Source organism: Jaculus jaculus, chromosome 6, assembly GCF_020740685.1.
Source record: "Jaculus jaculus isolate mJacJac1 chromosome 6, mJacJac1.mat.Y.cur, whole genome shotgun sequence".
NCBI lineage: Eukaryota > Metazoa > Chordata > Mammalia > Rodentia > Dipodidae > Jaculus > Jaculus jaculus.
In genome coordinates, this window is record NC_059107.1 from 153,788,147 (window position 1) to 153,930,453 (window position 142,307).

The 142,307-nt window shown below is 51.3% G+C and overlaps 2 protein-coding genes across 3 annotated transcripts in view; both read right to left on the reverse strand.

Moving 5' to 3' along the window:
• LOC101600878 (apolipoprotein L2) overlaps positions 1 to 717 on the reverse strand; it is a 12,313-nt gene extending 11,596 nt beyond the window's left edge. Inside the window, exon 1 of the mRNA XM_012948690.2 lies at positions 663 to 717. Within this exon, the coding sequence (XP_012804144.2) occupies positions 663 to 717 (55 nt within the window). The remainder of the gene's footprint in view (positions 1 to 662) is intronic.
• Positions 718 to 5,481: 4,764 nt separating this feature from the next.
• On the reverse strand, positions 5,482 to 99,009 carry Myh9 (myosin heavy chain 9). Of its 2 annotated transcripts, none has more exons than XM_004650270.3 (41): positions 98,851 to 99,009; positions 63,595 to 63,946; positions 58,669 to 58,825; positions 44,455 to 44,482; positions 43,128 to 43,221; positions 38,877 to 38,969; positions 38,302 to 38,365; positions 37,623 to 37,721; positions 37,100 to 37,243; positions 36,144 to 36,239; positions 35,506 to 35,624; positions 34,162 to 34,314; positions 33,086 to 33,259; positions 31,604 to 31,777; positions 29,228 to 29,342; positions 27,372 to 27,565; positions 27,121 to 27,242; positions 26,380 to 26,449; positions 24,174 to 24,334; positions 23,363 to 23,471; positions 22,407 to 22,538; positions 21,237 to 21,443; positions 20,703 to 20,840; positions 19,371 to 19,494; positions 17,589 to 17,760; positions 16,430 to 16,642; positions 15,682 to 15,826; positions 14,191 to 14,397; positions 13,901 to 14,005; positions 13,554 to 13,706; positions 13,182 to 13,430; positions 12,586 to 12,798; positions 12,252 to 12,464; positions 11,586 to 11,747; positions 10,508 to 10,636; positions 9,837 to 9,925; positions 9,628 to 9,751; positions 9,217 to 9,425; positions 8,696 to 8,804; positions 8,440 to 8,612; positions 5,482 to 6,952 (listed from the first exon to the last, which is right to left on the reverse strand). In XM_004650270.3, exons 2-41 carry the CDS (start codon positions 63,925 to 63,927, stop codon positions 6,835 to 6,837), a joined length of 5,883 nt encoding a protein of 1,960 aa, XP_004650327.1. In that variant the 5' UTR covers positions 63,928 to 63,946; positions 98,851 to 99,009; the 3' UTR covers positions 5,482 to 6,834. The 2 variants fall into 2 exon arrangements, with proteins under 2 accessions (XP_004650327.1, XP_045009037.1); XM_045153102.1 differs by lacking the exon at positions 98,851 to 99,009 and adding an exon at positions 88,227 to 88,349.
• Positions 99,010 to 142,307: the final 43,298 nt, after the last annotated feature.

The window sequence follows — 142,307 nt, forward strand, 5'->3', positions numbered from 1 at the left end:
GAGGTACAAGGATCACCGTGAGTTCAAGGCCACCCTGAGACTACATAGTGGATTCCAGGTCAGCCTGAGCTAGAGTGAGACTCTACCTAGGAAAACCAGGAAAAAAAAAAAAAAAAGAGGCTGGGTGGTGGGCACGCCTTTAATCCCAGCACTCAGGAGGCAGAGGTAGGAGGATCGCTGCACCTTGAAGGCCATTCTGAGAGTACATGCATTCCCCAACTTACCTTCCCCTGGCCGAGTGTGCCAGGGACTCCTCTGTCCTTACAGTGGGGTCTCGGTCCCCAGCTGTGCATCTGAGGCATAACCAGACGCAGCCTCAGCCTGATCCACCCAGCACTGGAAGGGAAGGTCCCACCATGGTCCAAACAGCACAGCAGACACACCGCCTGCTAGGCATCACCCTCAGCGCCACCCTCCTTGCCAACCCACTCAGAGCCTCAGGTTCAATACTCCAGATCTTTCTCTACCCACTCCATCTCAAGAACGCCCCCCATCACAGCCTGTGGGAACCTCTGTAGATCACTCCCCGAACCTGCCAATCTCTGCCCAGCCCTGTCCCCAGTATATCTGTCTCCTCCCTCCTCCCAGCAGCTCTGGAGCCTGTTGGGGCTGATCACGGTGCTACTGACGACAGCGTACATGGTGCCTGGACACCTGCCTACCTGGGTTCTTCTGCCAGGAGCCCCGCTCCTCTCGGAGGCTCCCGGCATCCTCCATGCAGACTCCTCCGTGCCCCGTGTTGTGCTCCCATCACACCTTGGTGGGAGGATCCCAAGCCCCTGCTCTCTCCACCACAGCCCTGCAGCCGCCAATCACGCTGGGGGACTTCTTCGCTTTGCCCCGGGGAGAAGGAGCCATGAGGGGGCTGGGTGGACCCCAGGGAGCAACCCGACCTTTCCATCAGGACTTTTCACCCTAGACTATCATCCGTGGGGGCTGATGGCCAGCCCCACGCAGCTCTCGAGGGAGGGACACCGGGTGACAACACAGGACACACACTACAGTTAACCATTTCACTGGGGTTTTGTAACCATTCCCTAAGATCCAAATATTCCAGTATTTTTCAAATCAATGTGAAATTGTGGCACATGCTATGGGGGATGTGCTGAGGCTTTGTAGGTTAGAAAACTGAGGAAATCAGGAGAGGCAGTGGCCTTAACCCCACACCACAGAGGGTGAGTCAAGGCTCAGGACAAGATCAAGCAGCTGACACTAGATGCCTGGGACCATTGCTTCCTTGCTTCCAGTTGTCTTTGGCCATTTTTCGCTAAAGACTCCTAATTCTTCTGCCTCTTATCAGCATGCCTGTAGAGTGACAGCCAGAGAAAGCTGTAGTGAGACAATGAACAAAGTCAAATGTCCACATGAGCCGGAGCCTACAGGGACGTGGACACTCTGGCTGGAGTGCAGAACGGACTGGACATTCATAGACTCTTAATTTTTTTTCTGAGAGACAGTGTCTCTCTAGCCCAGGCTGACCTGGATCTCACTCTGTAGCCCCAGGCTGGCCTCAAACTCACAGCAATCCTCCCACCTTTGCCTCCTGAATGCTGAGACTAAAGATGTGTGCCACCACACCCGGCTCTCATATAATCTTATCTATCTATCTATCTATCTATCTATCTATCTATCTGTTTATTTATTTATTTATTTATTTATTTATTTATTTATTTATTTGAGAGAGAGAGAATGGGCATGCCATGGCCTCCTGCCACTGCAAACAAACTCCAGATACATGTGCCACTTTGTGCCTCTGGCTGCATGTGGGTACTGGAGATTCGAACCCTGGTTGTCAAGCTTCGCACGCAAATGTCCTTAACTGCTGAGCCACTCTCCAGCTTCTCATAGACTGTTGAATATAGTCTCAGGCTGGATGACAGGAAGCAGGAGGTTTCTAACCCCAGGGACATGAGTACAGCCCATCCCACCTGGACGCCCTGAAGACCTGCTATAGGACAGTTTGGCTGGATCAATGACATCCCAAGCAATGTCTCCTAGGCTGTTTGTTCCTCCTGCTCAGGGGTTGATAGCTTAGCACATATCTTTGATGCAGAAGCAATTACAGCCACTGAGCAGGTGACCCCAAGGCGTGAGGAGCTAGCCTGAGCCGCTTTGAGAGTCTGACGGAGAACACCAGCGCCACCTAGTGGAGAGTGAAGGGGTCAGCACCAGGGCACCTGGCCACCATGGTCAACCCACCCTGGGGAGAAGAAGCTGATTACTGCACTGGGTGCCCCAGAACAGGCACCCACCTCTCTGCTGGTTTCTCTTTTTCAGGGTGTCGTGGAAGAGAAGCTGAAGGTTGGACTGGTGCACTGAGTCACTGTAAGAGTTAACTGCCACGGAGCTGAACTTACCTCTGCCAGCAGCTGAAGGACTCCCAAAGACAGGTCTAGGGAGCACCCCAAGGAATGGTAAGAGGGAAGGACAGTTTAGACTAAAATAGAGTAAAATAGAGCTCATGGTTAGGACGACCCGGCTACATGATTCATGTGTGTGTTGATTCGTAGGTAGGATTTGAGAGACTGTCTTGAATCCTACAGGCTGCACATGCTAACTGTCACGTCCTGTTTCTGGAAACCAGCTGCCCGCTTGCTCGCTTGTCCCTCCCCTCGGCCATGAACGCTACAAAACGAAAGTGGAATCTGAGCTTAACATAGCAGCTACTTTGGAGAGCAATCCCACCTTCGGTCCCTGGGAAATAAACTCTTCTTCCAGATGTTGGAGTGAACTTTTCAGAGAAGATCCACAACACAGTGACTGAGGAGGGCACGTGGATCTTCCAACTGAGCATGCGATACGAGCTTCTGAAATCAAGCACACGACCAGCAGAGACCAGCAGGTCTGCAAAGCTGGGGCAGGGGACGGACGGCAGCCCATGCCGACAGCCCCAGTGACCACGTGGGAGGGGGAGGGGCAAGCACTTCTCCCAGCCACTGGCTGTCAGCCTCATCCCTAAGACAGCACTACTTTTCTGTGCTCAGAGGGGACACCAGGCCCACAAATACAAATGTAAACTTTGAAGAAGGGTTAGAACTAAGTATAAGAATGACACAATTTAGGCTGGAGAGATGGCTTAGTGGTTAAGCGCTTGCCTGTGAAGCCTAAGGACCCCGGTTCGAGGCTCGATTCCCCAGGATCCACGTTAGCCAGATGCACATGGGAGCTCACGTTTCTGGAGTTCGTTTGCAGTGGCTGGAAGCCCTAGCGCGCCCATTCTCTCTCTCACTCTCTGCCTCTCTCTCTCTCTGTTGCTTTCAAATAACTAAAAACAAACAAAAAATAAAAAGAATGACACAATCAGCCAGGTGTGGTGGTGCAAACCTTTAATCCCAGCACTTGGGAGACAGAGGTAGGAGGATAGCTGCGCACTGAAGGCCATCCTGAGACTACACAGTGAATTCCAGGTCAGCATGGGCTAGAATGAGATGCTGCTTCAAAACAAACAAACAAACAAACAAACAAAATGACAAGAGCCTGGCATGGTGGTGCACACCTTTATTCCCAGCAGAGGTAGGAGGATCTCTGTGATTTGAAGACCAGCCTGGAGCTATAGAATGCGTTTCAGGTCAGACTGGGCTAAAGTGAGACCCTACCTCAAAAAAGACTGAACATAGTGGTGCATGCCTTTAATCCCAGCACTCGGGAGGCAGAGCTAGGAGAATTGCCGTGAGTTTGAGGCCACCCTGAGACTACATAGTGAATTCCAGGTCAGCCTGGGCTAGAGTGAGACCCTACCCCCAAAATCAAAAAAGCTTGGCATGGTGGCACACACCCTTTAATCCCAGCACTCGAGAGGCAGAGGTAGGAGGATCACCAGGAGTTCGAGGATACCCTGAGACTACATAGTGAATTACAGGTCAGCCTGAGCTACAGTGAAACCCTACCTCGGAAAAAAAAAAAAAATTATATATATATAATTTATTTGAGGGAAAGAGGGAGGGAAAGAGAGTGGGTGTGCCAGTGCCTCTAGCCACTGCAAACTTGAGACCCATGGGCCACCTTATGCATCAGGTTTTACACAGATACTGGGGAATCAAACCTGGATCCGGGTCCTTGGGCTTTTCAGGCAAGTGCCTTAACTGCTAAGCAATCTCTCCAACCCAACCTGCCTCTCCTTCCCAAAGGCTGGGATGACAGGCATGTACCCTTGGCCCCAATGTTTTTAAGACCTTTTAAATAGACTCTGAAAGCTATACAAGGCAAGGCTGCGTGAAGACGAGCAGAGACTGGAGTGACGCTACCACAGTTGAGGAATGTGCAGAGCCCCAGAGGCTACAAGAAGCAGGAAGCATTCTCCCTTGGAGCTGACACCTCCTCCTTGGACTACAGAACTAATTTCTGTTACAAGCCACAGGGATTGTGGTAACGTCATGGTAGACCAAGGAAACTCAGAATCAACCCTGGCAAGCACGAGATTGCACTTGCCCACTAGGTGGCACAAACTCCTGGAGTTTGATTGCCATGGCTGAGGCCCTGGCCTGCCAATTCTTTCTTTCTAAAATTATTATTTTTTTTATATTTTTTTAAAATTTTTATTTATTTGAGAGCGACAGACACAGAGAGAAAGACAGAGGGAGAGAGAGAGAATGGGCGCGCCAGGGCTTCCAGCCTCTGCAAACGAACTCCAGACGTGTGCGCCCCCTTGTGCATCTGGCTAACGTGGGACCTGGGGAACCGAGCCTCGAACCGGGGTCCTTAGGCTTCACAGCAAGCGCTTAACCGCTACGCCATCTCTCCAGCCCTCTAAAATTATTTTTTAAAAAGTGATAGGCCTGGCGTGGTGGCACATACCTTTTAACCCCAGCACTCGGTAGGCAGAAGTTAAGAGGATCACCAAGAATTCAAGGCCACCTGAGACTACACAGTGAATTCCAGTTCAGCCTGGGCTAGAATGAGACCCTACCTCGAAAAACCAAAAGTAAAAATGGGTGAGCCTGAAAATGCGTGTAAATGGAATGTGACTGAGACCCTGTTGCGTGTGTCACTATGTGAACGCATGGCCTCAGTCACACCTTGTACTGGAAACTGTGACCAGACGTTGCAAGTCTGTCTCCCGCGTCATGATCTCTGTTGAGCTTTGCTGGTCTCTATACAGCACGGCACTCTGGATCCCTTTCTGTGTTCGTCTTTCTCTGTTTTGGAATGCACCGGGCCTCAGCCCTCTGTGCTCAGATGAGTCCTCCCCGGCTCACTGCCAGGCTACCACCTCTCTGCCTCTCCACCCAAGCCTGCCGCAACCCCACCAACCCTTCCTCCTCATCAAGAAAAAGATGGCGTGCCCAACGACTCCTGGGCTCACAACTACCCAGCGCTCCTGACAGCCCCAAGGGTGAGGGCTGCTGGCTGCTCCGCCTGGCAGTCCCTAAGCTCCAGGAGACTCCCAAGCTCTCATAGTTCAACAGCTAAGCAGAACGGTGGTGACATCCTTTGGGACGCAGGGCAGCCCTCAGCTGCTGATGGACACGCAGACACACCTCATAGCACTCGGTACTCTTTATTGTGACGCTCAGCGGAAACATCTGTAAACCAGCTTACTGTAGTGGTGACAGCCGCAACACACGCTAAGGCACTTTTATTATATAAAAAGGGGGTGGAGCGTTCCAGTCACGCCTCTGTGACAGCAACTGGGACTCAAACTGAGAGGTTTTTAGGCATATGTCGCTCTCACATAGCTTCATGATTTGTTGAGTTTGTTTCCTTCAAACAAATGCCTTCTTGCCTTAAGTCTAAATGCAGCATTTACAGAACAGTGAGGAGTACAAGGAAACTCAGCGACCAGTGTAGACCAGTGTAGGACGAGCTACTCTCTTCTAAACACGGTTCCAAAGGAAAGGCAGTGAGAAAGGCCCCAGAACTGTATCACTTACTACAAGAAGGGGGAGAAAAGGAAACCTTTTTTTTTTTTATTTTTTCCAAAAATATATGTGCAGGCGGCAGACCTGAAGCTCGAGTCAGGAGTACAGATCAGGCCCGTCCGCCCAGGTTCTAGGAGGCACAGGACCGCGCGGAGGGCCCCAGCCCTCGGACGCTCTGACTGCCAGCTTGCAGGCTGACAAGTCCCTTAACCATTAAATATATTTGGTCCCCAAGTGTTGAGAGAAGCCACCAGAAGGCTGCTAGCCCTTCCAATGTGGCCCCAAAGCCCTGACTGCTTGCCCCCAACAGCCTCACTGTGGCCGGGCAGGCTGCCCTTGGCAAGAGGAGAGGGGCATTGCACTTGAGCCAGTTTAGAAGCATCAGGAAGGGGCAGAGGTGGCCGCGCTATCCAGAAGGGAGTGGGAGGCCTTCCCTGCTTGCTCTGGTGTCCTGTGCCCTGCACAGACAGAGGTGGGGTCCCAGGACTGCTCCTTCCGGACCACGGACAGCCCAGGGAAGGGCCATGGGGCAGGGGTGTGATGTCACCTCTTGTGATTGCCAACAGCGGGGGAGGGCAGAGGGAGGAGCCGGTGGCAGAGGTGGGGGGGGTGACAACACTTCTGAGGGCTGAGCTATCAAAACTCCTTTATGTGAAGAAAAAAATAGATTTGTAGAAAACTCTCACGCCCACCCCAGTGGCCACCGTCCCGCTCACCACGTGTGCTTGCTTTTAGGCAAGAGGGACAGGACCCTGCTGGCCACTCTATCCCTGGGCCTGAGCCAGCTGGAACTCTTTGGTATCGGATTCTTGGAGTGGGGCGGGGACTGAGGGGCTATAGCAGAAGCCAGCGCCCTGATGAGGCCAGAGGAGGAGGGGTCACGGGCAGAGCAGTCCCGAGACGGGGGGCTACTGAAGGGGCTTGGGAGGGCAGGCTGAGCAGTCTGTCCATCCACCTTGGGCAGCAGGAGAAGGGCCTATTCGGCAGGCTTGGCCTCAGCCCCGTCAGCTTTGCCGTCGACCTCCTCATCCGAGCAGTCACCAGTGCCTTTCCGCACCATCCGGCGAGAGACGACAAAAGGCATGTCCCCACGCCTGTGGGGAGAGGGAGGAGGTCAGTGGGAGCCCGGCCCATAGCAATCCTTAAAGAGGAAGCAGACAGACCCCCGCACCAGAGAGAAGCAAGCCCCCACTCAGAGTGGCTAGAACTCTCTGGAAAGCAGGTGCCAAGAGCAACCTGTGAATCTATCAGACGCAGCAACAGGGAACACCAGCTCAAGACTGGTCAGGACTACGGAACCACATGGGCAGAAGCTTAGAAGCGGATGGAGGGTGCCTTCTGTAACGGGTAACCCTCTACGCCAAAACCCCAGGCAAGAGGCAGGGGCTGGGAGCTTGCCTACCACATGCGACCTGGCACCACCGAAGACAAACAGGAAGAAACAGGTGGACCAAGAGCTATAGGAACACAGGTGGCAAGACAAGCATCTTCTGGTCCCATGCTAACAAATTCACATGAGATACTTTAAAGCAGTGAGAGTCTCAGGAGGAGACTCTCTACCACAACCCCTGATCCTGTGAGCACTAACAAGGAAGCCCGACTTGCCCACTTGCTGTGTGATGGCGGCAACATTCCCTCGTGGGTATTTCCTAAGCGCCCAATAAATGTGGAACATGGAGGCTTGGGGCCAGGTGGCTTCCAGCACCTAATTCAAACACCCCAGCATGGTCCTTCAGTGGGGTAGCCACTAGTAAACCACCCATGCTCACGAAAGCAACCCTAGTTTAGCTCAGTGGTCCTCCCCCACAAAGGTGAACAGACAAAAACATGCCAGTAGGAGAGTGGTTTGTTGGAAGAAGGGGTTTTGCGGGAGCAGGGCGATGAATATGATCAAACGTGTGTGCCGGCACGGAAATGCCTCATCAGGTTTGCGGCTAGCTGTGAGACAACTGCCTTTCCTCACAGGTAAGGAATCGTTCACAAGGCTGAGCTAAGCCCCAGAGACAAGGAGATCTACAAAGGGTACAGATCAGTGTGATGGGCACCTTTGCCTTTATCACCAAGTATGTGCCCACCTTGCTTGCTGACTGGTTAAGAAACATAACCAGCTGGGCATGGTGGTGCACGCCTCTAATACCAGCACTTGGGATGCAAAGGTAGGAGGGTCGCCTTGAGTTCGAGGCCACCCTGAGACTCCATAGTGAATTCCAGGTCAGCCTGGGCTAGAGTGAGACTCTACCTCAGAAAAGAGAAAGAAAAGAGAAAAGAAAAGAAACAAAATGAAACCAAAGACTGGAGAGATGGCTTAGTGGTTAAGGTGTTTGCCTGCAAAGCCAAAGGACCCAGGTTCAATTCCCCGGGACCCACATAAGCCAGATGCACAAGGTGGCACATGTGTGTGGAGTTCGTCTGCAGTGGTTGGAGGCCCTGGAGCGCCCATTCATTCTCTTTCAAATAAATAAATGGGAAGGAGGGAGGAAGGGAGTTAGATCAAGTTGACAGGAAAAGATGCCTTTCTGCAATGTCCTCACCATGAACCAGCCTGAAGACAAAGAATGAGGGCAGGGGTCCGCCAGCTCACCTCAGTTTGTTCTTCAAGGAGCTGACCTCCCGGTTCATGGCGTCGGCCGTCTCGGTGACGTCTTCCAGCTCCCGCTGCAGCTTCCGGCGCGAGGCGTTGGCCCGCTGCGCCTCCTCCTCAGCCTCCTCCAGCTGCCGCTTCAGCTGCTTGAGGCGGGCGGACGCCTTATCGGCCTGCGCAGACAAGGCCAAGGCCTCCCGTCAGTCAGGGCCTCGGGCTGCCGGAGACCCAGCCCCGGCTCTGCCCGGACACAGACCTGGTCCTTGAACTGCTCGGCGTTCCTCCTCTCGTCCTCCACCTGTAGCAGCATGTCCTTCAGCCTCTTCTCTGTTTTTCGCACCTGCTTGGAGGCCGCCTGGCGTTCCCTGCAGGGACGGGAACGGTGGCTCAGGGAGAACGGCCAGCCACGGGGCCTCTGCTTCCCATAGCTACACGGGGGGCCGGGAAGCCCAGCTGCTGGTCTTCCCTGACGCCCACTAGGTGCCGTCTCAGGATGGGGTTGGCAGTGACCTCCATATGACTGAAGAATAAGCTAGGAAATGGAGAAACTGAGCTTTGGGGGTCACTGTCACTCTCGTTAACTCCAAAGTCTGTCCCACTGGGATAGCTGCGCTGCTGCAGGACTCCCCCTCCCCCACGACTTCCTGTTTCCCACCAGCTTTGGACATGGGCCCGTGGGACCAGGGGACAGATGGCTCCCTGGGCTGGTGTGCGCAGATTTCCAGAGGCAGAGAAAGACCACCACCAGGCTCCTGGCAGGCCAGGCAGGGTACCTACTTGGTTTCACTGTCCAGCTGCTCCTCCAGCTGTGCGATCTTGGCCTCGAGGGCCGCGATGGAGGCCTTGTACTTGGACTTCACGGTGCCCTCCATCTCCTGCAGCTTGACCTTGAGCTCCTTGTTCTGGCGCTCCATCTGCTGCCGGGCATTCTCGTTCTTCTGCGCGTGGCTGCGCTCCAGGTTGAGGTCAGTGTTGATCTGGTCGATCTGCAAGAAGGGGGGACGGTGACCTGGAGGAAGCTGAATCCCACACGCAACTCTCCCGGGAAGGGAGGGAGCGCTCTGTGAATAGGATCCGGAACCTTCCCGACACCAAGCATGGGGACCATGGATATTTTACAGGTGCCAGAAGCAGTGAGCGCAGCAGGTACTTCTTCTGCCAGCTTCTGCCTGCTCGCCCGGTGCCCACCTGCAGGTTGGCCTTCTTCAAGCGGTCATTGATCAGCTCTGTGTTACCCTGCTCCTCCTCCAGCTCCTCCTCCAGCTGCGCGATGCGGGCCTCCAGCCGCCGCTTCTCCTCCAGCGCCAGAGCCCTGGGGGGAGGAGGGCAGGGGAAATGAGCGCCAGTGGGGTGAAGTGGGGGAACCCTTCAGGTACCCTCGGCCTCCTTCAACTCACCCTTTGCCGCTGCTGTTGGCGATCTCATCGGCCAGCTCATCGCGCTCCTGCTGGGCCTGGCGCTTGGCACGCTCGGCAGCTGCCAGGTCCTGCCACAAGGACCAAGCATGAGACCCACCAGGACCACAGGTTTCAACATCAGCACGCCGCGCATGTCCTCCCTGGGGCCCTGGCTCTCTCCAGAAACCCTTCCCATTAAACCATCTAGCTTGATCAGCCCTCTGAGGCATAACTTATGACCACATGTCTGCACAACTCCTAGATCTGAGTGCTTGGAATCAAGCCACAGGCCAGGCATGTAAGCAGGAAACCTTCCGCAGGGCAGACTGTTCTGTGCTCGTCCTTCTGTATCTGGGCAGATGAGATGCTAGGAGAGGCAAGTCAAGCACAGGACCAGGCAAGCGCCCAGGGGCAGGGGACGGACTTCACCCTGGGGCTGAGGAAGCCACCACAGGATGTCACAAATGATAGTGACAGGGGATCGTGTCCAGGCCCAGCAGTGGAACAGAGATAGGTGCCCAGGCCGGGGTCTGAGCAGGTAGGGAGCCAGTGATGGCATGCTGTAGGACGTGTATGCCTTCAGAGTGTACTCCCCAGTTTCCAGACCCACTCTCTCCCTGCTGGCTCCGGCTGGCAGGAAAAGGCCATGTGTCCCGGGAAGGGCCGCCTACCTCCTGCAGCTGCATCATCTCAGCCTCCATGCTCTTGAGCTTCTTCTCGTTCTCCTTGGCCTGCGCCAGGATCTCCTCGCGGGAGGTACGCGTGTCATCCAGCTCACGCATGCAGTCCTTCATCTGGGCCTGTGTGAGGACAGAGGACGGCACCTCCACCGGCTGCCCGTCTGCTGAGGCCCTCCAGACCAACACCCGCTAGTGAACCCCTCACCACCAGGGACCTCTGTGAGCCAGAAAGAGTGTCAACAGACAAATCTGCATCCCGTTTACACGGCTCGGTCCACCACTGTTCACAAAGCGTCTCTCCGCAGCAGTAAGCTGTAGGAATGGATCTGCACAAGCTGCCGGCACTCCCTCCATTACCTGCTGAGCACTCACAACACTGCCCAGGCATTCACAGCTTAAAGTCAGCCACCAGGTTAGCTCAGGCACAAGAAGGGCATTTACTACCAAATCAGCCAGCAACAGTGCAAGGAACACATTATATTCCATGATCTGTTATCAGTGAAAGAGCCTTGGCAAATTGCCTTTTATTCTCTTCTGCAGATAAACCCCACAATGGGAATCCCACAACCAAAGGGTGTGACCTTTGTTACACAGCAGCTAAAAAAAATGGCCATCAGCAGTCACAGGCCCTACAGGACCTGGCCCACAACGGGTTCTAAGTGTTCCCTATTACTGGCATGTTGGGCATGACAGGCCACTCCAAAATTGCTTTTACTGTTATGCTTTAAGTACTGGTGAAGTAAAAATTTACCAAAGGTTCCCCACTGCACACTGGGCCCCTTCTCAGAACCATCAGCTTACAGCATCTGTCACTGGATGCTGGGTCTTTACATTAAGTGACCATCTTCCCTGACCTCTGCATGTCTCACCGAGTTGCTGTCTGTCTCATCCTTGGTTTAATGTACTCAGCCCCTGATCTCACCACGCATTTGCTTTTTGAGCACTTAGACTATTTCCACTCTGGGCCTGAGGGTCCACCTGTGAGACAGGTTACCAACACCCCCAAACAGGCTATGATTCCCGGGCTCTACCAGTCTCCCCTCCATAGCCAGCCCAGAGGTGGCCTCACCTGGAGCTTGCGCAGCTGTTTGATGGCTTCCTCCCGGTTCTTGTTGGCCGTGTCGATGTGCGCCTCCAGATCCTTCAGGTCCATCTCGAGCTTCTTCCGCGCGGTCACAGCCATGGAGCGCTGCTTCCTCTCATCCTCCAGCTCTGCCTCCATTTCCCGCACCTGCGGAGCACCGGCAGCTCAGGAGGCTGCTCCACACAGAGCCCGTGGCAAGCACCGAGCCAAGGTGGGCCCAGGCCAGTTCCAGAGGAGCCATGGGACCACCACAATGCAAAGACAGTTACTGAGCCCTTCAGGACAGGGGCCTGGGAGGTGAGGTTGTAAAAGGGTGGTCTGGGGCGGGGAAAATAGTTTAGCGGTTAAGGTGTTTGCCTGCAAAGCCTAAGGACCCCAATTCAATTCCCCAGGACCCACATAAGCCAGATGCACAAGGGGGTGAATATTCCTGGAGTTTGTTAACAGTGGCTAGAGGCCCTGGTGTGCCCATTCTTTCTATCTGCCTCTTCCTCTCCCCCAACCTCTCTCCCTCAAATAAATACAATAAAGTAAAACAATAAAGAAGGGGTGGTCCGGGAGCCTCCCACAGCCCCACGGCACATGAAGAAGGGGGCCTGCTAGAGCCAGAGCAGGCCCTGCACCTCTGCCACACGCCTCTGCCACACGCACCTGTCTGACCAGCTGCTTCTTCTTCTCCTCGCTCTGCTCGTCCCGGCCCTGCAGGTCCCGCTCGAACTGGGCCTTCATGGCCTGCAGGTTCACCTCCAGCCGCAGCTTGGCATCCTCGGTGGCCTGCAGCTCATCCTCCAGCTCCTCCAGCTGTGTCTTCATCTCCTCCACCTGCTGCTCCAGAGCCCGCTTGGACTTTTCCAGCTCGTGGACCTGAGCAGAGGCCTCGGGTTGGTCAGAGACACAGGCAGGTGACGGAGGTCCTGGACTCAGACTCATGCACCGGGCCCCATGTGACATCCTGCTTGGAACCCTCCCGAACCCCGGCACTCACGTTCTTGCCCACATCATCCTTGGAGCTCATGAGGTCCTCCATCTCAGTGCGGAACTGCTTGTTGAGGCGTTCCAGCTCTGCCTTCTGCTCCATGGCCTCCTCCAGCGCCCGGGCCAGTGACAGTGCCTTGGTCTCCTTCTCCCGGGCCTCAGCCTCGGCCCGGTCACGCTCCTCAGCGTACTTAGTGGAGATCATCTTCTCCTCCGCCAGGAGCTGGGAAGTAGGCGGTACACTGTGAGGCCGCGGACGCAGCCGCCACAACTGTGAGGCCCTCAACGAACAGGCCCGAGGCCACTGGCCAGGAACTAGCTGACTTTGAGACAGACGTGGCCAAGGGTGTCTCCCAGCGTTGGCAAGCACTTGACCCACGGAGCCATCTCTCCAGCCCTGCCTCAGGCCTCTGGAGATGAGGATGCCTATGGCGGCATGCAGAAAACCTGAAAGCTGCTCCTAGCACCTCTTCAGGACTCTTTACCCAGGCCCCCGAGTCAAGCGCCTTGGGGCACCTGTCTCCCCCACTTCCTGCCAGCTCTGTTACCCTCCACAGCCTTCGTCCTAGAGCGAGGGGACGAGGAAATGCGTCAAGGCCCACACACCTGGTCAAACTTCTTCTGCTTCTTCTCCAGGTTGCAGACGCTCTGCCGCTGGTGATCCAAGTCCACGAGCAGGTCGTCCAGCTCCTGCTGCAGCCGCGTCTTGGTCTTCTCCAGCTTGTCGTAGGCGGCCACCTTCTCCTCATGCCGCTGGCTCAGTCCCTCCAGGTCCTTCTGTAACTTCCGCTTGGCCTCCTCCGCGGTCTCCAGGCAACCCACGCCATCCTCCATCTTCTTCCTCATGTCTGTCACCTGGGCGGCAGCAAGGAGTCAGCAGGCACATCCTTCTCCGGAACACCCGGGACCCCAGTCAAACCGACAACCGACCCCTCCCTCGGGCACCTCCCTCCCGCCCTGGTGCAGCGGGCGTCGCACCTGGGCTTGGAGGGTGGCGATCTGCTTCTCCAGGTTGTGCTTGGCCTCCTCCTCCTCCTCCAGCTGCTCCCTGATGGAGTTCTTCTCGTCCTCCGCCTGCTTCAGCCTGGTGCTCAGGCTCAGCTTCTGCCGGTTCTCCTCCTGCAGCAGCTCCTACTCCGAGGACAAGGTGCGGCCTCAGGAGTGCGAGCCACAGCCTCACGTGCACACCTCTGACGGGGGAGCAGCCGCCCCAGCTCACGAGGAAGGACGGTATAGGTGAGGGGAGGATGGACGAGCAGACGCACTCTGAACAACAGGGCGCCCTAGGAAGGGCCCAGCTTTGGGGGTCCTGACACCGTCCTCACCTGGGTGTCCTGCAGTTGGGACTCCAGCGCCGAGAAGTCTTTGGTGAGCTTGCTGGACTTGCTGTCAGACTGGTTGAGGAGACCAGTCACGCTGTCCAGTTCCACCTGGGTGAGGACAAGAGTCAAGGATGACAAAGCAGCCACAACTGCTGTGGCGAAGGCTGACCAGAGTCCTGCGCTGAGCTGAAGCACGGAGCCTGGCTGGGGAGCCCGTGGGTGAGGAAGGGCCACTGTGGACTGACCGGTGAGGAGGGCCCAGGCCTGCGCCTGGGGTTCAGCAGAATGCTCACCTGCAGCCTGGTGACCTTGTCAGCCAGCTCGGTGCGCACGCGCTCTCCCTCGTTGAACTTGACCTGCAGCTCCTGCAGCTGGGCCTCCACCTTCTTGCGCTTGTGCTCCGAGTCGCCCTTGCCCTGCTGCAGGGCCTTCACCTCGTTGGCCAGCTCCCCGCGCTCGCTCTCCAGGGCCTGCTTTGCTTTCTCAAGGGTGGCTTTCACCTGGGGGAGAGGGGCAGGGAGTCAAGATGTAATGGGGTCTCTGAAACCTAGCCAGTCTAACATCACCAGAAGAGCCTGGGACTCAAGATCCAGAAACTTCTGCCTCTGCAACAAAAACCACAGTTGCAGTGAGAGCTCTGGAGCCAGGAAGCAAGCCCACTGACTCTTTTTTTTAATCAATGTATAGTTTTGCTCTAGGCCAGGCTGACCTGAAATTCACTCTGTATTCTCAGGGTGGCCTCCAACTCACAGCAATCCTCCTACCTCTGCCTCCCCAAGTGCTGGGACTAAAGGTATGTGCCACCATGCCCGGCAACTTATTTTTCTATGTCTGAGCATTGTGGGTGGGACAAGTCCTCACCTGAGGAACTCAGCATTCCAACCTCTGAAAATAATCCCACCCAGGATCCCTCCCTAGGTGAAGGGAATGTTCTCATATAAGATGTTTTGTGCAGATGTTGAGATTTTAGCAATACTGGTAATACAAAGGAAAGTATGCACCTAGACTTGAAATTTCATGTTCAAGGTAACAACGCACTATTCTTTTAAAAACTGAGTAATGCTCCCCCTTTACCATCACTGAGCAGGACTGGCAAGGTCAAGGGTAAGCAGGACCCTAAAGCCCTGCTGGGTAAGGGGGTTAAGAAGTAAGGAACACTCCAATGTCAATGTGCGCACCGGCAGAGGCTGAAGGGACACAAGGGCAAAGCAGGGCTCTAGTCATACTTTCTTGGTGGCCACTTGAAGAGCCTTTGATTGCTCCAGCTGCCACCAACAGTGAGAATGACCTAAGAAGCCAGGGAGGCTGGGCCTGTTGTGAGAGCTGTCTGCTGTCTGGTCAGCAAGATGGACAGCACTCGGATTCCCGGGGAGATGCTGGCTGACCATGGGGCTGGCAGTGTGTGAGCAGAGGAGGGTTCCTCAGGCAGGAGAGAGACCACCAAGGCCCCTCACATTCAGGTTCAAGCTGTTCCAATTGCCTGAAGCTTTCTCGTGTGACAAGATGTTGAGCAGACAAAAGCACTCCAAGAGCAAGGACAGCTGATTTAGCTCTTACTGTGCAAGGGCTGTGCATGCATGACTCAACATCGCACATCTGTGAGATGGACTGCCACCATCCTCGTTCACAGCTAGGTTAACTGAGGGGCCGGTACTTATCTGCCCAGGTCAGCCTGACACTGGAACTGCTCTCCTCTGCAGGACTGGTTTAAGACGTGGCACGGCCCAGAGTGGCCCTCCGCAAGCACTGCCTGACGAGCCGGCAGGCACCAGGGGCTCACTCACCCGCTTGGTCTGCTCCAGCTGCTCAGCCAGCTCCTCCACAGCCTGCGAGTGTTTCTGCCTCATCTCCTGGATCTGGGCCTCGTGGGTCTTGGCCTCATCCTCCAGGGTCTTCTTCAGGATGTTCACTTCCTGCTCACGTTTGGACCTGGACAGACAATGCCCTCAGAGTGGAGGCCAAGAGCTCTGGAGGGATCCTGTCCCTGGGCTCTGCCCTGATCACAGGGCGCCTGGCAAGGGCACAGCCACTCCATAGCTTATCTCGCTCTCTCTTTCCTCCCTTCCTTATGACAGGGTCTCATGTAGCCCAGGCTGGCCTTGAACTTTCTGTGCAGCTGAGACTGACTTTGCACTTCTGATCCTCTAGCCCACTTCCCAAGCACTGGTGTTTCAGGCAGGCCTGACCGCCCTGCGCTTCTTCATGACTGACCACCGGCCCCTTGGCAGACACTGCAGAGGCTCGTGCCCTTTCAACAGAGAAGCGGCTGAGAACGGTGGGCATGTGTGTTTGCAGAGGACCCTGCCCATTCAAAAAAAAAAAAAACCAATATAAAATCAGAATTATTAACTGGGCGTGGTGGCGCATGCCTTTAATCCCTTGGGAGGCAGAGGTAGGAGGACCGCCGTAAGTTCGAGGCCACCCTGAGACTACGGAGTGAATTCCAGGTCAGCATGGGCTAGAGTGAGACCCTACCTCAAAAAAAAAAAAAAAATTCCACTGCCCTCTCCCTGTCCCTGCCCCGTGGTGCACCTGAGCTCCTGCTGGGCAGCCGTGGAGTCCAGAGTGTCCTCCAGCTCTGTTTTCAGGGCCTCCAGTTCTTCTCCAAGATCCCGCCTCAGCTTCTCAGCTTTATTCCTAAACGCCCGCTCGGATTCCAGGTCTTCTTGGAGTTCGGAAATCTGAGACTCCAGTTCCCGGATCTTCTTTAGGGCCATGCTCTTCTGGGAAGCTTCTTCTTCCACTCTGCCAAAGCGATCAATGAAGTTAGTGTGAGGTCACCTTCACCTTTGCCTTCAGGGAGGCTCGGGAGGTGCAGCCAAAGCTGGGCCTGAGTCACAGTCACAGCACTTAGGCTCAAGCTCGGATAATCAACAAGAGCCACCAGGAAGACTTAAGAGCAATGCCACTGGAAAACAGTAAAATGATGCCATTTTCATTATGGAGAGTCTTAATTTTAACTACTAAAAAAAACTTCAAAGCCAGGAGTGGTGGCGCACGCCTTTAATCCCAACACTCAGGAGGCAGAGGTAGGAGGATCGCCATGAGTTTGTGGCCACCCTGAGACTTAGTGAGTTCCAGGTCAGCCTGGGCTAGAGTAAGACCCTAGCTTTGAAAAAAAATAAAATAAAATAAAATGTTCAATGGAAAAACATAAAGAATTAAGGTATCATATGAATGTGCTATGGACTCTACATGGGTAGGAGGTGTCCATGTAAATTCACCAACTGTAACAAATGTGCCTTTCTGGTGGAGGATGTGGGGGGAGGGCTGCTGTGGAATCTCATGGGTAGGAGGTGTCCATGTACACTCACCAACTGTAACAAATGTACCTTTCTGGTGGAGGATGTGGGGGGCTGTGCATGTGTGGGGGCAGGCCATGAATGAGAAACTGCTGTGCCTTCTGCTCAAGCTGGCTGTAAAACTAAAACTGTTCTAAAACTTTCTAAATTAAACATAAAATATATGACTACAGCCAATGAATTTTAAAAGAAAGGGAAGGATAGAGGAAGGGAGGAGATGGAGGGGGAGGACAACTGAGAGTGTGAAACACACCTATGGATGACACAGTGTGATTACACAGTGTGGCCCTAGACCACACCACTGGTGGACAGGAAGCAGCCCTTGTGAGAGAAAAGCAGAGCAGGGGCTGCGTGCGGACTACAGTAGGAGGCCAGCAGCATGGCCTCACCTGGCCAGGGCCGCCTGCAGTTCCTCCTCCTTCTTGGCCAGCTGCATCTTGAGCTCAGCAATCTGTGCCTGGAGCTCGGCGATCTGGTCACTGAGGTCGGTGGAGTCTCCCTCCAGCTTGCGGCGGGTCTTCTCCAGCTCCTGCCGCTGCTTCTCCTCTCTGCGCAGGCGCTCTGCCAGGGAGAAGCAGGTGGGGCTGCTGAGCGCTCAGTGGCACCCGTACCCAAGTCCGGGGTGGAGGAAGAGCAGCCCCGTATCTCTGCAGCGCCCTCGACATCCCATGCTGCCAGGGCAAACAAGCTTAAGTCTGTGCTTCTGCCTGGCTTCCCTGTGGTTGTTGTATAGTTCGCATGAAGCTGAGTTTACACTACAGAGCTGGTACAAACACTGCAGATTTGCAGAAGGAGAACTAGGGCTCAATGACTCCCTTTGTATTTCCCCTCCTGATGTCACTTTAAGTAGGCTTGCCTCTGTGCCTCATGAATGACAAGGGCAGAAGGACAGTGCACACCTCACGAGTTAACACCTTAGGCCACTCAGAATGGTGCCTGGTTCTTTGTAAACACCTATGAAGGCGGGTCTCCTCCCTGTGGACTGTGTCGCTGGTTCATGACCATGAGATCTGGCATATCAACGTAAACGTATTCACTGGGACTTTGGTCTTTTTTACTTTTTCAAGGTAGGCTCTCACTCTAGCCCAGGCTGGCCCAGAATTCACTGTGTAGTCTCAGGATGGCCTCAAACTCATTGCAATCCTCCTACCTCTGCCTCCAAAATGCTGGGATTAAAGGCGTGCGCCACCACGCCTGGCCAGTCTCATTTCTTTACTGTGGCTACACCACAAGCTAGTGACCCACCCTGCAGCTGACTGCCATTTGGGGTGTGGTCATGTGCTCTTGATAAACATCGCAATGAGGATTCGAGCCAGGGTGGACAGCAACTGATGGAAGTACCGGGCACACAAAGCTGCCACCTCACCAGGCAAGGTTTTCCAAAGCTGGTGACCAAGGCACGTTCCCAGAGCAACACACACAGATCGGATGGTCTCCGTCCATGGCTGTCAGACCAATGAGTGTGCCACCCTATTAGACCTCTTGGATGATGAGGTAAGGGAGGAGGGCATCTCTGAGACAAATAGTCAGGACTGTCCTCCCAGAAGGCCAGACTCACTCTCCCTATGCCAGTGAGAAGCCTGGGCCGGGGTGGGACACCATCTCTTTGCCTGGCCCGCGGTTTTGACCCTCCGAGCACCAGGCTTCAGCTGGGAGTTCCCGTGGTGCTCTGAACTCCACATGCTCCAGCTGGCCAAACCTCTCAAGGAGCTAGGGGTGGTCATGCCTTAGAAGCCTCAAAACTGTGCTTTGCCTTAGTCCTCTCCTCACTGCCCCAGATTCCAGCACTTGTCACCTTGCCCCAGAGCAAGCAGTGTCCTACTGCAGCCTCAGCCTGACGCCTCACAGCACACAGAGGCTGGTGTGCATCTGATTTAGCCTCACCCACGCCTTGTCACTCTATCCCCTTTACCACTCAGTGAAGCCACAGCTCACAGAAAGTAATAACAGGTGCAAGGTGACGATGACAGTCAGCTCTGGGCGTCCAATGCAGACCCCCCCGGGATGTTACAACAGCTCCTGAAACGGAGCCTGAGACACTCCAAGCCACAGCTTCACACTGACACTCCCCACACGGGATCACCCAGAATGCCAGAGGCCCAGCCTTGCACAGGAGCTGTAGGTAATCTGCACCACGGTGGGACAGGCGTGCCCCGCCCGGCACACCTCACCTTCCAGGTCAGTGATCATGGCCTCGTGCTTGTTCTTGAGCTTGGCCAGGCTCTTAGACTTCTCCTCCTCTTCCATGAGGTTGGTAGTGAACTCGGCTATTCTGTCTTCCAGCAGTTTCTTTTCCTGGAGGTGGAGAAAGGGCATCAGTGTGCACTGGGCAGACACTTTCAGCTCTTCCAGAACAGAACTCACCCAGAGACCGAGACTGAAGAGTAAAGCACAGCTTGAACACTTGGTCATTCTCTAAGGACATACTACATCAAAAGGACGACTGAAAAACATCACTTGGTGCCCACGACAGCAGGATAAACTAAGCCCTTCCTGCCCTGCATCCCCTGTGAGGGTCAGGTAAGAAAGGTCTCTGGGACTGAAGAGATGGCTTAGCACTTAAGGCACTTGCCTGCAAAGCCTAAGGACCCAGGTTCGATTCCCCAGTACCCATGTAAACTAGACGCATGGTGGTGCATGCCTCTGGAGCTCCGTGGCTAGAGGCTCTGGGGCACCCATTCATTTTCTTTCTCTCTCCTCTCTAACAAACAAACAAATAAATATTTTTTTTTTAAATACTGGAAAGAAAAGTTTCTGGGCTGGAGAGATGGCTCAGTGGTTGAGGCTGCCCTAACAACCTGGATTCGATTCCCTAGTATCCACATAAAGGCAGAGGTGCAAAATGACACATGCCCCTGGAGTTTGTTTTCAGTGGCTAGAGGCTCTGGCATGCCCATTCTCTCTCTCTCTCTCACATCCATCCATCATCCACTTTCAAATAAATAAATAAATAAATAAATAAATAAATAAATAAAATTAAATTTAAAAAAATACTTAAAGTGTTCTACATAGCAAATGGTGCTCCATGTTGCCACACCACCTCTTTCCCCTTCTGTGCTTTGCGAGGTCACCACTGGGAGCCCCATCACCTGCCACACACTGCGCGTGACTCACTCCCCATGGCAGTCACCAAGCAGGCCCTCTGCCACTACACCTGCCCACAGGCTAGAGAAGCAGGACGGCATTATGACTCTGTCCTGCCTCCTCCTCCTCTAACACTCCCCAGCCGTCTGCTCACTGGGACGATGCCAACAGGGACACCGCTCATTGCCAGCGTCACGGTGCTGGCTGGAGAGGAAGACCTCACCACTGACCACACACAGCGCCACCCTGAGGGTCCAAGTCCTCAATACCTGGGTCTCAAAAGCTGGTGAAGAGCTTTACCAAGAGAAATGGCAAGCCTCCCCATGGGTCCTCTGATTCATGAGAAAATCCCCGTGCCCATGACCACAGGCGTCCGACCCCACCCCGCCCTCCCCAGTGACTGGGGCGCCAGGCTGCACCTTGGCCAGTTTGCAGTTCTGGTCCTCCATGATGATCTGCTCCTCCTCCAGCTTCTTGAGCTTGGCCTCGGTGGTCACCTTCTCCAGCTGCAGCTTCTGCCGGGCACTCTCCTCCTCCTCCAGCTGCTCCTCAAGCTCCTGCAAAGAGGACGGCATGGTGAGAAGGGCGTCACGCGACATGCACCTGGCCGGTCCCCTCTCATGGACTGGTCTATAAACTGGGGTCCTGACAGCACCCACTAGCCAGGCTCACTGTGCCCACACCACGCAGTGGGCCAAGCTTAGCAAGCTGAGGGCCTCTGCCCGTAGGCTGATAGAGTAAGGACCAAAGGGGGGACGTTAGTGAGCTTCCACGCTTAGCTGGACGGCTCCCTCACAGACCGGGGACCTGTGTAGCATGAGTGATCCCGCAAGGCACAAGCCTCCCTGGGGCCTCCGGGCTGTTGGAGGGACCAAAGCAGGAGCCAGCTGCTGTGACAACAGCCGCCACACACCCCCAGGCCCGCCCCGGGTGACACCCCGCCCCACGCGCACCTGGATGTTCTGCTGCATCTTCTTCTTCTCCGCCTGCAGGTGCTGGCAGCGCTCCTCCTCCTCCTCCACTCTGGCCTCCAGGTCGTGGCAGATCTCCTCCAGCTCCTGCTTCTTGGCCGTCAGGCGGGCCCGCAGCTCCTCAGCCTCAGCGCACAGCTCGGTTTCCGCCTGCAGCTGCTCCTGAAGCTGCAGCTTCTCCGCCATGAGCTGCGAAGAGCACGTGGGGAACGTGAGCCCCCCCCACCGAGCCCAAAGCCCAGCGGCCATGGTCCTGGCTGCCACCTACTGACACTACAGGGAGGAGGGGGGGACTTGAGGAGGGGGGCCAACGGAAGGAACCCGGTCACTGGGGGGGGGGGGCGGCATGCCCTTGAACGCTAATGGGACTCGGACCACTTCCTTTCTCGCCACCTCTGGCCACTAGGAAATGAGCAGCTCTACTCCATCTTCCCTCTCCACCATCCTCCTCCTCCTCGCCACAGGCCCAGAAACGGAGCCACATGGCCCTGCACTAAGAACGTTCGCTGAAGTAACCCTGTCCTTGTAAGCTGTGTATCTCAGCGACTTGGTCACAGCAATGGGAAACTGATGTAGACAGCTCCAGGGTGGGTGCTCCGAGGCACAAGCTCCCCAATGCCACAGGCAGCAGCAGCATCCACTCAGGGCGCTTAAGCTCCCTCACAGGCCCCAATGTCCTTTTTATCCTTGGCCTTTCTTTCTTTTTTTTCTTTCCCCATTTGTTTCTTGAGGTAGGGTCTCACTCTAGCCCAGGCTGACCTGGAATTCACTATGTAGTCTCAGGGTGGCTTTGAACTCACAACGATCCTCTTACCTCAGCCTGCCGAGTGCTGGGATTAAAGGTGTGTGCCACCACACCTGGCTTTCCTTGGCCTTTTCCCCCACAAGCTTCAAACCAAGACCCCTATGAAATGGGCTGAAGGGTCGTACGGTGGAGCTGGGGTCTGGAACAGCACTTGTGAACCTTTCACTCCACTGGGCAGCGTCCCTCCAGCTCGTAATCCCAATGGGGTCTAGAGAGAAGCTAACTGCTGTTCTCTTCCAGGACCACAGTGTTTCCTAAACTATACACTGACCTACCCACTAGTGGCCAACAGGGGGCAGCAATGGACACGGCTGGGCCCACGTGCGCCGAGCCTCGCCAACACACACCTGGGACTGCAGAGTCTCCATCTCCGTGAGCCTGTTCTCAGCAGCCAGCTGCTTCTCGCGGACCTTCACCAGCTCCTCCTCCTTGGCCATCATCTCCTCCTCCTGCCGGCTCACCTGCAGCAGCGGCTTAACCTGCGGGAGGAGACAGAGGCGGTTGGGAGGTGCCGGGCCTTGGCAGCAGTGTTGAGGCTGCCCCTGGCCTCTGAAATCCAAGCTCAGGTACACCTTCTGGAAGCCAATTTAGTGCTGCACGCCACAGACCTCTGACCCACTAATGAGAGTGCAGGGAAACCACCTCTATATGCATACAAAGATGTTCACAACAGCTCTGCTTAAAAAAATACATCCAAATTTAGCTGTAAGATGCGAGGCAAGTAGCCAGATAAATGAAATGCCCCTTAACAAGTAGTTTATGGGCTTCTATAAACGGACACCGGTAGGAACTCTTAAATGGAAAGTGTGAGATGCAGGAAGCCCTGCTATGCAAGAATGCACGCGGTCACACGGTGAGGTTACTGGGGGGGAGGGGGTTACATCTGCCATGGCCAGTTCAGAATAACGGGATGATGGGTGAAATCTTATTTTCCTCCTAATGCTTTTCGTTAAACTTTTTGCAGTGACTATGAATTATACGTTGTAAATAAAAATAGTCAGACAACTTCAAAGGAACTTTAAAATGGCTGGGATGGCCAGCCCGCTATAAGCAGCCTCAGGAACTGCCAGCCTGGAGCATCTCAAGAGGCCAGTGTCTTCCGCCTTGTGGGGCTGCACACACAGGGGCCGACTGGCATGGACCTGCAATGCCTGGCTCGGCTCAGCCACCAGGGGAGTGGCATGGTACACATACCCGATGCCCTACAGGGCCAAGCGGGCTCAGCAGTGCCGGGCGTGGGCAGCAGGAGGACTGCTGGTCCCTCACTGCTCGGGGAGGACCTGCACAGCCCTCCGACACCCACCTTGGTGAAGAGCCTCCACCACTGCCAGTTGCGCAGCTTGAGGTAGGCGGCGCAGTTCCTCTGCAGGACCTTCATGGCGGTCAGTTGCTGCTGCCGCTTGGCAAAGGCCCTGTGGACAAAGGCCAAGGTCAGCAACTCGGGTGGAGAAGAGCAGACACCAGCCTGCTGCACAGACTCACATCAAACTGAATCTGCAACGAGTGACCAGGGCCACAGGGTCACCAGACCACTGGTCTCCACGAAGGAGCTCACAGATACTTGACGGTCACAGGACAACCAGCGACAGAGGCTGAGCAGTCCAAGGTCATGAAGTCCATCTGTGCCCAGGGGACCTGGACTTCAGCTCAACACCTTGTAGCCACCTCCCTATCTAAATGTTGCTGGGGCTGTCAGCAGCTGGCAGGCTCAAGGGCTCCATGTGTCCCAACATGACAGCCAGGCGCCCCATCTCTCGGGCTCAGACACCAGAGGACAGCGGCCATACCTGCTAGCCTGCAGCAGGGGAGCCTGGACTCCGTGGAGACAGGGACAGGTGGGCCTGGGTGTCTTCCCCGGGGAACCCAGTAAGGACTGTGAGAGGAAGAGCTTGGGGCAGCAAATCCAAGTACAACCCCAGCTTCCCTGCAAACCTTTGGAGATAGCCTTTTCCACCCACTGGAGGCAGAAGTCCAGAGAGCCAGAGGAAGGAAGAGCCTGTGGCCCAAAAGGTCCTGGCAGGCCCCACAGGCCCACAACTACTGCTCTCTCAGCTCTCTTCAACAAGCAGAGGGTAAGCAAGGCCAGGTGCACGGCAGGGGTCCCCAGAACTCACTTCCTGGCCAGGTAACCCCTGCAGCAGGCCTGGAAGCCGATGATGACGTCAGTGATCTTCAGGTCCCGCTCCTCCTCCAGGTGGGCCAGCACGCCTGCCCTGAAGAACACTTTGCTCTGGCCGATGCGGTATAGGTTGCTGTCAAGCTCCAAGGCTTTGATCTAGATGGGAGGAAAGCAGGCTGACTGTGGACCCTTGAAGGGACAGCCAAAGACCCAACTCAGCCACGCAGAGCCAAGGATCCTTGGCGGGCTGCTGCTCCTATCCTGGAAGCCTTCAGCCTAGGGCCAGCAAACACAGTGCTGAGGGACACTTAGGGACAGCAGGCTCCACCACAGATTGTTGAGACACAGGAACTCAGAGTAAAGGGAATGCTGAGATCTCTTCCATCTCCTGCCTCTGTACCCTGGAGTCACACTGCACAAATGCCCAGTGGCCTGACTCCAAGGGGGCAGCTGAGGCTCGCGGCACTAAGATGAAAGCATGTACCCTACTGGGCCTCAGATCCAAAACTAGCCAGGGATCCAGGGCTGTGACTCTCTGCAGCCTTGGCTGTAAAAGGGGAATAAAAACCGCTTTGGTTGGGCTGGAGAGATGGCTTAGCGGTTAAGCACTTGCATATGAAGTCTAAGGACCCTAGTTCGAGGCTCGATTCTCCAGGACCCACATTAGCCAGATGCACAAGGGGGTGCACGCATCTGGAGTTCGTTTGCAGTGGCTGGAAGCCCTAGCATGCCCATTTTTTTTTTTTCTCTCTCTCTCTCTCTCCCTCCCTCCCTCCCTCCCTCCCTCTCCCTCTTTCTCTGTCACTCTCAAATTTAAAAAACAAAAAAAACCGCTTTGGTTTAAAAATGGAAAAAGGGATGAAGAGATAGATGGCTTAATGGCTAAGGCACTTGCCTGCCAAAGCCAAAGGATGCAGGTTTGGTTCCCCAGGACCCATGTAAGCCACATGCACAAGGTGGCACATGTGTCTGGAATTTGTTTTCAGTGGCTGGAGGCCCTGGTGCACCCATTCTCATTCATATACCCCCCCCTCTTTCTCTCATATAAATAAATAAAAATAAAATGTTTTTTTAAGTAAAAAAAAAAAGAAAAAGAAAAAAAAGAACACAGTGCAAATAACAGTGCTTCCTTCCCAGCAGGGCTTGGGCACGCTATAAGGAAAGAGAATGCTCAGAAGTGCCTAGCACGGGGCCAAGCACCCGGCAAGCATTAGTCATCACTGTTCATTTGAGGAGAGAGTTCTCTTGGGAAGCCTACGTCAAAGGTATGGTGGCTGGTTGCAATTGCTAAACTGACTAGATTTAGAATCATCTAGGAAATGTATCTCGTGACGTGTCTATGAGGCTATTTCCAGAGAGGTCTGACTGAGGGTGGTGTGGGTGGACTGGGGACCCAGATGGAATAAAAAGGGAGAAGGGAGCAAGCCAGCCCGAGCAGTAGCATTCATCTGTCTCTGTGCTTCCCAACTGTGGACCCAATGTGACCAGCTGCCTCACACTGCAACCGCCTGCCTTCCCTGCTGTGCTGGACTTTGGGCTCAAGCCACAGGCCAAGATAAGCCCCTTCCTCCCTTAAGTTGCTTGTGGTCACCATGACGAGAAGGGGTTTCGAACCGGCTCCCAACAGCAGCAGCGTGAGTGCTAGATGGGCGCACACATGGTCCTGCCAGTCTAGGAAGAAGGCCTAGTAGGAAGACCAAAGACCGAGGGAGGAGGAGCCAAGGTAGACCTGTTCCCTGCCTGCCACCCCGCTCCTTGGCTATGTCACAGACTCCAGGAGTGCCCAGCCCATCTTCCCTGCAAATCCAGAGGGACTTCAACCATCTCTGCAGGCAAAACACACTATCTACTGGCCAGTGAGGGGTTCGGGGCCCATGGAGAAGGGAGGACCACAGCCCAACTAGAGACATGCTCTGCCCTGCTCCGTATGGGCTGAGGAGCAGCAGAGCGCGCATCTCTCTCCTCCCTTCCTCGCCTTCAGTCTGCAGCTCCAGACGGGAGCAAGAAACAGAAAGAATGCCCCCTCCCCCCGCAGACTGACTCCCATCAGAGACCTCTCTGCTATGGCTTCAGTTCTTGGTCACCTGCCCTGGTCCCAACAGCAGCATCTCAGGACACCCAGCAAGTACTGGCAGATAGGACACTACAGGTACATCCACCAGGCACAGGTTCCCCTTCCAGAGAGCTGCAGCGGGACTCACCATGAGCACGCACGCCTGCTTCCCATCCATGAAGCCCTTGGGAATGGAGTTGGGCGTCAGGATCTCGTACCTGAGGGAGGAATGGGAAAAGTGGTCACTCTGTCCTTATCACGTCTGCCTGGTCTGTAGCACCCGCAGTGTACAGACCTACAGGTTTTCTCTCCAAGTCTCCCAAGGAGGAGACACTTGGCCAGTCCCACCATGCTCTTTGGCACGGAAAGGAGGAGAAACACACATTGAGCTGTTTCAGCCACGAAGAGTGAGCTGCAGGCTGGTTTGTTTACTCAGGCTGAACTATTGCTAACTGCCTAGAGTCCTCACACGGGCCCTGCGCCTCTTCATCTTTTGCACTAAACACAGTCATTAGGCATATATGACCATGTCACCAGCTTCTGCAGGCGGCAAGAAGCTGAGCATCTTCCATAGGGCTCCTTGAGCGCTCAAGTGTCTGCTCCACCCTTCTAAACCCCCCCTTCCCCCGCAACTTACTTCCTCTATAGCAACAGACAGCACCAGGACCCCAGTCACTGGTGCAAAACCCAGCACAATGGCTTTCCTTTCAGTGGTAAAACGGGGATGTTTCTTCTTGTGTAAGGGGGACACAGAGAAAGAATGCATTATGGACAGCTGGCCAGACCTCACTGAGTGGTTGGGAACATAAGCCTCTCTCCCAGCAAAGGTCTCTCTGCCCCTGGGACTCCACCACATGTGGGGGCAGGTAAAGGGCTTGGGCCTACTCACCTCTGCCGGAACTCCTGGAAGACCACCCTGTTGGGGAAGCCTTGGCGGCAGATACGGATGCCCTCGAGGACACCGTTGCAGCGCAGCTGGTCCAGCACCAGGTGCGGGTCCAGTTTGCCGGCCTGAAGAGGAAAGCAGACACATAAGGTCTCATTGCTGTCCCCGGGAGCAGAGTGGGCACTGCTGCTCAGGGACACAAAGTCCCAGCACCCCGCACGGCACCGCGCCCGCACGCCACCAAGCAGCCGTACCTTCTTCTCGTGGTTGGGGATGATGCAGCGGACGAAGTTGGGGTTGGTGTTCCTCAGCGTGGCCATCAGCTTGGCCAGCTGCTCCTTGTAGAGCTGCCCCACGGTGCGGAACATGCCCTTGCGTGTCTTGAAGGCGCCGGGCAGTGCTGTCTCAGACATACCGGCCACCTGGTCCAGACCGATGATGCGGTCCACTGTGGAGAACAACAAGCTTGTGAGTGCCCAGCCTTCCAGGTGGGGGGCGGAGGGGCAAGAGACAGACACCAAGACAGAAAAGGGTGAGTTGCAGCTAAAGGACCCTTCTGCACAGTGCTACAGGGCACCAAAAGCAGCCCTGTGTGGAGCCACCTGAAGCAGGCACAAGGCACGGAAAGCTATGGCAGAGTCCCCAGACGGTCTCGGGGGGTGGGGCAGGGCACCAGCCAAGGCTAAGCTCGGGTTCGTGTCCCTACCCTAGCCTGCTCCAGAAGCTCCTTCCCTTAAGGAGACTCAAAATGAAGTTGACTGCGTATTGGGACAGCGACGACACCCCAAAGCTGACTGAGGAAGTGACACAAGCTGGCTCAGGGGTTCTTGCTGCTGCTCGTGGGTTTTCATGATCCACTAACCCTAAAGGTCGTGACCCTCGTCTGTGTGGCTCATGTCCAGCAGCAGTTTCGTGAACAGTCTCCTCCAAGGTAAGTAACAACAACAACAAAAACCCAAAGCACTAGCCATTCGAGATGTTTCAAGCAAGTGGTGCTATTTAAATATAAAGCCTTCTGTAGCTGAACATAAGAGTTCTGCAACAAAGACCACTTATTACTCCTGTGTGGCCAGACCTCTCTTACATGAGGACAGCAAAAGGACACTTGCTTAAAATGGAAGACAGAGGAAAGCCTATTAAACTACAAGATCTCTAACTTCACGTACCCACCACAGGACCCTTCTACTGCCCACCAATGACTGGAGATGGATGGTTTGAGAAAGCCACTCAGGTCCTAAAGAGGAAGGTAGATGTGGCCCCAGGGTGACTGTCCTTGTGCATATGTCCCGCTGCTGCCATAGTTGGTGCAGGCCCTGAATGACTGCTGAAGGATGGCACAGCTGCCCTTCAGCTCTCAGATGCTCAGGCAGAGCGGTACACACGGGACCTGACTTCATGCAAGCCCACGTGCCATCCACGCAAGACAGCCACTAGGGGGCGCTCTTAAGGAGGATGCCAATTTTTATGCAGTCTTTTCCCCCACACATTACGTGAAGTATAATGTCCCAGGAACAGTCCCTCGGCAGCCTGGCTCTCTACTGGAGGCCTGTGCTGGGCAGAGTATGGACAGAGCTCACAGCAGCACAGGGGGACAGGCAGTGAAGCAGGAGGAGCCCCAGATGAGGAGACCAGCAGTGTTGCATGCACAGTCCTGGGGTACGCCACACACGACACCCCACTCCAGGCGGCCAGTCACCTGATTCTAGGTGGAGAATGGGAAAGCGGCGATAGAAATAGGCTCTCTGAGTGTTCTGCAACTCTGCAACAGAGAGGTTAAAGCAAGACCCAGGCAAAGGAAGAGAAAGAAACTGAGCAAACATCAAAGCAATCAGCCTACTGAGGAGGAGAGGCAGAAATGCTTGGGGTGGGGAGGCGTGTGGGGGTGCCTTGGGCGTGGCCGCCGGAGGAAGGCACCCTGGCTATCTCTGGCCAGCAAGGCCCTGGGAAACCCCTGCCCTGGAGGCAAACGGCCACGGGGATGCTCTCAGGGTGGCCTCTCCCTTTCTTGTGAGAGCGCTGAAGGACAGAGAGCACCTGGCTCACGTCAGGGCCCGTGTTTGGCGGCCGGGCCATGGCCAAGTGGCGGCTGGGAGGAGGACAGAGGGCGTACCATCCTTCCACAGCTCAGAGACAAACTTGTCCGAGGACTGGTGGAGCAGCGTGGCGATGTTGTCGTTCAGGGGGTCCATGTTCTTCATCAGCCACTCATCGGCCTTGTAGTCCACCTGGAAGAGCCGGGGTCCAGATCACAACCTCCCCCTGGGGACGCGGGAGGCCTCCTGTGAACACTCTGACCAGGTATGATCCCCATGAAGGAAGCGGCAACTGACTAAAGCAGCGAGGTACTTACTGACAGGATGTTCCCTGGGGTAAGGGGAACAAGGAGGAGCGAACAGTTGTAACACAAACTCAACAAGGGACAGAGGAGAAAATGACACTGCAGCTACACAGAATGTGGTCTTTTTGGGGGGGAAGGGAAGGGCTTCAAGCCAGGTCTTGCTAGAACCCAGACTGGCCTCAATAAGAACCCAAGGTGAATCTGGATGTGGTGGCGCATGCCTTTAATCCCAGCATTCGGGAGGCAGAGGTAGGAGGATTGCCATGAGTTCGAGGCTACCCTGAGACTACATATAGTGAATTCCAGGTCAGCCTAAGCTAGAGTGAGACCCTACCTCAAAAAACAAAAAGAACCCAAGGTAATTTCTTCTACCTGTGGGTTTAACTGCTGAGGTGAAAGGCGTGTGCCCCCACACCTCACTGAAAGTAACCTGAAAAACAACAGTCTTTTTCTTTCCATCCACCACCAGTCAGAAAGCGTAGTCACCACTTCTCGTGAGACAAGTGGGTTTTGCTTTTGCTCTACCGTGCATGTCTTACCATTTTTGAAAACACATTCTGACTGCTACAACATCCTGTTTTTATTACAGAACATCCTGGAATAATACAAACAGAGCCACAACGTGTTGGTCTCCACAAGCTCCTCTGACCTGTACAGGGGTGCTAGCCCACACCGCGGTTGAAATGCCCGCCTAGGGCCACCAAGGCCCTGGAAGAAATGGCTACAGCAGATTCTTTCAGTTCAAGGCGACCTTTCTTGAGAGCGCTGTGGCAGACATGAACTACCTGCCAGGAGACTGAGGAGAGGACAGGAACCGCCTCCCTGGTGCACATCTGCTGCAAGATGGGCACTAGGAAGCAGGCAGCTCCACTCCACCACACCCTCCACCATCAGACTAGACTCTTCCAAATGACCATGAGCTGAAGCCCAAGCCCCGGAGCGGGGTGCTCAGTGGCCTTCCAGTCAGCACAGCTAACAGCCCTGACCCTCCGGCTGAGAAAAGACACATGATGGTGGCTAAGTTTTGTTGTTTCTGAGGCAGGGTCTCATTCTAGCCCAGGCTGACATGGAATTCACTATGTTTATTCAGGTCCTGGGCATAAGGCAGATGCCCCCACCTAACTCATCACACACAACAGGACCATAACAGTGACCCTGAGCTTTCTTACTGATGAACAGACAGTGATGGGGGAGCCAGGGGGGCATGGGGCTCAGAGGCCTTCTGTGCTAGCCGCGTAAGCAGCGCTTTGCTCTGGGTTTTAAGTAAACTTCCCTGGGAAGTTTTAAGAGAGTTGCGTCAGCAGTCTTAGCAACCACACAGGCTCCACACGGGCAGCCGGCGAGGGCCACAGGCCGGAGCACGGCGAGGCTTGAGGTCAGCCTTGAGGAGGAGCCAGTTCAGCCAGTCTGACTGCAGTCTCCGGCTGTAAATGACTTTACAGACTTTTCAAAAAAACAGCTTTACTCTCAGCAAGAACACAGAAACCGGGAAGTTAAATGGCAGCCAAGGCACAAGCACAGCTCCACCACAGGCCGGCGGCACAGCCCAGGCAAGGACAGTGCTTGTCCTCTACGGCAGGGGCCACCCCGTGCCCTGCCACAGAACCCACACGACAGTGTCCGCAGACAAGGACGAGGGTGCTCCGGACCGAGCTCCGGTGGGAGAAGCCCGGGTGCTGCCCAACACCGCGGCCCACACGGGACAGTCCCACGACAAAGAATGACCAGGCTGCGCCTCTGGGCTGCAGAGCCCTGACCCAGACCCACACAAGCTGGCTTCAGCCTGTGACTCTGTACGTTCCCAGATGACGGAAATAAAGTTCCTCGCTCGCAGTCACGGTTTGTGAGCCGCAGAGCTTTCACTGCGTCTCCACATTACAGCTGGGGATCTTAGCCACCCGGGAGACAGCCGGCCTCACAAGAACAGTGTCACACTCAAAGGCCTCGGTACCCTAAGGAGGGCTGACAGCTTGCAACACCTCAGTCTGTGAGGAAGTGCTTGCAAAGCGCTGTGCATGCTGACTGCTGTCACCAGCCACATCGCCTGACTGCTCACGAGCAAAACCCGCCTGGGCCACCTTCACCCCAGGTCTGCCTGGCCCCACGCCAAGGTGAGCCCTGCCCTGTGCACTCCCACGGGCTCCTCACCTTGCCAGCATAGTGGATGATGCAGAAGTCGGCCTTGTCCTTCAGCTGCTTGGGCTTCTGGAACTTGGGGTGTGTCCCCTGCTCCTGTACCACCTTCTCCACAAAGCTCTTGTCGGTGGCTTTGGGAAACCAGCACTCCTCATCGAGCAGAGCCAGGATGCCAGGGGGGCCTGCCTGAAGGAGGCACAGGGAGCAGCGGGTGAGCGGGCCCAGAGCCACAACCGTGGGAATGCTCGGAACCCCACGGAAAAGAGAGGGTTAGAGGATGCGCCCAATTTAAGGGTTCTGGTGATACAAAGACACCACTGGCGTCTAGGCCGTGGCTGGGAAGCCCCAACCCAATGACTACAGCTAAGAGGCTGTGACAATGGCTGTGACTGAGACCCTAACCCAGGGACCTCCTGTAGCGGTTCTGCGGCGTGACTGGTAAGACCTCTGACGACGACCTGAGAAGCTCGACTGCTCCACGTGCTGGAGCGTCTAGTCCCAGGGTGGACGGGATCAGCCCGGCAGCTGCCACTGAACCTGAGGTCCTGCTCCCTACGCACTGCCCCCCAAACTGCACAAGGAGGTGATGAGATATCCAGCACGGTCCCTTGAAGAGGGGAGAGCCTCAGATACACAACAGCTTCTGGACACTGCACTTCTCAGAGGAAGAAGCTGGCTCGTCTAGACGCTCTACAGTGTGCAGCAACACTTAGAGCCAGGTGGGCTTGTGACAACAAGATAATTAAAAAAAAAATCAAAAGGCCATCATCACTGTTGGTTCATCTTTATGTGATGGAGAGTCTTGGTCTTCTGCCACTAGTATATTTATTTCCAAAGAGAACAGACTCTGTCTCGGGCCTTCTGATTACCTACGTTTCTGTGTGACTCACTCACTGTCCACGGCACGGAAGCCAGGCAGGACTCCGGGAAGGACAGGTCCACGGTGTGTTCAGCTACGCGCTCAGGCTTCGACCGTGTACAAGCCCCATGGCCCAACCAGGTAACCTGACCTCCATCTGACAAGAGCTTTCAATACAACCCGTTGGAGACAGGGAGCACTTCTTGCCCCAGCCATCCCAATAGCGAAGGCCATAGCCTAAACGCCGTGGGGCTGTGTTTGTTGGTCCTAAGCCTGCAGAGGCTGAAGAGGTTCCTTTCTTCACAAAAGAAAAGTTTTGTGAAGACAAGGTTTTGTGAGGAGAGGACCTCTGTTCACAAAAGCATGACTGCTACTTTAAGACAAAGAAGCAAGTGGCCCCTGTCGGTGTACCGAACTGAAGAGGAAGGGGTGGCTGGCTGTAGCCACCTCTCTCCCGGGGCATCTTCTAGGAGGGGCGCGCTCGGGCCTCCCAGGCACTCCCAGTCAAGGCTCCAGGCTTAGCCCTCAGGTAGCAAGAGGAACTGGACACTCCACAAGCAACACGGAAGTGGAGGTGTGGCGGGGGCACCACAGAGGCGGCACAAGGCCTCCAGGGAAACCGGCTCGGCTCTTACTGGCTTCTCGATGAGGTCGATGCAGGGCTGCAGGTCGAGGCCGAAGTCGATGAAGTTCCACTCGATGCCCTCGCGCTGGTACTCCTCCTGCTCCAGGATGAACATGGTGTGGTTGAACAGCTGCTGCAGCTTCTCGTTGGTGTAGTTGATGCACAGCTGCTCGAAGGAGTTCAGCTGCGGGGAGAGAGCAGCGTCAGCCAGGCCGTCCCTCAAAGGGCCACTGCGGACACGTCCATGCGCTGCCTGACTGGGGTTCTGCCCTGTGCACCGGGGGCCTGTGGGCCTCGCTCCCTAGCAAGCTGGCAAAGCCCTTCTTTGAATGGAAAGTGATTACCAAAGAAAGCTGCCATGTTGCACGTGTTTATCAAAGTATTGAGACACACTGTGCTCTCTACTAACAAGATTTAGCCACAGGCTGTGCTCCCAAAATCTGCAGAAGTGACTGTGAAGTTTGGCACAGCCAGCACACTGAGTGGACTGCTAACGTAACTGTGCTTTGTGCGTTTCATCCAAATCACAAGTGAAGAAAAAGGCACGGTTTCAGCTGGGCATGGTGGCTCTAACCCTTTAATACCAGCACTTGGGAGGCAGAGGTAGGAGGAACACTGTGAGTCCGCGGCCACTCTGAGACTACACAGTGTGTTCTACGTCGCCCTAGGCTACAGTGAGACCCTACTTCAGAAAGCCAAAAAGAAAAAGTGAAAAGTACGATTTCAATGAGAAGTCAGTGAAAACAAAATACGTAAGCATTCCCAGATCAAAATCATGGTTTCCCTGAAACCTACTTGGATCCAGATAAAGGACCTTATCTGCTTTTCCTACAAGATCTGAAAGCCTTCACAGCAGCCAGTGTCCAAGCCCAAAGCTCTAACACATGCTGCGAGAATAAGCGACATTTCATGAGTCTGACCTGAAAGGCCCACTCTCTCTAAAACTGTATACCTGTGTCATTTAAGATACACACCAGTGGTGTCTCCACATAAAGATGGCCAGTGCGGGGCACGTGAAGGAGAAGTCTTAACCCAAGGAGATGGCGATCAAGGGGGCAGCAAGAGGGTGTGAAGGGCAAAGCTTACATCAAAGATCTCAAAGCCAGCAATGTCCAGGATCCCGATGAACGAGGCGCCCTGCCTCTTGGTCTTGTCCAGAGCTTTGTTGATGCGCAGCACCAGCCAGCGGAACATCCGCTCATAGGTGGCCTTGGCCAAGGCCTCGATGGCAAAGTCCGCCTACGGACGACATCCAAGGATGTGTCAGACACAGAGCCCAGAAACTCCCACGCCCTGTGCCCCGGTGATTTCTCCCTATCCTGGAGAAGCAGCCCCCAATGTCCACTGCAGTGTGGTTTATAATGAAAGCTGTTGAAGCAATCCACATGTCCAACGGTTTTAGTAAAGCCCAGTGTTTGCAAAAGGCCGAAATGCAACAGGGGCGTTGGAAGGTATTTACAGAAGTGGTGGGATTCATAGACGTGCTTAAAAACAATGTGGGAGGCTCAGTAGATAAGATTAATGGTCGACAAAGGTTGACCTTCTGTTCAAGTTGCTTCAGAAATGGGCACATGAAGTTGGTAGTGAGGGGGTCATTCTATTATTTCTTGTTTTGTCTATGTTTGGAAAACTACATAATAAAAAGAAACAACAAAGTTAAAAAAAAAAAAAAGCCAGGCATAGTGGTGAATGCCTTCAATCCCAGCACTCGTACAAGGATCACCATGGGGTCAAGACCATCCTGCGACCACATAGTGAATTCCAAAGGGGTGCACATGTCTGGAGTTTGTTTGCAGTGGCTGGAGGCCCTGGTGCACCCATTTTCTCCCTCCCCGCCTCTCTTTCTCTCTCTGTCGCTCTCAAATAAATAAATAAAAATAAACAACAAGAACAACAACAAAAAAGTGAAGGAAAAGAAGAATAAAAAAATTATATCAAAATAATCAGTACTAGGTAGGACTATGACGATACTGTCCTTCTCCCACTTCTGGATTTTCAGAAGTGCTTGTGAAAAAAGTGGCTTCACCTTAGGAACCCCACCAGAGGAATGTGATCAGGCTGGGAAGGCCCCAGGCCCCGAGCAGCAGGCACATTTGCCTGGCACAGAAAGGAAAGCCTCCCATATAGTCATCTCTCAGCACGCACAAGGCAGCAAGTGGTGGACAACAGCCGCTCGGCCTGGGCTCCAAGGACGACAGGGGCCATCGCTCTGACACCAGGAGCCACACTGCAGTAATGATGCCTCGCTTTGGGAGTCCAAGCAGACAGATGTGCCAGTGTAAGCAGCGCTTCCCAGGTGGGAGCCTGGGGCAGGACCCTCAGCTTCTCAAGGCACCTCGCTGCCACACAAGGGGTGGTCCTGGACAAGCAGTGAGCGGCTTTGGAAGCGCCTCCCCGATGACGCGGCCCAGCCCCAGCCCAGTGACGTACCTGCTCTTTAGTCTGCGCCTTCTGCACGTAGTCTCGGCCCACTTTGATGCGTGGGGTGAGGATGCCCCGGGTGAAATCAGTCACGTTGATCCCCAAGAGGTGGGACACCTTTTGAGCAGCTGAGATGGTTACAAAGAAGTTTGAATTAGACCAAGGGCAGAGGGGAAGACAGCCACGGAGGTGACCGGGCCGCCCCTCGAGTGAATGAGCCCCCGGGTGCGACACACTCAGGGGCAAGGAGTCTTAGCAACCAGGACAAGTCGCTTGTCCTCAAGAATCAACGAGGGAAACCCTGGCCCACACAGCTTACTCTGATGCCTACTCCTGTGTATTCTGCATCTGTTCAAAACCTAGACATCTCGCCGGGCAGGGTGGCGCATGCCTTTAGACCCAGCACTCGGGAGGCAGGGCTAGGAGGATCACTATGAGCTCAGGCCACCCTGAGACTACATAATGAATTCCAGGTCAGCCTGGGCTAGAGTGAGGCCCTACCTCAGGGGGGGAAAATAACCTAGAAGTCTCACACCTGTAATCGCAGCTACCCGGAAGGCTGAGAGCAGAGTACCATGAGTTCAAAGCCAATCTGGGCAATAATGGCGAAACCCACCTCAAAAGCACTAAAAAACCAGGGGTATTACCTGTGTTGTCCGGCATGGATGCCTGGTCGGTGTTCCGCTCCTTCTTGAAGACGATGTTGCCGAGCTGAAGGACCCCGGAGATGACCCGCAACAAGCCTTTGGGGTTTGGGAAAGGCAGGTCAGAGCAGAGAGAGGTCGGAGGAAACCCTGGGTTTGAGTGGCTAGGGATCCTTAGGTAAGCCAAGTCAAACAGGAGCATTATGCTACCTGGGACCCCAGAATACAAGACCTGGTCTAATGACAGATGGTGGCCCGATGACACTGGACAGCTCCCCACCACCTGTCAGGACGCCTGCTGTCTCCTAGGCCATTCACAGACCCCAGCCTGGCAGCTGTGCACTCATGCACGAGGCATTCTGACACGACGTCTACACATTTCCAAATCCAGAGCAAGCATTTGTGTCTAGCCCATGGCACACTGCCTGCTTTTATCAATAAAGTTTTATCAGAATATAGCCATGCCCACTCATTTACATCCTGTCTGCAACTGAGCAGAGATGCTCTAACTCTAACCCTCGCTTCACTGTCCCCTGAAACGCTCTACCCAGCAGACACGCAGAGCAGGATGCTCTCCCTAGCCTCAAGCAGGCCAGGGACACAGGCTCCCTTCACGCTCCTGGTGACGAGCCCAAAAGCAGAACTCATTCCACACTGCAACTAACTCTTGGATGTGACCAAGAGCCCGTCATCAGCCTCTCTGCACTGGTGGAGCAGGAACAGGAACATTTCACTCTCTGGATAAGGTTGCTCTAGCTGACTTTGGCCCTAGCAGCTCCTTTGCTCCCCCTGTAAGCGCCTGTGGCCTCACCAGAAACTACCTAAAAGCTCAGGTCGTCCCCTGGGACTTCCTGCAGCCCTTACACACAGCTCTCCAGCGTCAGAGCCGGCAAAAAGCTCGCTTAGTGGGCCCAAGGCCCATCACTTAGCTTCCCTATCCCTCGAGGTCCGGCCCATACCCATCTGTTCCTCTTCTGGGATGCCCATAATCCTCATGGCCTCCATGGTCTCCTGGAACATGTCCTTGTCCTGTTGCCCTGGGATGGTGACGTGCCCATTGGACAGGAAACGGTATTTGTTGTATGGTTCCAAGAGGAGGTCGGCTGTGAGGAGGAGAGGGCAGGAGCTGGTCAGTGAGGTGTTGGAAGCACCAGCCACAGTCAAAGCTGTGTCCTTCCTCCACACAAGGCTTGGGAAGAGGAACAGCCTGAACCCAGGGATGCCCTGAAAGCAGTCGCAGTCCTGCCGATTCCTCAGTGCGACGGCGGACGCGAACACGCAGTGCCGAAGAGCATGGGGACCTGGGATTAGGAGGGCCCCTGTGATACAGCCTAGCCTGTCCCGGCCTGCTCGGTGACAAAGCGCCGTCTCCAGGATGGCCAGGACAGCGGCATTCCTTCTTCCCCTTCCCCAAAACAGCTGATGGTTCCACGTCCCCAGTGGCATGCAGCCCCGTGAGGCACCCACGGGATCCTGACTCACTCTTCAGGTGTTCGCCGGCCCCAGACAGCAGGTAGTAGAAGATGTGGAAGGTCCGCTCCTCCTTGGCCTGGCGGATGGCACGGGACTTCTCCAGAAGATCTTTGCAGGCATTAAGGAGCAGTGCAAGTTGGGAGGAAGGCAACTACTCTGCCTTCCAGTTTCCACCAAAGGGAGCTCAGGGTCACCAGCAGGAGGGAACGGCACCCAGCAGGAGGGAACGGCACCAAGCAGCAAAGCAGAGAGAAGGCCAGCTACTGTGCCACCAGCCTCAAAGTGGGTTGTTGATGGGAAGGGCCGCCTACACCCTAGGGAACCGTGTCTGTTTCAAGAGGGTCCTGCTGACAAGTGTCTCCACACTGGGACACTTCACAAGCACAGACCACAGACTGATGGGGGAGGGACACAGGGCAGCAGCCCCTTGGCCACCACCCCTCTGGGACCCAGCAGGGTGGTTTTCAGTAGCTCCTTCTTGGTCCAAGCAAAAACTTGTCCCGCCAGGAAAACCCTCTGAGCTCTCGCTCGGGTTTCCAGCCGGCTCCTCCTGGTACCGTCCCAGTTCCGCATGGGCTTGACATAATGAGCCCATGAAGGCAACGTGGGTCAGGAAGCAGCTTCTCCTCTGTGAGGACCACCTCCTCCTGCCAAGCCCCATCTCTTACTTAATTAGCCACAAGGATACAAGTCTCAATGTTGGCACCCACAATGTACCCATTGACATCAAAGTTGATTCGAATGAATTTTCCCTGAAGGAAGATAAATACAGACTTTAGAGATAGGGAGCAAGAAAGAGACCCGAGGCCACCCCAGGGACAGGCTGGAGCCTGGGGGAAGTTGGGAGAGGCTGCGTGTGTCCACTCGCCATACAGCATGCAGGACTCAGTCACCATGCTGCCCGAAGCTCCCAGCCTGGCCTGGAGCTCCTTACAAGAAAGGGGACAGGAGGAGAGGCGTGTTATGGGAATGCTCCTCCTCCCGTGATGTGGCCCTGGGAATGAACTGGCCACTGGCCGCAGCAGGACACTCTGGACACCAGCAGGTAGCTCTCCGCTCCCTTGCTGGCTTCTGTGAACATAGCTGAACTACAGTGGCCACCACAGCTAAAACGAGGAGGCCGGGGCCATTCTGACAAGAGACCTGTGCAGCCTACTGGACAAGGAAGCACCAAGCTGGAGCCATCCTTGTGAGGCTGGGAACACAACACTTCGCTTAGGGTCCTCTGTCCCGGAGGCTGCGGCACCACCACCTCGTACTCACAAAGCGTGACGAGTTGTCGTTCTTCACGGTCTTGGCGTTCCCAAAGGCCTCTAGGATGGGGTTGGCCTGCAGCAGCTGCCGCTCCAGCTCACCCTGCAGAGGAACCCAGACTTACTGTTGGCCCGGCATCAGCAGCATGAGCTGCAGAACCATCTGCAGGCTCGATGTGCCAGGAGAGACTTGAGGGGACCCTGGTATTGGTCACTCCAGCCTCAGCCAGACGCCCGTATCAGCTCAATGAGATCGTCCAGCTGGGCCTTGGAAAACCTGGACTGACTGTCTGAGGGGGAAACAGAAAGGCCCTCCCCCAGCTCTGGCAGCTAGCTTGTAACTCGCCCTAGAGAATCACGCTGCAAGTGAGGAGTGGATTAAGAGATGCCCCTAACTGGGTGTGGTGGCCCAGGCTTCTAAATTCAGCACCTGACAGGCTAACAATATAGGATTACCATGAGTTCAAGGCTAACCTTGGCTAGGGTAAGGTACAAGTTAGCCTGGATTTGAATGAGGTCTGGCCTCAGAAAAAGGCAGGCAAACAGACACAGGGAAATACAGGAGGATGGCCCAGCCCTCCCCTGGGAACAGTGTGACTCCGCATACACTAGCCCCCTGCCCCCTCCTTTTCCCTCATCCCACATTTTCCCTTTTCGTGCAAAGACAGGAGCGAGTCAGATCCATAAATGTCAGAAGCTCATCCCATCCACGGCACAGTCAATCACAATGTCCCTGAACCTACGCTCTCCTCAGCAGCTCTCTGCACACAGGAGCATCAAGGCCCTCTCTAAGGCCTGAGCTATTCAATGGTAACTTCTACAAACCCTACTGTGGACTCCTGATGCTTGGTGGCTGTCAAAAAGAACCCAAGTGCCATCTTGCCCCTCACAACACTCAGGGTAGGCAGGAGGGCAGCCCTAGTTCACAGACTAGAAAGCCCAGGGAGAATAAGTTATCCTCCAATCAGCAAAACGGAGCCAAATGCAAGTCTTCTTCATGAGCCCCTTCCCCGCACAGGAGTCTACACTGTCAGGCAAGCTGCCATCCTCCCCAGCCACCCAGGTAACAGCCAGACTGGCTGAGAAAAGCAGCTTCTCGTTCCCCACAAGAGCCAGGGCCCTCGGCGGGAAGAGCCTCACCCCTGCCAAGGTCAGGCAGGGTGGCGGCTACAGGCACGGCTGGAGAGGTGCCAGGGCTTACGGGAACAGAGCAGCCGCCTGAGTGATGAGAAGAAACCTGGTGGCAGCGGCAGTGGCATCTCTTGGGAGAGACTGGGACAGTCGCCTCCCAGCACACATGCCATGACCCATCTGGGAGGCACTGGAAAGGCTCTGGGATCTGTGGTGCCACTAGAGCCCAAAAGGAGGCCAGGCTGAGCCTTCTCCTCTACCCATCGCCAGGGCTGCTCCCAGGCCAAGCAAGCTTCAGTGATGGCCCATTCAGGTAGACAGGAGTCCCTCAGGTCCTGCTCCTGAGAAAGGGTTGGCAAAGCCAGGCTAAAGGGCAGGGCTGGTCAGCTCCAAAGAGCAGGCTCTACATGTGGACCTGACCCCAGCAGTCACCAGACACCAGGTTCTCACCCATAGGCCTCTGACGGGCCTGGGAGGCAGCCCACAGCGTCAAATTCAGATGGCAATCACTTCCCACCCAGCAAAGCTCCTCTAAGCACAGGCCCAGCTGACAGGCTGGCTGAGCCCCTCCTGTTCATGCAGACAGACGGGTGGCCCAACCAGAGCCTGCGCCGGCCTGGCTGAAAACCGGGCTCAAGCCTCTGTTTGGAAGCTCGTACAGCTGCTGTGGAAAGTGGGATCAGTGGGCCAACTGGGAGCAGCCACTTGGAACATGGGGCCAGGCTGCCGCTGCCAGTGGTAAGGACCAGGCTGTGGAGTTTGCCTCATGGGCAAAGAGACTTGAGTTTGTGAATGAAACGTGCATACTACGAAGAGGTGCCGTGATGCTCCTAAGTGTGGAATTACCAATCCAATCTTGCAAAGGCTTCATGGGGTGTTATTTCGGCCTGAGGCTCCATCAAGCACACAGGAAACCGGTGGGACAGGATCACAGGTCACTGTTCAGACTACAGAAGTCCACCTGGACAGTCCTCTTTTTTTTTTCTTATTTTAAAATTACTTTATTTATTTGAAAGAGGGAGGGAGAGAAAAAGGAGAGAGAATGGGCACATCAAGGCCTCTAGCCACTGCAAATGAACTCCAGGGGTGTGTGCCACCTTGTGCATCTGCCTTTACATGGGTCCTCAGGAATCAAACCTGCCTGGGTCCTTTGACTTCGCAGGCAAGTGCCTTAACCGCTAAGCCATCTCTCCAGCCCTTGGACAGTCCTCTTAAGCTCAACTTAGCACAGTTACCTACAACCCTGGCCAAGGTCTCATGTCCCATCTGGTGGTCTTATGATGGTTAAGTAGGTCACAGCAGATGAGAGAGCTTTCTCCAGAGATGCTGCAACAGGCCGTTCAATGTGATACTAGTCAGTCAAGTGCAGAAAATCACAATCCAGCTTCGAGCATGGAAACTAACTACACAGTCAACAGCCTTCACACCGAGTGCCTGAACTATGACTGGTCACCATAGGCAAGTCAATCTGCACCCAGAGCCAGGGACAGGTTACCCACTACACACATCTTAAAAGCTCTGTTCCTACTATTACCCCAAGCTACCCCCAATCAGCAGTCAATACAGAGTGCTGGGGACCTGCCTTCCCCTCTACAGCTGGCGCCTAGACATAAGGCACATGGGTCCTTATACTGCCCTCCAACTGTGGTCCTGTCTCCTGCCCTCCAGGGCAGGGACTCCAGTGTTATTCTCTGAGGACCAGTTACATACCAAGCATTCAATAAATAGCTGGGAAATAGACTTTACTCCAAATTCAGAGATGGAAAACCACAGCTAGAGAACTCCTAACCTCACAGCTCTGTTTTGAAAATAGATCTCCTATAAAGAATGGAAAATGGGGAGTGGAAAGGGAGAGGAAAAAAAAAAAAAAGAGAGACTTTATTAGCTTCTAAATATAACTCCTGACACCTCTTGGAAAAAGTTTCACAAAGTCTTGAGAACCTTGGCAACGGGAAGCTGCTTCTGGTCTGGATCCAGTAGACTATACGCTTGAGGACACTGTGTGGGCTGCACCCCAGATATGCATGCAGACACACACCCCAACTTACTGATACAGTGTGCCAGTAAGGTGCAGAGCACTCCCCTGGTGACCTCAGGGGACACCACTGGCCCTCAGACTTCATAAGACAGCCTAAGGGAACTGAGGGGTGCACACTCTTTGGTCATGTTCAATGTCCACCCCTGCCCCCGGGAAACTCCGGCGTGAGACTTCACAGCACTGCTCCCAGACAGCTCGGTGGCAGCAGAGGAGGGCCTAGCCTGCATGTGGGGTGGACCACTGAGCATGTGGGGCTCTGGGAGGACAGGCGCGCATTCCATTATCCCAGGTCCCTGCAGGGACATGCCAGTGGACTCCAGACAGGACTGGAGTTCTGAGAAGAGCTAGGCGATGAGGCTGGACACGCTCAGGGACTGTGGCCTCTGAGGGCATGACAGGCCACCGTGCGTCACCACCGTGCGTCACGCCCAGCCCTCCTCCCAAGACAGTCCGTGAGCCGAGCGGACGAGGAAAGGTCTGGCTGCAGAAAGTGACAGTGTGTGGAGTGAAAGCTGCCCGGAAGAGCCAAGAGCACACGCTGGCAGACCACGCATTCCCAGTGCAGAACGTGCAGTAAACGTGCAGCTCACCTAGCCGGGACGCTGCTGAGTTCCACCAAATCCACCAGGGGAGGGAAAAGAGGAAGTCAGACGACTTTGTAACGTCCTTTCTCTTTGCTGGGGGTGGGGGCCTGTCCCCCCAGAGGTGTTCATTGACAGCGGAAGGCAATGGGACCTGAAGGCAGGCCTACCAGAGACCTTTTGTGCCTCCATCAACTTAAGAGCCAGGCCTTAGGTGCTCTTCCAGCCTCAGAAATGAGGCATGTAGCAATTAGCTGCCAGGGCCGGAAGTGCTGATAAACAAACCCTGGATGGATCCAGTTTCCACAGCACCACAGAAAGCTGGAGGCCAAGGGCAGAGCGGGCTTGCTACCACCAGACTGCTCCTGGGACCGCTAAGCTGCCACCTATGAAAGCAGGGCGGCCCTCCATTTCCAAGAGCACCCTCACTTAAAGCTGAGGCCTCCATCTCTACATCCTCCATCTCCTCTACCACCCCGCAGCCAAGGCCCGGCAGGGCCCCAGCACTCACCTGGTCCTTTTTGCTCTTGTGTGAGGAGGCCACATGGGCCAGGTACTGGATGACTTTCTTGGTGTTCTCTGTCTTGCCAGCTCCAGACTCTCCCCTGCCAAGAAAGTTGAAGAAGGCCTCAGCAGGATGTGGCCAAGTCCCTCTTAACCTACTCCACCCTTCTGTTGGTGCTCACAAGGGAGCCAACACTTACTGGCAGAAAGGGGGACAATGAACCAAATATGAGGGTCTGGAATCCTCCTTTAGTCTGTTTCCCATGTTCTCTAGAGGCTGGACAAGAGTCGACTCTTATCCACAGTCTGCCCTGGTCATTTGGCTGCCTTCACAGCCAAATGTTTTAGAAATCGGGGGGAGGCAGCTGTTGGCGCAGGGGTCAAAAGCACTTGTAGTGCTCCTTTGACACCTCCACTGAAGGCGGTTTCTGTGTCATGCTCTCCCGCCTCCTAGTTAAGAGCACAGGGTAGCCAGCATCGACCTGAATCTCTGTGAAGAAACCCACTAGAGCAAGCCAAAAAGGCATGTGTGTGTTCTAGAAGGCCAGCCAGCTCCCACTGGACTTAAGGGAGGAGTTGTCAGTTGTTCTCTGCTGTCATCCACCCATCTCCGCCTGCACAGCACTCCTGTGAGGGGACCGGGAAGCCTCTAGCTGCGGCACCGATCGAGCTCTCTATGTACAGAACCGCAGGGCCACAAACACATGGCCCGAGTCGTGTCTGCAGAGCTAGGGGCAGACCTGAAACTGGGGATGGGACTTATCTTCCAGGTCACTACAGTGAGACCCTGCCTTGAAAAACCATTAAAAAACTAATAAACAAATAACAGTAGTGGGGCTGGAGAGTTGGCTTAGCAGTTAAGGCGCTTTCCTTCAAAGCCAAAGGACCCAGGTTCGACTCCCCAGGAGCCATGTAAGCCAGATGCACAAGGGGCACACACATCTGTAGTTCATTTGCAGTGGCTAGAGGCCCTGGCACACCCATTCTCTCCCTCTCTTTACCTACCTATTTCTGTGTCTCTCTCTCAAATAAATAAATAAAAATAAAATATTTTTTAAAAAAAATAACAGTAGGACTGGGCTGGGTGTGGTGGCGCATGCCTTTAATCCCAGCACTGAAGAGACAGGGAGGAGGATCACTGTGAGTTCAAGGCCACCCTGAGAATACAGAGTGGGTGCCAGGTAAGCCTGGGCTAGAGTGAGACCCTACTCCTGGGAGTGGGGAGGGAGGGAAAGAGTGGGGCTGAGTTCAACCCCCAGAACCACAAAGAAAAACAAAGCAGGGGTACAAAACAGGCACCCAGTTCACCCAGATACCAGAGAGAAAACACTTACGTGCACAAAATGGACTGGTCTTCCCGGTCTGCAACAAAGGAGACATCAGATTACCCTGTGCTGCAAAGGGGAAAGCCCGTCCCCACCCGGCTCCGAGGCCTCAACCCCAGCCTCCAGCCCAGACAGCGGGCGGCCCTCCCAGAAGAGCCAGCCGGGATGGCCAGTCTTGGGAGCCCGCCTACCCCAGAGCCACCTCAGAAACCTTCATGGCTCCACTTCTCCAACCTTGAAGAGGCTCCCTGGAAAGCCCCCCAGAGGCTACCTCACTGAGCACCGAGGGGCGCCTGCCTGCCCACTGCTGGGGTAAAGGTTCAGAAGCAAGGACATGGCAAATGCTCCTGACAAGGTCCCATTTGAAACAAGGAGCCAAGAATGGGGCTGGAGAGAGGAGCCAGAGGCTAAAGATGCCCGCCAGTTGCAACTCCCAAGCCACCTACCTAAGCTAGGTACAAAAAGCAGCGAAAGCATCTGGTATTCATTTGCTAAGACACACACACACACACACACACACACACACACACACACACACACACAGACATGTAAAAAAGCAGCAGCTGGGAATGGGGGCAGGGAGCATGCCAGGGCCTGGCTTTGTGATGGGTCAGACCTGATATGAGATATGACTTCACAATGTGAGACCCAGGACTACAGTGGCCCTCTCTGAGCCCTGGACACTCGTGTGGCATGGGACAGAACATGTGTCAAGGACACATACATGGTGTCAACTCACGAAACACACACAATAGTCTCAGTGCAGATGGAGGAAGGAAGGAATAATGGCCTCTGACACACATCCCCTTGGCTTGCTCAATGGCAGGAACTTCCAACAGCCACCCCATCTTCATGAGCCACTTAGCGAGGAAGGAGGTTGTGTCTCCCTTTTGTGTGGGGAAAACAGCGGCACCCCACTCTGCAAACTCGGGACGATGTGCTGACACAGGTGGGCAGTGGTCCCCAATCTTAATCCCTACCTGTAAACAAATACTCTTTTCTTCCTTTAAATCTCAGGCCACAGAACACCCCCAGCCCCCAAAGCAGCCTGAACCCAACATCAGGCTACTGGGCACCATCGGAGGCACAGAGATCCTTGAACCTGGGTCTCCATTTCGCCGGCAAAGGTAGACGGTCTACTCGCCGCCATTTAGGAGCATTTTGAGGAACAGCAATCACACAGAGCAGAGCCCGTGTAAAGCCCGCTGTCGTCTTATTTTCCCGCCACAAAGTTGCTGTGATAAGCACCAGGAATACCAGCCGAGGGGCAACGGCAGCTTGAGTACTGACAAACACTGCCATCTGCGAAGGACGCTCTTGCTCACAAGCGGCTCGGGGCCCTGTACTGGAGGCCCTGGAAGAATGACTCAGAGTTCTGTGTGCATGGCCTCAGGACACAGGATCAGCTGTCCAACCTGGCGGACTGACCAGCGAGATTGCCTGCCCCTCTCCTAGGGGCCTGACCTTGGCGGCACATGGGACTAAGCACACACTTCCAACTCTGCTCTGTCCATAGGCCAGGTGGGAAGAAAAGGGGGAATCCAAACAGGAAGAAGGAAGAGGATGCCTTACACCCCCACACAGGCAGCAGCTGCCCCTGCCCCTCAGCCACAACCTTCCTCCTAGCTAGCTCCCGCCCCCAAGAAATAGCCATAGAGCCAGGCGTGGTGGCGCACATCTTTAATCCCAGCACCTGGAAGGCAGAGGTAGGAGGAGGATCACTTTTTGAGTTCGAGGCCACCCTGAGACTACACAGTGAATTCCAGATCAGCTTGTGCCACAGTGAGACCCTACCTCAAAAACCGGCCCCCCAAAAAGAAGAAAAGAACTAGCCACAGAGCCTGGCATGACAGCATGCCCGTAATCCCAGCACTTGGGAGGCTGAAGAAGGATGTCTACAGTAGATTTATGGCCAGAACGGGCCCTACACTAAGGGAAGAAAAACTGCAGAAGAAACAGCCACAAAGTGAGGGGGGGGTGGGCCGGGTCACTGCCACTCACAAATACACCCACCCCTGCTCAGATGTGGGAACCACTCCAGGAAGAGGCCCTAGGAAGATAACCTTCTTCCTCCTTGTCCCCCAACCGCCCTGTCCCCAAATGAGAGTCCTTCAAGGCCCCTGGGCAAGGCCGCAGGCAGAGCTCAGCAGTATCAATGAGCCAGGCAGGAGAATGGGAAAGGGCAGGAGGGGCCCGGGGATGGGACAGCGGGAAGACAGAGGAGCTTTCATCCCCGCCCCCCCCCCCACACACACACAGCTATGTGGCAGTCGATAAGGGCTGGGGCAACACTTCTGTCATCCCAGGCAGGCCCTGCCCTCCCCCAGGCAGCCAGCTCCCTGTGGTCGCTCCAGCTGCGGCTGCGGGCATGTTCAGTCACCGCTCCACAAGCAGGCAAGAATGTACCTGCGCGTGCTGGCAAGCGTGTGCAGCAACGGCCGCCACGACCATAAAAGGCAACATTCCCCATCCCTTCCAGAAGGAACCGTTTCCCAGGGCTGCCCAAGCCCAGTCCTCAGGATGGCTGGAATTCCTCAAACTGTGTGAGGAGGAGTCAGGAAGCAGAGCCGACAGCACTCTCTGGAGGGTGTGCACTGTGGAGGGCGTGCACACACGCACACATGTACAGGAAAGCCATGACACACAGGCAACTGGAACCACAGTCCCATCTCCACAGATACATACACGAAGGCAAGTGTACACAGAAGCACACGGGAACACACACTCATATGCCACAGTGAACAAGGGCGTGTGCACAGGTGTGTGAAGGGTATACATGTGGGGGTGCACACAGTGGCACACTGACATACACAGACCCAAGGCACATGAATACCCAAGCTTATACACACACGCCAGGCCAGGAACACACTCCAAACGTACACACACGCCAGGGCGAGCACATGCTCCAAATGCTGAAACCTCTGAGCCAAACTCACCAAGGAACCTGGGCCCACATCCCTCCCCAGCGAGCCCGCCCCACGCCTGCCCTTTCCCCACCATTCCTGGAGTCAGTTACCATCATCCACACTTGCTTCGCCACAAGCTCTGCCGGGCACATCTTTCAGGAAGGAAACCTGACAAGCAGCCCTCGTGCCCTCACCTCTGGGCCCCAGCACTCCAGCCACCAGCCTGGAGTGACTCAGGCTTTCTGTAAGCTTCAGCCCACAGCCTTTTGGGTGGCCAAATGAGACCCTCCCCTGGCCCCGGGAAGAGAAGGCAGGAGGGAGGGCCTGTGCTGGGTGACTTTTCTACAGCAGTGTGAGATCTGTTGCTGAGAAGCACCCCTTCCGGATAATGGCATGAGTAGAATTTCAGCAAACACTGGGCTCTTGGCCTGACCCGATTCATTGTGCCACGCGCCATCCTGCACATTCTGGCAGGGACCCTCCTTGGCACCCGTGCCATCAGCCTTGGTCCACACTGTTGCTGCAGAGGACACTGACACTCAAGAGTCCAGGCCAATCCATTAGTTTTGGCTTAAGTCCTTACTTGGACCTGTGTGAACAGAAGGTCTAACTAAAATGTAATGTCCTTCCTCCCTCCACCTGGGTCTGGGGAGCACATGGTCACCCGCAGAGCCCAATTCTGGGACACAGGCTCTGAGCCAGGTTGGCAGCACTGGCCAGACCTGACAGGGAGCAGCAGGTGCTGGAGAGGACTCCTTAAAGCAGTGTGACACACTCAGAGCAGCTAAGGAGGGAGTCGCTGACCCTGCTCCTCAAGCTACACTTCGGCTCGGCATCTCCCACACGATGCCTGCCGCCTCAGCCTCTGGCAGTCATCAGGGTCTACTCTGAAGCCTAAAGGAAGTGCATGCTTGGGGCCCACTCAGGATGCTGTCCTGAGCAGCTCCCATGCTCTGCATCAACAAGCTCCCCACCGAGCCCTTCCAGAGCCACAGGAAAAACATTCATGAGCTACACACTCAGCAGCCAGGCCACTTCCTCCAGACTTGACTTTGAACCCTCCTTTAAGAAAGCCTGAGGTTGAACCCAAGCAATGAGGTCACACAGCTGGTGTGGCCACCCAAAATGGACAAGTGTTTCCAACCAACTTTTAAGGCTGCCTCAGGTAGGAGGTGAGGAGCCTGGCTGCAGGTGTTACAAACACCTGGGGGTCTTGTCACTGACGGCCTCTGTGACAGGAGCTACTGTGACAGGAGCTATGGCTGATACTTGTCCATAAAAGGCCATGAGGCTTATACCGTGGTGACATCAGCCAGGCAGGAAGTACAAGGGGAAGGGAGCGGGGCCGTTCACTATCTGCACTAGGGGCTGACTCATGGCCAGGCTAAGAGAATGCCTCCCAGAGGTTCCTATGGAAGAACTTTCATGGCCACAGCTGGAAAAGCACCCTACCTGGGGGGAACCCCATCTCCAGGTGCACCAGGCACTCAGGAAGCTGAGAAGTGAGTGTGGTCAGACAGGCCAGCAAAGGGTAGCTTCAGAGTAGGAAAAACCCACGCCACTGGGGCCATCGGGAGGATCCAGCATAAATGGCCCCAAATTACCCTACGACCTGTTACGCTTTGAGAAAAAAAAAATTCCACAGCAAAGCCCCACTGAAGACTGCACTGGGTCACCCTGGGTGGACACAGAGCCACTAGAATGGACAGCCCCCGGGTCTTGGTAAGCCGAAGGGCAAAGGACTTTGCAAAGCATACACTGTAGGACCCCAGCTCACAATGGGGGCTGAGAAGTCCTCGGAGAAGTCTAGAGCCAGGCCCCAGGTCTAAAGGAACCCAGTGATGTGAACAAAGCCGTGGCGTCACCCAGGCCTGGGCTCTGAGCTCCTACCCAAACCTCCGCCTGGCAGGAGCACCTTACGTGCTGGGTCCTGCCTGCTACAGACAAAGCCACTGACACCCCCACGAGGGGAAGTGGTCCTGTCAGCTGTCCTGCCCCCCTCTCCACAGCCAGCCCAACCACAGCTTGGGTAGCACACACTTGGGAAAACAAAAAAGTGAGAAAAACTGGTACAAAATACTGTTTCCCATTGCCAGGTTATAGATGGGCTGCCTCCTGGCAGCCTGCCTGCCCATCAGTCAGCCCCTTAAGAAGGAGGCCCCTGCCCAGGGGCCCCCGAGCACACAATGTGGTCCAGGGCACACAGGTAGGCCTAAGCCAAGGAAGGTGCTTACTCAGCGGCACACTAAGCCAGAGGTGGCTGGACTTGGCCTGAGGCCTCTGCCCACAGCCCGTGCTCGTCGGGAAGCCCTGGGCATGACCCTGCCTAGGAGGCCCAGGTACACAAGGCAGAAGCCAGACAGTCCCTCCCATCGGGTCCCCGGGTGACTAGAAGCAGGGAGGGATCAGTCTTGACGGTCACTGTGTGGAGGGTGAGCGAGACAACAAAGAAACCAAAACACTCAGGTAAGCTGCCCACCATCTACCTTTCCTGAAGCAGGGTGGGGGAGAGAAAGTTCTCGACTAGGTTTGCCAAGGCGCTCCAACAGGTCTGTCCAGCTGGAGGGAAATCCAAAAGCCAGGTGGGCTCTCAGGGCTCACAGGTAAATGCTACCAGGAAGCTGCAAGGCCTTGGGACACAGGCTAGAAGCCACAGGCCGGTTTTGCTAAGGGCTGAGCTCCCCAGAGGGAGCAGAGGGAGAAGAGCATGGAAGGACAGCAGGACAGGCACGGGCAGCTGACACGCATGGCCAAGCAATGCTCAGAACGACCCTGGTTCAACCACAAGGACCTGCAAGAGAACCACTCGATTCTCCTCGGCTGAGGTGAGCCACACTTACTTGAGGTGGTCAGCAGTGTCCACTCTAGAAGGTGGACAGTTCCTGGGCATGAGGGCAAACAGCGTCCCCCAAGAGCGTAGTCCCAAGGCCTCTCAGGTGGGAAACAAGACGACCATAGAGAGTCACAAAGCCCAGGACGGCTCCCTGAGCTCCCTTCAGCTTTGTCCCTCTGCATCTGGGGTCCTCAGGTCTTAGCCAACCCCAGACTAACACGCCAGGACAAAACTAGAGAACTCCATACCTTCCTGTTAGACTATCAGCTTGTTTGCCTCTCTCTGGCTCCAGGGAAGTATTTCTGTTCTCGTCTAAAGGTGGTGGAAAAAGGAAAAAAGCCCCTTTTCTTCCCAGGTAGAGTGCAGAGGCGTCTAGAGCTGGCGGACCAGCTGCAGCTCTGCAGGAGTCTGAGCTGGGACCTGAGGGAGGACAAAGGGCTACAGTGCTGGGCCGGGATTGTATGGAGCTCTGCTGTCTGTCAGTTGTTTGTTTGTTTGGGGGGGAGGGCTCAAGTTTTCAACTACTCCCAAAGAGCCAGTTCCAAGAAGGCCCTTTGCTTTTTGTTGTTGTTTTTGTTTACAAGGTGGAGTTTCACTCTAACTCAGGCAGACCTGGAATTCACTATGTAGTCTCAGGGTGGCCTCGAACTCACAGCGATTCCTCCTGCCTCTGCCTCCCGAGTGCTGGGATTAAAGGCGTGCAATACCACGCCCGGCTGTTTTTTGTTTTGTTTTGAATTTTAATTTTTTTTTTTTATTTTTCAAGGTAGGGTCTCATTCTAGCCCAGGCTAACTTGGTATGTTTTTTGTTTTTGTTTTTTTTTTTTGATTTTTCGAGGTAGGGTCTCACTGTAGCCCAGGCTGACCTGGAATTCACTATGGAGTCTCAGGGTGGCCTCGAACTCATGGTGATCCTCCTACCTCTGCCTCCCGAGTGCTGGGATTAAAGGCGTGCGCCACCACGCCCGGCTAGCCCAGGCTAACTTGGAACTCACTCTTCTAGTCCTAAGACTGACCTCGAACTCACAGAGATTCTCCAACCTGTCCTCCTGAGTGCTGGGATTAAAGGCATGTCTGGTTTAGGGTTTCCCACATGGCAAAGGGGGGTTCTGCTGGGCTGAACTGAAAACAAAAGTGTAGAGCCGAGTCACCGGCAAGGACTAACGGCGCTAGGGATGCAGGCTCCAGGGCACAGCACCAGCCCAACACCTCCAGTTCAATCCCCAGCACAAAATAAAGAAGAGAGGAGAGGAGGAAAAGAACCCACCCACCACGACTTCTAGAAAGGTGTGGGGCCAATGGCTTGGCCACATTATAACCTGGCAGCTCCCCTAAGAGGCAGGCTTTCCTCCTTAGTAGAAGACAGAACAGTATTTGGTTCTAAGCCAGGGTGCCAGGATGTAGCTAGGGGCCTGCCATGTCTCAGTGCCTCTACCGGGCCCCGGCAGTATAAGACAGACTCTGGAGCAAAGTGACACTTGCCACGTTAGCCAAGGCTTCACTGCTGCAGGACTAGATGTGACAAGTTGAAGGTGCCCGTGACCACCAAGGACCTGAATTCTCACAGGTGTCTATGGAGACTGAAAGCGCACCTAGAGGGAGAACCTACTCTCGGCTTGAATGGTGGGAAGGTTCCATGGGCACCATGTCAGTCTCCTACTTCCCCTTCCCCAGGTTCCTGCCACAGGCCAGGCACTTCCCTCCAGCCTCTCCCAAACTCTTTGGCCTCCACCTTTCAGCTGTGTTCCGCCAGAGGCGGACAGAAAACAAAGGCTCCACCATGGCGCACGGACAGGTCCCAGCCAAGGTAGAGCCTAGCTGAGCCAGGCAGCAATGACAAAGCCAGAGTCCTACTCCACCCAGCCTGAGGTTCATGGTCTTTCCCACAGCACCCCTAAAACTCAGGGTGGGGGGCCCAACAGGCCCCGTTAGTTGAGGCCTGCAAGTGCTGTGTGGTTTTCTAATCCCCACCCCTACCCAAGCACCTCAAAGCTCAGCAGGGCACTCGGCCTCTTTGTGGCATCCTCACTGTTGTCAAGAAGTTGGTGCACTTGGTACCTCAAGGTACCAGACAGCCACGTGCTCTGAGAGCAGGGTCTGTGCACACACTGCAGTGCTCAACACCTGGGAGACACTCAGTCACCTAGCCCAGGGCAGCGGCCACGTAGGCCACACAGGCACAGAGCAGGCCCTCCTCAGAGCAGTCTCCCAGGGCTCGCTCTAGACCGCCAAGCAGACAGCAAGGCCTTTGTGTGTAAAGGCTGGCCGAGCTCAGGCCGCCGGGCGGGCACATTCCTCCTCAAGGGCAGTCATCGCATCTGTGGCTTCTGCCGCTCCAGTTCCACGGCGGCCGCTCACGGCTGCTCGCACGTCCCTGAAGCGCTTCCCTGACCTTCTCCTCAGCAGCAGCTTGAAGCAGATGGCTCCACTGGCAGGGCGGAGGTGGGAAGCGGGTAGGGGGACCTCTCCCAGCCATCCCCACCTAATAGCTGGGCTGGGGAGAATTTCTTCCACCACCAGCCAGAGCAGGTAAGAGGTGGCGGCAGCCATGGGAAGCAGGCAAGCCCACTTCCCAGGGGTCAGTGAACACTCCTGAACGCCCGCCTTCCTTCATCTGTGAGCCGCAGGGACCATACTCAGATGGGAAGGTGACACACAAAGTCCACTGTCACTGTTTACCCAGCAAGGTCAGTCAGCCACCAAGGGGAATGTGGTCACCTGCTGGGTACCGGAGCAACTGCAGTGACCAACCGCCTGTGGGGAAGCTTCTGCATTGGGGCAGGGGAAGGGTGAGGCGGAGAGTTCGGAGCAAAGGGTTGAGCCCCCCCCTCAGGAGGTTCAGGCCCATAACGAAAGGCAACTCTGCTGTAGCCTCCTCCAGAAATGCCGGGAGCCCATTAACATACCAGAGTCACTATGAGTGAACCAGACTTGGCATAAAGCTAATGAACACAGAAGATGCCCTTTCTACCTGCAGGGGCAGATAACTGGACTCAAGCAAAATTCTCCCTCTAGCCAGATGGACACAGTCATCCTTAAAAGGAAAGGTCTAGCCTCAGGAAAGGCCAGAAGTGCACTCCCCTTTTACATACCACAAGATGCCGCTGTCTGGACCTCACCAGCAGGCAGTCCCCTATGCCTCACCCCAAGATGTTAGTATACACCCAGCAAGGGCAGCGATACAAGTTCAGACTCTCACTCTTGGCCTCACAAACCCAGAACCCGAAGGATGATCCCATGGCAGTAGAAGAACCAAATGGAGAGCCAGAGTTCAGGGGGTGTGCTGGCCACGCCAGCACAGCTTTCATTAAGCCCATGGCTGGGGAATAAAACAACACACGGAGATGCTCAGGCATGTTTGGATTGCACCACAACCACCTCTTGACACGGACCTGCCAAGTTTTCTGCAGGGCCGACCCTCCTGAGCCTTGCCCTACCGCCTGGGCCTCAGCAGCCGGCTCCCATCAACAGTGCCCGCCGCGGCGGCTGTGGCACCAGGGCAGCAGCAGCATGTCCAGGTCTGTGGCCACAGCCCCAAGTCTGTCTGCAAACAGGTCTCATCCCTCCACTTGAACTGCCAGGGCCTTCAGCAGCAGGATAATGGGCTAAGCTTCTTCGCAATTTAAATCTTATTTATTTGCAGAAGGAGGGAGGTGGAAGGAGGAAGGGAGAGAGAGGGAGAGGTTTCGGCACGCCAGAATAAACCCCAGACACGTGCACCACTGTGTGCATGTGGCTTTACGTGGGTACTGGGGAATGAAACCCTGGCTGGAAGGCTCTGCGAGCAAGTACCTTGAACCTCTAATCCATCTCTCCAGCCCAAATACTTTCTTTATGTGCAAGGAGGGGGAGGTGGGCACACCAGGGCCTCCAGCCACTTCAAGAATCTTTAACCACTGAGCTATCTCTCCAGCCCCACCCCACCCCCCGCCCCATTATAGCATTCTATCACCTGAGTACATGGCACTTCTGAGTGCACGGTCTGTCTGCATGGTCTATACACTGCCATGCCCACCCTGTGCCCGACAGACAGCGCTGATCCACACCAGCATTCTCTGACATTCAGTCTCAACTCTTTGACAAGACATCTAAGCAGCCACTACTCATTGATTAGAACTGACAGTCAAGAGTAAAATCAGTCTGTGAAGCTTTTTTTTTTTTTTTTTTTGGTCCACCAGAGAACAAGCTAGCTAATGGCAATGTCCGGGGACACTTTTTGTTGTCAAAAGTACAGAGAATAAAAGAGACCAGGTTTATGAAAGCCTGGCTTAGCCCTACAAATAGGTAAAGCGGAATATAATTTCTCATCCAAACCAGGATGCCGTGGTAATCAAAGAGGGTGGGGGCCTGTTAATAATATCAGTAGGACAACAGGCAGACACCAGAGCTGTGCCCAGCACTGAAGGGGTGAAATACAGAGGAAGGTCCCTGGGAGGGGCCAGAGAGCTTGCCTCATCAAAGTTCCCAGACAAAGCCACCAACTAACTACCCTATTTGGCAGAATAAATGTTCATATGTCATAAGCCACAATCAGTTCAGGAAGGAAATCTTTGTCTAGTTCTTGAACAAAAAGCAAAAGAGGAACCATCTGGCTGTGCCTTTTAAGATCTAAGTAACACAGCAAACTTGCCCCCCCCCCCCGCCCCAAGCCAGGGGACAGCATGAGCTAAGACTTCACCCCAAAACAAACTTCACAAGCCAGCAGACACAGGTTCCACATATGACACTGAACTTAGGGCAAGGACCAAAGCCACTTCTAGCTAGTGAAGCAGGTCTTCACAACATGGGCAGCTTCCGTCACTTACTTCCTCCCGACCCAAGAACAGCGCCCAGTGGCTCTGTGGGTCCCCTGTGAGCAGGCAGGCCTTCCACAGCTCAGACAAGTTCACACTGGGTCTGCACGGGCCCTGAAGAGCTCCAAGCCCAACACAAAGCTGAAGGCGGGGAGGGAGCCTTTCAGACTGACGGTGAGAGAAAATCCATGGACTCTGTATCTGCACAGGCCACTCAACAGACAGCATACGGGGGACCGGGGAGTTCAGTGGGCAGAGTGCTTGCCTCACACGCAGGATGACTTGAGTGAGGTCAACCCTCGTACCTACAGGAAAACGCGGGTCATGGTAGTGTGCACCTGGAAGCCTTGTGCTGGGGAGGGCATAAACAGAGAACCCTTGGGGCTTACTGACGTGTCAGTCCAGCTTGATTGGAGGACTCAAGGACTCCAGGCCTATGAGACCGTGTCTCAAAGGAAGGGGCAGCATTCCTAGATGACACTGAACATTGTCCTCTAGCCTCCAGATGCACATGCAAACACACTCACACGCACAGATTTAAAGGGAGCGAGGCGAGCATGCTAGTACAGGCTTATGCACACGTAGGTGCGTGTGCACACAGGACTTTAGGTCCCCATGCTAAGCCAGCTTCCCCACCAGCTCTGTACAAGACGAAAGCACCCGTCAACTGCCCTCAGTCTGGGGCAGCCTTTGTTCCTACTGAGGACATGCTGTTGTAGACAAGACCTCGCTTTCCATGGAAGCTCCATGTCCATTTTCTTTCTTCTTTTTTAAAAAACATTTTTATTTATTTTACTTATTTATTTACAAGGAGAAAGAGACAAAGAGAGAAAGAATGGGTATACCAGGGCCTCTAGCTGCTGCAAACAACTCCAGATGCATGTGCCACTTTGTGAATCTGGCTTTACATGGGAACTGGAGAATCAAACTTAGGTCCGTGGTTTTCACAGGTAAGCACCTTAACCACTGAGCGATCTCTCCAACCCCCCTTTTCTGATGCATTCTCTCCTAATTACTTCTAATTATGGGAGTTTGGGAAACCCTCACTCAAAATTCTTTTATTGCATAAAAACTGGTAACAGTCTTGGGAAAAGAGTGAGTCTCACAGGCTGTGAAGAATAAGTATCTGAAAGTCCCACTCCAATGCCTCCCCTCACCACACTGTGCTGTGTAGCAGCCCGAAGGGAAAGCAAACCATTGGCTGCAGTGGCTTGAACCATGGATCCAGGGACGGGAACATGGCCTCGTCAGCAGTTTCAATCTCGGGAAGACCCCAACTGCACTCCTTTGCACCGCGCCAGCAAAGGGGGGGGGGGGAGTGACTCAGAACCTCTCGAGACACAGACTCAGACTTTTGTGGAATCTCACAGAATGTTCTCCCACCAGACTGATCTCATTAGCACTTTCAAACAGACATCCTCTAAAACCAGAGGGCTGGCTTCCACAGAAATTCTGATAGATGTGAACATCAGCGAAGACCAGGCCAAGCTGGGCCATCCTGCACAATTAAAAAGCCTGGCAGTGAGGCTGCTCCTCCACAGCACGGCCCGCACAGCTCTGTGTCTCCGTGCTGCTCTTTCAACCCTGACCCTGGACGAAGCTGCTAACCACGTTCACCCACCACTGCCCAGGCGGACGTTAAGGACTCTGAATGCTGCTGAGTATTGGTGCTGCCTTTGGGGCAGTGGAGAGCCTTTTCATGACCTATCGAGATTTGAGGACGACTCAGAAGGTATCACGGTGCTGGAAAGAAGTGACTGGAGTACTGAGTAACATCTCAATCACACCTTCCAAGGCTCAGGGTCCATTGCGGAACAGTGGATGGAAAGAATGTAAGAGCCAAAGGAAGGCTAGGACTCCTTACAACGTGCTCCCTCCAGACATGAAATGGCCTGAATATCCATGACCTCACAGTGCCTGACACTACCTACACAAGACCACCATAAGAGGAGGAAAAGATCATGACATCAAAATAAAAGAGAGACTGAGAGGGGGAGGGGATATGATGGAGAATGGAATTTCAAAGGGGAAAGTGAGGGGAGGGAGGGCATTACCACGGGATATTTTTTATAATCATGGAAGATGTTAATAAAAATTGAGGGGATGTGGGGGGGAGGGAATTACCATGGGATATATTTTATAATCATGGAAAATGTTAATAAAAATTAAAAAAAAAATAAAAAGAGGAAAAAAAAATTGAGGGGGAAAAAAAAAAGATCTGAGCTCTAGAAAGGTAGTCAGCTGGTAGAGCAGTGAGGGTGAAGAGCTATCAACATAAAGGTTACGAGCACACAGAAAAAAAGGCATAGGCAAAACTAAGGCCAGGACTCTGAGGGCAGAAACAGGAGAATAGGGTCAGAGAGTTAAATGAGAGAAAAATCTACACTGAGTTGGCGAAAGCCAGGGGCGGTGGTTCACAGCTGTAATCCCCGCATTAGGGAGGTTGAGGCAGGAAGATCACGTGTTCCAGGACAGCCTGGGCTGCAAGAGGAGTTCAGCAAGGGCTGGAATGAGTCCCTACCTCAAAAAACAGGGTGGGGGAGGGGAGCTGGGCGTGGTGGTGCACGCCTTTAATCCCAGCACTCAGGAGGCAGAGGTAGGAGGATCGGCATGAGATCAAGGCCACTCTGAGACTCCATAGCGAATCCCAGGACGGCCTGGGCTAGCGCGAGACACTACCTTGAAAGACCAAAAAAGGGGCGGGGCGCTGAGGAGAGCCTGCCAGCCCTAATTCAATTCTCTAGCACCCACATAAAGCAGGACACAAGTGACACATGCATCTGTGAGGGAGAAGGAAGTGTGATGGGCCCGAGAGTCCAGGCCTGGAGGAATGGCAATACGGGAGAAGGGAGTAGCTGGTGATGACTGGGGAAAGAGCCTTAGCCAGACAAAGAAAATCACTCCCCTGAGTGAGGCCATCATGTAGGGAAAGGCCAGGAACTGAGGATGACCCCAGAGGAGCACCCACAGGTAGAGCCCAGAGCATGAGCCAGCCAAACAGATGGGAACTGCATAAGGAAAGGCTTTCAGCCAGGAGGGGGAGTTGAGCATGAGAGAGAGTTAAGGAGAATTGAGCATACGTAAGTAATGGGGACCTGAAAAATGTTCTGACCAGGTGGCTGCTGGAGGGGAGAGGAGGGGTGTTGCCAGGAGGTGAGGAGGTTCCTCTAAAGACCCCTTACTGAGATGGACCTGAGAACACGGGCAAGCAGAGGGAGGCAGAGGCCAGGGGAGACTTCACATCTGTCTTTAAAAACAGAAAAGCGTTCTGGGGAGATGGCTCAGCAGCTAAAGGTACTTGCTTGTAAAAAGAGAACACACTTTAACGAATCACCATCTGAGGGGAGGGAAAACATGGAGAAAAGGAAATAACCGGTAGAAGTGCCTAGAAAAGATTGAAAGGTACTAATGCAGGCACTCTTCAAAAGAATGAAAAGCTGGGAAAACAATTAGTAAGTGTAGTCCTTGAAGCTTCTTCTAGAATATTCCATCATGTCTCCGGATTGCATGGTGCCATATAGGCTTCCACAAGGTACTGGCCCATCATCGGCTACTAGAACAATGGGGCAGCAGATGTGAATCAGCACCTGCAAAGAGGTCGCTGCCACCGCAGGTGAAGCTGCCACCGCAGGTGAAGCTGCCCGTGGGAAGGCCAGCCCGCATGGATGCCTTCCTGCCCCCCAGTACTCACCCTGCATCATACTCCGGTAGGCAGTGTCTGTGATGGCATAGATGTGGGGTGGCATCTCATGCCTCTTCTTGCCCTTGTACATTTCCACGATCTCTTCCGAGTAGATGGGCAGGTTCTTGTAAGGATTGATGACCACACAGAACAGGCCAGAATAGGTCTAAAGAAAGAGCAGCGAGGAGTGAGCGAGCAAGCCTGATTATCAGTAGTGTTCAAGCCTGGTGGTCAAATACCTGGTATTTCCACAGTCCCCAACTCAACCTCACATAAAAGCAGTCCCTGGTGTCCCGCCCGACGCCTCCTGCTGCGGCTGTGGGGCACCGGCAGCCCCTCGGCTCCTGCTGCCAGCTCTGCATGCCGACAAGCACACGAGGTCCATGGCAAAGCAGACAGAAGACCAGTTACAAAACTCAGACCCCAGGACAATAAGAAATGTGTCTGTCATTGTGAGAGACACACGAAGGAGAAGACTGTGGAGAAGCACAAGTCATTCCACACCGAAGGACTCAGAGAGAGTTAAGCTCAGACCCTGCTACACTGCGAAAACTCACCGTGTGGCTAAATGAACCAGATTCATGAACTAGCAGATCACTGAATGCTGGCTCCTATCCTGGAGCCTTCTATAAACATTTTTGTGTAAATCTGTCAGAAAGGTGAAGACCATGTTTCTGTCCCCTGAGAGCCTTCTACAGGGAGGGCAAATCAGGTTGACACCTGTGGAGGTTTGATTCAAGTGTCCCCCATAAACTTAGGTGCTCTGAATGCAAGGTTCCCAACTGATGGAGATTTGGGAATTAACACCTCCTGGAGGCAGTGTATTGTTGGGGTCAAGCTTATGGGTGTTATTATAGCCAGTTTCCCATGCCAATGTTTGGCACACTCTCCTATTGCTATTGTCCACCTTAAGTTGGCCAGGGGGTGATGTAAACCCTCTGCTCATGCCATCATTTTCCCCTGCCATCATGGAGCTTTCCCTCAAGCCTATAAGCCAAAATAAACTTCTTTTTCCCACAAGCTGCTCTTGGTTGGGTGACTGCTACCAGCAATATTAACCGGACTACAACACCTTTAATGTTAAAAACCTTTAATTAAAAAATAAATAAGTAAAGAAAAAAAAAATCCTACTCCAAGACTAACTTGTCCAAGTTAAAATTCAGACCCCTGGAGTCAGATATCCCAGCAAGAACAAGATATCCCAGCACTTCTCAATCTGTACAATGAGCCTGGGCCAAGGAGGCCGCCTCACTGGCTGATTAGGGTTAGTGATACCCAGCCGTAGAGAGCCACGGGCTGACGTGAGTTTATAATATACATATCTACCTGTCTTTCCCCCACGTCTTCAAGAAACACACACTGCCTTATGACCAGTTAGTTCTCCACAGCAATTTCCTGCTCCTTTTTCTCATGAGGTCCTTTCCCTCCACACACACCGGAGGACCCTCCTCCTCCTGAGAGCACCCAGGAGACAGGGGCTCAGCTGCAGCAACCCAGCGTCATCTTCCCGGGAAACTGACTCCCAGGCCAGAAGAAACTAGGGGACTCAGACCCTGTGCCCCAGCTCCACACCACCGGCAGCCCTGACTGTGAAGGGTAGATGAAGGCATGGGACCCTGCAGGGAACACTCAGGCCTCAGGATAGCCAGGGAAAAGCCACTTGGTGTCTGGGACCAGCTCTCTGCACATCTAACTCAGGAGGAGCCCTGGCCTGCATTTGCAAGAGCAGCTGAGTGCAGATGTGAGCGAGAGAGGCTGGCTGCCTCCTCCGTCTCCACACTTACTTCTTCCTGTACACTCAGCTTTTCTCTAACTCATCTCTTCACAAGGGACCAGGAAGCTCCTGAAGCAAAAACGTGTTGGCAACCTGTGGGCTTGGGTATTACCAAAGAAAACAGGAGCTCTTTCTGGTGTCCTGTGTGAACGTCAGGCGGCCTCGGGTGCAGGCACAATAGAAGGCCAGGGCATCCCAGGAGGCCCAAACAATCGAGCTCTGTTCCCGGTTTGAGAAAACCCATACTCTAGGAACTGCAGCCCGATAAAAGCCAAGGATACATGGTCATACATGGAGGGCGTGCCATGGAGCCAGATGTTTGAGACAACTGTCAGCAATAGCAAAAAGGGGTGGAGGGTCATTAGAACAAGTCTTTCTGACAGATGAGTGGGCAGATGGCCCCACAGGGGGTCTTACAGGAGCTAAGAGTTCTCTGCAGACTAATCCCACCAAGCCAGGGTACATGATCCAGATGAGCTTGTGGACCGGGGCTGGCAGCTCAGGAGGGAGGGAGGAGAATGCTGGATGCTCATGGCGGCAGAGACACTGAGCAAGTGGATTTGCTCCCACACAGCCACTCTGGGGAGCTGCTCCATTCATGGGCCACAGAGGCTCTTTGTGCCCTGCCCCCCCCCAAGGCCTCAGCACCCCCCCCCCCCAAGGAAAAGACAGAGCAGCTGCAATGCAGAATTAGCCATGCCGCCCACAATGCCAGGCAAATGCACAGCACGATGGCTCCCAGGGGCGCCACATGGAACCTTGCGTGCAAGTATGTGGACTGTGCATGGGGGGCGGCCCTGCCCAGGCAGCCACCAAGCACTCTGATCTCTCCACAGCTCTGCACCTGCTGGGGTCTCCACTACCAACGTCTAGAGATGCCACTCTGGGGAAGCTGGTCTGAGGCAGGGGGAAGAGGGGAGAGAGGCCAGGCCTGCTGCCAGCTCTGGAGAAGCGCCCACTCTGCCCACCCGCAGAACAAAGCCCACGTGCTGCTCTCAGGGCAAAGCTGTGGCAACGACCCGGAACGTGCCCTCCACGTGGGGGGGAAAGACCATTTGCGGCCAGCTGACAAGAGGCAGGTGCAGCTGGCCAACCTGCTTCATACCCAAAACATCTCCAGTGGCCCCATAAGCAGAGACACCAGAAAGAGGCCAAGCAACAGAGTGGAGGTGCCTTCCCTTCACAGCAGCAACCAGAGCCCAGGCCTGGAACAAGCAGGCACTGGCGGAGAGCTCCACGGATGAGAAAATGGGAGTTCTGCGTCACGATGACGCCTGGTCAGTAAGGGCAAGGCCAACTTTAAAGGATGGTGGATCCCCGGGCACCAGGGCAGACAGACAAGGCTGTCACTAATCCTGAACTTCACACTTGATGCTCCTAGGGACAGGGGCGTATAATCTTATTCATCCATATTCTCGTGTGACTCCCCTCCCACCATATTAGAAGGCCAGACCAACTGGACTGTGCCATAAAGAGGCCTTTTCCCAGGCTGGAGTGATGGCTCAGCGGTTGAGCGCTTGCCTGTGAAGCCTAAGGACCCCGGTTCAAGGCTCAGTTCCCCAGGACCCATGTTAGCCAGATGCACAGGGGGGCACACACATCTGGAGTTCATTTGCAGTGGCTGGAGGCCCTGGGGCACCCATTCTGTCTCTCTGTCTACCTCTCTCTCTCTCTATCGCTCTCAAATAAATAAAAAAAAAATAAACAAAAAAATTATTTAAAAAAAGAAGCTTTTCCCATGAGACAATTTGCTCATGCTTGTTGGCAGTTCCCTAACTAATCAGACTCATGCCCAAAGGTTGGGCATCAATGGCAGAAAACAAGGACTGGGATTGACTTAGCCATGGGCAAGGTGACATGGGCCTCACATGTTGTGTGGCCTACTTAGGACTCCGGGAAAGCTTAAGTGGTAAACTATTCAATACATTGCAGGGCACTGACAACCACCAGTGCGGTGCTGAATCAATGTGGAGCCATGCTGACATCACACAGAAAACTCAATGGCTGACCAAGCTCCCTGCACTGAGGCCTGGGCTCCCCTCTGTCCAACAGGAGAGCGGTGAAAGTGCCGAGACGTTTTATTCCACTCAGTTCACAACAGAGAGGAACGTGGTACTCGGCCTTGAGATCAGGTCCAAGGTGGCTACAGTAGCACATTTAAATAAAGAATTGTTTCCGGAAGAATAAAAACCGGATGATTGGCTGGGGAGATAGCCCAGAGGTTAAGGAACTTGCTTGCAAAGCTGGTCAACCCAGGTTTCAATTTCCCCAGTACCCAAAAAATCCAAATGCATAACGTGGCACATGGATCCAGAGTTCATTTTGAAGGCCTGCTGTGCCCATACACACTCTCTCTCACAAATGTGTGTGTGTGTGTGTGTGTGTGTGTGTGTGTGTGTGTGTGTCTGTGTGTAACTGGGATATTTCTTCTCTACTCCAGACAAAAAGCAAATGAAAACTTGGGTCAATGCAGGAATTTGGGGTTGATACTACAAAGGAATCCTCTGACCTCTGGACCAGAAGGGCTGCCCAAAGCTCAGTGCCTGTAAAAAGGGGCTGGGAAAATGCTCAGCTCCCGAGAAAAAAAGACATTCTAGTCTCTGGCAAGCTCTGGGCCTTTGCACAGGCAGCTCTTGAGGCTCTAACACTACCTCCCCTTTGTGGGGCCTGGCAGGGATCCAGCCCAGAAGTGCTGGCGGCTCGGCTCGGCTCTAAGCACAGTCCCCCGGAAGCCAGCTGCACCAAAGGACTCCATAAGGACCCACCATCGGCAGAGGCACCAGAAACAACGCTGAGCCAGACCGGAGGGGCAGAGGCATGACCGGGTGGTGCAGGAGGAACAGGACGAGAACCAGGAGCCAACAGCGCCATGTAATAGGGGCGCAACCATGCTGGCCTGAACCCACGTTATCTCCAAGATCTGAGGTTCAAGGCCAGTAGGTGGGGACTGTGACATGAGGTGCTTTTCCTCCCACGTGAGGCCTAAAGCAGGTCTGGGCAGGGAGAGAGAAAGTAATGCCACAGTCTAAGCGTGTCGCCAGGCACTGGTTAAAGGCCCTTCTCCCGCAGAGAGGCAGACAGGCTGGGGGGGGAGGGGGGGATTGCCTCTGCGCGCGCGCGCGCACACACACACACCCATCCCCCACACCGTCCCCACTTACGTAGATGAGGCCTGAGTAGTAGCGCTCCTTGAGGTTGTGCAGCACGGAGGCCTCGTTGAGGCAGGTGAGCTCAGCCATGTCCTCCACCTTGGAGAACTTGGGCGGGTTCATCTTCTGGATGTCGTCCTTGTTCACCTTCACCGTCTTCCCATTCTCCACCAGCTCCACGACGGCCTCCTCACCCACCTCCTGCTTGAGGCTGGCTGGCTCGAAGCCACTCTTGTCGGAAGGCACCCATACCAACTTCTTGGCAGCCCAGTCGGCCTGGGCCAGCGGGTTGTTGATGAAATTTTTGTCCACGTAGAGGTACTTGTCCGCAGCCTGCTGCGCCATGGTGACCGACGGCCGGGACCTAGGGGAGGAACAGGCGCAGAGAGTCAGCTCAACCACCCGGGCTGCGCAAACCGCTCAACTCTTCCCTCGGCAACTCCCGCACTCCAGGTGAACTTCTTTGCACATGAACTGCCAAAATTTTCTCATCGCACATTTCGGGGAGACAGAAGTACTTCATGGTCAAAGCCAGCCGAGGGATCTGGTTACAAATCAATGGCCACGAGCATCATTCTGAGTGAGTGCACAACCAGGCAATTGTGCAAACAAAACTACCATGAGAAAGAAGAGGCATGCAAGTGTCTCACAGACAGTCACAATTATAGTCACCAAGCTATATACTGGCTAAAGCAGCAGAATGATCACACCGTTTAGGTCTTCCAAAACATTAGGTTTCTATTTAGTCAAAAAAAGGGGCCAGGCATGGTGGCGCACACCTTTAATCCCAGTACTCAGGAGGCAGAGGTGAGGATCGCCACCATGAGTTCAAGGCCAGCCTAAGAATACATAGTGATTCCAGGTCAGTCTAGGCTACAACAAGCCAGCTTAAAGAAAAAAAAAAAAAAAAACAGATTGGGTGTGGGTGCGTACGCCTTTAATCCCAGCACTCAGGAAGTAGAGGTAGGAAGATTGCCATGAGTTCGAGGCCACCCTGGGACTACATAGTGCATTCCAGGTAAGCCTGACTAGAACGAGACCCTACCTCAGAACATCAAGAAAAAGAAAGAAAAGGGCAACTCACTATAACTGTGCTATGGTGGGTAGAAATTAGAAGCTACTGGTTTACACAGTCAGCTAAGGCAAGAAGGAACAAAAACAGCACACATTGCTACCAGTTTTTTTTTTGTTTTTATTTTTAGAGGTAGGGTCTCACTCTAGCCCAGGCTGATCTGGAATTCACTATGTAGTCTCAGGGTGGCCTTGAACTCATGGCGATCCTCCTACCTCTGCCTCCCGAGTGCTGGGATTAAAGCTGTGTATTATCACATCTGGCTTTTTATATATATTTTATTTTATTTATTTCTTAATTGATATGAGAGAAGGAGAATGAGAGGGAAGAGAGAAAGAGAGAAAATGGGTGTGCCAGGGTCTCTAGCCACTGCAAATGAGCTCCAGACATATGTGCCACCTTGTCCCCCTGGCTTACGTGGGTGTTGGGGAAATGAACCTGGGTCCCTAGGCTTCACAAGCAAGCACCTTAACCACTAAGCCAGCTCCCTAGCCCTGCTATGAGCTTTTAATTCCATCTTGCTAACACAGCCCAAAGAAATATACCCAGAGGGAAAGCCAGGCTCTGGGACCCGCCATGGAGGTGAACAGACAACATTTATGATTTGTGGGTCAGGAGAACATGAGCACATGTGTGATTTGCTCTTTTTGAAACTTGATTGCCAAAAGAAGAGGAAATAGTAATCCCTTAGATGTTCATCATAAAAGCTGGATATGATATATGGTTACACATGGGCAAGCAGAGCGGGGGGGGGGGGGGCTCATCCAGAGGGACACAGGACTTGGACTCCCACTCTGTGACCTTCCCACGCTAACAGCACTGACTGGACCACTGTTCAGAGTAAAGCAACCCAAGCCAGGACGGAAGCCTGCTCTGAGACACCCAGCCCACAGCCACTAGAGGAAGCAGCCAGAAGCTGCCTCCTGGGGCTCTCAACAGAACACTGAGGAGATCGACCGATCACCCAACCCTGTAAGTCTGGGAAGTGCCCAGATCCCACCCTGGAGTCACTCTGCTTTCATGTTCCCAGATTCCAAGCAGAGGCTTGGATGCCAAGGAGACTGCAGGCTTGGGAGGCAAAGAACAAAAGGAAAAGCCGACTACGGTCCAGGCCTCCTCCGCTGGCCTGTTAAATGTTTCCAGACCCAGGCTGAGGGCTGCCCTGGGCTCAGTCCATGAGAGGCGATTTTCCTGGAAATGTGCTGCTTCCTCCCTGAGAGCTTCTTTCTTTATCCCCCAAAACCATCAAACCCTGAAGCCTCTTGCATCTACTCTGCAAGAACTCCTGGAGAGAGGCCAGGGTCCACAGTTATCTGAAGTGCCTTCAGCCCTCATCCTCCCTGAGGGACAAGGGCCAGAGGTTCACAAGAATGGCAGTGCCCTGGCACCACCAGCCTTGGCCCAGCTGTTGACACTATCAGGGCAGTTACCAAACCCAGACTTCTCTCTGTCACAGTAAACCCCAGCTGTCCTCCGCCTCTTGGCGAGCCTCTGAGCTCCGGCTTCCCTATCACATCCCTGCCGCAAGCATAGAGCGCAGGCAGGATAAAGCAAGCTGTCAGCATGCACCCCAGAATCCCAAGGCTGCTGCTGGCTACTCTGCAGAGCCAGGTCTGTTGACACACACCTGTCATCTCAGCACTGGGGAGGCTGAGGTGGGAAGATCACCAGTGAGAGGAGGCAGCCTGGGTTACAAAGTAAGGCCCCCATCTTCAATAGAAAAAGAAAAAGAAAAAAAAACAAAGTTTAACAGCCACAGGCAGAAAGGAGGCAAAGGGGACAATGTTTAAGGATCTGCCCACCAATTCTAAATTCAATTTGCTCACCACCTCACTGTCAATCACCCAGGAAAAGAAATTTTATAATCACTTTTTATATAAATAAGGAAACTGGCTCACAGAAAGTGAATCACTGGCTCAAGATACCCAGCCTAGTCAAAGGGTAGCATTCCAGGGCTGGAGAGATGGCTTAGCGGTTAAGGCAGTTGCAAAGCCAAAGGACCCAGGTTCGATCCCCCAGGACCCATGTAAGCCAGATGTATAAGGTAGCTCATGTGTCTGGAGTTCATTTGCAATGGCTAAAGGACCTGGTGGACCCATCCTCCATTTCTCTCCCTCCCTCCCTCCCTCTCTCTCTCTCCCCCTCAAATAAAATAAAAGAGTAGAATTCCAACCAGATCTGCCTGGCCCCTGAGCCTACAAGTCTTATAGCTGGGTCATAATCATCATAGCCGAGGATGACCTGGGAGTGGAGAGGAATGCATTCCACAGCACTCAACAAATACTTACCTACTGGACCTTATCAGGCAGGCAGGGAGGCCGAGAGGATCGCTGTGAGTTCAAGGCTACCCTGGGACTACACAGTGAATTCCAGGTCAGCCTGGGCTAGAGTGAGACCCTACCTTGAAAAAATAAAGTGGGGGGAGTGTGGTCAAGTTCGGCTTCTCCCTCCCTCACCAAAGTCCACGCTATGCTAGTGACTCTAGTCCTGGCCAGACCAACAGCCAAGCACCCACCTGGGAGGCTGGCTCCTGGCAGGCTCTGGGCCCTTAGCATTTATCCTGGAAATCTGGGTGAGCCGTCAGCCTGGTCTTTGCATCTCAGGTCTGCTCTGAAGGGCCATGGATATGACAGCAGCCGGCAAGGAGGGAATTTCACCCAGGAACTACCCACCCAGGCCACCTTTAGACCTTACTGGTGAGACAGTCACGGACCTAGCTGGCAAGCCCATGATCAACAGACTGAGGGCTAAGCCAGCGCAGAAAACAAGCCTTAGCTCCATGGCCCAGGCACCAAGGCCTCTGTGGAAGGCCGGCCTGACAGCAACATTGCCGCCCAGCAGAGATTTCCTTAAATGCGGCTGGGCCGGGCCGGCCGGGCCAAGGGCAGAGCCACTTGGTTTCAGTGGCTTTGCTGGAATGACGTGGGTCAGCAGCCATGCCAAGATCAATACATGGGTTTGCTGGGTGGGAAGGGTGGCAAAGGTCATGGAACACAATGGCCTTCTATGAAAGGCCCCTGGCCTGAATGCAGAGCAACACCTAGCAAGATTCCTGCTCAGGGTCCAGCTGGGCTTCTGTTCCCATCTTTGGCAAGTGATGAGGTCTCTGGGCCCTGCTGCTACATGGCTAATGCTCCCCTCCACAAGAGGGGTGGAAGAAGCTTCCACAGTGACATTCCACACACCCCACACAAGGGGCTGGGGAACAACTCCATATTCCAAAAGGGGCCTAGAGAGGACCAAGGAAGCCACCTGTCCTGGGGGCCATACTGTGAAACTTAAATATAGGTTTCAAAAGATGAAAGGGGGGGCAGAGAGATGGCTTAGCAGTTAAACGCTTGCCATAAAGCCTAAGGACCCCAGTTCAAGGCTCAATTTCCCCAGGACCCATGTTAGCCAGATGCACAAGGAGTGGCACACATCTGGAGTTCCTTTGCAGTGGCTGGAGGCCCTGGTGCTCCCATTCTCTCTCCCCGTTTGTCTGTCAAATAAATAAATAAATTTTTATAAAAAAGATGAAAGGGCTGGACCTGGTAACACTCCTGCAATCCCAACACTGGATCACTGTGAGTTCCAGCCTAAGACTACATAGTAAATTCCAGGTCAGCCTGGGCTAGAGATCCTACCTAGGGCCAGGGATGGGGGGGGGGGGGATGAGGAAATGAAAGGAAAATTATCTCCCCAAATTTCTACAATGCCACGCTTCTCACCCACCCACCTACCCTACCCCCCCCCAAAAAAGTTTGCTTTTTGTTTGCTTGCTTGCTTGGAGTCAGGTGTCATGTATCCAGGGTTAGCCTTCATCATCTTCCGTAGCCAAGGGTGACCAAGCACTTCTGGTCCTCCTGCCTGCACTCCCAAGGGCTGGGATTACAGGTGTGTGCCATCATGGCCAGTTTTATGCAGTGCCAGTTATCAAACCAAGGGCTTCATGCAGACTTGGTAAGCACTCAGCCAACTGAGCTACATCCCCAGGCCCAATATGCCCAATTTTCTTTTTAATGGTTCCTTCTAGTCCTGACTCACGGGAATACTTGACTGACTCTCATAGGCAGGGAGGAGTTTTCTATTTGGTCTCTTTCCAACTTAGCCTGATCTTTCCCCAATAGGGCTAGAATTTATTTACTGGCCATTTCATCCCAAAGTTGTTTATTTTAAAGTATTTTTATTTATTTATTTATTTGCAAGGAGAAAGGTGAAGGAAAGGGAGAATGAATGTGCCAGGGCCTCCAGCCACAGCAAGCAAACTCCAGATGCATGCGCCACTTTCTGCATCTGGCTTTACCTGGGCCTGGGGAATCAAACCCAGGTTGGTCCTTAGGCTTTGCAGGCAATTGCCTTAAGTGCCGAGCCATCTCCCCAGGCCTCACCCCAAAATTTCATATCCTGGTGGTGGTGTGGCAGCTCAGAGGAGCAGCTCCACTCGTTACTCAAGCTAAAGGGGCTGGAACTCAAACCTGCCTGCAAGGCCTCCTGTAGCTCACTCACTCAACGGCTGCGTAATAGTCCAACGGGTACTTCATTTTTTTGTTTTATTTTGTTTTGTTTTCTGGAACTGGAGATTGAACTCTGGGCCTACCACTGAGTTATATATATCCTCAGCCCCAAAGGGATTTTCAACAATGGTTTGGAGGAGGTTCCCCTATTACCCAGTGTACCTCCTTGCAATGAGATCCCAGCAGGGCAGTTACTGGAGTAGAGGAGCATGGGAACTTTTCTAAGATCTGACTTGTCTTCCAAGGGGCTGCTGCCTCTAGGAAGGGCTATGCATGTGAGCAAGGGCCCAGCCACACCAGCATCATCTGCCAATGATGTTCACAGGAGCACTCCTGTGGCTGGGCTTGGCACCTCAGGGAATGCCGCCTCAGGGAGAACCAGCAGGCACTGGAGGAGTTAAGGGGCACAGCGGGCTGGGCGGCCCTTCCCTAGCGGCTTCCTGCAGTACCGTCCAACTCCAGAAACCCCAGCAGTTGCCTTTTTAGGCCATAATCGAGCAGGAACCACCAGAAGCTAAATTAGGACTCTCAGGAAATGATGAAACTGAAAGCAAAGAGGTTGACCAAAAACCTTTTCTTTCAACCCAAAATGCAATTCTCTCTCAGCCTTCCCTTCTTCCTACTAAACACCCACGTGGATCCTCTCGGCCTCCTGATTTTTCCTAAATATCTTATCCTTGTTTGTGTTGATTCAGAAAACAAGCTCTGGCCCACTCCAGACAGCATCTACACTGCTGCACAGCGACCCATTCCTAGACACCAGGCCTGGTCTCAGTCGTCCAAGGACAAACTCCAAGCTGGGAGCCCTCAAGCTGTCCCACTCCTCATTCAGCCACCACCGCCAAGGCAGCCAATTCTCCCAACCCAGCCTGGAAACAACTTCCTAAAGTATGTAAGACATACATCATCAACATTCACTTTGCGGGCTAGGGAGAAAGGGCCAGACACCCTCAAATGGGTGTGGCCTCAGTGCCCAATGCAGTTTCCCCTTGAACTGCCTTCCTTTGTGAGTCACCAGGATATGGAAGGGTAACAAACTGAGAAGTGCTACGGTTTCTCACAGAAAGATGTCTCCTCAAAGCTATGATTCCAGCCCTCCATGCTGGCTTGCACTAGACTCTATACTGAGAATGGAAAGTGACATTGGAGTATGACCTTGGAAGAGGCTTTCAGCCTGGCCCTCCCAGAGTTGGAATAAATCAGTCAACAGTGGCCTGGATCTATCAAGATTCCAGTTCTGGCAGCCTCCACCCACATCCTATGATCTTGGTATGTAAGGCATGGACCCCAGAAAGGCTCATGGACTGAAGGCCTGGTCCCCAAGGCATGCAGAGGAGGGCCTTGGGAAATGACTGGAATGGGGGGTGGGGGTTCTGAGTTCAATGGATTCATAATTTGATGGCACTATCGGGAGGTGGCGGAAACTTTCAGAGCCAGGACCTAGTTAGAGGCAGTGAATCACTGAGGGTTTGTCCCTGGCAGACATAGCCTGTCTTGCATCCTTGCTGCCAGGAAAGACATAAACAGCTTTCCTTCCCACCTGCCCGCCACGATGCTCTGCCTCGGTCTAAGCCCAAAAGACGGACTGCAAGCAGACCACAGACTGAAACCTCTGAAACCATGAGCCAAACTAAACCTTTCTTTCAGACTTCTTCGTGTCTGGTACTGTCACACCAGCAAGCAGCTACTAACACAAACTAGAAGCTTAATCAGAGGTGCTTAAGCAGACCCTGTTTTTTATCCCCTGCCATCCGAGAGGGTGAGGAACACCTCCCTTTACTATCTACATACAACCACTGGTTTTCACAGATTATTCTGGTTTTTGTTTTGTTTTGCTTTTCAAGGTAGGTTCTCACTCTCAAGCCCAGGCTGACCTAGAATTTACTATGTAGTCTCACAATGGCCTTGAACTCACAGTGATCTTCCTACTTCTGCCTCCCAAGTGCTGGGATTAAAGGTGTGCACCACCAGCTATTTCATACACTTTTGAATTCCACGTGTTCCTTAAATGTACAGTGAGACAAGAGGACTGTCCAGTGGAACACATGAGGGAAGATCCAGGGTTGTGTCCAGCTCCAACACAGACTCAGTATAAGAGGCAAGGCACCAGGGCCCTGCAGGAGAAGCAGGAACTCTGGAAATGTGGGCGCTCGGGGGTAAGGGCCTTGGAGGCTGGGACACAGCTGAGTCCTGGCAGCTGGGTAGCAACACTGGTGGGGAAGAGGCAGGAAGTACTTCAGGTGAGCAAGAAAAGCAAAGCCAGCACAGAGCCACGGTTCAGACGCAGGCGCACAGGTGACACAGGGTCATCGGTTACAGTGGCATTTCTCATCCTCAGGACTGCACACACTGGGGCCAGACTGTGTTCTGTGAGCACCGGGCAGCATCCCTGCCTCCACCAACTAGATGTCAGTAGCACCTTGTCCCCCACAACACAGTGAGTTACTGTGGGGTGTAACTGCCTCCGGATGAGGCCACTGATTTAAGGCGTTCGTATGAGAAAATGTTGCACTTCAATTATAGACCCAGGTCTGGAAAATCCTCTCCCAGCTTTAGTGCCTGAGCCAGATCGCCTTCATTAAGTACAGGTCCAGCTGTCACAGAGCCCAGCGGCAGAACATGCTCACCTAAAATATGCAAGGCTCTATGGTTCAAGTCCCAGCATCACAAAAGGGAAAATGAGGGGGGAAAAAAAGACAAACTTCACAGCTTTCTACATAGAAAACAGGGTCACTTAATGTCACCTATCTACTAAGAGCCAGGCATGGTGGGACGTGCCTGCAATAGTAGCTCTGGGGGGGGTAAGGCAGAGAAATCAAGAGAGGCTGAGGGAAACCTAGACCCTCTTGGCAAGCCCTTGTCTCACAGAACAGTTCTCAGGAAGAGGTGGCAGAAAGAATGTGAAGAACGGGGAGGAAAGAGTGTTTTGGAATGCCATCTTCCAGATGTGCAGTGGGCTTTGCAGGCGTGACTCACAGCAACTGTCATTACCTGCACAATACTGGGCCTATCAACATACCGTCATGGGTGATAGTAAGGTCAGGGCTGGAGAGACTGCTTAGTGGTTAAGGCACTTGTCTGTGAAGCCTAAGGACCCAGGTTCGATTCCCTAGTACCACATAAGCCAGAAGTGCAAGGTGGTGCACATGTCTAGAGTTCATTTGTAGTGGCTCAAGGCCCTGATGCACCCATTCTCTCTCCAATGAACAAATATTCTTTTAAAAAAAAAAAAAGGATATCTGGGCTGGAAAGATGGCTTAGCAATAAAGGTGCTTGCCTACGAAGCTTACAGACCCATGTTCAACTCTCCAGATCCCATGTAAGCCAGACACACAAAGGTGACGCATGTGCAAGATAGTGTACACGTCTGGAGTTCTGTGTGCACGTCTGGCGTTCGACTGCAGTGGCTAGAGGCCCTGACATGCCAATTCATTCTTTCGCTCTATCTCAAGATAAATAAAAGTAGGTCTCAGCCAGGTGTGGTGGTGCACGGCTTTAATTCCAGCACTTGGCAGGGTGAGGTAGGTGGATCGCCATGAGTTCAAGGCCACCATGAGACTATATAGTGAGTTCCAGGTCAGCCTGGACTAGAGTGAGACCCAACCTTGAAAACCCACCCCCCAAAAAATACAGACAGAAAGAAAGAAAGAGAGAGAGAGAGAGAAATGAATGTCCCCGTAGTAACCAGTATTTCAAGGGAAATGATCGACATCTACATTCACCTGCTGGATCACACTAGGACCTAGTGGGGGGGGGGGGGAGCAGCTCAGCAGTGGAGTCCTGGTCTTGAGTTCACTCCCAGCACAAGTAAATAAATAAATATCCAAAATACCCAATTTAAAACAATCTGGGCAAAACAGGCTGGTGTGCCTCCCAGGCAAGACATGAAGCGCACTCAGAACCTCCAACAGGGCAGCCCAGCCTGTGTTCCACACGCAAAGGTCACTAGCATCAAGCTGTCCAGGTGGTAAAAGAGGACAGGCAGCCGCGGTCTGCGGAGGGTAGAGCTTGCAGCCAAGGCTAGGCCAGGGCTTCCCGCCCATGGACTTCCACCAAGTGCTACTTTGCAATACCGTTGGCCAAACACACTGGTCCCACAGAGCCAGTGGCTTCTTCCCCGGGGTACCCGCGTGAGTGTTTCTCACGCAGGCTCCCCTCCACGCACAATCTGTACAGAACCCAATACATCTCAAACCCCTTCCAATAAACCTCCACGTGCAGGGTCCACTAACACCACTCCACCTGCACTCCATCTAGGGACCAGGTACTGTTCACCTAGCCAGACAAGGCAGTCCCTGAAAACTCCTCCCCGTGGCTGAACCAGCCTCCACACTGTCACCAGTGCCGGGCTCGTCTCCTGCCTCCTCTCTCTGGCCTCTGCCAGACTCCTTTGAGTAAGTTGTCCTCCCTACCATAGGACTCCAGTACTGACGGGGCTTGAGAGATGGCTCAGTGGTGAAGGGACTTGCCTGCAAAGCCTAATGACCCAGATTCGATTGATTCCCCAGTATCCACGTTAAGTCAGATGTGTAGAGATGCATGCATCTAGAGTTCGTATGCAATGGCTAAAGGCCCTGGTATGCCCATTTTCTTTCTCTTTCTCTCTGCAAACAAATAAATATAAATAAAAGGGCTGGAGAGATAGATGGCTCAGCAGTTAAGTCACTTGCCTGTTAAGCCTAACAACCAGAGTGTGATTCCCCAGTACCCATGTAAAGCCAGATGCACAAAGTGGTACACGCATCTGGAGTCCATTTGCAGTGGCTGGCAGCCCTGGCATGCCCATTCTCTCTGTCTCTCTCTTCTCTCTCTCTACACTTGCAAATAAATAAATGAATAAAATACTTTAAAAAAAAATAAAAACAAGCTGGGCGTGGTGGTGCACACCTTTAATCCCAGCACTGGGGAGGCAGAGGTAGGAGGATCACCGTGAGCTCAAGGCCACCCAAAACTACATAGTGAATTCCAGGTCAGCCTGAGCTAGAGTGAGACCCTACCTTGAAAAACAAAAAGTAAATAAATAAATAAATAAATAAAAATAAAAAATAAAAACAGTCATGTGTGGTGGCACACGCCTTTTAATCTCAGCATTTGAGGGCTGAGTTAGGATGATAGCTGAGTTGGACGCCAGCCTGAGCCTACATAGTACGTTCCAGGTCAGCCTGGGCTAAAGCGAGACCCTACCTCGAAAAGCCAAACTAAATGAATAATAAAACTAAATGCTGCTACTTATGCTCCGTCCTGTCTTACAGCCACTACCGGCCAGTTCAAACAGGTCCAAGGGCACCACTGCTCCTCGGGCATCAAGCCGAATCATCTCAGCTCGGAGCATGCCACCTCCGCCATGCTCCCTGCTCTTCCTTTCTGAAAGCGTCTGGCCTTCCCAGATCCTCAAGGCCAGCTCCCTGCTGAGGTCCTAATCTTCACAGGACCCCAGGGCTGGCAGAGGCTGTGTCCTCAGCTCCCTACTGCAGCCAAAAGCTGGCCCACCTGATGTCCTTCTGGAATCTGGAGTTACATCTACCACAGTGACCAAACGTCCTGCAATTTCATTTGAAGACAGAGATCAGGTCTCAATATCAATCAATTGTAAATGTTTAGCACAACCCCTGGCCCTGAGCAAGTGCTTGCCTAATGTTTCACAAATAAATGAACAAATGAGTGACTGGATGAGAAGGCAAGAGATAAAGAAGAGTAACTGAGGAAAGTTTCTAAGCAAGAAAATCTTCTAGCTTCAAAGGGGTCAAAAGTAAAGAAAGGAGGAGAGCTAACAAGGAGTGAGGGGTGTGGGCAAACCTGTTAGAAAAACCAAGCTCTTTAGGGACTAATTTTCATATAATCAAAACAACAACAACAAAAAAAAGCATACTGAAACTGCCATCTGCAAAGATAGTAAAGATTACTTATTGGCCTCCAAGAAAATTTAAATAGGGTTGAACTTATCTGTTTTCTAGAACCTTCTGGCAGACCTACTACCAGACAAATATGCCAGACAGAACAGCGTCTGGCACAGCCTCTGCTGCCTTTGAGATGCCATGGGAAGGCCGTGGAGCACTTGGTTTGCACCCATCAAACAAGTGCCATGTCATGGAACTTGGAAAAAGCAAATCCCAAGATAATGTCTGGAATGCAACATGAGGAGATGGAATGGGCATGCTCTGGAGGCAAGCATACCTGGGTTTGAATTCCACAATCCCTCCTCCTTTGTTCACAACTTATGGGACCTGGAAGCTGTCTGCTCAGAAGGGCAGTTTCCACACGGAATAGGACAACCCCCATTCCTCTATCTGGTCCACCTCACCTGACTCCCACCCTTCACAGGAATGACCCCTGGGGCCTCTCAATCTTTTCTCTGTGGGATCTGCCTTTCCTCAAGAAGATGTGGTACAGTACCATGGCTCTCCCCTCCCCTCCCCTCCCCACCCCTCACGAGAGAGTCCGGGACACAAAAAGTTCCTGAGAGCCAGAGAGAAATAGACACCTGCATAAATTCCTCAAATTGGGATTGGCACTCAGGAATATCCTGCAGGAAAGACTTCTACAAGCTAGTCTGGGAAAAGCTGATCAGACAGGATGTACGTAAGGACCGTGCTACAAGAGCTGGGCTTGGCCCTGATGAACTGTTTGTTACCTAACGCTACACCCCAGCTGTCCCACCTGTGAGATGTCCCGCCTGTGGGCTGCTGTAAAGTTCAAACCACACAACAGAATGGCCTGCATAAACACCAGGGCTGCAAGCGCTATGCACCTGGAGGGTCCGCAAAGGGGATCAAGCAGTCACAGTGCCCAGCTTGTGAAGAGGTGGGGGGGGTCTCCTTCCTGCCTAGGGCCCAGAAGGCAGGAAGACCCAGAGGACCAGGAGGGCTATGAAGGGCCCCCACCCTCCTCCCTCAGGAATGTTGTTTGCTGACATAAGAAGCCAGGGCTTGTTTGCTTTAGCAGTATTCCAGCCCAAGCCCAGGCTGATGCTCAGCAGATAAGCAATCCAGACCAGAGAAAGGCCCAGAGGAATTTAGCACAAGAGCCCAGGGCCTGCCCCTGGGCCTTCCTTCCCCAAAGCTCAGGAAACACTGAGGCCCATGGCCTGTGGTCTTCAATGTACCCTCTACCCAGCAAAGCCTGGGTCGTCACAAAGGACACCAGCGCATCTCAAATGTTGTGCACAGTAAATATAAGTAATTTTTAAATGTTTATTTGAGTGGGAGAGGAGGGGGCAGAGGGAGAATGGGCACGCCAGGGCCTTCAGTGGCTGCAAAGGAACTCCAGAGACGTGCATCTGGCTCATACATCTGGCTTCCGTGGGTCCTGGGGACTGAACTTAGGTCCTTTGGCTTTGCAGGCAAGCACCTTAGCCGCTAAGCTATCTCCCCAGCCCAAATATAATTTTTGTCAATAAAAAGCAGTCCTTTGGTTTTTTTAAGGTACCACCAGAATTTGATGCATAGGTTCCATCCTCCTGTGTAACAGAGGGATAGGGTGGGGACTGCTCCACAAGGGGCTGCAGGTCCACTTGACCCAGGGCCTTATGGGCCATTTAGGAATGTGGACTTTATTCTCCAAACAGCGGGGGAGGGGGAGGTGACATCATCAGCTTTGTATTTTAGAGTTCACCCTCCCTGACCTCACCAAAGGGGGTGGTGGGAAGTTAGCAGTTGGAAAGTCCCTGGAACTTAGACAAGGAGGGCCCTTCCAAGCTAAGGGGGGAGCCCAACTCCCAGTCTAGGCAGAGTAGGAAGTGAAAGCAAGAAAAAGCAGGCACATGTCACCCTCTGGGGCCCCCACCCCCCAGTCAAGGCCTCCCAGGTGAGAAGCAGCCAGGCCCAGGGCTTGAGGTAGGCAGGTGTTTCCAGGACATCAGGCAGGACAGCGTGCCCAGAGCACACCAACTACACTAACTCCTAAATGAATGAATCTGGGCAGAAAGCGGAGGGCCCCTCACACCAGCATGGCATCCTGGCCTCCCAACCACCCTTCCACATTCTCCTCATCCCTCAATCTACCCACCTGAATCCAAGTCCCCAGAGTGCCCACGTCGTCCCCCTCCCCCACAAGCCACAGGCCCTTCCTCCCAGCTTCTCAGATTCTTCAAGCCCCAGGTGGCGACCCCACTCACCCAGCAGCCTTTCCCCACACCAAGTCCCGCTTTCCCTCCTCTCCCCAGGCCCAGCAGCGTCAGACTAGCCCCAGAGCCCCTGCTGCTCTGCTGATCTCCGCAGAGACCCTCCCAAAGAGCTCACAGCAGGACTGTCCCACCCCCACCCCCACCAGTCCCTCTTGCTGAAGAGTTAACTGAGCCCCAGGGTCTCCAATCAACAATGCAGTGAGAAGAATCTAAACGGTTCAAAATGCCCGAGTCAGGGAACCTGGCTGTCCAGAGTGAGTATTCCGATGGTAACCACTCCAAAGGCCTTCAGGGCCAAAGTCTTCAGGAGAAAGGAGAGGAGAGAAGAGGAAGGAGGGGAGGTGTGGGGTGGGGAAAGACAGGGTAAAGGGAAAAGGGGGCGTCAGCAACATTTTATAGCCTTGGCCCAAAGCTGAGGCCCCGCAGGCAGCAGACAGCCTGGGGCTGGGGCTACAGATAAGTCATCTGCGGCCCCTGGCTTTGCTTTTAATTGGTTCAATATTTGCACAGTGAGGTCACACGGGAGCCTCACCTGCTTGTAATGAGCTTCCACTCAGTCGCCCAGGAGAAGCTGCAAGAGAAGCCAGTGGTTCTGGGCAGGAGTGGCACCCCGCCAAGCAGAGAGGGCCAGACGGTCCCTCCCCTCGCCCCCAGGTTTGACAAGATTGACAGGAGCACCTCTGGGCTGGTGTCCTGGGCACACAGGCACCCATCACCGGTGCCCTCCCGCCGACAGCCTCTCCCAGAGCTTGCCAGCGGCAGCCCACACGCGCGGGGGCAGCCGGAGCCCATCAGACTCCTGAGCTAGCTCCCTCCCTCGGGGTCTGCTGATAGCAGGGCTTTTCTCTCCTCAAGCTTGTGAGCAGGGGTGCAGAAACCCAACACAGAAAAATAAGCATACTCAGAAGATTTAATTACATGGCCACCATCTCCCGGGAAGGCGCAGAAGGCTGTTTCCTGAGTCATGGCTGCGGAGCAGTGTGCGCGCCATCGGAAACCAGCCCAGCCCAAGGCACGCTCAGCCTGGAGCCCACCAGAACTCCAGCAGCACATACTCTTTTTTTTATTTTTTTATTTTATTTTTAATTTTTTGAATTTTTTTCGGGGGGTGGGTCAAGGTAGGGCCTCACTCTAGCTCAGGCTGGCCTGGAATTCACTCTGTAGTCTCAGGGTGGGCTTGAACTCATGGCAATCCTCCTACCTGTGCCTCCCGAGTGCTGGGATCAAAGGCGTGCACCACCACACCAGGCGAGCAGCACAGACTCTTAGTGAGGGTTATATAAACAAATTCATACTTCTTTTAGTTTTAATTTATTATTTTTGTCAGTGATGAACAATTAAACCAGAGCCTTAAGCATGCTAGGCAAATAAATAGTTTACCACTAGACTATACCTTAGGTCTCTAATGCTTTTTTAAAAACTGAATTAAGGGCTGGAGAAATGGCTTAATGGTTAAACTGCTTGCTTGCCTGCAAAGCCTAAGGACCCAGGTTTGATTCCCCAGTACCCATATTAGCCAGATGCAAAGTGGTGCATGCATCTGGAGTTTATTTGCAGTGGCCAGAAGCCCTGTTGTGCCCATTCTCTACCTGCCACCACTACCACGCCCCACCGCTCAAATAAATAAATAACTTAATTAAAAAGCCACTTAGCCGGGCATGGTGGTGCACACCTTCAATCCTAGCACCTAGGAGGCAGAGGTAGGAGGATCGCCATGAGTTCGAGGCCACCCTGAGACAACACAGTGAACTCCAGGTCAGCCTGGACTAGAGCAAGACCCTCAAAAAAACAAAAAAGAAAAGAAAAGCCACTTCCCCAAAGCAGCCTACCTGTCTCTATCCCTGCAGAACAGAAAGTTCTAGTCAGCACTGGGTCCTCACTGCCCACCATCAGTAGATGCTGGGTAGGCCTGACCTCAAGTGGCCTACAAGAGGAGGAGAGCATTTTCCCAAAGGTCCAAACTCCAGGGACCAAGTATAACAAAATCTCTGCCATTAAGTGACTAATGTTAAGCCCAGTAACCCCGTATCTATTGTCCAGATCGCCACGTTGACTACATGTGGGCTAACTTCTCCCTTCAGCAGGCCAGACAGCATCGGGTGACATAAGCTCCGGGTCACTTTACGGCACCCAGAATCAATGTCGCTGTCGTCTTCCCCCTCCACCTTACTGCCAGCTCTATCTGATTCACACTGATCTTTGTTTCTAAGACACACAAGACCGTGACAACAATCTTCCCGGACAGATGCAGTGGCCATCCTTGGAAAGACAAGAAGGTCCATCCCTGGAAAGGAGAGCAACCTTCCAAAGGGGGTTATTAACTCCTGATCTCCATGCAACATGTCTTAAGAGGAGCCAGGCTCGAGACTCTGGCAGGCTAAGTAAGCCTAGTCCTCCATCATCTCAAAGGACACTCACTTCGCCAGGTTGACCTGACCATATCACCCCAGGCACCCCAGGATGGCTTTGAGGATGGCGCAGTAGGTTGGGTGTGGACAGTCTGGCTGCTGGGCCAGTCCCACCCTCTTCTCTGTCAAGCCTAACTCAAAGAACCATAATATAAGAGAGTACAAGGCCAAGAGAACAGGACTCAGTGGTCCCCTGGATGGGCAGGCTCTCCCCCACCCCCCCAGCCCCAGCCATGGCCCCTTCTCTCAAGATGTCTGTGTCACAGCTGAGCTCAGAGTGAGTCAGTCACAGATGCTGCCCACTTCAGGGGCTTGAAGTCACATCCTGCCTAACCCAACTCAACATGATTTAGTCTACCCCAGGAATGCAGCTCTTTCCCACAAGTTTGTCAGAAACTCTACTCAGAATTTGACCATGTAATGGGCTCATTTACAAGCTGGGCTCCTGTAGCTTCAGCTCAGCTCAGACCTGCAGGAGGGAACCCCAACGTCATGACTATGAGAGGCCTCCAGAGAATCTTATCTTGGGGGCTCCCATTTCTTTTCTTTTTAAAAATATTTTTAATACTTTATTTGATAGAGACAGAGAAAAAGAGTGGGGGGGGGGTGGCTGAGAAAGAATATGTTTGCCAGAGCCTCTAGCCACTGCAACCAAGCTCCAGACACATGTGCCACCTTTTGCATCTGGCTTACATGGGTACTAGGGAATCAAACCTGAGTCCTTAGGCTTTACAGGCAAGTGCCTTAACCACTAAGCTATCACTCCAGACCCCAATTTCTTTTTTGGAAACACATACACACACACACACACGTAAAACTTTGTATCACAAATACAATCATTAGTCAATTTCATAAAATAATGTACAAATGCCATTGTAGTATATTTTATTTCACTTCTAAAAATGCTAGTTACCAACAACAACAACAAAAAAAAAAAAAACTTGTTACCACCTACTAAAGTCATTTCACAACCCACCCCGAGTCTCAATTAACAGTCTGAAAAATACCCACCAGACTTGGACTTCACTGGGCATTAGAGACTCAAACCTGTCTAGCCACTTGCGAAGTCACACCTTGAGTTAAGCCATGCAGAACTCAAGTCTAAAGCCAACAGAGAGAGATCTCTGTGGGGAGCCAACCTGGAACAGGTAAGAGGGCAACTACAGCTACCCACCCAATAACCTTGGCCCAGCCAGACACATGTATCTCACAGCATTCACATGGTTTCATCTAGCCAACCTTGACCAAGCCAAAGCAGGAATCATGGGGCCCCTCAAGCCTCAACAACAGACACGGAAGCTCATGAAGGCAAAATAGCATGCCTAAAGGCAGGCGTGGTGGTACATACCTTTAAGTCCAGCACTTGGGAGGCAGAGGAAAGGAGGACTGCCATGAGTTCAAGGTCACGCTGAAACTACATAGTGAATTCCAGGTCAGCCCGGGCTAGAGTGAAACCCTACCTCAAAAGACAGACAAACAAACAAAATGGCATGCCTAGACATGGGGACTTCTGAAACATCCTTCAAGAACGAGGAAGGTAGCCAGGCGAGGGGCAAGGTGGCGCTGCAAGTTCAAGGCCACCCTGAAACTACATAGTGAATTCCAGGTCAGCTTGAGCTAGAGTGAGACCCTACCTCAGAAAAAAGAAACAAAAGAACCAGGAAGGCAGCCAGGTTGGGGAAGAGGTGTGTAACTATGATCCAGGAATGTGGGAGGCTGAAGCAAGAGGACTGTAAATTGAAGGCCAGAGCAAAATCTTGTCTAATTAAAAATAAAAAATAAAAATAAATAAAATAGGGCTGGGAAAAAAAAACTAGGGCTGCAGAGATGGCTTAGAGGTTAAGGCGTATGCCTGCAAAGCCTAAGGACCCAGGTTCAATTCTCCAGGTCCCACATAAGCCACATGCACATGGTGGCACATGTGTCTAGAGTTCATTTGCAGTGGCTGGAGGCCTTGGCATGCCCATTCTCTCTCACTCTCCTCCCCCCCACCGTCAATAAATAAACAAATAGAAATGTTTTTAAAAAATAAAGAAGCTGGGCACGGTGGCTCACGCCTTTAATCCCAGCACTCAGGAGGCAGAGGTAGAAGGTTCACTGTGAGTTCCAGGCGACTCTGAGACTACACAGTGAATTGGAGGTCAGCCTGGGCCACAAGACCCTACCTAGAAAAAACCAAATGAATAAATATGAATCAGGAAGAAGCCCAAGACCTCTCAGGACAGAAAGAAGAGTCCAGAGTTACAGCATATTGCATGTCTCCAATCCAGCCCCAAGCTGAGGAAGACGCCCACAAAGGACCAGGGTAAAGGTCACTGTGGACCAGGGAGCACCTGGGAGCGCTTCCCACAGACACACATTCTCGAACAGGAAGCAGAGGTTGTGGGGTCTCTGGGCCAGTGGTCAAAGAACCCTTTCAAAATGTTCTGAAGTGCCAGGTGTGGTGGCGCACGCCTTTAATCCCAGCACTTGGGAGGCAGAGGTAGGAGGATCGCTGTGAGTTTGAGGCCACCCTGAGACTCCATAGTGAATTCCAGGTCAGCCTGGGCTAGAGTGAGACCCTACTTTGAAAAACCAAAAAAAAAAAAAAAATGTTCTGAAGGGCTGGAGAGATGGCTCTGTGGCTAAAGGCACTTGCTTGCAAGCCTGACAGTCCAGGTTCAATTCTCATAAAGCCAGATGCACAAAGTGATGCATGCTTCAGGAATTCATTTGCAGGGGCAGGAGGCCCCGATGTGCCCATACACACTCACTCTCACACACTCCCTCTGTCTCTCTCTCAAATAAATAAATACAAATTTTAGAAATAAATAAAATAAGATGTGCTGAAGGCTATCAACTCTTTGCCTATCATTCCAGGAGCTCAAAGACCCTGGAGAGCAGTCCACAGACTATAAGAGCCTCCTGGCTTCCAGCGGCTTACTCCCCATGCTCCAGGAAGTAGTAACCAAAACCTGAAGGGCTCATGACCCTCCTCCTAGTCCACCTTTCCATCCCTTGGTTCTATTCGCAGCTGAGTTGCACAAAGCCATCCTAAGCACAGAAGGAATTGAGAGAGGAGAGAGACACCAAACTCTCTAGAGGAGGTCAGGGCTGCATCCCAGGAAGATGATTCAAGAAGCAGCCATAGACTTAGGCCCAAGGCCACTTCCTTTTGAGAAAATAGTAACATGGAAGTCGGGCGTGGTGGTACACGCCTTTAATCCCAGCACTTGGGAGGCAGGAGGAGGAGTGAGTTCAAGGCCACTCTTGAGACTACATAGTGATTTCCAGGTCAGCCTGGGCTACAGCAAGACCCTACCTCATAAAACAACCAACCACCAAAAAACAGTACCTAAGGTGGGCGCACAGCACTTCTGAAGGCAGGCCAATCCCAGCTGTCCTTGAGCCCGCTGGCAGAAATTTCCTCCTCATGTCCTTAACCAGAAATCTGACTGCTGCTTACTTCACCACCTGTCAAGAATGACTCCTTTGCAGCCAAGGGTGATGGTGCACGCCTTTAATCCCAGCACTCAGGAGGCAGAGATAGGAGGATTGCTGTGAGTTCAAGGGCACCCTGAGACTACATAATAAATTCCAGGTCAGCCTGGGCTACATACAGTGAAATCCTACCTCAAAAGAACAAAAAAAAAAGAAAGAAAGAAAGAAAGAAAGAAAGAAAGAAAGAAAGAAAGAAAGAAAGAAAGAAAAAGAAAAAAAATTCTCCTTTGCCTGAGTTCCAAAGGGACCAAGGCTGTATGAAAGAAAAGCAGGGACCCTTCCCTAGGGACATTCAAGGTCACACCATTCTTCCTTGAGCCAAATCCTATACCCGGAGCCCCATAAACACACAGAAAGCCATGGGCACACCAAGACCTATATACATACAGATAGGTATATAAAGACCTGCATGTATACAAATGTGTACACACACACACACACACACACACACACAAGCACGCAGAGATGTGCTTACTTGTGCACACACAGACCTGTGCTCACAGATGCTCACACATGCACTTCCGAGGATGCTGGGGGTCAGAGCAACCTGGCGGTGAACCCTGCATTTGTAAGGGAATGTAGGGAGGTTATCTAATCATTCTGAATCTCTCCTTCTTCATCTGTAAAATGGGAATTACAAAGCCCACATCAAAGGACTGTGTGGCCAAGTAAATAAGAGCCACTAGACTTTGTTCTGAGCACTGTTTGATGAAGCCCCGAATGGGGGCCTGACTTGCTGTAGCGCCTGTGCCGACGGCACGCTCACTCCCCTCACTCCCGGCTCCACAGTCCTCTCCTAACCACTGCCTTCCCCGCCTCTGAGGATGCCTTAAAGCAGCAGGCACGTGGAGCACCCAGCCAGGGTCCCAGATGACAGCTGTGATGTGATCAGGAAGGAGAAAGAACACAAGTGACCCTGGTCTCCCGGTCCAAAGCAGAACTGGTCCCCTGGACTGACACTAACCCCGCCTACATGGTAGACTTCTCTTGCCAACCCCTTTGAACTTGATTCCTGTAAGATCAAGAGTGTTGGAGGGGAGGGGAGTTATCTCCCCACTGCTGCCTCTCCAGAATTTCTCAGGCCACACAGAATATCCAGGAATTTAATGAGCCTGGAGTTGTCGTGACTTCCAACTAACCACAACCAATCCGGAATGTCCCTGGTCAGTAGGGGCAGCCCGGAAGAGCCTTTGAGTCCTTTGAGTCCGGCCCCAGCACCCAGCTCTCAGGTCTGCAAGAGGATCACATTCTTCACATTCTTGTCTGAAAGCCACAAGAAAGGGGGGTTGGCGGTGCTGGGGGGAGGGGCCCCCACTCTTTCAACCTACAGATAACTACTAGAGCCTGGGACTTGCTTTCCCTATAGCAGCCCCAGCCTCTTCAAGGTACAAGACACAGCAGAGTCTGCTCACACGACAGTGTCCTCATGCCCTCGCATGCAGGGTACAGAGCTCCTAGATGGTGGGAGGCCTCGGTCAATCTTCAGGTCTCCCTCTGCATGAGGTTGGGCATTCTAGCCAGAGAAGGCAACAGCTCCCTACCTGCAGACAGACTGTGACGGGAGACAGGCCCCACACTGATGGGGCCGGGGAATGCCGCAAGTTCTGCAGGAACAAAGATGGATAATGAGGTATTTTTCCTCAGCACTTGGTACCATACATCCACCTCCTCCTCCTCACCCAGCAGAGACAGGAAACAGCACAGGGCGGAAGGCCTGGCAGTGGGCAGAAGGCAGGCTGAAAACAGCATTGTAGTGGGCTAGTGGAGGCGGCGGGCTAGATGGGGGTGAGGCTGCAAAAGCCCAGCCTCGCCGAAGAAACCAGGATGAAAACAACCCCCCCCCAACTCCCTGTCTATCTTCACCTGCTGATACCCACCTGCTGACCACTTCTGCCCCAGCTGCCTACCTTCACCTGCTGGGTACCTGAAGGGTTCATACGGAACCCCTGGTATAAGCAGCTAGCAAGGAACTGGGACTCAGGAGCCACTGTGGCAGGTATGCACAAAAGCATGCAAGTGAACAGGACCCCAACATCACTATTACCGTAGTCAGTGGTCTGAATAGCATGAGAAGGTAGGAGAAGCAGGGAGAACAGGTTCAGAAAACAAGTACTCTGGAAACTAGCACCTGAGAGAGGATCGTAGCTCTCCAGCATGCTACCCCGGCTTGGTCCTTGGAGCCTCAACGTTCCCTGCTACAAAGTGAGAATCGTGTCAGCAGCCTCCTGGGACTGTGAGGCTTCAATTCTGGTAACACGAACACAACTGCAAGCTTTATAGAGTGATGGGGGAAAATAAGACTACCAAAAAAAAAAAAAAATTTTTAAGAAAAAAGCAGCACAACCAGTTGCTATGCTGAGTAAACCACATGTAAATAAAATTCTCACAATACACAATAAAGCTGTGGGCTTAAGAGAAGGCTCAGTGGTCAAAGGCACTTCCTTGCAAAGCCTGACAAGCCGGGTCCAATTCTACAGTACCCACATAAAACCAGATGCACAAAGTGGCATCTGCAGCAGCAGGAGGCCCTAGTACAGCCCCTCTATGAAATAAGTATTTCAAATAATAAAGACGAGCTCCTCTGGGCACTAAACCGTCTGTGCTGTTTTTCCCTTTTCCTCACTCCACAGGTGAAGAAACTGAGGCACAAAGTCTAGCTAACTTGACTAAGGTCAGCGAGCTAGCAAGTGGGAGAATGGGAGTTAGGGCAGAGGCTAGAGTAGTAGATGCGCACGCTTCAAGGTCGTCGAGTGAGGTGCTGATTTGCACGAGGTCTGTTCAACCCAGGCAGGTATGAATCTGTTCTCGTTTCCCCAGCGTACCACAGGCAAGGGTGAGGCAAGACCAGAATGAGATTTACTGCAGAAGGGCACTGGGCCTCTGCGCTAGTGTGTTAAGGTGGCAGGTGGCAGGTGAGTGGTATTTGAGCAAAGCCTTCAGCAAGGCAAGCTTTACCTGTCACCGCCTAACGTTGGCCACCTCCAAGGATTTTCAGCTTAACAGGCCTGCACCAATGTTCTACTCCTCACTGGTTTAAAAAACAAAAAGCACTGTTTATGAAAGGCTGGGCAGCCTGGGAGCTCAGAGCAGGCAGTCTGGTCACTCATGGGCTATAATCAAAAGCAGAAAGGGGAGGCAGAAGTGAGGCAGAGGCCGCTGGGGAAACGGGGGGGGTGGGGGTGGGGGGGGGAGAGGGCGGGGGGGGGGGGGAGGCAACGGTAGCAGGTCTGTCCAAATACTGCTAAGCATCCTCCGTACTTCAGCTGCAACATGGGTTAGCTGGGGGAAGATGAGATTGTTCTGTTTTGTTTGAGCTGGTGTCCTTCTAAAAAGAGATTAAACCAGGTGTAATGGCACAGAGGTAGAAGGATCACTGTGGGTTCGAGGCCATCCTGAGACTACATAGTGAATTCTAGGAAAGAAAAAAAAAAAAAGAAAAGAAAAAAGAGATTAAGACAGACATGGTGAGGGTGACCATGTGGGGACTCGAGGAAGCCAACCTGCCACCTTGGAGTCCCAACCCCCAGACGTGACAATAAACTGCAGGATGGCCATTCAGCCTGTGGAGCCTCCTTACAGCTGTGCCTACAGACTCACTTACTGCCTCCCCCCCTCCACTTCTGTTCTCCTGAAGAGTGACCAGCCAGTGAGCAGACAACTGTTGGCTGGCTCCTTTATTAAATGATGTTCTCCTTTATTAAATGATGTATCTCCAAAACTGAGCATGGTGACACATCTGTAATCTTAGCACTCAGAAGGAAAAGGCAAGATCAGAAATCCAAGGTCATCCTCAGCTACACAGCCAATTCAAAGCCGGCTTAAGTTATATGAGACCCTTAAACAAAATTTTGTCTCAAACAAAAAGTAATTAAAAACAACAAAAAAGCTGGGCATGGTGGCATACACCTTTAGTCTCAGCACTTGGAAGGCAGAGGTAGGAGGATCACCATGGGTTGAAGACCACCCTGAGACGCCATAGTGAATTCCAGGTTTGCCTAAGCTAGAATGAGACGCTACCTCAAAAAAGAAATTTTTTTAAGATATATCCCCAAAACCTAGAACAATCTCTAGTATACATACAGCCAGCATTCAATACATATCTAATGAACATACAAACCGGATGAGCTAGGCGTGGTGACTCACGGCCTTTAATCCCAGCACTCGGGAGGCAGAGGTAGGAAGATCACCGTGATCAAGGACACCCTGAGTCTACATAGTGAATTCCAGGTCAGCCTGAGCTAGAGTGAGACCCTACCTCGAAAAACCAAACACTGAAAAACAAAATGAAACAAAAACAGGATGAAATGGTATTTAAACTCAGCTCCTGCAACTGAACTCACCCCATTCTAATTCCTCCTTCCACTTTCTCGCTATTCCTTGTACTCATCTCTCCCACCTCCAAGATTACACAGAAAATAATTTAAAATAATAGAAATCTAGGGATAAGCTTTGGCCTGTGAGTACCAAACTGCAGTGTAAACAGGAAACAGATTAAAAAAAGACCCACAAAGAAACCCCCCCCCCTTAACCAGCAAGGAGCATGATAACCTAACCAAGTTCTGGAACCCTCCAGTTTACATATTATTCTCATTACTAACATCAAATCACTGGGTGAAAATGAAGTTAGGCTATGGCTTAGTTGTTACTGAGTGTGTTTGGGGGGGGGAGGGGGATACTGAAAATCACAACAAACCTGAGGCCCAAGAGGCCTGGGCCTGAGGCAACTTGGAGCCCCATGCCAGAGTGGGCGCAAGGAGGTCAGCAAGGCCGATGCCAGGTCCTGCGGCATGTATGAGGCCCGCCACAGCCCCTTCTTTCCCCCAGAGGGGCAGGTGGCAGCAAGCTTTTGGCTCCCTCCCAAGCTGCAAGCTGCCTCTCCCACCCTCTTAAGAGGAAGATTTAAGACCGTCTTGGGTTGCAGCAGAGGCGAGGGGGGAGGACAAGGATGGGGGGAGTACAGAGAGGAAAGAACAGGTCCGCAAGGAAGCCATTTCTCTGTAATCAAAGGACACATCAGGACAGGAGGCCTGTGGTTTAGCTTCCAGCCGCCGCTGCACCCAACCCACCTTCTCCCTGACGCCCAGCGAACACCTCCTCACTCACGACCAGTCATGGGGCTACTCAAAAGCAGCCACTGGGATTCTGAAGCTTCCTTTTTACAACAAAACCAAATTGTTGCAACTTATTGCTCCAACTCTTACATCTGAGAGAGGCTGAGCCCCAGTAGAGGCCCAGTCACCTGGCAGTGGCATTAGGGTGTCTCCAGGCTCCACCCCCATCACTTACCCTCCCAGCAAGGGCTGCCCTGTGGACTTTGGCACCCTCACCTCCTCCAGATGGGTTTTCTGGCCCAGGTCTTATAAACTGAAGAAATACACACAGGAAATGGGTAGGGCTGAGAGACAGCAGGTGGAAGACATTCCTCCAGAGTCTAGAAAGTTTTCCCAGCTCCTGGTCCCTAAGCTTCCTCACCACTAATGACTGACAAGGTAGCTTTACCAGTTTCCCATCCACCACTCTGTTAGGCACTCATGGCAGCTGCTCCATCTCATCAGCAAACAGGCCACCCCATGTCTCCAGCCCCGTGACACAGAGGAAAGTGGCATGAGTCCTCAGGGGCTCAGGCACCTGCACTGTCATCACCTCTGCTGAGTGATCACAATGCTTTTTAAGTGCTTTTTTTTAATATATATATTTTTTAAATTTTTTTTGTTCATTTTTATTTATTTATTTGAGAGTGACAGAGAAAGAGGCACATAGGGAGAGAGAGAGAGAATGGGCACACCAGGGCTTCCCGCCACTGCAAACAAACTCCAGACGCGTGCGCCCCCTTGTGCATCTGGCTAATGTGGGTCCTGGGGAATCGAGCCTCGAACCGGGGTCCTTCGGCTTCACAGGCAAGCGCTTAACCGCTAAGCCATCTCTCCAGCCCTTTAAGTGCTTCTTAAGAGTAAATAAAACCCATGGAACTTTCTGCAATGTAAATAATGATTCTTCCCCTCTGGTGGACTGTAACATGGCCATTAAAATAACCATTGTAAGGCTGGAGAGATGGCTTAGTAGTTAAGGCACTTGCCTACAAAGCCAAAGGACTCAGGTTCAATTCCCAAGACCCTCGTAAGGTAGATGCACAAGTTGGCGCATGTGTCTGGAGTTCGTATGCTGTGGCTAGAGGCCCTGGTGCACCCATTCTCTCTATCTGCCTTTCTCTCTCTCTCTCTCAAATAAATAAATGAAACACTTAAAAATAAATAGTTTAAAAGATGAAATACCCATGGTAGGAAACTTCGGACTATATTATATTATAGTGCTACAGTTACTTATACTGTATTATAGTATTATAGCCTCATTCTGTTCATGTCCTGCAAAGTGTGTGCGTGTATTGGAAGAGAACCCAGAAAAATGCAAACAGTGGACGGGGTGAGGGACAAAATTTGTTTCTTGCCAGCTTTATTATATTTTTATTATGAACAACCCAGACTCAATTTTTCTAACTTTGAAAAGGAAATTGAAGCCGGGCGTGGTAGCGCACACCTTTAATCCCAGCACTCGGGAGGCAGAGGTAGGAGGACCGCCGAGAGTTCGAGGCCACCCTGAGACTACATAGTGAATTCCAGGTCAGCCTGGGCCAGTGAGACCCTACCTAGGGGGGTGGGGGAGGGAGGGAATTGAGTCCAACTCAATGGCATCTCCTGATACTCCATGTAACAAATCTCATCTCAAGTCCTCTGATACTGAGTATCTGCCCACCTAACCAAAGGGATCCCAGCATCCAGCCAGAGGTTAACAACCAGGGCCTGGAACCCTGCAAGGGCAATGATGCAGGCCTCCATGGGCTGACTACCATGGGCTCTGAAGGGACTGCGTTCTACCAAGAGAGAGAAGACTTCTCACCAGCCCCAGGTGAGTCACAGGGTTAGTCACCTGGCCAACCTGAATCAGCCCTGAGTAAAGCTCTGCTGTAGCTCAAGTGACTGAGCAAGGTCCCAGCCTTGCTCTCTGGACATGCCGTGCCCTGTCCTGACTTTGCAATCCTCTCAGGTGCCACCTCCTGCAGGCAGCCCTGTGCAGCTCAAGACCTGCTCCCTAGTATGAGCTGCACACCATCTGCTCCTAGAAACAGGGGTGCTTCCCTGATTCCCTCACTTCAATATTCCCAGCCCCTGCCAGGCGTGGTGGCACACACCTTTAATCCCAGCACTTGAGAGGCAGAGGCAGGAGGATCACCATGAGATTGAGGCCACCCTGAGACTACAAAGTGAATTCCAGGTCAGCCTGAGCTAGATTTTATGCATTTTATATGTATACATGTATATATTATGTTTTTCTCCCTATTCTCGGCACCCAGTCTTAGAGGAAGTTCTGAGGAGTGGTTATTGCATGAGGGTCAACGGGTAGACAGGTGAAGGAAGGAATAAAAGGGTTTAGATCACAGACATCAAGAGCGCACTAACACCAGGCCTCACCAGCAGCAGTGAAGCCCCACACTGTCATGGCTCCTTTAATGAACTCCCGGCCACCAGGGAGGGGAAAAAGCACCCACAGTGAAGGGTGCCTGCAAGGCCACACTGGGGCTAGGGCTGTGCCCCGAGTTTGAATCTCAGCAAAGCAGCCTCATCAGCAAAATGTGATATGCTTCTGCCTCGTGGGAGTAAGTGGAGAACTCATTAGCAGGAGGCCCGGTGTATAGACGTGCTCCATGAAATTTAACTGTTACTCCAAGCAGAGCTGGGACTGGACCCAGACGTCCTGATGCCCTCTCCCTTCCTCGCCATCCTCCTCCACCCACACACCACCCTTCACCCCCAGGTAATTTCAGCCTGCAGGAACCAGGCTCAAGATGCTAAGAAGTCTCCAGCCGCTCAGATAGCATGGGCCAACCTCCACATGCTGCCCCCCCATCAGAGGAGGCCTCCTTCGTAACAGGGACTGGCTCTTGAGTCTCCATCTCCAGTGAAGCCCAGAGGGACTGGCACAGTGCAGAGAACACACCACCACCTGGCTCTGAAATAATACACTTACACACACAGCTGGACGTAGCTCGGTGGTAGTGTGTGTACTAAGCAAGCGTGGTAGACGGGGAATGACGCAGCCAGGCACCAGGCTGAGGGGAAGAGGTTGGAGAAAAGGGAACCTGCTTTTGACCTCCCAGTCCAGCGAGCTCTAGGATCCCTCCACTTCGGCCCAGTTAGATTAAGTCCCACTGGCCGGTTCTTCATGCTTATCAGACAGGAAGCTGCCTTCTCCAGCCCAGTGACTTCACGTAAAACATAGGAAACTCTGTGGCTTTTGAACGTGGACAACTCTAAAGAAAGATGCCTCTACTGTTTTGTAATTTTTCTTTTTTAAATGCTTTAACCAGCCTAGATCATACAATATTGTACGGGAGTAAGGGTATACGAGGCGCAGGTCTCCCAGCACTACCTACCTCAGCATTGATGCCCTGTTCCTGCCCACTGGGGCTTCCTTTGCATTACCTTAGTCAACACCACACCTTGTTAGCAAGGGGCAGCTTTGCTGGACAGATCTAAAATCCTTAAAACTTGAATATGTATTTCCTATCATCTTAGAATAAAAGGTGTTGACATATAATGGTATAAGGGAAAAGGAAAGCGATGAAGACTGGACCATTTAAGTGCAGTTATAGTCTTTAGATATCAGGCAGCCATTACAGATGGGGAAACTGAGGCAAGCAGGAAAAAAGGTCCATCCAATCCCAAAACCCTGCTCCCTCTACCAAAGGCTTTGTACTGAACATACTACACACTAACACAGGATGTTAAGTAAGTTAAAATTACTCCAAGTCCAGACTGACTAAAGGACACCAGTGAGTGTGGCTTTCTGAATAGTCACCCTACTACCTAGCTTACTTCACAGAAAACACTGACCTAAGCTGTGGGAACTTTCAGTACAAGGTTCCCAACCAACTGGAAGTTCAGAGAAACCCAAACACCTCCCCCATTCTGTAACCTAATCACTATCCCCACTCCTACCCCCCAAAAAAGGACAAGATGAAGGGAGTGAAGGAAGATTTCTGAGGGAAGATGAAAGGCGCGAACCTGCCCATGAAAATGAAGAAAGGAACCGTGCTGTTTACGAGCACTTTCTTACATTTGGAGAAAGGCCCCGGGGGTGAAGGAAGCCGGGAGCCAGCTTTCCCACCAACTCACAGTGAGAGCTGGGCAAAGCACTCCCTACATGAAGTAAAAAAATAAATAAAACAGAATAAAATAAATTCTTCATTATACCCCAGATCCCCTTAGCGGAGACATTCTACAAGTCTACTCAAAGTTTAAGTAGGTAGAGAGGGCTCTTGCTGCTATTGATGGCTCTTCTTTTAAGCAGGGCATCATTTTGAATTAGTTAAAAAAAAAAATGCAAGAAAAACCGAGTCAGTGATGTGGCTTGGGGGCAGAGTGCTTGCCTACAGTCATCAAGGATCGACTCCCTGTACGCACACAAAAAATTTCTTTAAAAAAAAAAGTAACAGAAAGAAAAGAAAATCTAAAGAGTCAAATTCCATAAATTACAAATATACTTTTGGGTCAGTGACAATATTGTAAAAGAAAGGAATTGCCAGGCATGGTGGCACACACCTTTAATCCCAGCACCTGGGAGGCAGAGTTAGGAGGATCGCCTTGAGTTCGAGGCCACCCTGAAACTACACAGTGAATTCCAGGTCAGCATGGGCTAGAATGAAACCCTACCTTGAAAAAGAAAAGAAAGGAATTAACCTAGAGCTATCCAGATATATTAAACATACAGAGTGGCGCCCATGGGGACAAGAGGGACCTCCCTGAGAGGCCTCCTTTCCCCTTTACAAAATACCACAAGGTCTCCTGAGAGGCCACAAGGAAGTGACCTGAGTGGGAAAGATCAGCGAACTTCATCTAACAGGCCTCAGCTGCAGCCCAACCTGTCTTGCAGGAAAGCCTCACCCTTCACCCATCTGTGGTGACTTACTTCCAAGAAGGCTCTGCAAGCTCCCTCACAGCTGCAGAAGGCTTCCTAGGCATTCACAAGTGGAATGCAGACAGCCACAGAAGGACTCATCCAAGGCCAGCCAGGAGCCGTCTTCAGCTCACTGCCCAAAGCTGAATCACCCTGGATTGAGGAACTACGTAGAAGGGGGCCTGGTTAACTTCAGCAAAGCCTTCCTCAGTTCCTTTTTAAAGAGAATCGCATCATACCTAAATGAGCAGCTCTCTGTGCACCAAAAAGGGTAGGTGGGGACAAGGGGACACCCAGGGCAGGTACATTCCACATGGGCTCCAGACTTCAACCACCTGTCGGTGTGGTGGCAGGCCTATTTTAGAGCCAGGCTCATTGCATAGGCTGGGGTGTGATTCATTCCTCACGCTGCCGTGCAAGGAGCAGGGCCTGCTAACCACCCCAACAGGCTCTTCCCCAAGCTTGACTGAGCAATGGGCATGTCCAGCAGTTTCTCCAGCGCTCAGACCATCCACTGCTAACAACCCCCTTCCTTGAGAAGGAGGTCAGGGTCTCCCAAGTCACAACACCACTTTAATCAGTCTCAAGACTGGTCCTTTCCACTGTGACTATACACCAAAAAAAAAAAAAAAAAACAGGCCACATGCCTGAGTTAACAACTGAGAAAGAACAGGAAGGACCATGCTGGTGAACACAAGTGAGCATGTTAAAAAATACGGGGCTGAGGTAGGAGGATCACCATCAGTTCAGGCCAGCCTGGGCTACAGAGTGAGTTCCAGGTCAGCCTGGGCTAGCGTGAAACCCTACCACCAAAAAAAAAAAAAAAAAAGCTGGGTGTGAGAAGTAGGAGGATTGCTGGGAGTTGAAGGCCACCCCAAGACTACATAGTGAATTCCAAGTCAGCCTAGGCTAAAGTGAGACCCCACCTTAAAAAAACAAAGCTGGGAAGGGGAACCTAAGTGAAGATCTAGAATGACTAGCCTACTCCTCTGGGGTGGTGGGCTCCCCAGAACAAACGACAACGTAACTGGGAGGCAGACAAGCTGTGGGAACCCTAGTCAAAGGGTTCCCTGAAGTATCTTCCAGAAGCCCACGCAGGCTTTCTATCCTCCCACAACAAAGAGCAGCAACCATCCACCATCTCTAAGGAAGAAAAGGAATGGGTCAGAGTGGACATTCATCTAAGGAATGACTCTACTGATGGGGACTCAGGAGGAAAAAGAAAATGGGACCCAAACTATTTTAAGCACAAAGAGCAAGCCAGTCCATCCTTAAGATCCTTCACCCTAAGCCAGTTACAGTAGCACATGCCTGAATCCTATACGTGTGATTCCAGAGGGCTAAGGCAGGAGGGTGGAAAGTTTGAGGCTAGCCTGAATCTACAAAAAGACCTACAAAAGACCCTGTCTGAAACAGAAAGTGGGGAGCACAAGCAGAGGAGACATCCCAGGTTTTGCACAAATGGATTATACATACTGTGTCTTTTTTTTTTTTTTCTCCCTATCAGCACATATAGATTAGCCTTGTTTCTTTAAGGGCTGCAAGGATTTCCGCCGTACAGCTGTACCATGATTAATGTGACCTTTCTAATGGGCAGCGCACTTGCTTCCGGTCTTCTGCTCTGACAAGGCTACAGTGACTATCCTCAGACATTTCCTTTTGTACATTCAAGTTTATCTGTGGGGTGAATTCCTAGAATGTGGTGGGAAGGACCTGCTCCCACAGATACTGCCAAACTACCTTTTAAACCAAGAGCTGTGCAACGCACACCCGATCAGTAAGGTCCCACGGGGCCTTAGAAGGGGGCACTGGGAGAATTGACTCAGCTTTTGGGCTTCCCAGGCGCTCTTGTGCATGGTCATGGGCGCATGAACTGCTACCACCAGGACTTGTAAGACACATGATGCTCTCTAACAAAACCAGAGCCAGAGCTGGAAGCAAGGTCTCCAGCTACCTAGTCCCATGCTCTTTCCACACCTCCCTGCCTAGCCCACAGGAAACCATGCTTTGGGGGAGAGGGGCGGACAGCCAGTCTGAGCACCTCTGCCCAGTCCAGGGTCCTGCAATGAGTTAGTCACTCAGTACACTCTCATGGCCAACTGTGCCCACAAGCATCAGCAGGGGAGCCTCAAAACCACCGTCTCAGCAGGGCGTGGCGGCACATGGCTTTAATCCCAGCAGAGGTAGGAAGATCTCTTGTGAGTTTGAAACGGCCTGGGACTAGAGTCAGTTTCAGATCAGCCTGGGCAAGAGTGGAACTCTACCTCAAAAATGCCAAAAAACAAAAAACAAAAAAAGGAGGGGGGAGCTGGAGAAATGGCTTAGCAGTTAAGGCACTTGCCTGCAAAGCCAGAGGACCTAGGTTCAACTCCCCAGGACCTCCATAAGCCAAAAGCACAAGGTGATGCATGTGTCCAGAGTTCAATTGCAGTGGCTGGAGGCCCTTGAGCGCCTATGCTCTCTCCCTCTCTCTGCCTCTTCTTTGCGCGCGCGCGCTCTCTCTCTCTCTCTCTCTCTCTCTCAAATAAATAAAAATAAAATCTTTTTAATACCAATAAAAAAGAGCCACTGTCTTCACTTTGGCCTCCCAGTGTAGCCCACAAGCACAGCATGGTAAAACAAGACTGATTGAACTCATCAAATAAATAACACATATGTACCAGGCCCTTTATATAGCTTGTTCCTTTTAGTTCTTGCATCTAACACTGCAGAGTAGGTCTGGTGATTCCCACATTACAGATGAGGAAAGCGAGGCTCAGGAAGGTTATGTAACAAAGCCAGTGAGGCAGGGTCAAGTACTTGAACTCTATCTCCCCCGAGCTCATGTTCCTTCCCTGACCCCGCTCTTCCCAGCTTTAAAAATGAGTCCCAGGGCTCCATGCAGTCGGCTTTCACCAGAGTATCTGCACCCAGGGTCTTGGCACACCAAGGGTTAAAAACTGAGAGGCAATGACTCTCTGGGGCTGTACAAAAGGAAAATGTACTTCCTGCCCTTGCGGGCAGAGATGCTGTCTTATGTTCAGTAAATTAGGACGTTTGTTTAATTAAGAGGACACACAGATTTTGTTATTCTAAATATTTTTGGAACATGGTGCTTGGGAGGAAGCTGTCAAGGGAAGGATTTTTTTTTCCCTCCCCCTCTACTTTAGGTTTTCCTTTCTCCCCCATGCAGGAGAAGGAAAACAACATCCAGCCCCTCCTCTTCTTTTGAAATAAAGATGTCAAGCGGGTAGGGGCTGTGGTAAGTACTTTATTGAAGGATTAGCAAAAAGAGGAAGTGAGAAAGCTCAGGCCAGTCAGGTTTTTTAGCAAAACCCTACCAGGCTACACAACCTGCATTTGTGTGTGTGTGTGTGTGTGTGTGTGTGTGTGTGTGTGGTGTGTGTGTGCGCGCGCTTTTCTTCTTTTAAAGAGCTAACAAATCTTTGTTTTTGTTTTGTTTTGTTTGGGTCAAGAACAGGCAAAAGGTAGGCCGTGATTAAAATTCACCCTTCATCCTACAAGAAAGAAGTTGTCCCGTCTCCAACCCAAAATATAAAAGCCAGAAAGCCAGCATCCCACCCCTCTCTATCCCCTCCTCTCCCTCGCCCTTCTCAGCTGCCCTTCCCCCAGGGCTGGATAACTCCCCAAACAGAACTTGCCAAGGCCAGCTCCAGGGGCACCAGGTTATGCCAGCCTGTGCACTGCTAGGACCTGTGAAGTGTGATAAAGCGGAGTCCTGTGGTGTCACCCCACAGCCATCTGTGGGCACACCGGCTCTCAAATTACATTGAGCAATCCCTCAACGCTTTTAATTACTCCCCAATTACCCATCAGATGACTCTCCACTTTCCTACGCCATGTGCTTGCTGCACTGAGCTCTTCTCCGGGCAGCTTCCCTCCTTGCCCTGGACAGCAAAAGGGCCCCTCAGCCTAAGAATTCCTCAAGTCCTTTGTCTGGGGCTTGTTGGGGACACACATCACAAGCTGCCTTTTGTATCGCAGTCATTCTGCCTCTGGTGCTCCCTGAAGCCCACAAACTTCCCCAGGGCAAAGGCCTCTTCCACGAGGCCTCTGAGATCTCACAGGGTAAGGTGGCTCCCTCTCCTAGTGTGACTCACAGTACCTTTCTGGGGTCCCTGTCATCTCTACCTCACATTAGAGTCATCTACAGATTTGTCAGTTCTCCCCAAGTGTCTGTGGGCAGGGGCCATGTCTTAATTCACACCCACCCATCCCCCCCCACACACACTCATACCACCTGGCAAAGTCCCTGGCACAGAGAAGCCAGTTAAATATTTGCTCAATTACACATCTGTGTGCCCTTCCCCCCATCCCCCCTATAGCAGCCTTCTATATAAACTGACTAGTATTAATGGAGTAATTGTCTAAACAGGCCTTTGAGCAGCCTCTCTCCTTACCAAAAAGGGACTTTAAGCCACCAGGTGAGTTTATGAGCTAGGACTTAAGACAGCAGAGTCAGTAATGGCTACATTGTTACATTGCCCAAAGAGCTTAGACACTTCCTTAGCAACAGTTACTCAACAGTTACTTTGAAATCCAGTTAAACCCAGAAAACAGCTCAATGAACCAAGTCGCGACTGGGCCTCTCCACGGCCCAGAGGAGGGAGCCATCTGTCTCCAAGACCTGGGACTTCCCTGGAACCTTCTCCCTACACCGCTGGGTGGGGCCACGGCCCTCACTCATGCCTCCAACTTTGGGACAGCAGGCAAACTTGTTCTTGAGGATACAGACTCGGCTTCGGTTTGAAAAATGCAGTGGCCTGGGAGGGATGGGGATGGGGATGAAAGGGAGGGGGTGCAATTCGGCCCTGGGCGTGGCTGCAGGGCAGGACCCGGTGAGGACCCTAGCGCAGATAAGTACAGGGGTCTACAAAACTCCGCTTCTGGTGCTAACAAAGATGCGACAGCCAGGCCTGGTACTACTGGCAGGGCCAGCTTCCCCCCACCCCCCACCCCGGGGCACTCGCCCGGGTGTGCCGGCCCAGGGTGCGGTGGAATCAGGTGCATGCCTGGGCGGCCCGACCACGGCCAGCTTTCCCGGGCCTGCCTCCCTCGGGCAGCAGGAGGCAAAGGCTGGATGGGCTGGAAGAAGGGGATGGGTCTTCCCTGACCCGTGACCCCGTCGCCGGCGCCCGGTCCCCCCTCTTGCCCCAGGCTCGCACCGCACCTCTCCCCGCCCCCTCCCGGTCCCGACCGAGGACGGCCGGGCGAACGAGGAAGTGGACAGCGGAGGGCGGAAACCGAGCCGGGCTCAATGTCTGCGGCCGGATCGTCCGATTCTGACTCAGGAGGACGTCCTGACAAACTGCCGAACGGTCTCCGCCTGCTCCGTTACCTCGGTTTGCAAAATGCATGAAAACTTACAAAGGAGCCGCCGGTCCCCGGACCCCCATCCCCGTCGAGGCAGACTCCGGGACACAGCGGCCTGCACGAAGGGGTTAAAAAGTTTGCCTAACTCAGCCCTGGGCAAGGCGAGGCCGAGTTGCCGGTGCCCGGTCCTGGGAATGTGCCCAGGGCTAAGTGGAGAGAATGGCATCCCCGGAAGCGTCTCGGGGACCCGCTGGAGAGGATGCGGTGGACCCCCCCCCCACGCCGCCGCCGCAGCCCCGGAGTCGCAGCCGGCCGCGCCGAGGCCAAGAACCACATTGCCGGATCCAGACGCGGAGCGTCCCGTATCGGGTCCGTCCGCTCGGGCGCCCGGAGCTGGGCTCTCTCCACCGGCTGAGGCTCGCTCACCTGAACCTGGATGTGCCCCGGGGAACAGGCGCTGCTTCTTCCCGGAAGGTTTGCTCGGGCGGCGGCGGGGTGGGGTTGGCCGAGACGGTGGCAGCGGCGGCGGCAGCAGCAGCAGGTCGCGCTCGTTCAGCCTTCGGTGGCCGGCCCAAGGAACCGCGGGGATGTGCGCGCCACACCGCACCCAACTCGGCAGCTCGCGGCCTTCCGCCCCGCCCGTCTCACAGCCGGCGCCGGCTCGGGGAGGGGCGTGGCTCTGAAGAGCGTCCGCCCCCCGATCCCTATTCCGGCCAATCCGGTACTAGTTCAGTCTTAATGGACATTCCTCTTACGCAATGGTAAACCTGGGGGCGGAGCCTCGGAGAACGGAGGGGTGGGGCTCACGGCCCCACCCTCCCCCACCTCCACCCACCCCACCTTCCCCCGCGCTTCCTAGGCGGGAGCCCCTCCTGGTGAGGGGCGGGGACAATGGGCAAGCCCAGGTTACAGGACGATGATTGACAGGGACCGCAGCCAATCAGCAGCACACGAATGCAGGCGCTGAGAGCTCGCCCCCCCCCCCAGCCGCGGGTGGTGGTGCTGCCTGGGCCTGGCCTCGGCCGGGCGGGAACCGACTGAGTAAGGTCTGACACTCCGCCCCGCGAGCTGTTTTCCCTTCGTCCTGTCCTACCAGCAGAACAGATATGGAGTACCATATAAGGGAAAAGTGGTATTTTACATAATTGTGATGGCTGTGGGGGCGGGCATGGCCCCAGCCCTGCATTCCGTGTGGGCGTCCCGAGTTCGAGGTTGGACCCTGTCTGTTTGGAGCCGGCGCGCGGCTGTCTTCCAGCCCCCCCCCCAACCTTGGCTCGGCGGGTCCTTCTATCCCAGCACTTCTCTAAACCGAGCTTTACCTCCGTCTCATTAACTTGCACACATCCTCTCATATTTGTCACTCAGGTTTTTTTTCTTTTTTTTTTTTTTTTTTTTTTTTGGTTGGGGTGAGGTTGAGACAGGAGAATAGCATTTAAGTTTTTTGGTTGGTTTTTTTTTTGGTAGGGTCTCACTGTGACCCAGGCTGACCTGGAATTCACTGTGTATTTACAGGGTGACCTCGAACTCACACGACAATCCTCCTACCTCTGCCTCCCAGATGCTGGGATTAAAGGCGTGCGCCGCCACGCCCGGCCAAAAAGAGGATTTTTTTTTTCATTAAACAATGTATTCTTAGGGTTGCAGAGATGGCTCAGCGGTTAAAGGCACTTGCTTGCAAAGCCTGTGGGCCCTAGTTGAATTCCCCCAGTATCCACATAAAGTCAGATGCACGAAGTAGAATGTGCCTTTGGAGTTGGTTTGTAGTGGCAAGAAGCCCTGGAACACACACACACACACACACACACACACACACGCACATGCACACACGCACACACACACACAGTAAATAAAATACAATTAACTGGGTTTGCATTTGCAGTAACCAGCTAGCTGTCCACACACTGTTTACTGCCCTGATTGTAGGCACCACACTCAACACATGCTTAACTCGTATACTTGAACTCATTTCCATGTTGCATCTGTTGGTCGTGTGTGTGTGTGTGTGTGTGTGTGTGTGTGTGTGTGTGTGTTTTCCTGTGAGGATTACACAGTACATCAATGAGCACTTTAGGAGGCAAATTCACATCATAAGTCTCCTTTTAGAATATTGTTGATATCATGATGAGAATGAACTTCCCAAATGAGCTTCAGAAATTAAATTTTAAAAAAATTCTAAAGGCAAAAGAAAGCTGGACACCACGATTTTGTAACCCACGTGACAAATATGTGCTATCAGTTATATGTAAAGCAAGTTAGAAAATGCTCATATACTCCAAAATAAAAAGGCCCCAAAACAACCAGGGGTGGTAGTGCATACCAGGATGCAGGAGGCTGAGGTAGGAGGAGTTCAAGGCCAGCCTGGACTAGCACAGGCTACCACCTCAAATAAACAAACAGTTCAAAAGTGTGAAATAGGGCTGGAGAGATGGCTTAGCGGTTAAGCGCTTGCCTGTGAAGCCTAAGGATCCCGGTTCAAGGCTCAATTCCCCAGGACCCATGTTAGCCAGATGCACAAGGGGTCGCACGCATCTCGGGTTCATTTGCAGTGGCTGGAAGCCCTGGTGTGCCCATTCTCTCTCTTTCTTTCTCTCCCTCCTCCTCTCTGTCTCTTTCAAAGAAATAAGTAAAAATTTAAAAAAATTAAAAGTGTGAAATAGATATAACCAATAATTATATAAAAATTGATCTCCAGGGCTGGAGAGATGGCTTAGCGGTTAAACACTTGCCTGTGAAGCCTAAGGACCCCGGTTCGAGGCTCGGTTCCCCAGGTCTCACGTTAGCCAGATGCACAAGGGGGCGCACGCATCTGGAGTTCGTTTGCAGAGGCTGGAAGCCCTGGCGTGCCCATTCTCTCTCCCTCAATCTGTCCTTCTCTCTGTGTCTGTCACTCTCAAATAAATAAATAAATAAAAATTTTAAAAAAAAATTGATCTTCAGGACTGGAGGGATGGCTTAGCAGTTAAAGTATTTGCCTGCAAAGCCCAAGGAGCCAGGTTCAATTCCCCAGGACCCACGTTAGCCAGATGCACAAGGGGGCGCACACATCTGGAGTTCGTTTGCAGTGACTAGAGGCCCTGGCGTGCCCATTCTCTCTCTCTCTCCCTCCCTCTTTCTCTGTCAAATAAATAAATAAATAAAAATATTAAATAAAAATTGATCTTTGGTTCGCTGGAAAAGTAGCAGTGGTAGAGCATTTGCATAGAATGTGCAAGGTTCTGGGAAAGGCGAAAGAAAGGGGAAAAAAAGTCTTCACTAAGAAAAAACAGACTGGGCCTGGGCATGGTGGCAAAAACTTTTAATCCCAACACCTGGGAAGAAGAGGTAGGAGGATCACCGTGAGTTGGAGGCCACCCTGAGACTCCATAGTGAATTCCAGGTCAGCCTGAGCTAGAGGGAGACCCTCAGAAGGAGGGCAAGAAGGAAGGGAAGGAGGGAGGGAGAAGAAAGGAAAGAAAGAAGGAAGGAAGAGAAGGAGGGAGGGAGGACAAAAAGAAAAGAAAAGGCAGCTTGCCGGGCGTGGTGGCGCACGCCTTTAATCCCAGCACTCGGGAGGCAGAGGTAGGAGGATCTCCGTGAGTTCAAGGCCACCCTGAGACTACAGAGTTAATTCCAGGTCAGCCTGGACCAGAGTGAGCCCCTACCTCGAAAAACCAAAAATTAAAAAAAATAAAAAAAAAAAGAAAAGGCAGCAGACTGGGCGTGAGGAGTAGCTCAATGGTAGAGAGCTTGCCAGTACATATGCAAAGGTGTTCTACATCCTTAGTTACTACTGAATACAAAGGAAAACTGTGAGGAAGGCTGGGCATGGTGGCACACACCATTAACTTAGCACTTCGGAGGCTGAGGCAAGAGGAATCACTGCAAATCTGAGCCCATCTGGGATACATAATGAGACTCTGTCTCAAACCTGTCCCTCCACGCACAAAAAACTAAAAAAGATAAAATAAAATGTGGTGAGATGCCAGTATTCTCCAGATGGCTTACTAAAATGAAAATTAAAATGCCAAGTGCTAGCAAGGCTGGGGAGTCAGCAGAACTCCTAAACTGTGTGCAGGAGTGTTCAGACAGTAACCGCTTTGAGAAAGTGTATGAGCTGCATGTGGTAGTGCACACCAATAATCCCAGCACTTGGGAGGGAGAAACAGGAGGATCACCATGAGTTCAAGGCCATCCTGAGAGACTACATAGTGAATTCCAGGTCAGCCTGAGCTAGAGTGAGACCCTACCTCGAAAACCCCAAAAATAAACATAAAATAATAATAATTTAAAAAAAAAAGAAGGGGAGGCTAACTGGGAGGCTCAGTGGGTAAAAGCATTTGCCATGAGTTTGAAGCTAGCCTGGAACTACAGAGTGAGTTCTAGGTCAGCCTGGGCTAGAGTGAGACCCTGTCTAGGTAAAAAAGATAGTTAAAGCCGGGCGTGGTGGTGCACGCCTTTAATCCCAGCACTCAGGAGGCAGAGGTAGGAGGATTGCCATGAGTTCAAGGCCACCCTGAGATGACAGATTTAATTCCATGTCAGCCTGGACCAGAGTGAGACTCTACCTTGAAAAACCAAAAAAAAAAAAGATAGTTAAAATTGTAAAATTTGCTGGGCGTGGTGACACATGCCTTTAATCCCAGTACTCAGGAGGCAGACGTAGGAGGATCACCATGAGCTTGAGGCCACCCTGAGACTACAGAGTGAATTCCAGGTCACCCTGAGCTAAAGCGAGACCCTACCTCGAAAAACAAAAAAAAAAAAAAAAAAAAAAAAGTCACCATGAAGTCCTCTGTTCTGTATGATAACGAAAACTAATAAAACTAATATAAAGTATAAAATATGTGTGTCATAAATTTACAATTTTTTCTTGATTTTTCGAGGTAGGGTCTATATAGTTAAATCTAGATTCTTCAAATGAAGATAAAGCATGCAATATTTGTCTTTCTTTTCCCCACTGCCCTTCCTTATTCCTCCCTGCCTCTCCATGAGACCTCTTCCTCCCCCAAATAGTTCCTCTTCTACTTTCAAGTCATGTATCTATTTTTTTGTTTGTTTGTTTATTTCGAGGTAGGGTCTCACTCTAACCCAGGCTGACCTAGAATTCACTATGGAGTCTCAGGGTAGCCTCGAACTCAAGGTGATCCTCCTACCTCTGCCTCCCAAGTACTGAGATGGCGTGTGTGCCACCACGCCCGGCTTTCAAGTCATCTATCTACATGTGAATAGCCACATTACTTGTTTTCAGACAAGGTCTCATTAGCTGAGGCAAACCTTGACCTCCTGATCCTCCTGCCTCCACCTCCTCAGTGCTGGGAATGGGTATGTACTGCCGTGCCTGGATATGAGTATATATTTTAAAACCTAGATTCCACATATGAAAGAAAACATGATATTTGGTCTTCTGGTCCAGCTATTTCACCTTCCATCTCTGCCCATTTCTCTGCAGATGACACCTGGTTTATTTCAACGCTTTACCCAAAGGCTGTTCCAGTTTACATTTCCACCAGGGTACACCAAAGCTCCAAGTTATCTGGGAGGAAGGGTGTTGAGACAAGGTCTCCCTTTGGAGCCCAGGCTGGCCTAGAATTGCTGGGCGATCCTCCTGCCTCCGCTTCCTGAGTGCTGGAATTATGGGCTTGCACCACCATAACTAGCTGGGTTCAATGCATGTGTATGTGATGTAGCATATTTGTGTTATATGCAAGTATGTATGCATGTGTGTGTGCTCCAAGCACATGCATGTGAAGGCCAGAGGAGAGTCTTAAGTGTCTTTCTGTGTAGCTCGTCCATGTGTTTTCATGAGACAGGATCTCTCACTGAACCTAGAACTGCTGCCATTTCCAGTCTGACTGGCTGACAGGTGATTCTCCAGTCTCCGCTCTCACAGGCTGGGGTAACAGGCATGTGTGGCCGGCCATGCCCAGCTGTTTATGAATCAAACTCGGGGTGAACCAGGCCCTCATGCTTGTGCAGCAAGCACTCGTACCCACTGAGCCATCTCCTCTTTGATCTTGTTTTATCGTGACCATTACAATGAGTGTGAGCGCTACCTCAATGGTGTCTTTTATATTTTATTTTATTTTGGGAGGGCGAGGTTCCAGGTAGGGTTTCACTGTACTCCAGGCTGACCTGGAATTCACTATGGAGTCTCAGGGTGGCTTCGAACTCACAGTGATCCTCCTACCTCTGCTTCCTGAGTGCTGGGATTAAAGGTGTGCGCCACCACGCCCTGCTTTTTTCTTTTTTTTTTTTTTAATTTATTTGACAGAGAAAAAGGGAGAGAGAGAATGAGTGCGCCAGGGCTTCTGGCCACTGCAGACGAATTCCAGACACATGTGCCCTCTTGTGTATCTGGCTAACTTGGGTCCTGGGGAATTGAACCTGTCCTTTGGTTTTGCAGGCAAACACCTTAACCACTAACCCATCCCTCCTGACTTTTTTAAATTTAATTAAATCAACTGAGAGAAGGAGAGAGAGAGAATGGGCATGCCAGGGCCTCTAGCCACTGTAAACAACCTCCAGAGGCATGCGCCACCATGTGCATCTGGCTTATGTGGGTTCTGGGGAATTAAACCTGGGACCTTAGGCTTCACAGGCAAGTGCCTTCACTACTAAGCCATCTCTCCAGTGCCCTATTTTGTTTGTTTGTTTGTTTTGTTTTAAGATGTGCTTGGTTTTATTAAAAGTATTTTTATTTACTTATTTGAAGTGGGAGAGAGAGAAAATGAGCATGCCAGGACTCTTGCCACTGCAAACAAACTCCTGACCTGGAAGTCACTGTGTAGTCTCAGGCTGGCCTTGAACTCACAGAGATCCTCCTACCTCTGACTCCCAAGCACTGGGATTAAAGGCGTACGCCATGCCTGGCTTCAAACTGTCAGTCTTTTGGTCAGTGAGCCCCAGTTTTCACCCCCACTCCAGGACTGGGATTAAAAAAACTGAGATTTGGACCCAGATATTCTTGTGCCACCAAACTCACAAGCTATCATCTTGCCACCTTGACTGGGAAGGTAGCCCTGTATGAGCCCCGGGCGTGCCTAGGAGCCTTCATGGTATCTTCCATACAGCTCAAACTCCCGGGTTGGTGTCGCAGGCCCCCCGTTAGCGTCCATAGTCTCTGGGGAAGCCCTGCCTCTCCTTTCCCCCTGACCCCCATGGAGCCTTCTGTCCGAGTGTCAGCGGTTTACTGAACCCTGAACCCACCTATTCTACAACCTGGCCACTGTCACACCACTGTTTTCATACTTCCCCTGATGATCCCTCCACTGGACTCCCCCAAACCCCACTAGAAAGCTACCTCTCCTGCTTGACCTATGACCTGTTGGTGGCTCATCATCAAGACCCCTCCTTTGCTCTCCGGTGTCTGTCTGGGTCAGAATCCAGACTCTGCCCTGTAGTGACCCCTTGCACCTTGGTTTCCATTTGATGATCGTGCCTGCATGACTGGCTTGCTCCGAGCGCTGGAGGACTGACCAGACACATGTCAGGGGCCAGTGCAGCCAGCGCCAGTGTTCGCTGCCATCGAGATGCTGCATCTTCTTGTCTGGCCATGAGCAGTGGGCATAACCGCAGCCCAGGGACCATAAAGACGAAGGGCAGGGGAAGCTCACTGTAGGCACATTGGTGCAAGGCCCAGAGAGAGAAAATGCAGCCAGTGAGGTCGGGGGCCAGCCACATAGGGGTCTTAGCCTTATTCCTAACTTGATAGAAATGTAGTCCCAGGGCTAGGGGTAGGGGTAGAGAGATCAACAACAGTGTGCCAAGTTTAATTCCTATCTTTAAATAAACAAACCAACCATGAACTAAGAAGAAGAAAAAGGGCTGCAGAGATGGCTTAGTGGTTAAGGCGTTTACCTGCAAAGCCTAAGGACCCTCTTCCATTCTCCAAGTACCACGTAACCCAGATGCACAAAGGGGCGCATGCATATGGAGTTTGTTTGCAGTGGCTAGAGGTCCTGGCGCACCCATTCTCTCTCTCTCTCTCTCTCCTTCTCTCTGTCTCTAATAATAATAAAAAAAAAAAGGTGGGTGTGGTGGCACACACCGCCACCCTGAGACTACATAGTTAATTCTAGGTCAGTCTGGACCAGAGAGTGAGACCCTACCTCAAAAACTGCCACCCCCCCCAAAAAAAAAATAGGGCTGGAGAGATGGTTTAGGGCTAAGATGTTTGCCTGTAAAACCTAAGGACCCAAGTTTGATTCCCCAGTACACATGTAAGCCAGATGCACATCATGGCACATGGGTCTGAAATTGGTTTGCAGTGGCTAGAGGCCCCGTTCTCCCTCTCTCAGTGTCACTCTCTCTCTATCCCTCTATAAATAAATAACAATAAAAAATGTTAAAAAACAAAAAAAAAAAAAAGAGAGAAAAAGAAAAACTCCTATTATCAGGCCCTAACCCAGATCCACTGAACCCACATTGGTGGGCTGGCAAGCACCATGTGATCTACACCTAGTAAACTGAAAAGCAGCCAGCTGGGGTGTCCCACACCTGGAGTCTTTGGAAAGCAGAGGCAGGAGGATCTCTATAAGGTTGAGGCCAGCCTGGTCTACATAATGAGTTCCAGACCAGCCAGGGCACTATAGTGAGACCCTGTTTCAAAAGACAAAACAAAAACAAAATGAAAGTTTGAAAAGCACTGGGCTCAGGGGGAAGTTACCTGTGATCTTATCCTATCCCACGAGGCAGACTCCCTAAGGGCTGGGTGTAGCTCAGTGGTACATTACTTGCCTAGCATGCACAAAGTCCTGGGTTCCATCCACAGCAATGCACATACACACACACACACCATGCAAACTCTAAGCCAGGTATAGTCATACATGCTGTGATCCCAGCACTCTTGAGGCAGGAGGATGACAAGTTTGAGGCCAGCCTGGGCTACATGTGAGAACCTGTACCAAACTTCACATTCAGGAATGCCTAAGGCCTAGCATGGTTCACACCTTTAATCCCAGCACTTGGGAGGCAGAGGATGGAGGATCGCCATGACTTCGAGGCCACCCTGAGACTATATAGTGAATTCCAGATCAGCCTGGGCTACAGTGAGACCTTACCCCCCCAAAAAAAGGGGGTGCTAGAAAGATGGTTTAGTGGCTAAGGCACTTGCCTACAAAGCCTAAGGATCCAGGTTCGAATCTCTAGGTCCCATGTAAGCCAGATGCACAAGGTGATGTGTGTATCTTGAGTTCCTTTGCAGTCACTAGAAGGCCCTGGCATGCCCATTCTCTCTCTCTCTCTCTCTAACAAATGAATAAAAGTAAATATTTTATTAAAAAAAGAATCCCTAAGGAGAGATAATTAGAGCAATGGCTCAGGCAGAGTTTTGTGCACATGTCTTTTGTACCATTCATTATTCATTCAACAAGCAATCCCCAAATATCAGCTATGCACCTCCACTCCAAGGACCAGACCTCCTCCGTCCTCTGAAGGACACTCAGGGTCATTTCCCTAGCCTGCAGCCACAAACATAATCCCATGTAGTGCCCAGTCGACCACACTGTCAAACTGACTGGGCCCAGCCTGGTCTCCTGTCCTCCACACACCTGCCCTCGCCCTTGAGCCTTCCAGGGTGGGTGTCTTCTCTGGGTCCTCCCATTTGGCCCAGCACCCCCTTTTGTGCTCCCACACTACTCTGGGATCCCTTGGGTCATAGCACCCTCACCACACCAGCTTGCCCGCACCCAGATAAGGAGACCTTGAGTTTCCTGAGGGACACATCAGGGCTTTGTATGTGCTTGTATCCCTAGGACCCAACATGGAACATCACATGACCATCAGCAAGTGTTTCTACAGTGAGTGAACAAGTAAATAAGCTAAGGAAAATTAAAATAAGAATGCATGAAACCACTATACCAGTGCAGTGCCGGATAATACAATTATTCGATTGTGTATGCCCACACATGAGTGTTGGAAAACAAATTCACAGACCTGCTCCTGGAGTTTTGTGAACATATTTATTGGAATATATTTCATATCCCATGCATTTCACTCCTTTAAAGAGAACAATTCAGTCATTTTTTTTTTAGTCGATGTAGACTTGGGAAATCATTTCTACCACCTGAATCCAGACTTTTTTGTTTTTGTTTTTCGAGGCATGGTCTTGCAGTAGCTCAGGCTGACCTGGAATTCACTATGTAGTCTCAGGGTGGCCTCGAATGCTCAGCGATCCTCCTACCTTTGCCTCCTGAGCACTGGGATTAAAGGCCTGCGCCACCACACCTGGCTGAATATGAGGTTTCTTTAGAGTGATTAAAATATTCTGGAATCAGGGTCAGGTGCGGTGGTGCACACTTTTAATCCCTGCACTCAGGAGGCAAAGGTAGGAGGATCGCTGAGCGTTCGAGGCCACCCTGAGACTACATAGTGAATTCCAGGTCAGCCTGGGCTACAGTGAGACCCTACTTTGGAAAGCCAAAAAAAGAAAAAGAAAAAGAAACCTCATATTCATCAGCAGTTACTCCCCACTCCCCCAGCCTTCTCCCCCAGTGATAGATAAACATTGATCTACTTTCTCCATGGATGGATTTGCCTCTTCTAAGCATTCCATAGACATGACATCATATAATGTGTAGGCTTGGGCAGGGCCTGGCTACCTTCATCTCAATGTCTTGTGCTTGCATTCGTGTGGTGGAGACGTCAGTCTTTCATTGTTTCCTCTTGCTGAATGCTGTTCCCCTCCTGGGGATTAATCCCCTCCTGTTGTATTAATCCATTTGCCAAATCCAGTCATAACCAGCCTTCAGGAAGGTGAAGCGTGCAGGTTTTGCAACAGTGCCTCCACAAACCTCACTCCATCGTGCTTACTGCTTGAGGAGTGCTGTGTTTAGCTCCTTTTTGTTGATGAGTAAACTGAGGCCAGGGTGACCCGTTGAGACCTGTTGAAGATCACAGACTGTATTAATTGGCAGGCTCAGAATGCAACGCCCTTTCCTCTCTGCCCTTCTGCCTCCCTCCTCAAGCCAGTGTCAGTTTCATATCTCTTTCCCCGAACCCACCCTTGGTGGCATCCATATGTCCTGTAGTCACCAGGACTTGGACACAGCGGTCTGGGTGTGTGCTTGGGAGCAACTGGAGTCAAGCCTGAATCCAGTCTGGATGTACAAGCCAAAGGCCAGTCTCTTTCCAGTCTCGGTCCACACAGGCCCTCTGGAGCCCAGGTGTAGCCGAGAGAAGACCCCTTCCTCAGCCACTTCAGGAGTACTCAGCCCCACCACCCACCCTGCAGAAAAGGGGCCGCTCCCACCTGACCCAGTGCCACCCAACCCTTCCCATCACCACTTCCTCTGCCTGACCTGCCTTGCCACGCCCTTCCTCTGCAACCACAGAACGTTAAGTAAGTTCACCTCTTTTTTTTTTTTTTTTTTGGTTTTTCAAGGTAGGGTCTCACTCTGGCCCAGGCTGGAATTAACTATGAAGTCTCAAGGTGGCCTTGAACTCATGGTGATCCTCCTACCTCTGCCTCCCGAGTGCTGGGATTAAAGTGTGCGTGCGCCACCACTCTGGGCAGTTCACCTCTTTTATAGCAGTGCTCACAGCAGGGTACCATTGGCAGTTCTGGGTCTGCTCCCCCAAACTGGCAACTGCAGGCGGGAAGGTCTTGATCCCCTTACTCTCTCAGTAACTGGCACTGTGAAGGAGCTCAGTCAGTCGTGGTGGGATGAATGAATCTCCCTGTGCTTAGTAACAGTGTCAGCCATGGGTTTCCTGCCTCCATCAGCCACTGGTTCTGACAGCTGTCTTGAGAGGCGTGTCTGATCACCTCTCTACAGGAGAGCCCAGAGCCTCACAGACAGTGAGAGATTGGATCTCTTTGTTTCCCCATATACTGCCCTCCTCCTCCAAAGACAGTAAGGGTCTCCTCTAAATAGCAAGTGTCAACTTGGGGCTTTTGTTTTGTTTTGGGGATAGGGCTTCATGCAGCCTAGATTGGCCTCAAACTCACTATGTAGCCCAGGATGACTCTGAACTCTACGGTGTGATATCCTGTCTCAAAATTAAAATAAAATTAAATTTAAAATGATCGGGTCCTGAGGGCTCCACCCTCTCAAAGACTAAGGCCATTATCTGGGGAGCAGGTGAGTCACCTGGAGAGTGGGTGGTTCTGTAAGGGAGTCTGGCCTCCTCCGCTCTCTCGTGCCAACTGATGCCCTCCACGTTATGCCACAACAAGAAGGCCCTCAGGAGGTGCTGACACACTGATTTTGAAATTCCCAACTTCCGGGACTATGGGAGATATATATTTTTTAATTTTTAAAAATTATTTATTTATTTTTAGTTTTTCGAGGTACGTTCTCACTCTAGCCCAGGCTGACCTGGAATTTTCTTTCTTTATACATTTCCTAGCCTGTGGTATTCTGTTGTAGCTGCAGAAAACAGAGGAAAGTGCCATATGACCTAGAAGTTCTCAAAAGAGAGAAGACTTTAAACCCATACAAAAATTTGAATGCAACATGAATGTTCAGAGGAGCATTGTTTAGAATGGCCCCCAACGGACAACATGAATGTTCATGAACGGATGGCTGGATGGATCAAGATGGCACTTGCGCACACACCACGTGACAGTCAAAAGGAATAAAGCCAGGTGTGATGGTCCATGCCTGCAGTCCTGGAACTTGGGAGGGAGAGGCAGGAAAAGCAGGAGTTCAAGGTCATCCTTACTACATAGCAAGTTCAAGGGCAGCCTGGGCTACATGACACTCTGCTTTTTTGATTTTGTTTTGAAGCAGGGTCTCAGTCTAGTCCAGGCTGACCTGGAACTCACTCTGTAGTCCAGGCTGTCCTTGAACTCACAGTGATCCTTTTACTTTAGCCTCCCCAGTGCTGGGATTAAAGGCATTTTGCCACCATGCTGGCCTTTTTTTTTTTTTTTTTTTTTTTTTTTTTTTTTTTTTGTAAGGAGGAGCTGGGAATATAGCTTAATCAATAGAGTGCTTGCCCCGCCTAGCATACATGAAGTCCTGGGTTCAATCCCCAGCACTGCATAAACCAAGCACAGTAGATGTGCCTGTAATCCTAGAACTCAGGAAGCAGAGGCAGGAGGATGAGGAGGTCATTCTTAGCTACATAGCAAGTTTGCAACCAGCCTGGGCTACATGAGCCTCTCTCTCAATATACATAGACCTGGAAAGATGGCTTAGAGGTTAAGGCATTTGCCTGTGAAGCCTAAGGACCCAGGTTCAAGTCCCCGGTACTCACATAAAGCTAGATGCACAGTGATGCATGCATCTGGAGTTTGTTTGCAGCAGCTGGAGGACCTGGTGTGCCCATTCTCTCTCCCTCCCTCTCTCTCTCTCTCTCTCTCTCTCTTTCTCTACCTCGCTCCCTCTTTCTTTCTCACTCTCAAATAAATAAAAATAAATATTTATTAAAAAAGAACGAAGAATAAAGAAACTGTAAAGGTGGCAACATGGAGGAACTGTGAAAGAAGGATGCCACAAATCTAGTCAGGTGGTCCAGGCCTGTCACCTCAGCTACGTGGGAAGCTGGGGCAGGAGGAGTACAAGTCTGCGCTCATCCTGGAATACAGAGGGAGATGGAGACCAGCATGGGCCACTTAGTAAAACTCTATATCAAAATAAAAAGTAAAAGCCACACCAAGCATGGTGGCACACACCTTTAATCCCAGCACTCCGGAGGCAAAGGTAGGAGGATCGCTGAGAGTTCAAGGCCACCCTAAGACTACATAGTGATTTATAGGTCAGCCTGAGCTAGAGCGAGACTCTACCTTGAAAAACCAACAAAAAAAAAAGGGGGGGGGTGCTGCAGATATGGCGTAGCAGTTAAGGCGTTTGCCTACAAAACCAAAGGATCTTGGTTTGCTTTCCCAGGACCCATGTTAGCCATGGCGCATGCATCTGGAGTTTGCGGCAGCTGGAAGCCCTGGTGCTCCCATTCTCTCTCTGCCTCTTTCACTCTCTCAAATAAAAAGTAAAAATATATTTTTTTAAAAAAGCAAAAGCCGGGTATAGTGGTATATGTCTTTAATTCCAGCACCTAGGAGGCAGAGATAGGAGGATCACTGTGAGTTCAAGGCCACCCTGAGAATACAGAGTAAATACCAGGTCAACCTGGATTAGAGTGAGACCCTACCTCAAAACAAACAAACAAAATAATGATAATAATAATAAAAATAAAATAAAATAAAAAGCAAGCTGGGTGTGGTGGCACATGTCTTTAATCCTAGCACTTGAGGGAGGCAGAGGTAGGAGGATCGCCATGAGTTTGAGGCCACCTTGAGACTACATAGTGAATTTCAGGTCAACATGGGCTAGAATAAGACCATATCTTGAAAAACAAAAACAAAACAAAAAATAAAAAGAGAGCTACACATGTAATTCAGTGGTAGAGGGCTTGCCTAGCATGTGGGAGGTTCTAGGCTCAATCCTCAAGTATCGAATGAATAAATAAATAGGAAAGAAAGAAAGAAGGAAGGAAGGAACAAAGGAAGAAAGGTAGAGGAAGGGAAGAAAGAAGGGAGAGAAGAAGAGAAGAGAAGGGAAAAAGAAAGCAAAAATTAATCCTGGGACTGGAGAAGTGACTCCTGACTTTGGATCTACAGCACTCATGTAAAGGCCAGGTATGACAGAATTCACCCGTGAGATCCCAGAGCTCAGGACATGGAGCTAGAAGGATCCTTGGGGTTTGTTGGTCAGTTAATCTAACTGAATCAGTGAGCCCAGGTTCAGTGAGAAACCCTGTTTCAAAAAATAAGGTGAGGAGCTGGAGAGATGGCTTAGAGGTTAAGGTATTTGCCTGTGAAGCCTAAGAACCCAGGTTCGACCCCCCAGAACCTACGTAAAGCAGATACACAAGGTGGTGCATGCATCTGGACTTCGTTTGCAGTGGCTGGAGGCCCTGGCATGCCCATTCTTTCTCCCTCTCTCCCTCCCTCCCTCCCTCTCTCTCTCTTCCTCTTTCTCTCAAATAAATAAAATAAATACTTAAAAAAATAAGATGATGGCTGGAGAGATGGCTTAGCAGTTAAGGTGCTTGCCTGTGATGCCTAAGGACTCAGATTCGATTCCTCAGTACCCATATAAGCCAGATGTACAAGATGGCACATGTGTCTGGAGTTCATTTGCCATGGCTGGAGAACCTGGCATGCCCATTCTGCTTCTCTCTATCTGCCTCTTTCTCTGTCTCTCAAACACACACACACACACACACACACACACACACACACACACGCACACACACACATATATATATATATGCCAGGCATGATGGCCCATGCCTTTAATCCCAGCACTCAGGAGGCTAATGTGGGAAGCTCACCATGAGTTCAAGGCTAGCCTGGAATTAGAGTGAGTTCCAGGTCAGCCTAGGCTTGAGTGAGACCTTACCTCAAAAATAAAAACAGGGCTGGAGAAATGGCTTAGCAGTTAAGGTGTTTGCCTGTGAAGACAAAGGACCCAGGTTCGATTTCCCAGAACCCACTTAAGCCAGATGCACAAGGGGCACATGCATCTGGAGTTCATTTTCATTGGCTGGAGGCTCTGGCACGCCCATTGTCCTTCTCTCTCTCTCTCCTATCTACCTGTCCTATCTTTCTCTCTCTCTCTCTCTCTCTCTCTCTCTCTCTCTCTGATTGCAAATAAATAAATAGAAAAATAATAATAACAGAGCCAGGCATGGTAGCGCACGCCTTTAATCCCAGCACTGGGAAGGCAGAGGTAGGAGTATTGCCATGAGTTTGAGGCCACTCTGAGACTACATAGTGAATTCCTGGTTGGCCTAAGCTAGAGTGAAACCCTACCTCAAAAAACAAACAAACATAAAATAGAATAATAAATAATAAATATAAATAAATAAAAAACAACAGCAACAAATAAAATGTAAAATGACTTAAGAGGATGCTCAAGAACTGAGGAGACGGCTTAGCGGTTACAGTACATGCCTGCGAAGCCTAAGGATCCAGGTTCGATTCTCCAGGTCCCATGTACGCTAGATGCACATGGTGGCACGTGTGTCTGGAGTTCGTTTGCAGTGACTAGAGGCCCTGGCGCACCCCTTCTCTCTCTCTCTCTTTCTCTCTCTGCCTCTAATAAATAAATAAATAAAAACAAATCTTTAAAAACAAAAGAAAAGAGGATGCTCAGCGTTGACTTTTGGCTTCCACATGCACACATGTGCCCACACACATAAACACACATTCACACCACACGCACATACACATGCTTTCATTTCATGAAATGCCCATAAGAGGCAGAGCTATAGCCATGTGGTCCTAGTGGTTGCCAGGGCCGGGGAAGGCGGAGCAGGCAATGACTGCTGATGGGTCCGGAATCTCTTTGGGGTGATGAAAACGTTTTGGAATTAGATCATGGTGATACTTACACAACTCTGGGAATCTACTAAAAGCCACGGAATTATACCCTTTAAAGGGTGAACTTTATGGCATGTGAATTATATCTCAATAAAGCTGTGATAAAAAGAGAGAAAACAAATAAAGACGGAGTGACCTTTGCCTTTCGCCGCTCCAAAGAAACAGGTATTTGAAGGTGGGAACCAACAACCAGCCCACTCTTCCCACCCACAGGCTGTGACCCAGAGAGCGGCCTCTTCGCAGCATGACTGAGCACCTGCAGCCGTGCAAGGCATGTTTGCCTTGGTGTGGGAGTAGCCCTAGGACTGGTTTTGCTTTGAGGCTGGCTTCCAACATCTGGCCTCATACCACTTCCTGGTGGCGGAGGGCTTGCTGGGAGGACAGACTAGATCATGTGAAGCCCCATCCTGCAGGGGGAAGCCGGTGTCCCAAGGCCCTTCCATAGCCAAGGCCAGCCAGGTGGTGATGGAGTCAGGGCCCTCACGGGATCTGAGCAATCTGGAGTGGATGCAATTCAACCTCTACTGAAAAGCAGCTGGGGATCCTGGATCTGGTGTGCAAACACTTAGGTCAGAATCTTCACTCCAGCTGGGTAAAAATTAAACAAATTGCATGGGTAGAAAGCCTGGCCCACAAGGACGCAATGGTGTTTTATCATTGGGTTAAAAAAAAAAAAAAGAAAAAGTTGGGCCAGGTGTGGTGGCACACGAATGAGTTCCAGGTCAGCATGGGCTAGAGTGACCCTACCTCCAAAAACCATAAAAGAAAAAAAAAAGGGGGGGGTGTTGGGTGGACTGGGCCCCCAGCTACTCAGCTACTGTGTGATTTTAAGGTAATCACTTGATCACTCTGGACCTTAACATTTCTTCACATAACATTTCTTCACAGTGTGACTGAGGCATAGCCGTGCACAACTGTACTCTAGCAGTTGGACAGTGGAGGGTGGAGGAAGGAAGATCAGGAGTTCAAGCCTCAGTTACATAACCAGTTTGAAGCCAGTTTAGGGCTACATGAGACCTTATCTCAAAAAAAAAAAAAAAAAAAAAAAGGCCTGGGAGATAGTTCAGTGGTTAAAAAGCTAAAAAGCGCTTGCTACCTGATGGCCAGAGTTGGGATCCTCAGGACCCCACATAAAAGCTGCATGTAAGTAGTCCATGCTCTGTAATTCCATCGCACCTATGGCAATGCGAGTTGGAGTCAGGAGAATCCCAAGGCAGGCTGGCTAAGCCTGGTGTTCAGTGTGTTGGAAAACAAAAGATGGAAGAGCTGGGCGTGGTGGTGCACGCCTTTAATCCCAGCACTCGGGAGGCAGAGGTAGGAGGATTGCCATGAGTTCAAGGCCAGCCTGAGACTCCATGGTGAATTCCAGGTCAGCCTGGACTAGAGTGAATGAAGCCCTACCTCGGAAAACAAAACAAAACAAAACAAAACAAAAACCCAAGATGGAAGGTGAGGATGGACACTCTTGAAGTTGTCCTCTGACAGCCACATGCACGCCATGTAAGCATGTGTGCATACATACACCCCCCCCACACGCATAAGTGATCTCACACAATTGGTTTCATGATCAAGTAAGATGTGTGGAAAAACACCTTACAAACTTAGAGGCCTGTGTGTAGGGTTATCTTGGCTAAGAGGAAAGTGACTTGCAAGATTTGGGAGGTCAGAGGAGGCACTGAGAGATGCCTGGGCTCAAGAGGCAGTGGCACCGACCGGCCAGTAGGAAGGACGGACTGAGGAAGCACCACTCTTGCCTAAGAGAAGCGCCCCCACCTCGAAGTCTTTCCCCCACGGAAATGGATGCAAACACCCAGGGTGGTTGGGCAAGAGTGGGAGGCACCCATAAGCAAGGCACAGGGCTCGGACTATGTCTCCTTTTGAACAGGGGTGCAAAGTATCAAACTGTGGTGAGCAGGCATGCAGGGGTATGGCAGCCCAATGTCTGAATTTAAGGTGCCCCCACGGGCCTGAGATTCCTCTTCTGCCTACAGTCCCTCCCCAGTAGCTTCCCATGACTTTAGCAGGATAATAGCAGCTGACGTTTATAGAGAACACAGGAAATGCCAAGCATTTGTTGAGAACATTTCCATATAGAGTCGCCCCCGTCTCTTCAGGGTCTGCATCATGGATTCAACCACAGACTAAAAATAGCTGAAAAAAAAAAAAACAAACCCTGTCTGTATGAACATGTAGACTTTTCCCTTATTATTCTCTAAACAATGCAGTATGACAACTTTTTACATAGCATTGACATGGCCTGGGATATAATAAGTAATTTAACATGTGTGGTAGGGGTGAGGGGTGAAGCTCAGTTGGTAGAGTGCTTGCCTGGCATGCCTGGGGCTCCAGGTTTCATCCCCAGCATTGTGCAAATGGGGCACAGTGGGGCATGCCTGTAATCCCAGGACTCAGGATGGGGAGCAGAAGGACCAAGAGTTCAAGGTTATTCTTGGCTACATAATGAATTTGAGGTCCAGCCTGGGCTACATGAGACCCTGTCTCAAAAAAAAAAAGAGAAAAAGAAAATGTGGAAAAATTAAGAAGGGCTGAAGAGATGGCTTAGCGGTAAAGGCGCTTGCCTGCAAAGCCAAAGGATCCCTGTTCGATGCTCCAGGACCCACGTAAGCCAGATGCACAAGGGGGAGCACGCGTCTGGAGTTCATTTGGCTGGAGGCCCTCGTGCACCCATTCTCTCTCTCTCACTCTCTACCACTTTCTCTCTCAAACAAATAAATAAAAAAAATATATATATATATATATATTTTTTAATTTTTATTTATTTATTTATTTGAGAGTGACAGACACAGAGAGAAAGACAGATAGAGGGAGAGAGAGAGAATGGGCGCGCCAGGGCTTCCAGCCTCTGCAAACGAACTCCAGATGCGTGCGCCCCCTTGTGCATCTGGCTAACGTGGGACCTGGGGAACCGAGCCTCGAACCGGGGTCCTTAGGCTTCACAGGCAAGCGCTTAACCGCTAAGCCATCTCTCCAGCCCAAAAATATATTTTTTAAAAGCCAGATGCACAAGGTGGTGCATGTGTCTGGAGTTCGTTTACAGTGGCTGGAGGCCCTTGCGCACCCATTCTCTCCCTTTCTCTCTCTCTCTCTCTCTCAAATAAGTAAATAACAATTTAAAAAAAATGTTTTAAAAAAAGTAAAGACTGGAGATGTAGCTCAAGAGTAGATAAGTTTGAGGCCCTGAGTACAATCCCCAGTACTGCAAATAAATAGATGAAGTATGAGCCAGGCATGGTGGCACACACCTTTAATCCCAGCACTTGGGAGGCAGAGGTAGGAGGATCCCATGAGTTCGAGGCCACCTTGAGACTCCATAGTGAATTCCAGGCCAACCTGAGGTCCTGAGCTAGAGTGAGACCCTACTTAGAAGAAGAAGAAGGAGAAGGAGAAGGAGAAGGAGAAGGAGAAGAAGAAGGAGAAGAAAGAAGAAGAAAGAAGAAGAAGAAGAAAAGGAGGAAAGGAGAAAGAAGAAAGAAAAAGAAGAAAGAAGAAAGAGAGAAGGAGGAGGAGGAGGAGGAGGGGGGAGGAGGAGGAAGAGGAGGATGAGAATGGAAAAATGCATACAGGCTACATGCAAACACTGAAACTTACGTATCAAAGATTTTGTTATGTGGAGGGGTACTGGAACACATCTCCCAATTGTTGGCTCATGTAATCCTCGCAGTAGCCATGTGACCGAAATCACCTTCGAGTGGCCATGCTGCAAGGTGGATGTGACCACCTCACTTGGAGGGTAGGGACAAAGCAGGACTGAAGGTCACACCAACAAGGACAAGCGCAGGGCTTGGGCCCAGAATCAGGCTCTCTTTGCTGCCATCCTGAGCTGCCTGTCTAGAGAAGCCCAGATTGCTGGGTGTGGCTGCTAGTTACAGCTCAGTCACTGCGCAGAGAGGCCAAGCTGGCCATTCCTTTCTCACTCTCTCCTGGGTCAGTGACCAGCTGTCCAACTTGAGTCAATGTCCATTTCCTACGTGAGGACCGGACACGTGGCTGTTCCCTGTCACTGTCCTTTCAGGCAGGCACCCTTTTCTCTCAACTACCTAGTCAGGCAGACCACTCCTAAAGAGTGAATCTCTGAAAGGCTCCTGCGAAAATCTGGACGTTTGTCATATATGCACAATGCCTTCTGTGCATCTGCCTACATGAACGTACACACACACACACACACACACAGTTTTAATGTGCCCTATGGTTCACAGTATGGGCATAAAAGGTTTTACAATGAAATCTTCCCAAGTCTACCCTCCCTCCCCAGAGGGACTTTGCCCTCCCCGAGAACATAAGCACTTTACTATGCTTTCTGTCTTGCTCCAGCCGACACAGTTTACCACGAGGCCACTGGCCACGCGGGCAGAGCCGCCGGGTACTGTGCCCACTGCCCACGCCTAGGCCCCCGGGCCTCGGGCGCGCTCCACCCGCAGACAGGGCGGAGTTGCTTGAGAAAGCTCCCTACCACCCCGGGAGCCAATCGAGCGCGTGCATGCAAATTAACTCCGAGTCCCCGCCCCCTGGGGGTAACTAACCAATAGTTGCAGAGACTCAACAGGTTCCCACTTTTTTGAGGGAGCTGGCTGGGGGTCTGGCGCATCTCCGTCCAGGGAAAAGGACTTTAAACCTGCCCAGGAGCTGCAGAAACAAACAGATTGAGGAAGAAAAGCGACAACCCTGGAGTCGCAGAAACCTAGGCCGGGAAGGATGACTGGAGGACACAGCTTGACCTTGGGACTTGGCTTGCAGCCTCTCTCCGCCCTGGTTCTGCTCCCTGCAGAGCTGGCCCGGCTGCCAGGATGTCCCTTTTGTAGCCTCTGAAATCCTGTTCGCACCCCCCCACCCCCCCCGGGAACACCCTCCTAGCTCCTATGTAAGGATGGATGGGCTGGTCAAATGAAAATGCTAGAGAAGGGCTAGAGAGATGGCTTAGCGGTTAAGACACTTGGCTGTTGAACCTAAGGACCCGAGGTTCATATCCCAAGTAAGCCAGATGCACAAGCTGGTGCATACGTCTGGAGTTCATTTGCAGTGCTTGGAGTCCCTGGTGCACCCATTCTCTCCATCTGCCTCTTTCTCTCTCCAGTAAATAAATAAAATATTAAAAAGGAAAAGAAAATGCCATTGTACTTGGCAATGAAGAAATGACCTCTGGAGTTGGGGTGTAGCTCAGTGATAGCCTACCGTGGTCAATGCCCTGGGTTTGAGGAGTCCCAGCATTCTGTTGTTTTCAATTGTGTAGGGTAGGAAGATTTTTGGTTTTCGTTCATTATTTTTCTTTTTCTTTTTTTATTTATTTGACAGAGAGAGAAAGAGAGAGAGAGAGAGAGAGAGAGAGAGGGAGCGCACGCAAGCGAGCAAGCGCAAGAGAGAAAGGGGCTGGGGGCACTAGGGCCTCCAGCCATTGCAAACAAACTCCAGATGCATACGCCACCTTGTGCATCTGGCTTACGTGGGTCCATTGATTTTGCAGGCAAATGCCTGAACCACTAAGCCATCCCTCCAGCCTTGAATCTTGCTTTCTTCAATGAAGGAAGAATGATATGGGGCCAGGTGTGGTGGCGCATGCCTTTAATCCCAGCGCTTGGGAGGCAGAGGTAGGAGGATTGCTGAAAGAGTTCGAGGCCAGCCTGAGAATAGAGTGAATTCCAGGTCAGCCTGGGCTATAGTGAGACACTACCTCAAAATAAATAACAAACAAACAAACAAACAAACAAACAAACAAATGAAAAGAAGAATGATATGGGTTATTGTCAGGATTTAATAACATAGCTTCCAAAGCTCAGGGCCAGGCCACAGGCGGTAGCTTGGGCCAAGAACCAAGGGGCCTCCTGAATTTAGTTTCATGGTTTCATCATCTCTCTCTAGATGGCGCATGCCTAGCGGGGTGGTCATAAGTCTTAGATGACTCGTGACACATTTATAAACAGAAAAACATGATATCAATGTTAATTAGTGACACGGTGGCATAGTCAGGACACTGGAAAGGACATGATGTTGGCCCTGGCTTGGCCTGTTATTTGTTCTGTGACCTTGGACACTTTTTTTTTTTTTTAAATTTCAGTTGTGGACAAGTCAGCTCTCTGTCCCATGATGCATCGCCTTTGCAAGGCCCGCATGGGCATGGGCGTGGGCAAGGGGGCTTAGGGGAAATGCCCATTGTGTCCAGAGCACAATAGACTTTTATATGTTCCTAGAAACTCTTTAAATTGCCCTGGACTGTGTCCTTGTTATTCTCACCACTGGTGTTAAGAATCTACTTCACCTCCGAATTAAATGATGAGATAAAGGAAAACCTTGCTGGGCGTGGTGGCGCACGCCTTTAATCCCAGCACACAGGAGGCAGAGGTAGGAGGATCGCTGTGAGTTTGAGGGCACCCTGAGACTACGGAGTGAATTCCAGGTCAACCTGGGCTAGAGTGAGGCCCTACCTTGAGAAAAAAACAAAAAGATAAATAAATAAAATAAAGGAAAAGGAAAACCTGTGCCTGCTCCTTGAGTACCTGCTACGTGCAGGCACTTTCCCCAGAAGACTAGCAGGATATATTTTCTTTAGAAAGAAGAAGGAAAAAAAATTCATGATCATTGCATTATATTGAGGCTGGGAATACAGCTCAGTGGTAGAGCACCTGTTGGCATTCATGAGGCCCTGGTTTTGTTCCCCAGCACCACAAACAAATACACACCAAAATCCTAATATATATACTTAAAATTTTTGTTCATTTTTTATTTATTTGAGAGTGACAGAGAGAGAAAGAGGCAGATAGATAGATAGATAGAGAGAGAGAGAGAGAGAGAGAGAGAGAGAGCAAGAGAGAGAGAATGGGCACGCCAGAGCCTCCAGCTACTGCAAACAAACTCCAGACGTGTGTGCCCCTTGTGCATCTGTCTTATGTGGGTCCTGGGGAATGAACTGGGATCCTTTGGCTTTGCAGGCAAACGCCTTAACTGCTAAGGCATTTCTCCAACCCTGTTTTCTTTCTCTCCTTCCTCCTCCTCTTCTTTTTAATCTCCTTTTCTTTTCCAAAGTAGGGTCTTGCTGTAGTCCAAGCTGACCTGGAATTCACTATGTAGTTTCAGGCTGGTCTTGAAATCATGGCGATTTTCCTACCTCTGCTTCCTGAGCGCTGAAACGAAAAGTGGGTGTATCACACCCAGTTCTAGCAACTTTTTAAAAGTGTAAATACATTTAAGTACAATATAACAAATAAAAAACATATAATGAAACAAAGTGAGCTGGGCGTGGTGGCGCATGCCTTTAATCCCAGCAGTCGGGAGGCAGAGATAGGAGGATCACTGTGAGTTCGAGGCCAGCCCAGGCTAAATCAAGACGCAACTTCATAACACAAAACAAAACCAAACAACAACAACAAAAAAAAGGGAATTTTCCTCCTCATGAGTACTGTAAGGAGATCACAGGCGGAATATGATCATCTAACTTCTGCAAGTGCTGGAGTTTACTATGGAAAGCCGGAGTCATGTTTTATTCTCAAATCAACAGGGAAAGTGTCCAGACTCCATCAAAGGTCACCTCTGAACAGGGTGACATGCATTGGTGTAAACATTCTCAAAACTTGTGAAGTCACAGTCTATGGAAGGAAGTGAGCTCTAGGGTGGATTTCCCTGGGCATCAGAGGTACTCAGGGTGACTCATGCTCCCCTCTGGGATTGCCTGGCACCCCGGAAAGGACGAATGCCTCACAAAGGAGTAAGTACTCTCCCCTTACCCTAATGCCTTACATGGGCATCCTCTGTCCTGAGTCAGGCCGTCATTCACAGCCAGCCTTCTCCATTGATGCCAGGACACCTCCCGCCTCATACAAGCTTCCTGCTCCTCGTGCCCTGGAGCCCAGGGTGAGCCTGACAACTGTGCTCCACACAAGCCAAGGGAGAAAAGGAATACCAAGCTGCAGCTTTTCTCCTCTGTGCCCCGTCATAGCTTTCCTGTGTGTGGCAGTGCCCAACCAGGGTGGGCTATGTGTCACTAATGAAACAAGGGACAGAGGCTAAAGCGTGGGACATACTTGTTAACTGCCTTTCCTGGGAGCCACTTGTCCCTTCCTTCCTTCCTTCCTTCCTTCCTTCCTTCCTTCCTTCCTTCCTTCCTTCCTTCTCTCTCTCTCTCTCTCTCTCTCTCTCTCTCTCTCTCTCTCTCTCTCTTTCTTTCTTTCTTTCCTCCTTTCTTTCTTTCTTTATTTCAAGGTAGGGTCTCACTCTAGCCCAGGATGACCTGGAATTCACTATGTAGTCTCAGGGTGGCCTTGAACTCACTGAGATCCTCCTACCTCTGCCTCCCAAGTGCTGGGATTAAAGGCCCAGCTACATGTCTCTTTCTTATAGATCCTATTGGCCAGGAACCAAACAGATGCCTGTGTCCAGATCAATGGCACTTTTCTCTGTGTGAGCCACTAACCTCCCCTTTGGCTCCTCAATACTGAATTCCATCTTTGCAACAGGAAATAGCTGTGGGAAGAGATTGAGTAAAGGAAGGGTGGGGGAGGGTTAATCAAAATCAAAGATCACATGAATAAGTCATATGGAAACTTTTTTGGGCAATGGCACATCCAGAAGCCATAGATTGTTACTAGAAAATTTTCAGTGCCGGAGATGGGATACCTTTCAGTGAGTTGTTGGTCAGGGAGGTCCCTGATGCCCCCAAAACATTACAGGCCATTGCTGAGGCCCTTGGCTTCCCCCAGGAATAGATAGTAAGACCCTATTGCTGAAGACTCCACATACTTGGGCTGCAAGGCCACTGAGAAATCAAGCTGGAGCTAAGCTGATAACCTCCCTATAGACCAGCTGACAGAAAATTGGAAACTCTACACTGCATGCATTTCCATGGGAAAGAGAGAAGTCATCAGTGGAGATAAACAGTGAATACTGCAAGCCAGTAAGTTGGGCCAGCCAGGCCAAATGAGCCAATGGGTGCAATAGTGGCATATCTGTTATGGGGGAAGCCAACTGCTCTCTAATTGGACTAGAGGCCCACTCCGCAGGAGGGAATATATACATTATGCTGAAAACCTATGGCAGGGGAAGTTGTGAGCCCTAGAGGTGTAACGTCTGCTGCTGTCTGGCTAAATGCATATATTATGCTCACCAAAATGCCCCATAAACACTTTTCTTAATGTTCATACCCATATATTAATACTACTCTCACTTTTGGTTAGAGAAGCTTCTCTTTTCAGATAGCAGTGACCTTTGGAATGACTCAAAAGACACCATAGTGCTGAGAAGATGTGACAGAGGAGCAGTCAGCACTGAAACATCTCTATCATAGCTTCCAAGGCTCAGGATCCATTGCAGAAGAGGTGGCAGAAAGAATGTAAAAGCCAAAGGAAGGATACAAAGGAATGATCCTTACAGCGCACTCTTCCAGACACAAAATGGCCTGGATATCCATGACCTTGCAGTGCCTTGTACTACCTACACAAGACCAGTATAGTAGAAGGAAAAGATGATGACGTCAAAATAAAAGAGAGACTAATTGAGAGGAAGAAGAGGTATGATGGAGATTGGAGTTGCAAAGGGTAAAGTGTGTGTGGGGGGGAGGGAAATTATGGAAGTTGTCAATAATAAAAAAAAAAAAGTTAAGGGCTGAAGAGATGGCTTAGTGGTTAAAGCGTTTGCCTGCAGAGCCAAAGGATCCTGGTTTGACTCTCTAGGACCCACATAAGCCAGATGCACAATGTGGTACATACATCTGGCGTTCATTTGCAGTGGCTGGAGGCCTTGGCATGCCCATTTTCTTCCATTCTCTCTCTCTCTCTGCCTCTTTCTCTCAAATAAATAAATAGATATATACATTAAAAATTAAAAATTAAAAAAAATGAAATAGCTGGGGGCAGAGTACTGGGGTCCAGAGTCACCAATGGTCAGAAGACGAATGGTCATTTAGTTTTCCAGTTATGCCGAATATGGGATGCTGACGCTGAACTTCACGAGCTAGGGCCACCAGGAGCAAGGGGAGCCCAAGACAATGTTCTCGAGCAGCATCTTAGAGCCTTGGGGGTCTCCATTGATATCCTCCCCAGGAGCTGAGCTGGGAACCCACACGCAGTGAAGCAAGCCCACTTGCCTGGAGACACCTAGAAAGTGGAGGAACCCGCCTTAGGTGAGGGGCTTCACCTTCCAGGCAGGGTTCCTCACAGGGCTCTGTGCTGGCTGGTGTTGTGCCAGCATGTGCCAGGTCAGTGTGAGCCCTGGGCACACTTTGCTCTTGTGCCCTCGCTTCTGCTAGATACTGGTTGCTTGTGAAAACTGGAACGGCCGCATGGTAGAGTTGAGCAAACAGAAGCTGAGACAAAGGCACGGGCCAGGCAGCAAATGAAGGTCAGGTTCAAACTCAAGGAGCCTGGCTGTGAGCACTGACTAGAAGCCCACTTACTCCTGCCCTGTGCTAAGTCACATCAGGGCAGATGGGAGCCTGAGCTTCCTCTAATGATCCACGTGGCTGCTTAGAAACCAGTATCTGGGCAGGAGATGTGGCTCAGTGGGGCAGAGTGTTTGCCTAGCATGCAGGAAGCCCTGGGTTCCATCACCGGCACCGCATAAACCAAGTGCACATCTATAATCTGCAGCTGGGATTAGAGAAATGGTTTAGTTGTCAACACGCTTGCCGGCAAAGCAAAAGGACCCAGGTTCAATACCCTAGGACCAAAATAAGCCAGATGCACAAGGTAGCACATGCATCTGGAGTATGTTTGCAGTGGCTGGAGGCCCTGGCACACCCATTCTTTATCTGCCTGTTTCTCTCTCTCTGAAATAAATAAATAAAAATATAATCTGCAGCGGAAGCAGGGGCATTAGAAATTCAAGGTCACCCTCAGCTGCATAGCGAACTTGAGACCAGCTTGGAATATATGAGACCTTGTCTCACAAACAGATAAGCAAAAACCAAAGGCAATCTGTTGGTTTTGGGGGGAGTGGGTTGGGGGGGGTTTCCTGCTCTGATCACACCAGCTTTTCTGCAATGGCCTCTGCTTGATTCACTCAATGGAAGCCTTGGTGAGCAGGTCACAAAGCTGCTTCCGCTAAGAGGCAAGAAATATAGGTCTGAGAGTGAGCTCAGAACTTCTGGGCATGGGGTTTGCACATGAAAACATTGGAAGTAGACTCCAGGGCTGGAGAGATGGCTTAGTGATTAAGGAATTTGCCAGGAAAGCCAAAGGACCCAGGTTTGATTCCCCAGGACCCACGTAAACCAGATGCACAAGGTGGCGCATGTGTCTGGAGTTAGCTTACAGTGGCTTAAGGCCCTGGTGCTCCCATTCTCTCTTTCTCTCTCTCTTCTGCCTCTTTCTCTCTTGCTTTCTTAAATAAATACATATATTTTTTTTTAAAAAAAGCTGGGCTTGGTGGCTCATGCCTTTAATCATAGCACTTGGGAGGCAGAGATAGGAGTATCATCATGAATTCAAGACCACCCTGAGACTACAGAGTGAATTCCAGGTCAGCCTGAGCTAGAGTGAGACCCTACCTCAAAAAAAAAAAAAAGAAAAAAGACTCCAAAGAGATAGTGTATACCCACACTCACACTCACATGAGCCACAAGGTGGGAGGCAAGTAAGATTCACGGAAAAATGAATGAATGAACAAAATGTGGTCTTCATTTCATTTATTATTATTATTTTTGGCTTTGAAAATATAATTTAATCATAGATTTATGTTACCTGACTTATTTGTTTTATATTTTTGGTAAAATTTTAAATTACCGAAGAGAATAAATCCAATCAGTGTATATGAGAGACACAGGCTTTTGTCATGAATTACATACCAGCCTGAGTTGAGGATGCAGAAAGGCATGTAAGTGGGTTACAGCAGGTAGATAGGGATTGTTGTGAATCACAAGTCTCAGCCATTACAAAGATGTTCAACTTCAAATTTTCACTGTTCCAACTGTATTTTAAAACCGCTGTCTATGAAATATAGTAACATGCTTGAGTCTGTCCTGAGGCTAACACTTTGTTCCCTAAAGCCAAAGAAGGCAGTTGACACCAAGGACACTCAAAACTCATCAAAGCAGAAACTCAGAGGCTGCAGAGAGCTCAGCACTAAAACAGACTTATAACACATCCACCAAGGCTCACGGAACATGCAGAAGAGGGGATGGAATGCTTTTAAGAACCTTAGTATGGGAAAGGAGTACTCTGAGGCACTACCGCCTCCCACAGAGTCTATGGGTGTGAGGAAGAGGGAATATGAGTTGATAACATGTGCGAAATAAGACCAACACACAAGTTATTTGTACCATAAAGCTCATAATTAATTTAAAAATAAGATAATAATAAAAGAATCTTGCACAACAAAAAGTGCAATAATCTTTTTTTCTCAATTTTTATTAACATTTTCCATGATTATAAAAAATATCCCATGGTAATACCCTCCCTCCCCCCCCCACTTTCCCTTTTGACATTCCATTCTCCATCATATCCCCTCCCCATCTCAATCATTGTACTTATATATATACAATACCAGCCTATTAAGTGCCCTCCTCCCTTTCTTTATTATTATTTTTAAATTATTATTAATTTTTTTTTTGTCAAGGCAAGGTATCACTCTAGCCCAGGCTGACCTGGAACTCATTCTATAGCCCCAGGCTAGCCTCAAAGTCTCAGTAAACTTGTTATTAGCTAAGGATAATCTTGAACTCCTCCTCCTGCCTCTGCCACCCAAGAGCCAGAATTACAAGTATGTGCCACCATAATGCTCACACGGGCAACAACATGAATGAACTTTGAAGCCATTGTGCTAAGTGAAATAAGCCAGTCACAAAAAGACACATACAATGATTATTCCACTTAGAAGAGGTTCCTAGAACAGCCAAAACCTCCCCAGGACTCAAGAGGCGGAAGCAAGGGGATGGTTGTAACTTTGAGGACAGCCAGGGATACAGAGGAAGACCCTGCCTCAAAAACCAGGCCTTGTATGGTGGCGCATGCCTTTAACTCCCAGGAGGCAGAGGTAGGAGGATCGCCATAGGTTAGAGGCCACTCTGAGACTACATAGTGAATTTCGTGTCAGCCTGGGCTAGAGTGAGATCCTACCTCGAAAACCCAAAAAGAAATAAAATTTAAATAGTCAAAATCACAGAGACAGCCCATAGCATGGGGGTCCTGGGGTTGGGGAGCTGTTGTTTCATGCACACTGAGTTTCAGTTTCCGAAGCTGAAAAGATTTCTGGAGATGGCTGGTGTTGAAATTACTCAGCTCTGTTAAACAATGCTAATTTCACAGACCATCAAAACAATTAAAGATGGTGAAATGTTTGTTTTGAGACAAAGTCTTTCTGTTTAGTTCAAGCTGTTCTTGAAGTTGTGATCTTCTTGCCTCCACCTTCTGAGTGCCAGGAAGACCACTAATTAATTAAGTTTTTTGGCTTTTCCAGGTAGGGTCTTACTCTAGCTCAGGCTGATCTATGTAGTTTCAAGGTGGCCTCTAACTCATGGCGATCCTCCTACCTCTGCCTCCCGAGTGCTGTGATTAAAGGTGTGCTCCACTACACCAGTTTATTTATTATTTTATCTTTACTTTATTTATTTGAGGGAGGGAGGGAGAGAGAGAGAGAGAGAGTTAGAATGGGCACACCAGGGCCTCCAGCTACTGCAAATGAACTCCAGATGCATGCGCCACCTTGTGCATCTGGTTTATGTAGGTCTTGGGGAATCGAGCCTCAAAATGGGCTCCTTAGGCTTCACAGGCAAATGCTTAACCACTAAGCCATCTCTCCAGCCCTTATTTATTATTTTAATATGTGTTTGTTAGTGATGTGTATGTGTTCATGTATGTGTGAGTATGGGTACATACACACATCGCACAGCGTGCACGTGGATATTAAAAATGACTTTTTTTTCCCTTGGTTTTTCGAGGTAGGGTCTCACTTTAGCTCAAGCTGACCAGGAATTCACTATGTAGTCTCTGAGTGGCCTTGAACTCTCAGTGATCCTCCTACCTCTGCCTCCTGAGTGCTGGGGTTAAAGGTGTGCCCCACTATGCCTGGCTCTTTTAATGTTTTTTAAATTTTTACTTATTTATTTTCAAGCAGAGAGAGAGAGAGAGAGAGAATGGACGCACCAGGGCTTCCTTCAGTGGCTGCAAATGAACTCTAGATGCATGTGCCACTGTGCATCTGGCTCTACGTGGGTACTGGAGAATCAAACTTGGGTCATTTGCCTTTGCAGGCAAAGGCCTTAGCCGCTGAGCCATCTCTCCAGCCCGACCTTGAACTTCTTCTTCTTCTTCTTATTGACAAATTCCATAAATATAGAGAATAAACCATGATAATTCCCTTCCCCCATTTCCCCTTCACAATTCCACTCTCCATTGTATCCCCTCCCCTTCAATCAGTCTCTTTTATTTTGATGTCATCATCTTTTCCTCCTATGATGAGGGTCTTGTGTGTGCCAGGGACTGCAAGATCATGGATATCCAGGCCATTTGTGTCTGGAAGAGTGCGTTGTAAGGAGTCCTACCCTTCCTTTGGCTCTTACATTCTTCCCACCACCTCTTCCGCCATGGACCCTGAGCCTTGGAAGGTGTGATAGAGATGTTTCAGTGCTGAGCACTCCTCTGTCACTTCTCAGCACTATGGTGTCTTTTGAGTCATCCCAAGGTCACCACCATCTGAAAGGAGAAGCTTCTCTAACCAAAAGTGAGTGTAGCATTCATTATGGGTATGAACATTAAAAGAAGTGCTTACCAGGCAGCTTGGTGAGCACAGTACATACATTTAGCCAGACACCAGCAGGCGTTACACTCCTAGGGCTCATGACTTCCCCAATAATAAGTTTTCAGCCTTGGGCATATATTCCCTCCTGTGGAGCGGATGTCCAGTCCGAATGCCGCTATTGCACCCATTGGCTCATTTGGCCTGGCTGGCCCAACTTAAGGCTTGCAATGTCCACTGTTGTTGATTTCCACTTCTCCCGTTCCTATGGAGCTGCATGCAGTGTAGCTTTTTCCAGCTTTGTCAGCTGCCTACCTTGAACTTCTGATCCTCCTGCCTTTACCTTCCAAGTGTTGGGATTATATATGTGCACCACCAAGTCCAGTTTTACACCGTGCTGGGGACTGAACACAGAGCTTCATGTATGCTAGGCAAACACTCCACCAACTGAGCCACATCCTCAGCCACTTCATTCTTTTTGTTTGTTTGTTTGTTTGGTTTTGGTTTTGGAGGTAGGGTCTCACTCTAGCCTGGGCTGACATGGAATTCACTATGTAGTATAAGGGTGGCCTCGAACTCATGGCAATCCTCTACCTCTGCCTCCGAAGTACTGGGATTAAAGGCTTGCGCCACTATACCCGGCTAATGCTCTAACTTTTGATTACAGAAACTTCTCTTTTCAGATGGTAACTACTAAGGAGAGTCAAAACTCATCAAAATGCTGAAAAAGTGACAGAAGAGTGTTCAGCACTACATGGGGTATCTCTACCACACTCTTCAAATTCAAGGACTATAGAGAAGGGGTGGTGGAAAGAATTTAAGAGCCAAAGAATGGGGAGGAGGGCTTTGGAATGCTATCTTGCAGACATAAAGTGGCCCTGACATTCATGACCTCACAGTAGCCATGGTTACCTGCACAAGACCTGCATAATACGGGTCTAATCAATATGTTGTGGATGATGGAAGAGGTCAAGAATGCAAACTTAAAAGATGACATCAAGGGCTGGAGAGATAGCTTAGCTGTTAAGGCATTTGCCTGCAAAGCCAAACAACCTTAGTTCAATTCCCCAGGACCTATGTAAGCCAGATGCACAAGGTGGTATATGCATCTGGAGTTCATTTGCAGTGGCTGAAAGCCCTGGCATGCCCATTCTCTCTCTCTCTCTCTGCCTCTTTCCCTCTCTCAAATAAATAAATATAAATAAAATATTTTAAAATAGATAAATAAATAAAAAGTAAAAAAGGAGGGGCCGGGTGTGGCGGCACTCCGTAGGCCGTGGTTGGAGGATCACTGTGAGTTTGAGGCCAGCCTGAGACTCCACAGTGAATTCCAGATCAGCCTGGGCTAGAGTGAGACCCTACCTCAACTATCCCCCAAGGAAAAAAAACACAGTAGGAGTGGAGGCCAGATGTGGTGGTGTACGCCTTTAATCCCAGCACTCAGGAGGCAGAAGTAGGAGGATCGCCATGAGTTCGAGGCCACCCTGAGACTCCACAGTTAATTCCAGGTCAGCCTGAACTAGAGTGAGTCCCTACCTCCAAAAACAAAACAACAACAACAATGACAAAGCGGGAGTGAGGAGTGAACCAGCCAACCAGGACTTTCATCCCCGCACCCGTATGCCGCCGCCTGACTTCAGGCCAGCTATTGTTCCTCTGTGTGCAAGCATGTCCTGTCTGTCCTGCTCATCTCAGGGGAGGTCAGGACTGAGAGGCAGAATGGAAGTGACATCCTACATGTTTTCCCTTTCTTCTTCCGGGGTCACCGCCCTGGAAGTCCCTTCCCAGCCATTGTTGGTCTTGAAGGACCAGAGACCGCTGCCTCCAAGGACCGCGGCTGCTGGCCACGTGACCAGGATGGAAGTCCTCGACAAAAGGCCACCCGAGCCCCTCGTGCTGGCGGAAGAGCCTTTGCTCTCCATCCAGAGCCGCAGCTGGGAGTCAGGGAGATGCCCAGAGAGATAAATAAAGAGGGAGCAAAAAAATAAAACCAAAAGTGTGTTTACTCTGAGACGAGAACACACTGTCACACGCTGACCGCAGGGACTTGCTACAGAAGCCACATGCCTGGGGATGTTCCGGAATGTCATAAATTATAAGGGCAAGCAAAGACTCCTGGGGACCAGACCAGGCCTTGGAGATAGGACCAGGACTCTGCCTTAAGATACCCCTCCTGCCTGTGAAGCCTAAAGACCAGGGTTAGATTCCCCAGGACCCACATAAGCCAGATGCACAAGGGGGCACATGTGTCTGGAGTTCGTATATAGTGGCTAGAGGCCCTGGCATGCCCATTCTCTCTTTTTCTCTATCTGTCTCTTCCTCTCTCATAAGTAAATAAATAAAATATTAAAAAATACAAAAAGATACCCCTCCTGATGTTCTGGGAAGCTAATGATCAGGAACCCTTCCTTAACTCTCATACTGGGCCTCAGAAAGCCTGATGCTCCAGGATGCCCAAGGCCTCTATTCACTGGCTCTTCCTGCCTCTGCCCCCTGGCACACCTTTCATGTCCTCCTCAGTCTAACAGCAGCTCAGGCGCTTCTTCCCAGCCCAGCCCCGCCTTCCTGGCCATCGCTGTAGTTCTCTCATGCCCCGGAGCAATCTGCTTGTCTCCCCACGGAGTCATGAGCACTTAAGGTCAGTATCGTGTCTCGGTCAGCAATGTGGATTGGGAGCCAAGCTGTCCTGTTTGGATCCCAGTGTCCCAGCTGGATGACCTTGAGTGACATCACTTATCTTCTGGGCATCTGTCCCTCCCTCTGTCTCTGTAAGATGGGACAGTGATAACAGTCTCTGTCCTACAGAGACCCCTCTTGTCCCTCCATGGGTCTATCCCAGTCACGAGTTCTGGCACTGGGGATATAACCACAGTATGGTTTGGGGGTGGGGGGTCACTTGGTCAAGGGTGAGGCAGACCTGACCAGAAACTCCACTTATCCCCACAACCTTCAGGAGCCTCTACTCTGGCTGCCACATGATCCATGGGGACACTTGGGGTGTTTTAGAAACAGTGTTAATTCGGAAGCAGCAGAGTCTACAGTCCTTGGGCACGGGGTTGGGGGGGGGGCTGGGTCATAAGGTAGTGAGGCGCTAGTCCAGGAGAACCTGCGTCTTCACATTGAAGGCGTCCTGTCTGTCCACGGGGATGAGTGTACGCACTGGCGAGGGGCGAAGACTCAGTTTTAGTGATTCAGGTTAAACTCTGAAAAGAAAAAGAAAAGAGGTTACACTCTGTTTAAGCTCAAATTCTCCAACTGACACAGATCAAAGGAGAAGTTAGTATATTTCCCTGCTACAGTGTTTCTTTTTGGGGGGCGGGGCTGGGGGATTTGAGATAGGGTCTCACTCTAGCCCAGGCTGACCTGGAATTCACTATGTAGTCCCAGGGTGGCCTCGAATTCACGGCGATCCTCCTACCTCTGCCTCCCGAGTGCTGGGATTAAAGGTGTGCATGTTTCTTTTCTAAGGACATCATGACCAACTGAATAGCCAACAGAACACATCTCTGCCACTTTATATATATATTTTAACATCTTGTCTCTTTAAATTTTTAAAAATTTATGTGTGGGAACACTCTAGGGTCTCTTAGCATTACAAATAAATGCCTGTCTGGCTTTACTTGGGTGGCTATGGAATTAAACCTGGGTCCTTAGGCTTTGCAAGCAAGCACCTTAACTACTAAGTCATCTCTCTATCCCCCACTTTTTTTTTTGTTTGGTGTTTTTGAGGTAGGGTCTCACTCTAGCCCAGGCTGACCTGGGATTCACTGTGGAGTGTCAGGATGGCTTCGAACTCATGGTGATCCTCCTACCTCTGCCTCCCGAGTGCTGGGATTAAAGGTATGTGTCCCCGTGCCCGGCTTCCCCCACTTTTTAAAAAAACATCTTTTCTCTTTAATTAAAAAGAAAAATTTTGCGTGTGTTTGAGTGTGTGCGCGCACGTGCGCGTGCCAAGGGCATTGCAAATGAATGTCTGTCTGACTTTACATGGGTGGCTGGGGAATTGAACCTGGGCCAGTAGGCTTTGCAAGCAAGTGTGTCTCTCTGCCACTTTAAATGGATTTAAGTGAGTTGATCTATGAAATCCCACCCACTACACTATCAGCCCATAGACACGTCTGTCATGACCATTCCTCTTCCTGTCCCCAATGCTGACAGCAGGCGGGCGCTCAGTAGACAAGTACAGGATGGGTGAGGGAACAGTGCCTGACCCGGGGGCTGCTGGGGACCCCTTTGGGAACAAGTTGACTGCGTGACTCAGACAAGACTGAATGCTGGATAATCCAACACGGGCTGTCCATGTGGAAACAAGGCACTCGGGAAAGAACTCCCTGGAAAATAAAAATCCAGATGTGATAGGCTGGTTTGAGACCACTAAGCAAAGTCCAAAATGGAGCTTTCAGATTTCCCAACACAGAACAGAGGTATGACCAGAGCAGAGGTGGTGCCTCTCAGGTTATTTTATTTATTTATCTATTTATTTATTTTTGGTTTTTCAAGGTAGAGTCTCGCTCTAGTCTGGGCTGAGCTGGAATTCACTATGTATTCTCAGGGTGGCCTCAAACTCACAGTGGTCCTCCTACCTCTGCCTCCAGAGTACTGGGGATTAAAGGTGTGTGCCACCGTGCCCAGCCAGGTCTTGTTTTGAGCCAGGGTCTCTTTTCATTAATTATTTATTTGTAAGAAGAGAGAGAGAGTGAGAGAATGGGAATGGGTGCACCAGGGTCTCTTGCCACTGCAAATGAATTCCAGACGTATGTGCCACTTTGTGCATCATGCCAGAGTCTCTTGACTGAGTCTGGAGCTGGCAGGGCTCTGCTCCCCTTAGGGACTGGGGTGACAGGCAGGTGTGGCCACACCCAGCTACTTATGTGGCATCGGGAGATTCAAAGCCTGGCAGTCTCAGGCTCTCAGGCCCTCATACTTTCACAGGAAATGCACTGAGCCATTTTTTTCCAGCTCCTTTTGTTTTTTTGGAAGCAGGGTCTTACTCTATCTTAGGCTGACCTGGAACTCACAGTGATCCTCCCTTCTGATTGCTGGGATCAGAGACCTGAGCAACCATACTGTTTCCTTTTTCTTCCTTCCTTCTTTCCTTCCTTTTTTCCTTGGTTCTTTCTTTTTAATTATTTATCTGTGAGTATGTGTGTATGGGCACATCAGGTCTTCTTGCCACTGCAAATGAATGACCTCCTGACTTTATGTGGATTGCCAGAAGGCTTTGTATGCCTTTAACTGCTGAGCCATCTCCCCAGTCCCTGGCTTTTCTTATTTATTTATTTTGTTTTTTTAATCTTCTTAAATTTTTTATAAGCAGAGGGAGAGATAGAGATAGAGATAGATAGAGAGAGAGAGAGAGAGAGAGAGAGAGAGAAAGAAAGAAGGGGGTAGACCATTCCAGATACATGCACCACTGCATCTGGCTTTATATAGGTACTAGGGAATTGAACCTGGGTCCTTTGGCTTTGTAGGCAAGCACCTCAACCACTCAGCAATCTTCCCAGCCCTTACTTGTTTTGCCTTTTAAAAATATTTTATTTAGGGCTGGAGAGATGGCTTAGTGGTTAAGCGCTTGTCTGTGAAGCCTAAGGACCCCGGTTCGAGGCTCGATTCCCCAGGACCCACGTTAGCCAGATGCACAAGGGGGCGCATGCATCTGGAATTTGTCTGCAGTGGCTGGAGGCCCTGGCACACCCATTTTCTCTCTCTCTCTCTCTCTCTCTCTCTCTCTCTCTCTCTCTCTCTCTCTCTTTCTGACTCATTCTCTGTCTGTTGCTCTCAAATAAATAAATAAAAATAAACCAAAAAAATTAAAAAAATATTTTATTTAGTTATTTATGTGAGAGAGTGAGAAAAAGAAGCAGATAAAGAAAGAGTGGGCATTCCAGGAGCTCTAGCCACTGCAAATAAACTCCAGACGCATGTGTCACTTTGCGCATCTGGCTTTACCTGGGTACTGGGGAATCAAACTCTGATTCTTAGGCTTTGCAGGCAAGCATCTTAACCACTGAGCCATCTCTCCATCCCTTATTCTGTTTTTACTTTGAGGTAGGGCCTTACTCTAGCCCAAGCTGATCTGGCATGCACTCTGTAGTCCCATACTGGCCTTGAACTCACACTGATCCTCTTACCTCTGCCTCCGGAGTGCTGGGATTTAAGGTGTGCACCACCATGCCTGACTTTGATTTTCTTTCTTTTTTTTTTTTTTTTTACATTCCTTTCAGTGTTTACTCCTGTTGCAATATGTTCTCAATTGACAATCATCATGGCCAGAGGAGGCCTAAGAGACCGCTTGAATATGAGCCCCAAGGACCCACATAAACAGCTACATGTGGCCGTGTGTGCCTGTGCTCCCAGTCCCATAGGGGAGCAGAGACCTGATTATCTCTAGAGCTGAAAGAAAGAAAGAAAGAAAGAAAGAAAGAAAGAAAGAAAGAAAGAAAGAAAGAAAGAAAGAAAGGGAAAGAGAGAGAGAGAGAAAGAAAGAAAGAGAGAGAAAGAGGGAAAAAAGCCAGGCATGGTGGTGCACTCCTTTAATCCCAGGACTCAGGAGGCAAAGGTAGGAGGATTGGCATTCAAGGCTACCCTAAGACTACATAGTGAAATTCCAGGTCAGCCTGGGCAACAATGAGACCCTTCCTCCAAAAAAACAAAAACAAGGAAAAAAAAAAAAAAGCTCTGGGATTAGTAAAAGACTCCAGCTCAAATATGAATGAACAGGGGCTGGTAAGATGGCTTAGTGGTTAAAGCACTTACCTGTGAAGCCTAAGGACCCCAGTTCAATTCCCTGGGACCCACGTAAGACAGATGCACAAGGGAACACATGCATCTGGAGTTTGTTTACAGTGGCTAGAGATCCTGGCACGCCTATTCTCTCTTTCTGCCTCTCCCTCTCTCTCTCTGTCAAATAAATGAACAAAATATTTTTTAAAAAATGAACAGAAGGTCGCGGGTCGTGTGGGGGCCGCGGAGCACGCTGAGGTTGCAGTCCATCATGGCAGGGATGCCACAGAAGCAGAAGCATAAAGCATCTGACAACTGCATCCCCAGTCACAAAGTAGAAAGGGAGAAGCTGCAAACTAGAAACCTGTAAGGCAGAAGAGAAGCTTCTCTTTTAGATGGTAGTGACCACTGGGGTGACTCAAAAGGCACCATAGTACTGAGAAGACGTGATGGAGGAATTTTCAGCACTGAGACATCTTTATTACACCTTCCATGGCTCAGGGTCCATTGTAGAAGAAGTGGCAGAAAAAATTTAAGAGACGAAGGAAGAGGAGGACTGATTACAATGCAAATATCTATACATAAACTGGCCTTGAAATCCACAACCTCACAGTGCCTAGCACTACCTTCACAAGACCTTCAGAATAGGAGGAAAAGATGATGGTATCAACATTAAAGAGAGACTAATGAAGAGAAAGAGGGAATATGATCGAATGTGGATTTGTGAAGGGGAAAGTAGGGGGGGAGGGAATTGTCATGGTTTATTGTCTATAAGTATGGAAGCTGTTAATAAAATTTTGTAAAACCAAATAAACAATGGTTCCGGGTTTATGGCATGGACTATATATGCATTAGATGTTACTGTTACAAGTATTTTCTTTTAACTCAAAGAATGTTTGAACTGGAAGGATTTTGAAATATGAAGTATTATTCGTTCTTACATTAAAAGTTCTTTTAGTTAAATATTTAAAAAAATGAACAGAAGTGGGGCTAGAAAGTGGCTCAGCAGTTAAGGCGCTGGCCTGCAGAGCCTAACAACCTGGGTTCAATTCCCCAGTACCCACAGAAAGCCAGATGCACAAAGTGGTGTGTACGTCTGGGTTTGTCTGCAGTGGCTATAGCTGGAGTGCTCTGGCCACTATAGGCAAGTGCACCGCTCTGCAGGTGAGCACATGGGGTGATGCAAGGACACATGCATTTACACACACACACACACGCAAACAAAACAAAACAGAATCTTTAAAAAAAAAAAAAAAAGCAGGTTGGGCATGGTGGTGCACGTTTTTAATCCCAGACTTGGGAGGCTGAGGTAGGAGGATCACTGTGAGTTCGAGGCCACCCTGAGACTACATAGTTAATTCCAGGTCAGCCTAGGCCAGAGTGAGACCCTACCTCAAAAAAACAAAATGAAACAATTAAGACTCATAGAGGAGATTTTATTTCATATTCCTTCCCCTTTCCTGCAGCAACACCCTTAATCTCGGTTGAGGAAAAGTGTGTTGTTGGTGATGGGACCCAGGGCCTTGGGCATGCTGACCACGCATCCTACCCCAGGTAGTTCACTGTTTTAATCGCTTCTAGCCTCATGTCCATCTCCTCTGCTGGGTTGTAAGTCTGTAAAAGCATGACCCACAGAATGCCCCCAGAAGGGACGGCCTTGTTCCCAGAGACTAGCTCGCTGACCCCAAAGCGTGGATAATCCCACCCAGCCCTCTCTCCATCCTTCACATGGAGAATGAGCTGATCGTGTGGGCAGCTCTCTTGAGCTCCAGCTTGACTTCGGGGCAGAACGGGCTGTCAAGAATGAGCAAGCCCAGGAACCGCAGCTCCGCCGAAGACTCAAAGCCACAAGCCAAAGGAAATTCCCCAGCAACTCCCAGGAGCTGCTAGAGGGAATGTGAAGGGCTGAAGGTTCCCACAGAGCCAAATAAAAGCATTTGACTGCAGAGAGACTGGCTGTGTTTTTCTGGAGAAAGTACAGGCTCTGCTGGGACTGGGGCGCCTCTGGCAGGAGCACCAGGCAGAATCCCCCAGACAGTGAGTGTCCTCTGAGAGGGCACCATGCAGCAGCACTTGTGGCTGGACCACCCGGACTGTCCCCACGTGTATTATTACCATCAGGACTTTTAAATGTGGGCTTAGACGGAAGGCACATGCCTGTGAAACGGTCTAACCAAGTCTCTCGTAGGGCTTGGACAGAGCCATTGATTGTCAAGGGCTCTGCTGGAGCCCTCCATTTCCTCATCTGGTAATGATAATACTGTCTATCTTGTGGGACCTGAGCTCAAGTACAGACAATGCAAAGGAGTTGCCTAGCATGCCCCTCATCGCCCAGGCTGACCTGGAATTCACTAAGAGGTCTCAGAGTGGCCTCAAACTTGCAGCAATCCTCCTATCTCTGCTCCCCAGTGCTGGGATTAAAAGCGTGCGTTACTATGCCCCGCAGAAGGGCATCTCTAAGGTTCTGTCTTGGTGTTAATGGGAGTCAGGAGCACATGGGGCAGGGAGGCAACCTGTCTTTTATGGTCCGGAAAGACTGTCATCTGGCTCCTGGAGAACCCTTTTGTAAAGTGTTTGCCCACCTATCCTCATGTCCTCAGTCTGTCTGCTCTTACGGCGATCATATTTGGGCCCAGTCCCTGCCCACAAAGAGCCCTGAGGCTCGTGGGGGCGTGGACACTGGGCAGCGTGATGGGGCTGTGATTAGGAAAGGACCCACTCTCCAGGGAGCGAAGGAAGTCATGCACCCACGCCTTTGCTCTCTTCCTTACCTGCAATTCCATGTCAGCCTTGCTGTCCTCATCTGGAAAATGGAACTCAGAATTCTTCTCAGGTTCAGGTGAGGAAATGGATTGGTGGAAAAGAGCCTTCTTTTCTTTCTTTTTAATCTCTCTCTCTTTCTTTCTTTTTGGAAAAGAACTTTCTAGAACAGCAAGTATATCTAGGCAGATGGCCAGGACTGAATAAGGAAGAAACAGACTTCCTTTCAGGAGGATGCTAATGGCTTGAAGCTCTTTGTCCCAGGGCGGTTTGAACTCCTATGGTTTTCAGAAGCTTGAGGAATGCTGCTCTTTCACTCACATCCTCTGGGTGAGGAGCGGGATGGAGCCCTTTGGGAGGCAGGGGCAGCGCTGAAACATCATCCTGTTTCCTACACTGTCAGTGATGGGTGATGGGAAGTTTAGGAACAGAAGCTGATGGAGGAACAAGAGCCCATGTTCACAGGCTAGAGAGATGGTTTAGCAGTTAAGGCGCTTGCCTGTGAAGACTAAGGACCCATGTTTGACTCTCCGGAGCCCACATAAGCCAGATACACAAGGTGATGCAAGCACGCAAGGTCGCTAGTGTCCACAAGGTGGGGCACACGTCTGAGGTTTGATTGCAGTTGCTGAGGCCCTGGTGCCCCAGTTCTCTCTTGCTTGCTCTTGGTCTTGCTCTCCTCTCCCTCTCTGTCTCTCTCATAAAACAAATACAAACAAACAAAGAAAAAAACCTGTGGGCCTTTACTGATGAGCCACATGGTCATGTATAGCTGCAAGGGAGTTGGAGAAATTGTCTCTCTAGACAGCCATTTGCTTGGTCAAAGTTCTATGATGGAGCTGGAGGGATGGCTTAGCAGTTAAGGCACAGCCTGCAAAGCCAAAGGATCCTAGTTCGATTCCCCAGGACCCATGTTAGCCAGATGCACAAGGGGGCACACACGTCTGGAGTTTGTTTGCAGTGGTTGAAGGCCCTGGTTCCCTCTTCCCCCGTCTCTCTTTCTTTGTCAAATAAATAAAATATTTTTTAAAAAAGTTCTATGATGGTGCCAGGCGTGGTGATGCACACCTTTAATCCCTGCACTTGGGAGGAAGAGGTAGGAGGAGGATTGCCATGAGTTCAAGGCCACCCTGAGATTACATAATGAATTCTAGGTCAGCCTGAACTAGAGTGAGACCCTATGGCGAAAAAAAAAAAAAAAAGTTATATGATGGGGCTGGAGAGATGGCTTAGCAGTTAAGCCACTTGCCTTCAAAGCCATAGGACCCAGGTTCTATTCTCCAAGATCCACGTAAGCCAGATGCACAAGGTGGTGCATGTGTCTGCAGTTCGTTTGCAGCAGCTAGAGGCCCAGTGTGCCCACTCTCTTTCTCTTTATCTACCTCTTTCTCTCTCGCAAATAAATAAAACTAAATTTTAAAAAAAAGTTCTATGATGGGTTGGAGAGATGGCTCAATGGTTAAGATGCTTGCCTGCAAAGCCTACGGACCAAGGTTTGATTCCCCAGTATTCACATAAAACCAGATGCACAAGGTGGTGCATGTGTCTGGAGTTCATTTGCAGTAACTAGAGGCCCTGGCTTGCCTATTCTCTTGCACTCTCTCTTTCTCTCATAAATTTATATTAAAGTTCTATGAAAGCCAGGTGTGGTGCTGCATGCCTTTAATCCCAGCCCAAGGAAGGGAGAGGTAGGAGGATCACCATTTGTTCGAGGCTAGCCTGGGACTACATAGTGAGTTCCAGATCAACCTGGGCTAGAGCGAGACCGTACTTCGACAAACCAAAAACAAGAAAAGAGCTTGGGCTGGAGGTGGGGTAGAGGGCCTGTCTAGCATGCACAAAGCAAGCAAACAAACAACTTTGTGGTGACGGCTCCAAGATGCTATGCGTGAGATAAAACTGCATAGAGCTATACGCACACAGGCAAACACATGTTAGGTTGGTCAGACCTGTGGGTTTAGTAAGTCAGTTTCCTGGGGTTAACCCTCTTCCTGAGATTATGCAAGAAGTTAGCACTGGGGGAGGCTGGGAGGCTGTGGGGAAGGTGGGCTCTGGATCTCCCCAAGCTCTGTGCTTTGCGACTTCCTGTGTATCTTTAATTAAATCAAAACAAAAAGATTTTTTTAAAATGTCAGAGTCATACTTGCTCAACCATGGTTATTGCCGCTCTGTTCACAATAGCTGGGAAATGGAACCAGCCTAGAAGTCCCTCCACTGATGAATGGATAGTGAAGATGTGGTACATTTATTTACACAATGGAATCCTATTCAGCGGTAAAGGAAAATAGAATTATGAAATTTGCAGGGAAATGGATGGATCTGGAAAGGATTATACCAAGTGAGGTAACCCAGGCCCAGAAAGCCAAATGTTGCATGTTCTTTCTTATGTGGATCCTAGCTACAAATGTTTAGACTTATATGTGAGTTGGACTAAAAAATCAGTAGCAGAGGTCAGTAAACTAGAAAGGGGCTGTAAAGGAGGGAGGAAAGGGTAGGACTTAAGGAGATGGTATTCCATATATTTAAGTAGATGAACAGATTACTGGGGTGCAATGACCTAAGTGAGGTCATGGGAAGAGTTTGGATAAAAGAAGTGTAGGGGGAGGGTTAATCAAAATTCAAGATGTTATGAATAAACCATGTAGAAACCTACTATTTTGGATAAATGTGCACCCAGAAGCCATAGACTGTTACTAGAAAAATTTCAGTGTCAGGGTTGGGATACTTTCCAGTGAATTGTTGGCCAGGGAGGTCCCTGGTAACTCCAAAACATTACAGGCCATTGCCAAGGCTCTTGGTTTTCCACCAGAAATAGATGTCAAGACCCTATTGCTGCAGATTCCATATGTGTTGGCTGCAAGGTCACTGAGAAATCAAGCTGGAGCTAAGTTGAAAACCTCCTCCCTGTAGACCAGCTGATAGAAAGCTGGAAAAAGCTTCACTTCATGGATTTCCATGGGAAAGAGGGAAATCACCAGTGGAGATACTCAACAGTGGACACTGAAAGCCATAAGTTTGGCCATCTAGGCTAAATGAGCCAATAGATGCAACAGTGGCATGTCTGTTATGGGGAAAACCAATTGCTTTCTATTTGGGCTGGAGGCCCCCTCCATGGGACAGAATACATCCCTGATACTGAAACCTATGATTGGGGGGGAGGGGATCATGAGCCCTAGGGGTGTAATGTCTGCTGTTGTCTGGCTAAATGCATATATTATGCTCACCAAAGTGCCCAGTAAGCACTTCTCTTAATGTTCTTACCCATATATTAATGCTACTCTCACTTTTGGTTAGAGAACCTTCTCTTTTCACATGGCAGTGACCTTGGGATGACTGAAAAGGTACCATGGTACTAGGAAGAAGTGACACAGGAGTGCTCAACACTGAAACATCTCTATCACACCTTCCAAGGCTCAGG

Bases quoted from the DNA above. Each gene is read 5' to 3' on its own strand.
- Myh9 (XM_004650270.3), bottom strand. From the start codon at position 63,927: ATGGCGCAGCAGGCTGCGGACAAGTACCTCTACGTGGACAAAAATTTC. The intron at 31,778-33,085 runs GTAAGAGCCGAG...TGCCTCCTTCAG, and splicing joins TCGACCTCATCGAGAAGCCA to GCAGGCCCCCCTGGCATCCT. The intron at 21,444-22,406 runs GTGTGTGTTGGC...TGCTCTTCGCAG, and splicing joins TGGAGACTCTGCAGTCCCAG to CTCATGGCGGAGAAGCTGCA.